The following is a 144,179-nucleotide window of genomic DNA, read 5'->3' on the forward strand; positions in this document are numbered from 1 at the left end:
TGTCTTGAAAGCACATTGGACGTCCACTTGTTTTGGAATGATGGATATACACTGGTAATAATAAAGTGTTACAGCTTGGTGATATACACAGCACTCAAATGCTGCTGAGTTTTAACTGTGTCACTGATTTGTAGTGTGCTGAGTTGAGTAGCAGTATGAAGTGAGAAGAATCATAATCCATCTGTGTTCCAACTACTCAACTCTGCTATTACACCATGAAAGCAGCCAGAGACAGTAAATAAACAAATGAGCATGGTGTGTTCCAATAAAATTTTATTTATGGACACTGAAATTCAAATTTTATATAATTTTCATGTCACAAAATGTTATTCTTTGGATTCCTTTTCAACCATTTAAAAATGTAACAACCATTCTTGGGTCACTTGCCATACAGAACAGGTGGTGGGCCAGATCTGGCCTGCTGGACATAGTTTGCCTATCTCCAATCTAAATAATCTCATTTGTTACGATTTTTTATAGTGATAGTGTAGGAGTACTTATATAAAACTTTGCTACACATGTCAACTAAGGATAACTGTAAAATTATTAGTGCTTTCCTAGTTAGCATGCAATTATCCTACCTTCAAAAACTATTTTCCCAAGAGAAAGACAATATTTAAATATATTTATCTAATAAAAAATTAGATATACTTTAGATTACAAAATCATATAACTCAGTTAATAAAAATATATTTAGTAGACTTATTTACAGTTTAATTGGATAACTCTTAATTTATAAGGTAGGAAGTTCAAAATACAAGAGTTCAATACTAAAGTAACTAAATGCTAAAATTTTATGAAATGATACAAATTATATTTCACTACATAAAGGTCTAGTAAGGAGATGGAGAAAATATTTCCAATTAAGTGACTGAAACAATTTGTGTTTTTTCTTCTTAAAAGTCTTTATCTGTCCTCTGGCGTTTAAGAGGTGGATCTTCGTGATTCTCTGTAACAAACCCAGAAAACCTGTATTAGGTAAGATATTTAACATTTGAAAATGCTTTTTAAAAGTAAATAATATAGGCATTTTAAAGATTTTTTTGTCTACTCAACTTACGCATGAAATAGTAACATTCCTGTGGATTTATTATTTTAATGAAATAGCTTTCTACTAGACTGAATAGTATGTCATACTAAAATCTGTAAAATTGGGAGAATGTAGTCATATGAATGGCAAGGGGCCTTGAACTGAAATATGTAACTAGAATTAGTTTAGCCTATTTCCAAATTTAAAAAAATAATATAAAATATATATGTAGCCCAAGAAAGCTATATGAAAAGTATTACAGCTCACATTTAATTTCCCAGAAATTGCTCACCTAGATTCAGGGTCTGGTTCTTGTAGAGTATAGCAGCAGGAATCCGAAAGGTGATGCATAACATTTCCTTGTTAGGGGCCACATTTCTTACTAGGTGAACTGAACTGCATGCCTCCAAGGAGATGCCTAACACAGTTCCAGCTCGTTCCTGAACATCCTTAGCAGGATTAGCATCTTTGGAAAAGCTGTAGCAGTGCACTATGGGAAGGAGCTCACTGCTGCATGGCTGCCCATCTAAGAGTGATTTGAAAGCACTGAGAAACTCGATAGCCTTTGCTGGCAAGTTCATGACAATGTGCACAGAGTGTTTTCTTTCTTTTGACAGTGGTCCCAGCTGCTGCATTAACTCTTCTCTGACTGGCCCTTGGAGGAAGTCTTCCCCATCCAAGTTAAAGATTTTCACCTTTTGGTCCACCTTATTTAATTTACAGTTGTGCAGTAGCCATTTATGGGATTCAGGATTGAGATCATTGGCAAATACAGTGCAGTTTTTCTTTGCCACTGGAATAGCAAAGGGCCCAACCCCAGCAAAAACATCAAATAGGACATCCCCAGGCTTGAGAAGTTGTGTGATACGACTGTGTTCTGTGGAGAGACGAGGATTCCAATAGACTTTTGAAAAATCAAATTCATAGGTGTAGTTGTTTTCTCGAACCTAAAAAAGGTATTATGCTTTTGGTTAAATTGCTTAGTCTTAAATTCCAGTCACTGATATAAAATGGATGCACCCACGCACATACACACATTTAAATTTACTACTATTAAGATCAAATAACAGTACATTTAAAGGCATTTTAAGCAGAATTCTGGTGTTTATGCTATACTTGATGCCAGTTAATATCTTCCATTAGACTTTTTTTTCATAAGAAAAGTCATCATTTCAAAGCCAAACGGCTCTCCAGCTCATCCTAAAGGGCCATAAAATGGTTCCCAAATCACACTAAAGATTTTTCAGATAGGCCAACTGACTGTCTTAGTTATATTCTCTTATGTTACCTGATACCAAAAAAACCTATACTTTGAAACAACACACTACACGTCTTCACGGTGGGTAGCTAAGTTGCAGATAGCACTTCCACACAGCAAACGAGCTTCCCTCCTCAGTTTTCAGTTTGTCAGGGGGAGGCATAATAGATGTGTCATGTGTCATTGAATTGTGAGGTATTTTGCTAAATTTTCAGATAGTTACATGCACTCTGCAGGTTTCATGGCTGTAAATTAGAGCCAGTGTATAGAACAAATCAGTGCCCTGTTTTCTCCTTTCCTAAACCTGAGTTTTCATGGATAAACTAAATGTATACAGTGAAGCTAAGTCTTGAACAAAATTAAGAGTTTGTAGCATTTCTCTTGCGATTATCATAAACATGATAGAAAATAGAAAACAAAACTAAAATTAGTTGTATAATATGACCTCACCCATCATCTTTTATATATATACATAAGATTTATTTTAATTGAAGGTTAGTCAGCTTACAATGTGTCAATTTCTGGTGTACAGCATGTTTCAATCACACATGTACACACATATATTCTTTTTCATTATAGGTTGCCACAGGATGTTGAATGTAGTTCCCTAAACGAGACTCTCACCAGTCGTCTTAAGCCCCTTATTTTAATGAATGAAGAATTAAAGGCAAGAAAGTTCCTAAGTTCTATAAATCTTATAGACAGAAATCTGGAATAGTCTCTCTTCATGGAGCTTAATTCAAATTTGTACATATTTTTCTCCTCCCAACCACATCAGATTCTCTGGCCATATTATTAAGGTTCCAGAGTTGGAAATGTTTCTTCGTGATTCTGCCAACTAAAAGTCCTTCTAGGTTTATAACCTGGAAGGTTTAAATATGTCTTGGGATGCTTTTCCTGAAATGTCCTTTCTACTCTCCCTTTTAAGCTCTAGCATGAAGCACAGCCTACTTAAAAAAAAATTAGGTTCTAAGTACCCTCTAGTTTTACTCATGCTGTCTTTGATATCTCACTCCCTTAGCATTACTTTATCAGTAGATTCATTTTAGGAATCTTTTTAACTCACAATATATACACATAGTACTTAAATGTTGCATGAGCTCCAAAAGTTAAACTTAAATGTGAAAGAAATTATACTGAGCTTTTACATGTATTTGACAGTATAAATATTAGGTATAAAATATATCCTAAGAACAAACTTTCGTTGACTTAGGAAATCAATCACACGGCATTTATAAAATTAGAGAAGTTTCTCAGAACTTTAAGATCTTCTCTGAGAATGACACTACCTATTACACTGCACAATGTTCAATCAGGGCATACCTAAAGTTTAGTATGCCTTAGTGTCCAGAGATAAGCACTGTTACTCTGTTGTTAACAGAGGATTCACATTCAAATTTTACTTGCCATAACAGACCTCATGCATTATAGACAAATAGTAGGCAGTGGAGATTTGGTATACAGGGAAAGACCATGCATGGACTCTGGAGTAAGAAGCGTGGCTCCAAACACCCTGTGCAGTCTTTCCTTATTACTTCATCTGAATAAAGAAAATAGTAACAACAATAATCATTATCTTGTGGGTTTCTTAGGATTTGTTATACTTACAGCATTTAGCTTAGGACCTAGTAAGTGTATATACAGTAAATGGTATTTTAAATTCTGACACTATTAAATTCTCTAGAAGTATTATACTTAAAATATGTCTATGTGGTCCAGAATCTTAAAAAAATAATTATTTTGCAATAAATTCTCTCCTGAGTTGTATAAAGTCCTGTTTAAAAGATATGTCTAACATTAAGAGTGGCTTTTGTTATTAAAATTTTTGTCAAGTTATGGAGAGAGTTTAAACCTATTTCCTAGCTTGGGTACAAAATTTCACATAATGTTAACATATAATTATCTAAGGCTTTTGGCTTCAAAAAAGTTTACTATATCCAACACTCTGGAGGATTTTGGGGGTGGAGGATTGAGAAAGTGGTTTATACCAGGAATCTGTTCCTACATATTTTAAATTATTTTTTGAAATAGATTTGTTTTATTAAAAAAAAAGTGCTCAGTAGAAAAGTATAAAGGTGATAACAGAGGTCACCAGTAACTACACCAAATAAAAATATGCTTACTGTTAACATTCTGATGTAGATGCATATTTATATAGATATTTTATGTTATATACACTGTTCTACAATTTACTTTTTTTGCTTAACCTGTCAATGGACAATTTAAGTATGCTGCTAAATAATCTTTAATGATGGAGTATTCCATTGTATTTTTATACTAGAATTTAATCAATTCTCTACTGGTAACATTTATGTTGTTTCTATTCCTTTATTTATTTTATTATTATAAAAATTATGATGTAGAACCTAGTACATACATCATTCTCTATAATTATATCCTTGAGATAACTTCCTATAAGTGGAATGCTAGGTCAAAGAATGTATCTAATCATAACTGCAGTATATTACCATACACTCTTCCTGACTGTATCAAATTTGCACTCCCACCAGTAGTATATGTAAATGCTCACATTCTCACATACTCATCAATATTGGGTATTTTAAATATTTTTAATCTTTGTCATCTATTTTTATTTTAAACATTAATCTTGATATACACAGTATTAGGAGACAATAAAATACTCCATACCTTGGTCATCATGTTCTCCTCTCCAGCTAGCACCTCCATTTGGAAATTTCGGTAGGTATTATCAATATTATTGATTTTATTTACTGCTGAGGTGATTCCTGGATTTTTGTCAATCATAACTTGGCCTAAAAGAAGAGAATTCATAATAAATATTGCTTTTTGGTTGCAAAATAAAAGCTAAAACTGCAAATATGAAATGGACGTAAATCAGATTTTCTTTTGATTTATAGACAAAAACTGCATCTAGTGTTTGTAAAGAGGCATGCAATTCTAAAAATTCAACAGATTACTAACGTTAATGTCTGACAGCCCCCAATACAAACACACAAAAAAATGTGTGGATACATTTATAAAGAAAAATTTTTGAGGAATTTTGCTCTACCTAATATTTTTCCATGTTTTTTATTTAATCCTCTCAAATGTATCGCTGTAACAATAAGGAAACAGGTAGACCATAGAGAATTGGTTAAAAAAAAATAGAAGAGATAGGACTGTGGGAATAAATGGTCTCAGAAAACACCAGCCTGTCCCCATTGGCCTCAGACCAACATTTTATTATGTATTTATTTATGCTTTATTATGTATTTGAAACAGATACTTCCATCTTGGAAATACATACCAGTAAAATAATGTTTTCAAATAAAAGAAACATAGATTCCATAGAATTTTATCTAAATAAAATGTTCATTCAGTTAAACTGTTCTTTATGTCAAATATTTGCCAGAGCAGAAAAATCTACAAAGATAAAATATACCAGAAATGGTACATTGATGCCCTTTCCCCAGTCTAGTTTTATGTCAGCCCTTAAAAATTTGTAAGAATCTGTATGTTATCTCATTGTATAAGGAAAGATAACTTGATTTGTAAAAATATGCTTAAATACAACCAGAATTTGTCCAATTTCTCTCTGATAATTAGATACTTGATTTTGAATTATTAATAAACTCTTGTCAATCATTTTTCTTAATTTTTTCTGCTTCAGCTATCAGAACTCAATTTTTAAGGTACAGAAGTTAGTTTGAAGTGAGGAATGAAAAAAAACTCCCCTATTCTGAAGGTCTGTAGTAAAAGCTTTAAAATTACCACTATATGAAAATGTTTCATTTTTAACCTATGAGTGACCCTTTATGAAAGAGAGTTTATAAAATAAGAGTGCCAAAAGAAATGTTTGAGTTAGGATAGGCAATGACTCATAGGAAAGTCAATTCTTGACATTTGCACCCAGTCATAATTATAAGGATCTACTTAAGTATTTAATATGTTATCACTATGAATTATCAGCCCTTTTAGCAATAAAAACAGAGGAAATGCACAATAGCGTATCTCTTAAATCCTACCCATGCAAAATACTGAGCACTACATTTTAAATCTGAAAAGAATTCCCAGAAGTTCTGACAATTACTCTACATTAAAAAAATAATCATCTGGAGAAGTCATAGACATTAAATATTTACATTAAGGACAAGTGCAATTTTGATTAGTGTACTTTCTTATCCCAAAGAATAAAAGATCCAGGCTCAAACTTTGGGCTACAGAGGTACAGTATACATAGCATCATTTCTAAAAGGCTAGGAGCACTAAAATACAAAGTATGGTGCCTGACATACAGAAGAGGCTCAGTTAGTTGAATCAGTGAGAGCATGAGTAAACAGTCTTGCCCTTCTGATTATCAAACACTCAAGTTTATGAAACCTAGCATTTATAAGGCCTATTAAGTCCTGGGTACCAAAATGACAAGCTGCCAAAGAATTCTACCAAAGCTAGTGATTCAAGTTTATGTTTATTATGTACACAAGAGCCTGAACCATTATTTAGAGCTTGTATGACTCTGGAAAGGGAATTCCAAAATGGCCTTCAAAAAATAGAGTATGTAGCTCAAGATCCAGCTTAAAATGAGAATGATAAAATGTCTTGCTTCTGTAATTCAGCATTTAAAAAAATTTTTAACTAAAATTAGAACTTGCTAATTGTTTTCTAATATGTGAATATTATTAAGACACACCTACCAATTAAATGTTTGAAAGGTAGTTGATGATCGCGAAGGTTCAGGTGGGCAATATGTCCAACTCTGCTAAACCCTGAAGTCACATCTTGACCTTCAGGAAGCACAGCTCTCAAGATTTCTTCTGACTTAAAGTTTTCATAAGTTAGTTCCATATTATATCTAGATATCTGTGGACTGACATTCAGCTGCTTTAAAGTACTGAGTTCTCCTTTCTCAAAGGAATCATCGGTAAACATTTTATAGGGATCCAGCATAATTAGCCTACTTCCTTCATCTTCTGGATCTTCAATGACACGTTTTATGCCTGGGCGCTTCAGTGCTGCCCTTTTAAGGGACTGCATCAATTTATTGACTATTTCTTTCCTCACTTTAAGCACTGGGATGGTAACTGTCTTTCTAAAAGCTGTTCTATCAAGTTTTGTCATTCCTCGAACATCAGAGGGTGGTGAAAACAATTCAGGGTCTCTCTGATTTGTTTCTATTTCAGGCATGGTTGAGAATCTTTTCCTTTGATCCAACAAGAAAATACCAGGTGCTCTGCTAGGCTTCTGTATCAGTGATGACCCAGCTGTTGGAATCAATGATTCTGATTCAGGTACTCTACATCTTTTCACTGTGAGAAGTCTTCTTGAGAATCCAAATGGCCTCCATAAGATCCTAAAAAAAAAAAAAAAGTATTCATTAGAAGAAATACCATAAAGTTACAAACTAACTTAACAGGTTCACCATAGGTTTTGAGAATAAAAATTGAAATTCTACTGTTTTAAATAACCTGCTACATGCTGATAATGAAACTTTCCGTGGTGTGTAAGAAGTATACTATCTTTTCCAGGACAGGATGCCTTTTATTAGTGGTAAATAATAAATTTGCACCTTCAAACTACCTGCTGCCAAGACTAGGGATTAGGGATCCATCACCCTCCCTATCGTCAAAGAACCTCCCCATCCAGTTTACTACAGAATATGTTTAGGATTGGAAGGCTGAAATTTAAGTTAAAGGATCATCTCTAAACAAAATGGTTATTATACATATGACTTTACCAATGGAAATATTTAAAAGGATGTAATATTTAAAAGGATATTCTTGTGGGGGCTTAAGAAGCTTAAGGATCAGATGTCGTACTAAATGCTTTACACACATTATCAATCTTGGGAGGTGTATGGGTATCACATTCTCATTTTGTAATTGAGTAAACTAAAGCTCAGAAGTAGATTAATTGACCCAAAGTCTCATTGCTTGTAAGTGGCTAAGCAAAGATTAAAATGGAGAGCCTCTGGTCTTAATCTATTTCTGTGTTGTTGGTCTTCGATGTTTTACTGCCACAAGTCCTGCCTGTAACTAGAGGTTTCAGTATTTTGAGGATGAGGACTTTGCTGAGTGTGATACGCACATCCCATTAACAGTATCAGTTATTCATTTTGCCGTCTGGAATATCGAAGAAGTAACTCTAACAGGAGATGGCCCTGCCCGGGGACCCTGTAAATAGCAACTATCAGAGTTCACAGGGTTCAAACTAGGTCCAGAAGTTAACCAGATGTGTGATCTTGGCTAAATGACTTAATGTGAGTCTCGGCTCTCCACACGTAAAATGTGGCTAAAGGCTCTATCAGAAAGCTTTTGAAAACGTTAAACAGACTTGTCAATACTCAGTACTCAGACCTAGGCTCCACACCCCGGCGGTGGGTGACCTCGCGCCGTCTCCGCGTGCACAGAGCACGCGGCGGAGAGCTGCCCGCAGCGGACGGGTACCGTTCCCGCACCCTCAGCCCCTTCGAACTACCAAGGGCACCGCGGCCGCCACCTCAGCAGCGTCTCCATCCCAATTCCCGGCGTCGCTCCGCAGCTGGCTCCCGGACGAGACCCCTCACCTCATGCTCTAGTGCAGCTCGGAAATGGGTCTCCGGTGGAAGGGCCGGCCCTCGCTGACACCATCACTGCTCGCCGCCGCGGGGCGAGCGTCATCAGATCTCGTCGACTCCTTCCTTCCCCGCCCTGGTCAAGTACGGCAACCCGGAAGGGCCGGGAGCGCAGCTCCGCCTCTGGCTCGACTTCCGACGGGAAGGCCGGGGTAGTAGCTCGTGGATGGACTGGGTGGGCGGCCGGCGAGGAGCATGGAGGCGCCCTGGGGGACCGCTAACGCTGAGCCGGGCTGGTTTGTCTCTGCCCGGCAAACCGAAGAGGCGGAAACGGAAGAGTTGAGCCCGTTGCTAAGCAACGTAAGTTGGCTTTGCTCGCCGCCCACACTTCTCTGAAGTGCCTGCGGAATAAGACCGGGAAAAGAAAGAGGGTGGCGAGGCAGAGGGGAGAAGCTTGGGACATGAGGCCCAAAGGCAGCAGCCGAGGTTCCGAGATCTGGCGGAGTTCATGAAGGGGATAGAGGCCTAACCCGTTACAGAAAGAAAAGCTGAAGTAAAGGTGCAGGCTCAGGTGAAAGAGATACAGCAGCGAGTGGAGGCTGGGGCCCCACTAGGGGAGCAGCCCCAGGGTTAGGTAACTCACCGCTGTTCGTTAACTATCTTTGTCGGCTTCTCGTTTCCTCCACCAGTCTTGTGAGTTCTGTTTGTTTTGCAGGAGTCACAAGATTTTTCTTTTCTCGGCTTAGTCATTGGGGACCTATGACCATCTTAATATAGAGATCCTTAACGGCACAGGAGTGAAGGCGGCCTGGTAATAAGTACGTAGCACTTCCCTGACCCCAAAGACTGTGCAGTGGGGCCCTTGGCTTTTTAACTCAGGTCCCATGGCAGTAACAGTTCCTAGGACTTTATTCCCAAATGCTTTTTGGAGGGAGAGTGTGAATTTCATCTCAGAGCAACGTGAATTTCTTCTGTTTATCATGTCCTCACTGTAAGGTATTCCTGACCATTCTTCTAGTTGGGCAGACTTAATTCATTAAGTGTATAAAAAGATTAGTTTTAGAGGCCTAGTAATTGGGGAACAACAGTTGTCTGCAGCAGCCCAGGGACTTTTCAGTAACCACTAGCTCAGGATTACTGAAGCTGACTCAGGAATCTTCAGTAATCACATGAGTTTGAGGCCATCTGCCTGCTCTCTGTCCCCACCCCATCTTATCCTTTCTTCATCTTTTTCAGTCACAAGGTTAGTCTTGGTTCTTACTGAAGCCTGCCTGGTCTCTGTGCAGGTGGATATGATTTTCCTAGGAAACTAGATTATAGAGCTACACTAGTGGGAGGTAAGAAGGGAAGGAAAGGAGACCAATGCGGGTTGAGCAGCTAGTGCGTCACACGATCCCTGTTTGCAGGAGACTTCCTCCATCACCTGTCAGTCATTTCTTGATGAAACTTGAACTTCATTCAGACATTTAACTCTATTAAATTTTGTGTGCTTACAGGAACTTCACAGACAGGGATCCCCAGGTGTTTCCTTTGGTCTCTCAGTGTTTAATTTGATGAATGCCATCATGGGAAGTGGCATTCTTGGCTTAGCTTATGTTATGGCTCATACTGGTATCCTTGGATTTAGGTGAGTCTTTTCCTTATTTTACCATTACTTATTTTTTTCATTTTGGTGGTACACTGAGAAGCAAAGATATAGGCTGCAGATGCTGGTATTATACAATTTCCAGTTAAGTTATTTTTGGAGTTACAGCATTTTCCTGCTACTCTTCTGTTGTAGCTAGTCTGTAGCTTGGAGGGATGCTATATACTGTGTATTTTTTATCCAAAGTGTGGCTAATTTTTAAAAATGGAAACTTGATCCACACTCGTTTATAACTTTAAGAAGTGGCTTATTTGTTGTGTCTAGTTGGCCAAAGTAAATCAAAGTTTATCAGCCAGATTACTTACAAATAGCAATTTTGGGAGTGTAAATAAAGTACATCATCCTTTCATTTCTTTCCATCTCCTTTTCTCCTCCTACTGTTAAGTAGTCTTGTTTCACTTTCTGAAGCTGGACATATGTTCTCTGCTTATTCCTTTCCATCTTTTAAGACTGAGCTCATATGCCAGTTTGCCCCAAATACAAGACATTGCTGGCTTTTCTGTATTTCCATAGTACACTGTATATTTATTTTTTTATTGTAATACATTAATGATTTGTTTGCAAGTTACTTTCCCCATTAAACTCTGAAATCCTTTAGGGCTAGACCTTATCCTTAGCATCTAGCACCATGCTTGATAGAATGAATGAACAAGTTTGTTTTGTCAGTAGAAGCATATTTTTTTATTTTTCCAGGGAAGTTAAAATACATGAAGACTCTCCTTTAGGTTTCCTTTTGCATTTATTTTGAATTTCTTGATTAGCAAACCAACTTCTAAGTTACCCAACTTGCTTTTATGATGGGATATATATTTACAAACTTTCATAATTTTAAAACTTCAAAGGTATATATGACACCTTAGGCAGGACATAATCATAGGACTTATTTTTTAGTTCATTTTGAGAAATCACACTTTGTCCTCCAGGGTCTTACATGCAGATGTTGTACCACAGAATGTGTACTTGCTGAATCATATCACAGTTTCCATTTGGTGATGTCAGACTGTTATTTTGTGAGGTCTCTGATAACAGTTGACAAGTGTACTCTCGCCTCTCAGTTTTGCTACTTATTAACAAATATTAAGTACAAAGGTAGAATGTCTTCAACTTTAGGGGCACACCACTGGGGTCAGGTCTCTAGAAGCTTGTCCGGCCAGTACCTTCCTGAGAATAAGTAGGGATTATGCCTGTTTCTTTTGATACTTTTTGTGAGAGGACCTCAGTTATTGCATTGCACATTTTCAAGTTGTGTCATTAGAAGTGTATTAACTTCATTTTTGGAGTTATTTGGTGCGTGTTTGTGTTTAGTAGATGCTAAAAAATTCAGTCTTAATTCAGAATTATAGATGAAGGTATAATAGGGAGGCACATAGCATTGGAAGGGGAAGGAAAGAGGAAAGGGGAAAAAGGACAATGAGATTTCGCAACTGAAACTTCCCTCTAGACTTAGAGTAGAAAAATAGTCATAAAAGGGATATATTGCAAGATCATTGAATGGCTGAACCAGCAGTCAGCAGACAAGAGTGCTATTTTTTGTTTTAAATAAAGTGTGTTTTTTTTCTGATTTTTTTTTTTTTTTATTTTAAAAGCAGTACATTTTCATTGAAATAGAATTTGGTAAATACAGAAAGTATCTTCTTACTTTCTTTAGTGACTATAATTCAACTACACAAAGACAGTCCCTGTAATCGTTTGAATGTGAAAAAAATTGTTTTTGTAATGAGATACCATAAAAAAGAAACTTTTAGAGGGATTTGACCATGTACTCTTTTATATTGTAGTTTCTTGCTGCTGATAGTTGCTCTGCTGGCTTCTTACTCAGTTCACCTCCTGCTTAGTATGTGTATACAGACAGGTGAGTAAACTATTATGCTAATTTATTTGACGAGATATCTACATACATCAGATTGGCTGTCTCAAATCTAATGTCCAGCAGGTGTACGTTATTATTAGGTAGGGTGCTTGAAATGGAGAATTTTGAAAGGTCAGGCTGTATAGACCAAATTTTACAGGGAAATATCCAAGGACAGAATGAAGGGGAGGAAACTAGCTTTCTTCATGGCCTTTCTCCGCAACATGACATAGTTTTCTGGGTTAGAGTAGATTAGGGGAGGCACCTGAAAGGTATTTAAAGGATCCAGACCTTGTATTATGGGGACCAGTCAACCGGTGTTCATGTTGATCATTTTTATCCTAGGGTGATCATTTCCTCAAGAACACCTTCCCAGATATACTATTGCCTTCTCTACCTCCCTCATATATATATATTTTATATATATATATATATATATATATATATATATATATATATATATATATATATATATGTAGTGTGTGTGTATTATATATATATATATATCCTCATATACTATATATATGTATACATATAGTATATATTTATGTGTTTTTTCCGTTTGTAACTTTAGTATGCAATTCAGTCATGTATTGAGTAAGTTCTTTTAAGTTATAATAAATAAAAGTGTATAATTATAGAACTACTCTCATAAGGTTTTTCTTTTGGCATTAACAAATATTCTGTGTCCATCAATCCTGGTCTTTTTATCTATCTAGTCTCTTCTATCTTTGGATTAGGTCAGTTCCGATGCCAGAATCATGAGTTTAATTCTTATGTGGGTGGATTCACTTTGCCCTATCTGATCTTGTAGTTTCCAGGCTTTAAGAAGCAGAATAGATACATAAAATAGATAAAAATGGGATTATTCTGGCTGAAACAGGTGAGAGAAACCCACAGGTGTTTCTTGAATATCTTAAGACTCCTCAGAACATAGATCTAAACCCACAGCTCTAGTCTATTTAATCTGGCTTTACATTAGACACACCTGCAGATCTTTCTATAAACAGAGGTTTCTAAGCGTCAGGTTTCTAATTCCAAAAATCTGAGGTAGAATTCTGGAATATGTTTTTAAAAGTCCACCAGGTGATTCTCATGCAAAACTGATTTGGGATCCATAGTTCGTAGCTGTTACTTGTGCCAGTATTTTTGGCCATTTAGCTGACAAATATTCCTCTGCTTTCAAGGGACTTGGGTGGACATGCAGACAGATAAAATACTAGGAAACAATGCAGTGATATTAATCCCAAAGTAACAAGTTGTTCATAACAACATCCCAAATTCAGGAATAAGAGCATTAAATGAGTGTATTTGTAAATCCTGCTGAAACTTGACTGGAATTTTAATGACATATTTTCAAATTTTGCTTTTTTGTGTAAAAAAATTTTTTTTACTTAATTGTGATAGTTTATGTAACATCTTCGTAGGTTATTTTATCATGGATTCTACTAAAAGATTAATATATTTGTCAACTCTGGCAATTATGTCTTCATTAATTAAAGTTTTTGCTTTATTAATTTCAATTATTTGGAAGTAGTATTCAATGTATGATGATTTCAAGTAATGCTGTTTTTTTTTACTACCCTTCAGTTCATCTGTATTTAACTTTAAAATTCTGATGCTGCCTGTTGTTTTCTGTAAATTTGGGGCATATAAAATGAAAACCTCTGTTTCTCTTTCTTTTTTCTTTTTCTTTGATTTTTGTAGCTTACTTGGTCCATGAACTAACTTCTTCACAGTTCTTCATACACACTGATGCACCTGTCTTCTGTTGATTGAATTCCTTCAGCCCTTGTAAAATTCTCTGTGGAGGTAGGCTTAAAAAAAAAAAAATATATATATATATATATATATATATATGTACTTTTATATATGTGCACACATACACACATATATATCAAAACTAAAGAATAATGTGTAGCTAAATTTTCTCCCCAGTTTATTGGACTGTCATAAAGAAATATGCTCAGATTGGATTGTTCAGAGAAAGGGCTATCATAAGTCTTTGCAAAGTAACTTTATTTGCCTGGAGTGCAGGAGAAGTTTTTATCTTTATCAAAGTAAAGGATTTCTTCACATGAAATTCTGCCATTTTGGATTATATATAGGATTTGGGATCTTTGGGAGCTGAGGTGGCATGTAAGGTACACTAATCTCTCTAGCCTTAGTTTGCCATGTATAAAATGGTAATGATAATACTTCCCTTTTGGGATTGTTATAAAAATGAAGTATAATAACGTATACAAAATGTCAGGTCCTTGGTAACTGCTAGCTTTTATCATTATGAGTTCTCATTGGGCCCAAACCCATAAAGATTGCAAGGTGCTATGCATACTGCTGTTTCAAATAGTTGGCTTATTGTGATTCTTTGGGGAAATGTTTAAGATCTGGGAGTAAATGAGGAGCTCCCCTTCTCTGGCCCCTATATCAGTGTCAGCAGTCTGGTCAAATCCCTGATCCCTGGTCCTTGATCCCCACCACTCACAGCATTGTCATCTTCATCTGCCTTGAGGTCATTTGGATTAATGACAGTATACCATTTACCTCAATTTATGTCAGTCTCTTCAAGAATCCTACATTTTCCTCCGTTTCCCAGACTCACCCTGTATGGCTCTGTCATCCATTTTCTGACCTCACCTCCCACTGCTCCTCAACCCCTGAAACCCTTCCAGTGTGCCTTCTAGAACTCACGGTCGATCATCAGCAAAACCCCATGTCCTCAACTCTTTTTTTGAACATTTCCTTAAGTTTCTTACTCTAAGAGAATCTAGGGCTTCTCTGAGGACACTGCTTTCCCTGTAGTCCTCTCAAGGGGCCACCTTTTCCTCTTCCACATCCCTCATACTGATCTAAAGATGGGATAGGTGTCCCACTGGCACCTCATTTCCACTTCTCAGCCACCTCCCTCTCAGTAAACCCCTGGCTTTGAACCTCATAACTCTGCTGCCTATGCCTCTATTACAGTTGCCATCTGGACTCCTCAGCCACTGTCTGTCATTTTGTGAATATTTTAGCTCCTGCTTTCAGTTTCTTTGGTATTACTCCTGCCATAATTCTGGATGATTTCAATACCCATGTAGATAATCCTTCTAATACTTTCATTTCCTTAGCATCATCTTTTCTAATGATCCTGTTTCCTGCCTGCCTCAGCTCCTTATTTCCATGGTCAGACCACTGATCTTGTCATTACCAAAACTGCACCCCTCCAAAATCTCATTTTCCAGAGTCCCACCCTCCAAAACCACCATCTCTTTTATTTTTAACTCATTCCCTCAAGGACTCCATTTCTGGCAGTTCTTCACCCCCACCAGGACTTCAGTTCATTGATCTACCACCTTCACACTCTCCTTCACTCTCTTGTCCATATTTCCCCTCTTTATCCAGTTGGAGTTTTCCAGTGTGTTATTACATCACACCCTTGCTCCTCCTTTTCATCATCCTACTCCTCTGGCAAAACTCCAACCATAGTCAAATATAACTTAGCCTTCTTCACACATGTACGTTGCAGTTGAATATTCCTGGAGAAAAAACACAATCATGCAGATTAATATCACTGTAATTCTATGTCTAGTGGACCTGGAATGCTATCACTTAGTCCTTATTAATGTCTTCAGTTCATTCACTTGTTAACTCTGCTCTCTAGGAGATGATTTTTTCCTCTCTTTTCTCTCAAACCTTCAGCACATTCTCCTTGATTTCATTCTTTGCTCATATCCTCACTTTGTATTTCATTGGGAAAATAGAAGTAATCATAAAAGAACTTTACAGGCTCTTGCCGCCACTTCTGCCTACCCATCTTCATTTGTGTCATACATTTCGTTACTTTGGATGAACTCCTTGTGTTTCTGTCTATGGCCAGCCCCTCTGCTTATGCTGTGATCCCACCTTCTCTCACCCACATTACTCCAGCCTCTTTCTCCTCTCTCTCTCCTTTTTCATCATCTTTGTTCCTTTATTGTTTTCTTCTTACCTGTTAACAGGCAGTTTATAATTTCTTCCATTTTAAAAATGACTCCACATTCCTTCAGTATGTTCCATGCCTTCATCGTAAAACTCCTCAAAATAGTTGCCTGTACCAGATACTTCCCCTTCCTCCTTTTCTCTCTTGAGCCTTCTTCAATCAGGCTCTCCCCATTATTCCACAGAAATTATTGTACCAGCAACTTCCACGTTGCTGAATCCAGCGGTCAGTTCTCAGTCTTCTGCTTAGTTGACTAGTCAGCAGCGTTTGGTGCAGTTGATCACACCTTCCTCAGTAAAACACTTGTTCACACTCTCCCGGTTTTCTTATTTCACAGAATTCTCCTTCTCTTTTCTTCTGCTGAATCCTTTTCCCCTCCCCATCTTCTAAACGTTATCATACCCCTGGAACTAGTCCCCTACTCTCTTTTCTTTTATAGTTTTGGGCTCATGAGAGCCCTAAAATTTATATCCTCAGCCTGGATATCTTTTACTGAATTTCAGTCTCATATCCAGCTTCCTCCATGACACTTCCACTTGGAGATCTCATATATATCTCAAATTTATTAAGCTCCCCATCTTTGCACTGCCAGTCTACACCTTCCACTCTTTTCTCATCTAAGTAAATGATAACATCTTCCTTCTAGTTGCTCAGGCCAGAGATCTTGGAGTTATTCTGGACTCTTTTCCTCTTTTTTTTTTTTTTTGCTCATACTCCAAATACAAGTTCCACACGTGAGAAAGTATGTTCTGTAATTTTGAAACAAAAATGTTAACACAACTATTGTGAAGACCATGGTGAAGAGGTATAGAGGCGCCTTCAACCAACATTTGTACTACTTGGTATTTACCTAAATGAGTTGAAAATTTATGTTGACACAGAAAGTTGCACATGGATGTTTATAGCAACTTTATTCATAATTGCCAGAACTTAGAAGCAATTAAGATATCCTTCAGTAAGAGAATGGATAAACTGTGGTCCATCCAGATAATAGAATATTATTCAGCACTAAAGAGAAATGAGCTATCAAGCCATGAAAAGACATGGATGACCTTATAAATGCATATTACTCAGTGAAAGAAGCCAATCTAAAAATGCTAATGTTCTGTATGATTCCAACTGTTTAACATTCTGGAAAAGGCAAAACTATGGAGACTGAAAAATCAATAGTTGTCAGGGATTGGAGAGGAAGAAGGAATGAATAGGCAGAGTATAGAGAATTTTTAGGGCAGTGAAACTATTCTGTATGATATTATACTTGTAGATACATGCCATTATTCATTTGTCAAAACCCATAGAATGTACAACACCAAGAGTGAACTCTAAACTATAGATTTAGGGTGATAACGATGTGTTAATGTAGATTCATTGATGTAACAAGTGGTACCACTCTAGTTGGGGATGTTGATAGTGGAGGAGGCTATGTATGTGTGGGGATAGAGGGATGTGGGAACTGTCTGTACTTTTTGCTCAGTTTTGCTGTTAACCAAAAACTGCTGTAAAAATAGTCTAAAAAATAAGGAAAGAAAGAAACTCAGAGGAAAAGAAGAAACAGATAATGCAGAGACCAGATGAAAACTTAAAAAAAAATACTATATTTAATAGATTCAGAGAACTTAAAGAAGATATTACATTGTTGAAACAAGAACAAGAAATTATTAAAAGGGTATAGTCAGAGAATACAAGAGTCCTAGATGTTAAAAATAAAATTTAAAATTAAGAATTTCAATTTTGGAGTTGAAAAAATTAAGGAAATTTCTAGGGGAATGTAGAGACAAGGAGCTTGAAAATGGGAGAGAAAATATTTTTAAAAATTAGAGGATCAGTCCAGGAGGTTTCCACAAAAAAGAGAATGGAAAAAATTAGGTGGTAAAAAATTATCAACAAAATAATATAAGCAAAGTTTTTCTGACTGAAAGAAATCAGTTTCCAGATTGAAAGGATTTTTCCTGGTAACCAGTATAATAATTATAGAAGAATTCATATCATGTTGCACTATTGTGAAAAATCAGAATTATAGGAGAACATACTAAAAGCTTTCCAAGAAGAGAAACAAAAAATTCTCGTACAAAGAATGAAAAACTATAATGGCAAAAGACTTCCTAAGAAGTGCTATAAATAAGAAGACTATAAAGCAATAGTTTCAGAATTCTTGGGGGAAATGATTTCAATATAGAATTTTATACCCAGTCAAACTATCATTTAAGTGTACAAGTAGAATAATGACATTTTCATACATGCAAGGACTCAAAAAATTATCTCCCTTGCACTCGTACTTAATGAGCAATGGAAGATGCCATTTACCAAAGTTAGGAAGTAACAAAAAAATAGGGAACCTAGTACAGGGGAGAAGTAAAGGGAATTCCCAGGACAACAGCCGAGCAGCAGATCTAAGTTCCCTCCAGACTGGAGTAGTTCTTTTCAAAAAGGCATGGTCAGCGCTGCAGGCCATGCTTGCCTTCAGGACTGTATTCACAATGGAAACCCCTTTCTTTTTCTTCTTCCTAAAGGGAGTGCCTTTCTCATTTGTCTGTCTAGCTCTGATTTGTACTAACAGTACCTGGGTAGGTTAGCAGTCAGGCCTCGCTGTTATGAAAGTCTAAGAATCAAATAGTCAGAGATTGAAACAAAGTATTAACAAGGAGAATAAAAGGGAGGAGGGGAAGCAGGTAAAGGAATGCGGAGAAGTTAGACTTGAGAGGAGCTGATTTCTGACAATGTGGAGAAGGGGATGTCCAAGGATGTCTCCCAGACTTCCTGGGACCACTGGATTGATGATAGTGTCATTAATGGACATAAGAATACAGCAGGAGATGTTAGTTCCAAATAAAAATGAGTTCCGTTTTGGAAATGTGGACTTTGAAGTAAAACTAGATGGACAGGTCCTTGAACTGAAGCCTGGGATAGAGGTTCATTCATTCATTCATTCATTCTGTACTCTTTTATCTAATAGGAGTACGGAGAGAAGTAAGACTCACTTCCTTCCCTTAAAAAAGCTCATAGTCTAAAAGGGGAGACACATACATAAGCAAATAATTTATAATTCAGTGTGGTAATTTAAATATGTGCAAGGTACAGTGATAGTTCAGTGGTGAGAATGTTTTGCTTTGTCTGGTTCTTGGGGTGAGAGTCAATCAGTATTCCTGGAGGACTGAGCTGAAAAGGAATTTGACTAGCAGACAAGGCAAGAGAGACTATTCTGGCATATACATACTAAATATTTTATTCAAGGAACAAAAAAATAGTTTATTATTATTTATGCATAAGGTACAAAGGAGAAAATGATACTGAAGAGATAGACTAGTGTCAGATCCTAAGGAATTTGGAGTTTTTGCTGCAGCAGTGAGAAGCCACTAAGGTGGTTGAAAAAGAGTCAAGGTAGATACTGGGATTCACCACTTGCTGCTTCCAAAGAGAATTTTGGTCCTTCCTAGAGTCCGCTGAGAAAGGGAATATAGTCTGCTATCTTCCTCTTCCTAAAGCAAGGTTATAATTCTTTTATAAGGATTTTAATTGTTAGCAATGATGAGGAAATAAACAAGGAATAAAATGTCCCTTGCTCTCCCCATCTTGTTTTTTTACTTAAACCCTTTAGAGCAGTGATTTAAAACACCATCCATTGCAGCATCCTCCTTTCATTAAAAAAAAAAAATCTTAAAATGCTCCCTTTACTATCTGAAATGAAATTCTTCTTAATATTGTAACGTACTTGTGCTGGGCTGAATAATGGCCCCCCAAATATATCCAAATTCTAATCCCTGTGAATGTTACCTTACATGGCAAAAAAAAAAAAAAAAAAAAGGACTTTGCAGTGGAGATTATTCTGGTGGACTCAGTGCAGTCACATGTATCTCAGAGGGAGAACACAGATAGAAGTGGAGAAGGCCATATGACCACAAAAGCAGAGATCAGAGTGATTTGGCCACAAATCGGGTCATGTTAGCTGTCACCAGAAGGTGGAAGAGGCAAGGAATAGATTTTCTCTTGAACCTCAAGAGGGGTTGTGGCCTTCCTGATACCTTGATGCTGACCCAGTGAAACTGATTGTGGCCTTCTGACCTCCAGAACTGTGAGAGAATACATTTCTGCTGTTTTAAGTCACCAAATTGCAGTAATTTGTTACAGCAGCAATAGGAGACTAATTCACTACTTATACATACTATAATGCCATATAGCAAAGAAAAGGAGGAACAAAAACAAAATAAATGCTGTTGGTGAAGTGATTTTCCTAAATGGTGAATGGTTTTTGGTAAAGTTCCAAGCAAAACAAAACATCCACTTACATGGTCATTGTATTCCTGGAAAATTTAGCATATATTCAAACTATTCATTGTTTTCTCAACATCTGCCAAACTGTGCTTGACACACAGAAGGTATTTAATGAAAGCTGGGTGTGTGGGTGACGAGTGGATGGGTGTAGTAGAGCTACAGAGGGATTCTATTTTAAAGTCCCCAAATTAACACACAGGGCAAAAATTACGTATAGTCAAAACTGTCTTTGAAAATTCCTTATGTAGTTTATAAACTAGAGTGCACAACATTTACATGACATGTTGCACACTAACATACCATTTCTCAATGAAGCTGAGAACCTTTTTGTACCCCCAGCACTGGTCTGAACACTGTGTAAAGGGTGAATCCCAGTCAGCACTGAGAGATGCTCTCACTGTGAGAGCACACAAGATTGAAACTGGCTGAAGGACAGCAGATTCCAATTTCCCATCTCAGTACTCATTGTGAGCATTTGTTTATTGTTTGGAACGATAGCTGTTCAAACTATAATTTCATATCTTTTTCTTCTTTTGATTAGTGGGTATAGTTCAGTATCCCCAAAGTTAACTAAGTGGGCAGATTACATGACTTCATCTTCAGTGAACTGGTGTTCTTGTCTCCCCTTTCTGCTAGTAAGTAGTTCTCAGCTTTGCTTGGTTTTTCTTCCCTGGGGCATTTGGCAGTGTCTGGAGACAATTCTGATAGTCACAGCTGAGGACTGTAGGACAGGATGAGGTGCTACTGGCATCTAGTGAGTAGAGGCCAGGGATTGAAATGTCCTGCAGTGCACAGGACATTACCTCTGGCCCCTGCCCTGCCCCCACTGCAAAGAGTTATCCAGGCCAAAAATGTCTATAGTGGCAGGGATGAGAAACCCAGGGCTGGATTGTATGCATACTCTGCTCATGTAGTGATTCCTTCGTATTTGCTTTGGCATCAGAGTGTTTCCTGTAGCAGAAGCTGAACTTTTTGTTATTGGGCTTTAGGAAAGGAGGGATGGGAGACTCTGCAGGAGTAAACATTCTTAAATTAACCTTCTATTTTATTTTATCAAGGTAATAATATTTACACTCACGTGTTAAGTACACTTATGCGGGAGGATTTAAAGCAGTTCCCCGCCCATTGTTCCCCACTTCTAGTTCCATTTCCCAGAGTTAGCAACACGCCGAGTTTTTGTTTTTAATTCTTTTGGGGAGTTACCTTCGTAAGTCTAAATAATATTCTACTGTGGTTTATCGATTTCGGAGATTATCTGTTGACACTTCATTGTGAAAGGTGAGGATTTAGCTCAGGTACGCTAATCCTGCCTTCCCCCTTCTCATTTTCATTAGTTTGTATTCGATAACTCTTTGACTGATTATTTGTAACTCTAAACGATGCATTTAGACTTTACTTTTTGTTTCATGAACGTGATGGTATCTCTTGACTCTGCTGTGTCACAGGCATTAGTGCTCCTGCTCTCACCTGTCCTCTTCCTGTTTCCCATAGTCCTCTGCTCTACCCTTGCATTGTCAAGGTTGACAATATTTACTTTCTCTTTTGTAATCATATGTAAGGCATTCGTGTTTTATGTAAAAGTTGAGACTAAAAACCAGTGAATAGTACTTATAGGATATTCACTCAGAACCACTCAGCATGTAGGGATCCTAGAACTTTCTCTGTGCATGCAGTATCTCAGCCTCTGTGACACTGAAAGGAGACTGTTCCTAGTACTAAAAAGGGAATGCTCCTAGTGCTCTAGCGTTCCATATTCTTTTACCACATTGGGTGCTCTGAAATATGCTGCATTTAGTTGGTAAACAGACATTTAAACACATTGAGAAAGATCAGAAGTAGCGATACAACTGCAGAGTAGACGTTCAATAAATGAATTACCTGCCTGACACTATTAGAGAAAAAAGGCAAGAGGAAAATGAAGGAAATCATGAAAAAGAAAAGAATTTCAAAATAAGGGTGTATTCCACATGGCGAGCTTTCTGAGAGTTGAGCTGTATTTGAATAACTCATGTCCCTCAATCCAGTTCCAAAGATAATATTGCTGCTGCTGAAACTTGGGCTTTGTACTGTAACCAGAGTTTATTAATTGTCCTATTTCATTGAGGGAAAAATGCAAAGCAGACAGAACACTGGAGTAACTAGCTGGAAATATTCCACTACTTCATGGGAAGCAGCTTTCCAAATGATTCCTGTGGAGGCCAAACTCGTGGTCTAGCCAAAATAGCACTAAAGTGTGCCTTGATGGTGAATTAAAGAAGAAATTTTTCCCCAGTTTACTTGATTAAGATTTACAACCTTTCCGCCCCCTCAAAAACATAGCATTGATTTCTTTAATATCAAAAAATAATTTCCTAAAATAGATTGCTGATGACTGCTTTCAGTTGTTTATTTAAGGAGGATTGTGCCAAGTACTGTTTGTATGAATTCCTGTAAAAGGGTGAATTAATTTCATAATTTTCATAATTAATGTTCCTTTTCTGTAAGAATATGCTATTACCGTGACTGGTCATCACCACATCTCATTTTGATATCTCTCAAAACATCTTTCACATTATAAATAAGATACTACAACATTGATCATAGGAAGGAGTTTTTTGCTTTATAGATCATATTCAGTCAAATCCTCTGTTTTTCACTTAATATTGGCATTTTTCATGTTATTTATTATGAGCATAGTTTTTAATGGCTACATGTTATGCTACTAGATAGATCTACCGTAATTTACTTTACCCCTTTATCATTGTTTAGCTTTCAGGTAGTCTTTTTTTCAGTGTAAATGATGCATAATGAGTATCTTTGCATATAATGATTTCTTGGATCTTAGTCTGATGCAGGCTCCTAGGGATCAAATGTTATGAATATTTTGAAGGTTCACTGTTCACATTGCATTCCGAAGTCAGTTCCAGTTTACACTGTTACTAGCATCTTAATTGTTCCAAATGATAGAGCAGAATTTTAAAAGTATTTCACTAGTGTTGTTTTGGTTTATATGTCAGGATGATCCAGAAAACCATTAAAAAGTGAGTATGTGGTGAAAAAGCATTTGGCTGACTGTGTACGTATTTTATTTTAGTAAAGCCTCAGTGTTAAGCCAGAAGCCATTATTCATACTCATGATGTCTCAGCCATGGAAGAGTACTTCTAATTTTTGCAACATAAAAGAAGTAGTGTGACAGTGACCAAACTGAATGACTAGCCAGGCCTGCTGACTTGAAAGATAGTTAGGATTTGAGCATAGTAGTCAGTCTCCATTTAAAAGTCGAAACTTTTTTCACTCTGAATTTGGGAGTTTGCTGTATTTAGAGATATTTTCGTAAAACTAGAAAATAATAGAGAACAAATTTTAGATTGCTAAAATACATGCCACTAATGTCAGAAGTTACAGTTACAATTATTTTCATCAAGCTGTTAGTTTGATTATATTTTCTGAAATCATAAATGTTAGGTTCTAATTTTCAAGTTAAGAATAAGTGTTTATTGGGAGTAGGGGGTATAGCTCAGTGGTAGGGCACATGCTTGGCGTGTATGAAGTCCTGGGTTCAATCCCCAGTGCTTCCATTAAGAGGAAAAAGAAGCAAAAATAAAAAGCCATTTATTTTTATTTTTTAAGTTTATTTAAATTTAGGTAATTGAAATACCAGTTCTTTTAGAATATTTCAGTGTTACGTTTGCTTATAGGAAAGTTATTTGCTTTTCATGTTTACTAATATACAATCTATACTTGTTTTCTGCTATTTAAAAATAAAGCAAACCCTAGTCAAACTTTTTGGGGAGTATTATCTTGATAACTTGCTCCCTGACCAAGAAACTAATGCAAAATATATCATTTTAAAAGCAAGTTTTTTGGTATATTTCCATATGTAACACTGAGAAGCCTCCTTGCTTTAAGTCCTGGGAAAGAAATTTTTTTTTTCCCCAAGAAAGAACACTTTCAACTATAATATAAAAGAGGGACACTGAAAATGAACAATGATGTTCCTTTAATTTGATGCCTTATAGAGACAGAGACCTTCTGGAGACTTGGTTCACATGCACATAATGAGTGACAAAATTACCTTCTCAACATCAGATTAGATAGAAGCTAACATGTAGAGAATTTTCTGGTTTTATATATACATATTATATGTATACTATACATATATATCAAGGCTTTGGAATATTAAATATAAGAAATTGTGCCCCTATATTGACATTATCAATTATGTTTAGGAAGATTAAAACAAACTAATGAAAATTTATTGATTAAAATAATTACTAATTTTTGTGATGACATTCACTTTAGAATGTGTATTTGAAAAAAATAATTTTGGCATTTCACATAGGAGGAAAAAATTCCAGTTCTTAGTTTTGTAATCTTGCTTTTTGATTTTTTGTTCTAAAATATATCTACAATCTACCCCTTTTAAGATTATTATTGAAGTCTTCTTTGTTAAAGCAAAAAGGTTCCTACTTATAATCAAATTATATATCCCAAATTCAAAACTCAACTATTCTTGTCCACTGTTGAGCAGTATGTAAATACATTTTTAAAAATAGCTGTGTCATCAAAAAGGTTTCTAAATTCTTTGATCAACTCTAATCATAAAGTTTTTAAAAAGTTTAGAATATTGAAATTTTTTTCTCAATTAATAAAGCTTTTTTTTTAGCTTTTCACTATTTTCTTTCTGACTTTGTAGTTATAACATGTAAAGACCATATATGGTTTTCAGAATGCTTATTTTTACATACCTGGTGGACTTTATGAAAGTATAGAGGAATTTTTTGTTAATTAAGTGGTAGTTTAAAGAAACCCATGTATATCTTGGGAGAATATACTAAAAACTTGCTTTAAGAAATGATGAGTCATCTTTGACTCAAGAGGAGATTGTTACTATATCAAGCCTTAGTATCTGCTAATCTGCTTTTTTTAGTGCAAGCACTGTAATATGAAGCACTTTTCAAACTATAGGATTATGTAAATGTTTTTATTTCATTTTCACCAGTGGTGTCACTAGCTAGAACACGAAGCTTTATTATCTAAGGACAAATTTAGTTCTTTTATGAGCCTTTCAATCTTTATCTTTTCTGTGACCACACTTCTTGAACATGTGGAAAGAAAGTGTAATTCCATATTTTTTTATGATGAGAAAGAAAGTGTATGCCTTAATTGCAGGATGAGGGTGTTGTTTCTATCATGAACACATTATCATCTCCTAGGTAGCCTGGAAAAGTATCTCTGAAAGTATGGTACAACTTTTGTACTTTATCTAGCTTTATTTTCATATGCAGCTTTCAGAAACCATTGCCAATGAAAACTTGGACCGTGTAGCCTGCAAGTACTGTTTAGTGAGAAGTGGATTGTTTTTGAGTAATACTTTTGTTTGAATGAATGCAGCCTGAGTAGTTGTTTGACAGCTTTGGAATTTGCTCAGCTCTGCGTATTCTAAGGGGACATATCCTGATGGATCATAGGATTTTCTGGCTTCCCCTGCCAAAGTAGTTACTTCTGCTTTAAATTTAGTGTGACTATCTAATAGCTATAAGGTAGTACTGGAATGGCTTTCTTCCTTTCAGACTTGGCACACAAATAGTTTTGTGTGAAAATAACAATTATAATTCCTCTTAACAGCTGTGACATCTTATGAAGATCTTGGACTCTTTGCATTTGGATTGCCTGGAAAGGTAATTTTTTTCTCCTTGTTGTGTACAAAATCCAGAAAAGCGTTTTTTCTTTCTATTTCCAGTTAGAAGAGACAAATATATATATGAGAAAGAAATTAGGAGAATAAAAGGAAACTAAAGTGAAGAAAGACAGAATCATAGGAGCAGGAAGAGAAAGAGAACAAATCTCTATGCTCTTCCTAAAAATGCACTGATTAATTTAATCTGACACTTAAATCTTTTAGTGTTTTTTACTTTAATGAAGGAGAGCAATGACTTGAATAATCTTAAATCTGTAAACTGTTTTAAGTTTCCTTATTAATTTTGATTATGTTATCTGAGTAAATCTGTGTGAAGACCAAAGGTAGAAACAGAGAATTAAACTTAAAGCATGACTGTTTAAAAAACTGATAATTAGAAGATCATATCATTTAAGAGCTGAACAGTAGGAAAGGATGATCTAGCTGTCTCCTCATTTATAGGTGAGGAAATTAAGGCCTAGAGAAGTGAAGGGGCCTATTTGCCACAATTACTTAGAGCCAGTGTTACACCCGGACTCCAGACTCAAAAATCTACTGCTTTTCCACCACAGAATAAGAAAAATAACAACAGTATTTATTGGGAGTTCGTTTGTGATAGGCATACTAAACTAATTTAATAGATAAAGGAAACACTGTCTTCTTCCACAAGTAATCAGGAGTTAAATATTGTTAGTACTTTAGTAATTCTTTTATTTCTGAAGAGCTATCATAATTCTAAAACCCATTTTATATGTTGGTTCCAAACAAAATTTTTCTCATTTGTAAATCTGTTGGTGTGTTTTTGGTTGGTTGGTTTGTCTTATTTTTTTATTTTTATTGAAGTATAGTCAGTTTGTTTTGTTTTTAATCTAAAAGGATGCTATATTTTGTAGATGGCTAAACTAACTTGTAAGAAGTGAGTCCGGGAAGAAAAAGATACAGCTATGTATTAGGGGGAAGTGTGTATTTACATTCAGATTAACTTTGTTTTTAAAGTACAAAGAGAACATTTATATCACACTATGTAATCTCATGGTTTGGATCTTCTTTTAATAACCTGGAACTTGAACAAAATGGAGTATATGTTACTTTGGAGGGTAGAGGTTTTTGTTAATCATCCCTGGTAACAGTTTCTCTCTCTAGAAGCTTGGGATGTTTGGTATAATCATGACCAATTTCCTGTATCCAGTTTAACCAAGGAAGAAGAAGAAAATGTTATTTATATAAGAAAAGTCTCCAATTAATTTAATATAATCTGTAAACATGACTCTGAGCATCATCACTGTTATTTCGCATTAGTATTTCCCGCATTCCTTGGGTAGCAACAGTGTCTACAAGAAGAGCATGGATTCTTGAGTTCCCTTTTCCTAAACCTCTAGAATAGTTACATTATCATTTTAATGTGTTCTCCCAGTTCTTAGTAGGCGGGTACACAGACAGAGGATACTCTAAATGAGGAGTGTTATGTTTGTTTAGCATTTTCTCTCAACTTCCACAGTTTGGTTGAAGCTTTCCTATTTCCTTCTTTCCAGACGTGATTTGAATATGGATATGACATATGATAGGGTAACATTGTTCTGAAAATTAAATTTTTTGAAATGTTTTAAATGTTTTAAGGAAAAATTTTAATTGTCTGTAAATGGGTTTATTTACTCACCAAATATTTATTGAGCAAACACCACGTTTCGTGCACTGTAGTAGGTGCTGAAAAGATAGATGCGTAGATACATATACCGACTTTCTAGATCTTAAATGCTTAAATTCAGCCAAAAATGGGAAGATAGTCATCAATAAATTGATATTATTGCTTTTTGTAATATATTAATAGAAAAATCCAGATTTCATGTATGATTGATAATAGGTATCAGTTGCATATGAAAGACAGTGTACAAAAAGTTTAAAAGTCTTTTCACAGATAACTGTGAATGACATTTTGGAACTAATTTTTAAATTGTTTGATAATGTAAAGATTTTTCTGGAAAATGTTAAGAGTGGCAATTATCACATCTTTGAAGACACCTTGCCAATTTTTTTTTATCATTAGCCCTGCTTTGCAGACCTCAGGATCTCTAGGTCTCAATAATTTAGTTTGTTCCCAGATTAGGCAAATGCTATGTCACTGATGGAATTCCTAGGAGAGGAAGAGTGATCTCTTCCCAGTATGTAGGACTGAATGATCTTAGATAGCTAGTCAGCTCCAAAAATACGTTGGAGGTACAGATCCACCAAGATTTGCAGCGATTAAAAGGCCCAAGTGGAAGCAGAATGCTTGATCACTTCCTCTGAGTATGTCTGATTACCAAGAATGGATAAAGTGCTGTCTTGAATTTCCCAGGAATCTCATCAAAGATCTAGCAAGCCTGCAGACTGAATTTAGTCCTCAGGCATATTATATTTGGCTCAAATCTTTTTTATTTTTAACTGATTGCCAACCCAGAGTTATGACATTTTGAAAGAATTCAATTTCTGGCTTGCCTCGAAAAATCAGAAGACCTTGCTACATTGGATTCACATTCTCACGTGTCAGCAACTGTCCAGAGCTGCGTAGCAGCTGCCTCATTTTGAAAGAGGGAAATTCTCCAATATATTACAGTCTTTATACTTCCTGTTGTCTTGCACTCAGCCCATTTCATGTTATTGCATTTGAAACATTTTGCTTCAATTTTTAGATCTGAGAATATGTGGGCTCTTGTGTTTTCTGCTCTGAATTTTATTTATTCCTGGGCCAGGGATGTTCAAGGTTTGATGTATGCCGAGCTGATACACTCTGAAAACTACATTATTTCCTTTTATGCAGTACAGCATTGGCACCACATACCTCAAGCTGTCTTAGTCTACCTAACAAAGCAATGTGGTAAAAACCAGTAAAAAAAAAAAAAAAGGAGAATGAGACCAGATAAATTCAATTTCAGTTTTTTGGTACTTTGATAACCATTGATTACTAGCTTTTTAACAATTTAACTGTTTAAAAATGACTGCCAAGAAAACTTACAGAAGTATTCTTTATAGTAACCATGGAACTATTAAAGAAAGGCTTTTTATGCGATGATTATTAGTTTTATGTATTACAAATGACTGGCAAAATGTATTCTTTTCAGTTCCTCTTTACTCGACCTCTGTATCTGTTTTTTAGTAATAGTTAATTGGATTTTAATAAAATACTGATCCTTTTATTTTATTTCCCCTTTCATCTTCTGAATACATTTGTTCTTTTATAGGTGGTGGTGGCAGGCACCATAATAATTCAGAATATTGGAGGTAAGCAATTGAAAGTGCACTGCTTATGCATGGATGTGATGGAAATGATTTCCTCCTTTGGTTTCTTGCCTTATTACAGGTCTAGCTGAGAACCTGCACCTCTGTAGACATATCTCAGAAACCCTGTGTGTTGTCGTCATTACTTTTTTTTTTTTAAGATCCTTTTTAGCAGCCTTTGTAGGACAACAGCTTCTAAGTTCAGTTGTAGCTAACCCCTTGATTTCAGTCTTGTTATTAGGTCTGTCTGCAACACACCTCTAAAGCATTGGCTTTCTGTAGTTATGATAGTGGTGAGGTATAGCTTGGAAAACCTCTCCAGGTGATTCTGAAATACCTCCCCTCCACTTTTGTCCTGATTACCCCCAGTGGTGAATACTGCTCTAGAGGGAGTGGTTGGTGGTCCTGACTGTGAACAGTCAGGTGTGGAAAGCAATCTCCTTTTGTAATGAAGAAATTGAAAATGAACACGTGGTTTAAAAAATAGACAAACTTGAGACAGGAAGCATTCTCACATTTATCTTGTATCTTGTTTCCATTGAAAAATGATCCTGATATCAAGAACTAGGTGGAAGCAAAAATTACTATTAATTATTGATAGCTATTGACTAAATGTATTGAACATTTAAATCCAAAATACTATGGGAACCATATCTGTATATGTTGTAAAAAACTTACACGGTGCTGACCAATGTCTTAATTTTCTTTTACCATCGACTGGAAAGCTAAATAAATATATTAGTTTAAAATCAAATACACAGAGAAGGTTGACATGCACTTTGGATCTTACACAAGATCATATGGTCATAGGAAATTTTAATCTCATTTCTTGTATGTAACAGTTCAAAATAATTTAAAGATGACAGCTTTAATAAAGTTTTACTCTGATACTCAAGAGATCTGAGCTATTTCACTTATTGTTCAGCCAAATTCCATCTTTAATGTCTTTCTTGGTCAAGGGAAAAATTAACATTCCAACAATAAATTGTATTTGCCATTGTTTTGGAAATCCTAAACATTTGTGTTTTAATTATTTAAATTTTCATGAAAAAAAATGCTATTGAAGGAGAAGAATGCTCTCTTAGACATCATACCAAATAATTTCCTTCTAACACACATTACTTCACTCTTCACATTAGCAGTCAGTAACCAGTCTTTTCCCTCATGAATGTATAAAATGCCATTGATTTTAAAATCTGCTTTGGAATAATTTATTTTATTTCAGCAAGTATGTATTGCTTAAACGTACACTCAGTGTCGCTAATGTGAAAATATATTTGGATATTTTCAATCCCTCATTTTCCTCTCTATGTGATTACTAAGAACCATCAATCACATTTTGTTTAGATTAAACTATTGTTTAGTATTTTCTGTAGAATTTTCAGTCCAGGAAATGGGAATCCAGATTTGTGACTGTGCAGAATGGTTGCTGTCATGTTCTCGTATCCTGCACACAGACCCCATCCTCCTCCTGCGACCATGTCTGCAGCTGTTATTGTGCGTGACTCTGTTTTAACACTTGCTGCTATTAGATTGGAGTTATCTCAGTATATGCTTTTCTCCCCCACTGTGTTGTAAGCGCCTCCCGGGCAAGGGTTATGTCTCATTTCTCTTTGTACTCCTGGGACGTAGACGATACCTGGGACTTGATCAACCTTTTTTTTTTTTTTTTTAACTGAATGGAGTTGAGTATGATTTGTGTGTGCTATATCCAAGTACTTTTTAGTATTTTAGATAGATTTATCAGGAGGTAGAGAAAAGAGGACAGCTAGACTGATTACTGGCTTTAAATATTTGAAAAGCTAAATCTGAAATACAAAAAAAAAAAAGATACTAATTTAATGTTGTTCTGGAGGACAGAACTGGTTCTAATGGGCAGAAGTCTACAGGGAAGCTGGTTTGGTTTCATGTGGAATACCTTTGTTACAAATTTGTGTGATGATGGGGTGGCCTACACACCTTTGACAAATATTCCTTATCCCTGAAGGCATTGAAACAGCTGGTTGGTCAGTTGTCAGAATGTTCTAGAAAGAATTCCTGCATCTGGTGGCCGATACATCATCAGTTCTCCCAACTCTTAAGTTTGTTGATTTGCTCGCTCGCTTTGTTTTAGAACCTTTTTTAAAAAAGTGACTTAGAAGCAGTCACAGCAATTTTTACTGTCCCTCAAAATCAGAAAAGCTGGTCATGTTTGTTTAGTTTTTAGAATAATGTCCTCATGATTTTCTGTACATTAGTTAAAAGGTTATTTATTGAGAGCCCACTAAGTAATAACTGGAAAATATTTTCAGAGCTTTTTCTCTTCTGTCTTAGCTGGATGTGCATAAATCATTCCTTTATTATAAAAGAATTGGAAGCACGCTCTTGAGAGCAGAACACTGGGTTGGAAGTCAGTTACCTTAATTCTGTCCACTCCAGTCTCTGCCATTGGGTAGCCATGTATGTTGGGGAAATTCCTCCCTAATCTCTTGGCTTCAGTTTCCTCTTTGTTAAATTGCTGGGGGTAGGATGGGAAAAGCAGGAAGCTAAGGTCCCATCTTAACAAAAAATTCCAATTCTAATTTAGCATTTTGATAGGCATGCTAATTCCTTCAGAGCAGTAAACTATTTTTATTACAGGCAAGTTTTGTGAAAGGGTTATATTTGGTTCAAAAGATGATTTGCTCTTTTCTTAGGTATCTTTAACAAATCAGTGACTGTTGCTCCATAAGCTTTCATAGACACTGATCTTTGTCAGAAAGGGGAAGTGTCAGTTCTTAGAACTACCCTTTTGGGCAGCTGCCGAGCCTCTTAGGTTGACATCTAGGAACTCCAGCCTTAAGAAGTAGTTTCTTGATCAATATAAGTTGGGTCTGTGGGAGCCCTTACCAGTTACTACGTTTAGTATGTGTGCTTGAGAAGAAACAGCATACTTATTTGGGGGGAACTTTAATATGTTGTTCATATGACTTATTTAATGTTATTTCTTCAAAATAGAATTTGACTTTTTTCTTTATCAATTAGAAATACTTGGATATTTATAAGATGATATGAAGTGTATAGCATCAGATTAAATTTTGTGCTTCTTACATGCCTATCTGCATTTATAACATAGTTCAGATAGCACGTTTTGAAAGATAGGAAATTCATTATTATAAATGATTGGAGTTTTTCAGTGATTGTTTAGAAATGAAAAATGATATAATAGATTGTGTTTAGGTCAAGCATTCTACTAGACACTATAATTATACTACAAGAACTCGTCAGGGTGGAGGATACTGTCTTCATTTGCAGCGGATGAGATGAATGCTCAGAGGGGCTAAGTGACTTGCTTACCTTCGCCTCTCAGTGAAGCCTGGACTCAGCCCTCACTCTATCTACCTTGAAAGCCTTGGTTCTTTCTGCTGTGATATAATAAATGTTTGAAAAGATATGAAAAGATTAAATGCTGAGGATTTTTAAAACTCCCTGGGGACAGGAACTATTTGTTTTCCTAACTTGATGTAGTTTCTGGTAGAGGAACTCAATAAATAATATATATTGAATGAATGAGACAATTTTAAAAATTCTATTTAAAAGCCTAAGATTTTGCCTCACAGACAATTTTATATACTATATAAATGATATACTTGAAAGCCCGTAGAATGACTTGTAGTTTAGAAATATATAAAAAGTGAAAGGTTGAAGATACTGAGAAGAGTTAGATCATATTTCTGTAAAGTAGCAAATAAAAATATTTTGAAATCTGTTGCTTTCATGTTAGGTAATCATGGCTTAGATTAATGCTTCCTAACTCTTTGATTCTTTGTGACATTTCAACATTCTCCGTTTTCTTGGGATTCTACGACCCTGACAAATCTATGAAAAAAATGAAACAGAGACCCTTAAAACCAAGATGATCATGAATTGTCCTTGATCAATATTTGTTACATAGATCTTTCAGTAAGACTCAGTTTACCCCCTACATCTTTGTAGTCCATATGTCTAAGTAATTTACTCATTTGTTTATGTCCTTAAGTACCTAGCACATAGTAGTCATTGAGTATGTCTTACTTATTAAAGGAAGAAAGTAAGGAATGAGAGAAGGAGGGAGAGAAGGAAAAGCCAGCCACCTAGCTTGATCTTCCTTTAAAAGGAAGTGACTGTGCAAGTGAGCATATAGTTTCTTTAGGAAAGAATCTACTATCAGAACTTCACAGAAAATCTTTTTTTCTCAGTGTCAGTCAGACACCAAGTATTAGTCAACAGGGCACGAATGTGGTCTAACAAATTGATTGAAAAAATCTACTGTCTTTGAAAAATCTCTAAACTTGATGACAGAAAAAAAAAAAAGACTCACTAAATTTAGCACTCTTATTCTGGAGTTATGGAAACCATTGCCTTTGGAAAATGGAGAGCCACATAGTAAAATACTACTTAAAAGCAGCTCCCAATTGCCTCCCAGCTCTAATGAATTAGGAGCCCCAAATAGGCCAGAGCCAGAGAAAGCCCCCAGCTGCCCGTTGCCCCAGGTGCTGGAGGGGCATTTGCTAAGTAAGAGTCATTGCTGCTGGAACACAAAATCAGAAGAGAAGCATCTGGAAGTTTTAATATTTAATGCTGTTACATGAAAGAGAACTCTGGCTGAGAGTTTGAATTTGGCAGACTACAAGTGGAAAAAGATTAAAAATTGTCAAAGCAAGTAAGTACAGGCAGTTTCCATGTAGTTTCTCTAATTGTGCTGCATCGTGAGATTCTTTTCCTAAAAAGCAAGGTAAGTAGTTAGCTTCACATGTGTTTGAATTCCTGAGGTAGACAACTATGCTAAAATATCCCTAGAAATCAAGCAGAAATCTCCCAAATCATCTTCAGTCAAGCTGGAGAAAGTCCTGATAACTCCGACAAGTACATGATAAAAGTGGTTACTTGATGTTACTTCTGGTGTCATATCTTGCCCAACTCAGAACACAAGGTAGATGGCTCCTAGGAATATGTTAAATTATTATTTTGCTCTTATAAAATACGAAGAAACACTCTGGATAGCAGACTCTTTCCTTAGTTCTTTAAAGTCCCAGTTCTTTAAGGGAGATTAAACATTGGATCACTGCTACATATAATGAAAGGAGAAAGAACCCTAAACATTAGCAGTTTTACTGAAGCCTCCTGAAATTGCTAGAATGACCCAAATTTTCCAGACTGGCAGAGATTCTTCAGACCTTACCCTAGCAGCCTTGATTAACACCTCAGTTTGGGATTCTAAGTTTTCAGAGAAACTCAGCAGCCCTTTAATGTGGTCAAATAGCACAGTTCTAAATCCCATAAACAGAAAGGTATAAATAAGATCATTCTTAGTTAAGAACTATAAAAATGTCAAATTCTCAGTATTTTTCAAAATCATGATTTACTATTAAGTTAGAAACTATTTGGCTTTACTTTCTTCCTGAATCCCCACCCAACCCCACCCCCTTGGGTTACTAAAGTCTTAGAATTTCTAGTTTGTACTGTCTCCTGGGAAGCGGGGATTGGGCATGCTGTTACAATGCCATCTGCTGGTCAGCTCATCTGTAGTCCGACTGCAGTTTTTTTGAGGTCTGAATAATATAGTCCCGAAATTCTGGAAAGTACTGCCTTAGAATGGGGGAGATACAGGAAATTTGGAACGAGAGTCTTTCTCACAAGTAATTCCTTTGACAGAATTTACTGGTTACATGTCATTTTAAAAAGGTTTTGAAAATAATGTATTTCTCAGTAATAAGTTTTATTGAAGTTTACAGGATTTTCAGAATATCAGTAAATATTCTGGTCACTTTTTATTCAAGTTTAAGATCTTGATAAATGATAAAAATAAAGCTGTGTATTTTCCTAGGGTTATGGAGGGAAAAGTTTCTCCATATATTTTGAATTTCATTTGTGCATAAATTAGAGAAATGACATTGTTTTCAGAGTTTTTTTTAAAAGTTCTTTTTTAAAAAGGTAGAGATTGTGTTGTGTACTATTTTGAGTGGGGAGAGACTTTCAGAGACATTTGGACATTTAGTAGGACCACCAGGTTAATAAGACACATTGAATAGAATAAACCATTTGCTATCCATGACTAAAACCATGTTTGAAGTAAAACTGAATCTCTCTTAGAAGGAAAGGCAAACTTACTCTTTCCTTCCAGAGTACATCTGTTTAGAGCTGGCTGACTAATCCTTTAAGAAGTTGCTGAACTTCTCCCAAGTGCTGAAAACCTAGTTCTGTTTTAAAATAGCTGTATGTAGTCTTAGCTTCATATATGTATTTTAAGTATTTAACAAAAAGGATAATTATTTTTGTAAACTAAAGATTTCTTAGGCCTAAAATCCTATTGAAGCTTTGTTTTTTTTTTTTTTTTTTTTTAGGAGTCTGGGGGAAAATATCCTATGAGAGTACAGGGTTTGTGGGAAGAAGGATTGGTTTTTGTTTTAATTTTTTTTTTTCATTTTTAATGTAGTGTGGATTTCTCAAATATGTGAGAGTAGGAAACTTTCTCTCCTAAACTATAGTAATAGCTGTAGATGCAGTAGAATTATAGTGGTCAGTGCAATAGGGTCTTATCATGAAATTCCTTAGCTTGTCTGGGGAAACTTGACTAATCACTTTATCAACCCAGTTGCAAAACTGAAATGAATTACATTGAAAATACATCTCAAAGTGGAATGAACATTACAAGTGTTTTTAAAGCTTCTAACTAATGTTCTGTGTTGTAGAAATTCTTCATTTTCTTTGAACCCAACTGGTAAACTCAGCATTCAGAAGCAGTTTGTTGTTTAAATGCTGATGAAACAAAGAAAAAAGAGTAATTCTGGGGAGTGGTCCTTCTGATAGACTTTTCTTATTTTTCTCTGCTGTGGTAGATTTCTTCACTTGGCTTCCACACTTTCTCATTAGTGTAATAATTAGTAGTGCAGATTTCTCAAGTCAGACAGGCTGTTTCCACCATCACCAATTTGGATGTTACTTGTTGATGTCTCCATTTCTTCGTCTGGGAAATAAATATCTACCTCACAGCTTTGTGGTGAAGGTTAGATGAAGAAAAACTTGCAACTCACTTAGGATGGGCATCCTAAGCCCCTAAATGCTCCCTGTTCCTGTGGTTCTTCCCCAAACACTTGGCCCTCTCTTGTTTCTGACGTCTCTCCCCCAGCCTCCGCGCTCCTAACTCATGTGTTCCTCTTTACGATTTGATCAACCGGTGTTAATACCTTGCTACTTGGTATTGCCTAATCCAGTTTTACCCTATTTTAGTCATTTCTTAATGTAACAGTTGCTTCTCCACATGGTTTTTAAAGAATACTTTCAACTTCTGTGTTTTGATTAAGCTGACAGGTTTTTTATTTCCTTCCCAGGGCAGTTTCCATTAAATTAGTTCTATTAGGTATGTTTGGAATGAAGGAGAAAAAAATACCTATTTAGTTAATGTGCTGAAACTAAATGATTTGTAATGGCTAAGTACCTGTCATCAAGGTATGTCTTTTAGCCCTAATGCTGGTTTTGGTGGTGCAGAGGCCAGAACCACTTCACCTAACCATGGCTCTTACAGATGACCCTGTTCCAGCCATTAATTTAGAGTACAGTGTGGTGTGTCTTATATTAGTCGTTTATGCTATGTATCGATGTCAGCCAAAATCATTTACAAATTCTTGCTTATGACCTGTGTCTAAGATAAGTCCTTAAACACTTCTTTATGCCATTAATAAAAGACATGAGACAAAAGGTGTGGCAGGCAGCTTTTGGATCTAGTGAACCTTTTGGTTGAAAACAATGACTAAATGAGCATTCCTACTGGTTTTGTATCTTTGAAACTTTTCCAGTTTACTTTATTGAGCTGGTTGTTCTTTCTGTGTAAATCTGATTGAGATGTATTTCCTAACTTAACGTATATTTAGTAATTTTTTTGTCTGTTTCTTTCTGTGTCACACATAATATGTTAAGGTGCTAGTCCTTGTGTGAAAGTTCACTCGTGGTTGGGAAAAAATAATGTCGACTGTGAAAAGGATAGTGTCTTCGTTTGTTTTACTTGCTTCGTCAATGGAATTTTTTCCCCATCATGAGTTCTGTGGTTTTGTAGCTCTTAAAACAGACACCAGCATTCTCTTAGAAAGAGGCAGTATTTTACATGTTTTATTATATTTATATCTTGTATGCCAAGATCTTTTTTGAGAAACATATGTTTGGTGAGTTCATATTTCTTGAAATATACATGATTCTTCAGACTGGAGTCTAATGAAATAGGACTCCCATTTGAAAACCAAAGAGTTAAGGCTACAACAGAGGGTAAAAGTGATCAAATGATTAGCCAGAGGCTAATAGAAATTCTGGGAAGAATGACAGATTGTATATTAGAAAGAAATATGATCTCATATTCATTGAAACCTTTTACAACTAAAGATCTAAAAGAAATAATAGAAAATTACTGAAAGAGATGAATGTCTGAAACTTTAGAAAAGCATATGGTATTGGATTAATCCAAGCAAGAAAGACTGATGGGCAGATAATAAATTACATTGTATAGGAAGTCTGCATTCCTTGTTTTCAAGGTACTTGTGTCTTTTTTTTTTTTTCTTGCAAGATATATTTAAGTAGCTCTAGGCTAGTTTCAGAATATTCAGTTCGTGATTTTCATCCTAACACCATATGTGTATGATTCTTTGGAACAGATAAAGTATTGTAAACAAAGACCCCAAATCCTTGAGTGGAGTAGGTTAATCTAAACCTTCCTTCTGTTCTGTGCCAAATTGATAGCATTTTTCCTCATGAGAATATGAACAATGTAGAATATCTTTTCACATACAATTAACTGTAATGCCCCGTAACTAACAGAACTGGAAGAATCGTACTGTACTTCTGCTGGGGGAAAAGCTGTGTTTCAACAGCTGTGCTTCTGCCAGGGAAAAAGAAGTAGTCATAAACTAGAAAATGTGAACATGTATATTTTCATTACAGAGAAGTGACTATTTACTTAACTCTCCTAAATTTTACTTTGCCATAAGTACATGTTGTTTTACTTAAAAAAAAATTGAGTGTATATGTTTGTATGTGTAAGGATTGCCTATCTTTATGTAAATTTATACACAAATTAGCATATATCCTTCTTTCTCCAGGATTGAGTGGTCACACAGCACTATAATAATTGGGAAGTTCAGCCACTTTTAATATGTTGATTGAGAAATACACATTCTTTTTCTTAAACTCTCTGAGCTTTTTAATCAGTTTTTCCCCAGATTTTTGCCATTCAGACTTGGCATTCATTTGCGTTCTTAGTTTTTGTAGGTCCAAGGAGAAAGTGAAATGTTTCCTGAAATATAAATAAGTAATAAAATTAACATGCACACAGAGTACACTCTATTCTTCATGGACATATTTTTGTTGGCTCTTTTGTAATATACACTTAATCTCTGGAGGAAAGAGATTATTACGCTGTTAAACCGACTCCAGATCATCTGAGTTTCTATATACTTAAGTATTTAAGTTTAAACTCAGGTATTTACATATAAATGAGTTCTGTATTCTGTAACCATATTAAAACATTTCCTAGTATATGATGGAAAGTTTATAAGATGTGGGTTTTTATTTTTTTATAGCTATACCAGAAATAGGATCATTATTAAAATACTATAAAAGCTAGTTATTTTTTTGGATCCTGTCTGATGGAATATGAGAAATAATGCTAGCTTCAGGTTTTGAGGGCATAATACAGATGAGCCCTGTTCTTAAAATGGAATAAAAGTTAAGTTTTGTCCCTTTAATATACTTAATAGTTTCAGTTGAATCTTTCCTAATCTGTTTTGGAGGACAATTTAAAATGTAACTCATTGTGCATTTTGGTATTGTTTGATGATAACATGTGTCCAAAATGGAAGAGGGGAGCAGACAGCAGCAGACAGAGAGAGAGAAAGTGAGACTTCTGGGGGAGGTCTCTCTCTAGTAAGAAAGAGCAAATAATCGAACTTACTAGCTATGCTTATTAAACTCCTGTTTCTACCTCAATTGTTGCTAAATTGACCTCTAATGCGTTGGACAGGGGGACAACATATGAGAGTTTTTGCAAATCTTCAAACAAAATTTCATTTATAAGTGGCCTATAATCAAGACCCTTTCTCTTATGTAAATAGTTTGCCCTGGACTTAAAATGTAAACAAAAGATGGCTAATGAACTTACCAATTATTCTTCTCTACAAAGTTATTTATTCCTGGTGTGTATCTGTCTTTGAGGATAGTCCAGTATGAGTTAATATTCCACATGTTGTCATATCCCTAATGGATATCTGTGTTTCTGGATAGATTATTCTTTAAATTGTTAAAAATTATAGAATTCTAACAGGCACTCTTTTTATTCTTTTTGCAGCTATGTCATCTTATCTTTTAATTATTAAAACAGAGCTTCCTGCAACTATTTCAGAATTTTTGTCTGGTGACTATAGTGGGTAAGAAAAAATATTTCACATTGTGTCCATTTATTTATAATTCAATAAATACCTACTAAGCCCTCATGGGAAGTAAAACAAATGTAGTCCCTGCCCATAAGACATTTACAAACTAGGCAGGGGCAGAGTAGTTAGAGGGAAGAAGACACTCAGCAGACAATTGGAGCTGATCGTTATATGCAGAGCACTGTGCTGTGACTCTTATGCGCCAGCGGAACCCTTGCATTCCATGGGGGTGTGGAAGGGCAGGACAGGTGTGAGCTAGCTCCTGGAGAAGAGTAAAGGGGAAATTTCTGTATCTGAAAGACTGAGGGGCAGGGAGACTGAAAGCACTGACAGTAAAGGTCTTAAACACAGAAGGGGAGTGGATAATATACTGTCACTTCTCAGCAGACCATAGTGATACGGGTAAATCATAGTGATAAAGTTACAGCTTCCTTGTGTGAGGTTCCTATTTTGAAGCATGATTTGAAAAAAAATTGCATCATTTCCTGTTTTTTAACAATGTTATAAATAATACTAAGCCACGGTGTATTGCCTTTCTCCTTTCTTATTTTAAAAATACTGGTTTCTAAAGACTATGGACGCTGTGCTCATTTCAGCAGCACATATACTAAGAACTATTGACTCATCTCTTTATGGGAAAAAAAAAACAAATTAATTATACTTTTCATTTTACTGCGAAGAACATGAAATTTTGAGAAAAGCAAACCCAAAAAGACAGAATAAATCCTTTTAATGATCATCATTATTTCATATAATTTCTAAAGGATGACACAAATACCTGTCAGGCTTTTACATTTAAATATGTCGTTATTTTGCTCCAATATTTGAACTTGTTGAGGATTGCAGGGCAAGTTTTCAAAATTGAGTTTTTAGCTTTTCCAACTTGGCTTCCATTTAAGAATTCTACTTAGACAACTGCAAATACACATTTATAAGGAAAATGTGGTACAGTTTAGAGCTCAATAGGAATCATCAAGAAAATGTGTTTGAAAAAAGGTAAGTACGAGCTCTTAATGATTTGAAGACATTGCCATGTGCCTTTGTAGTACTTCACAGTTTACAAGATTTTCACACATTATCACATTTGATGCTTACAACTACCTTGTTTTGTCTGTCGCTTTATCTAGTTACTTTTAAGTTTTATGCTCTTATTTTAATAAACAATTACTATGTGAAATCCCCTTTCCTTTTTCTGTAAAAATATTGAGGACAACTTCTATTACTCAAACGATCCTATGTGGTAAATTTCTTTTATACTTTATGGCTAAGAACGCAAGGCAATAAGAGATAAGATAAAGAATGTTAGACTAAGAATAAGAAGACATATTCTATCCATTTCATATTTAGTAATGTCAGGAAATTAATTTAAATTATTTTGGCCATATAACTTAATTTTGAGCCTGAGGTTTCTTCACTTGGCATAATGGTGGTACCAGCACTGCCTTCTTAACAAAGTTGTTGGGTTGACCAAATAAGATATTACACATACACATGCTTTTGTAAGCTGATAGCAGAGTGTAAATGTGGAGAATTCAGAAATTCCTTAATGTTGTATGTCAATTATACCTCAACTTTTAAAAATTCCAATAATTGTAACTATACTAAGGGTTGTTTTTCCATATTTGCTCTGAGTGCCAGGAAGGTCAGAGTCAAATTTGAATGTATTGCATAAACTATGTTAATCCTAGGAGTTGTCACATGTTCTCCTTTTTCTTGGTCCTGAATTTACGTGTTTTTCTTTTTTTAATTGTCATATGTCTTTGTGGAAGGAAGAGGAATAAAAATATATATACAGTTTTAGAAATAATTGAGGTGGTATGTGACAGAACTGCTGTTAAAACTTAAGTCTTCTTTCTTTAAAAGTGATACTTTACTGCAGCTTCACTTTAAATCAGTTGTCATTTACTTCGTTGGGGTTTTTTTTCCTGTGTGTTTTTAAAAATAAGTAAAAATTAACTCCCATCTTATTCATATTAGTAGAAAATGGATAACAATGTTATTTTGACATGTCAGAAATGAAGTTTTTTAAGTTTATATTTCAAAATACTGTGGCCAATTTGCATCATCTCTGTTACGATGTTTCAACATTGCTTTAACATTGTTTTTAAATTGCTCTTCTTTTTAATAGACTCATCTTGTTTTAAATGTAACATATATTCACTTATATTGGATTTTAAAGTTCTGAAAAACATTAATAAGTGACATATTAATTGGTTAGAATGCAGATAAATCATTAGTGTTTAAAGCTTAATGCTGTAAAATAATTAAGAAACATATGGTAATTGACTTAACTATCTAGGGCAGTTTATTTCTAGGAAGAGTTAACAGAGCAATATTTCTTTTATGAGATCAATATGATATTGATTCACTTTTGTTCTCAGGTTTGGATTACCATAAATTGCAGTTAAGATTCTTCAGGTGTGCTTATTTTCTGTGTTATCCGTGAGATTTGATGTACCTTTGTGAAAAATAAATCTTTACAAAGACATTATCAAAAAGAAACTGTATGTTCACAATATTCTAATTTCAAAAATTATTATTAGAAATTAGAAGCTATAAGACTTATATCAAACTTTTATGAGGCATCTGTATTTTTCATAGAATAACTTATATTTAAAAAATCTATGGCTGTTAAAAGTTGGAAGCTCTCTGTTAACATTTAATGATCTTGTCAGGGGAATATGATTGACACAATTAAGTTGTCTTGCATTTGAGTTACATAATTGATATGGGATGTGAATAAGATCCTAATTCAGAACATATGATAGTCTTGTTCCATTCCATTCAAGAATGAAATTAAAGCAACTTATAAATATATCTGGTTTTCATTAAAATATGGGGAAAAAACATCTGCATGCCAAAGCATTTGCAATACAGCTAAGGATCTATACTTTATATTTCATACTTGGAACATTTTTATCATATAGGATTAAATCCACAGATCAAACAAGTTTTCTAGGAAGTCTAAAACTATTTACTCTAATTCTTTTGGCTTAGAGAGACTGTATATTTAGATCACAGTGGGAAAACAAGGGTTCTGTTAGGTAACTATTTTTTCCCCCATTTAGGAAAAATCTTAAGGTTAGTATATTCCTCTAAAATCTTGATTTATAAAAATGAGCTTTTTGAGATTTCTTTGTACTGGCTTGTATTTCTCAGGCTGGGGTTTTATTTTGTAAGTTTAATCATTTCTGTTCCTTGGAAAGTGTACATTGCCAAATACAATTCAGTTGACCATGACATGCCCATGAAATTTAAAGTAACTTCCCTGTATGGTCTTTATTGTTGATAAAGGGTAAAGAAAAACAAACTGTCTTTACAGTTGGCTTTATTAACATAACTTAATAAAGATAAAAAATAATTAACAATAACCAGTAGCTAAACCAGGGACAGAGAAATTATATTTTGCAATAAAATTCTTTTTATATTAGGACTTGAAAGTTTAATCCTGTGAAGAGAAGCATGTAAAGAAGTCACAGTCTGGGGAAAATGAGTCAGTATCTGAAAAAATACCATAAATTCAGAGTTCTCTATTCGAGGACATAGAAGATTTCCACTGCTTCTTTGACTATGGTCATCATCATCATCCTTTTGCTGATTCTGCAGACATAGAAAATGAACCAGATGATCTCTGAGGTCTCTTGTAGCTTGAGCATTCCATAACTCTGTGATTCTGAGTTACTGCCGGGAGAAAGTGATCTTCAGACCCACATTTCAGGGCTTTGGGTAGACGTGTGGCTTCTGTGGACATGAATGAATTGTGATGTGAAGTAGTATAAAGTTATAAAGTTGTACTATATTATGGTACATGTTACAAAGGTCAAGATTTCAAAGTGTTCCTAGGATTCTCATGGTCCTGAGGATTAACATGCTTGCTCTGGCCAACTCTACCTTCCTGACAGCAGGCACAGCAGAGCTAACAGATGGAATCTGCTTTGGTGCTCCTTTGGGCCTTTTTTGCTCCTGGATTGCAACTGTCTGGGTCTTATTTGGGTCCCAGAAGGAAAGAGATTTTAGGCATACAGCCCTGGGCTTTTTGCCAGCTTTAGAAATTTAGTTGCCAGGTGTTCTTCAATGAGGGATATTTTGAAGTTCCCGTTTTCATACTTATTCAAGAGTGACTAGAAGATGAACATGCCAGGTATCATGTTGTACTTGTAATCTGTGTGCTCTTAGACCCTCCTGGGTACAGGAATTGTGGGGCAGAGAGCACAGCTTCAGGCTTATTAGCTGGAAGTGCTTGTGCATAGGTTTTGGTTTCTGGCACGAGCATTCCCTAAAGACATGAGTTACGATGGGGAAGGGAGAGCTGTGATCACAGTGGTGTTTCTGCTGTTGCTCCTTCTCTTGCTCTGTTAAAGAGGAATTTGTCAGCACCCAATAGTACTCTTTAAAGATATAATAAAGAGGAATTCCTCATAAACCAGTGTGTAAGAGACACAGTGAATCATAAAGTTTGTGTTAGAAGCCATGGGTTGAAGCCCATGTAGAGGAAAACCTTTTCTTTCCTTTTTTTTCAAAATTGAATTATAATTGACAGATAACATTGTGTAATTTTAAGGAGTCCAGTGTGTTGATTTGCTACCCTTATATATTACAATGTGATTATCACCGTAGTGTTAGCTAGCACCTCCATTACTTCACATGATTACTATTTCTTTTTTTTGATGAGAACATTTAAGATCCAGTTTCTTAGCAATTTCCAGGTATGTAAACCAGTTTTGTTAACTATAGGCACATTGTTGTGCATTAGGTCCTCTGAACTTATTCATCCTCTAACTACAAGTTTGTACCATTCAACTAACATCTCCTTGGTTCCCCTACCCCTCAGCCCCTGGTAACCATAATTCTACTCTGTTTCTATGAGTTCAACTTTTTTCGACTCCTCATATATGTGATATACACTATCTGTCTTTTTCTGTCTAACTTACCTCACTTAGCATAATGCCCTCAAGGTCCATCCATTTGTCACAAATGGCAGAAGTTCTCTTTCTTGTGGCTGAATACTATTTCATTGTATATAAACCACATATTCTTTACACATTCATCCATTGACAGACGCTTAGGTTGTTTCCATACCTTCGCTATTATGAATAATGTTGGATCAGTCATTTGGTAGTTTCATTTTTAATTTTTTTGAAGAACCTCCATGCTGTTTTCCATAGTAGCTGAACCAATTCACATTCCCACCCACAGTGCACAAGGCTTCCCTCTTCTCCACATCCTTGCCATCCTTGCCTCCACTTGTTACCTCTTGTCTTTTCGATGATACCCATGCTAACAACTGTCAGGTCATATTTCATTGTGGTTTTGATTTGTATTTCCCTGATGATTAGTGATCCTTAGCAACTTTTCATGTGCCTTGTGGCCATTCATATATCTTCTTTGGAACAACTGTCTATTCATTTCCACTGCCCATTTTGAAATTGGATTGTTTGTTTTGCTATTGAATTGTAAGAGTTCTTTTTATATTTTTGATATTAACCCTTTATCAGATATATGATTTGTAAGTATTTTCTCCCATTCCATTGATTGCTCTTTTCATTTTGTTGATTTTTTTTTGTTTTTGATGTAGTCCAATTTATTTTTACTTTTGTTGCTTATGCTTTTGGTGTCATAGTCAAAAAAATTGTTGCCAAGACCAATGTCAAGGAGCTTTTTCCTTGTGTTTTCTTCCAAAAGTTTTATAATTTGAAGTCTTAAGTTTAAGTCTTCAATCTATTTTGAGCCAATTTTTGTGAGTGGTGTAAGACAGATTTCATTTTTCTGTGTGTGGCTATCTGGTTTTTCCAGTACCATTTATTGAAAAGACTTTTCTCCACTGAACATTCTTGCCTCCCTTGTCAAATATTAGTTGACCATAAATGGTGTTGGGCTGGGTGATATTTTTAGGCTCTCCATTCTGTCCTTTTGGTCTGTTTATTTTTATGCCAGTCCTATACCACTTTGATTACTATAGCTTTGTAGTAGAGTTTGAAGTAGCTTTGTTTTCTTTCTCAAGATTGCTTTGGCTATTTGGAGTCTTTTATAGTTCCATTCAAGTTTGAGGATTGTTTGTTCTATTTTGGGAAAAAAAAAGTCATTGGAATTTGATAAGATGTTGCATTGAATTTATATATAGCTGTGGATAGTATGGACATTTTAACAGTATTAATTCTTCTGACCCACAAACATAGACAGGATATCTTTCTGTTTCTTTGTGTCTTCAATTTCTTTCATTTAATTTTAAGTCTTATAGTTTTCAGTGTACTAATCTTTCGCTTCCTGGGTTAAATGTTCATAAGTATTTTATTGTGTTCATGCTATTGTGAATGGGATTGTTCTCTTTATTTCTTTTTCAGAAGTACGCTTTGTTAGTGTATAAAAACACAACTGATCTCTGAATATTGATTTTGTTTCCTTCAGCTTCACTGAATTTGTTGATTAGCTCTAACAGTTTTTTGGTTGACGTCTTTGGGATTTTCTGTATATATGATCATATCTGCAATAAAGACAGATTTACTTCTTCTTTTCCAATTTGGATGCCTTTTATTTCTTTATCTTGCCTGATTGCTCTGGCTGGGACTTCCAGTACTATTTTGAGTAAGAGTGGTGAGAGTAGGCCCCCTGATCTTGTTCCTGCTCCTAGAGAAAAAGCTTTCAACCTTTCACTGTTCAGTGTGATGTTAGCTGTGGGCTTGTCATATATGGGCTTTACTACGTTGAAATATGTTTCTTCTGTACCCAGTTTGCTGAGGATTTTATCATGAAAGGAAATTGTACTTTGACACATGCTTTTTTTTACATCTATTGAGATGATCATAGGACTTTTATCTTTCATTCTGTTAATGTGCTATATCATATTGATTGATTGGCATATGTTGAACCATCCCACAGATAAATCCCACTTATCATTGTGTATGAGCCTTTTAATGTGCTGTGAAAGTGCTGTTGAATTTGTTTTGCTAACTTTTGTTGAGAATTTTGCGACTATATTCATTGGGGATATTGGTCTGTAGTTTTCTTTCTTTTTTTTTTTTCTGAGTTTTTAGATTATTAATCCTCTCATGAAAAATGTGCACAGTCACCACAAATACAGTCACTGCAGAATCTTTACTCCTTTTTGCCAGCACCAACGTTGGCCTTTGCAGTCCCCCTGACTTTCTTCGTCCTGTTCTTCCATTCCTTTCGCTGTTTCCTTGAGGTCTTTTTCTTCTCATACAGGCCATGTCTTGCAAATCTGTGTTTGGGTTCTTTTTTCTTCTTGTAATCCAAGGAATCAGAAATCATGCCAAAGCCAGTTGTCTTGCCACCACCAGAATGGGTCTGAATCCGAATACAAAGATGGCATCTGGCATAGTTTTGTACATTTTGGCTAGTTTTCCCGTAATTTCTGTCTTACGTACTGTTGCCTTCCCAGGGTGAAGGACATCGATGACCATTTGTTTCCGCGGAAGTAGTCGGTTGGTCATGAACTTCCTGGTCCAGATAGTTACTGTGTTGCTTATGATGGCAGCTGATCCTCAAGCCTGTAGGTTTCTTTTTTTGTAGTGTCTTTCTGTGACGTTGGTAGTAGGCCTTGTAAAATGAGCTTGGGTGTGTTCCTTCCTCTCCAGTTTTTTTTTGAAAGACTTTGAGAAGCATTGGCATTAATTTTTCTTTAAATATTTGGTAGAATTCATCAGTAAAATCATCTGGTGCTCGGCTTTTCTTTGTTTGGTGGTGGGGGTAGGGGGTTGATTATTAATTCAATGTCCTTATTCATTATTGATCTGTTCATTTTTTTTTAATTCTTTATGATCCAGTCTTGGTATATTATATATTTATAGGAATTTATCCATTTCCTTAATTTAACATGGCATTGGGAGACTGACTACTTGGTAGAGAAAGGATGTTATTGCCAACTGGAAATTCTGAGAGCATCTACCAAATGATTTGAAAAAGTAATACCTATTATCTTTGATGTTCTCAGCTCTGATATTAGCATGTATTTTACTTTGTTACTATTGTGCATGTGTATGTATGCAGATGTTTCAGTGCAAAAATATGACAGCCATGTTATAGAAAATTTAGAAGAGAAAGCAAGTAAAAATTATACATAATACCATCTGTTACCTAATCACTGTTTTCATTTTATTTCCTTTGAATTTTTACCAAAAAGCATTTTTAAAACATAGTTAATAATCTTTATTTTGTATTTCTATCATTAGCATATTTCATTTTACTAAATTGTCTTTTTTAAGCTGCTTAACATTCCATTGAGTATGCTGTTTTTTAACGTAAACATTTTCTATTGTTGAATATATAGAATTTCGCCCAGCTTTTTAATATTATAACAGTGTATTCACAGCTTCATGTACATAGAATTCTTTATATTATAGAGGATTTTCTTAGAGTAGATTCCCACATTTTTATTGTTCTTTCTGCATATTATTAATGTTTTTCCAAAAGATAGGGCTAACTGACAGATCACTAGCAATGTGTGAAGGACCAGTTATGCCATATCCTTGAATTATTTTCTAAATAATTTTACTCATTTAATTTCAACAGCTTTATTATTTATTTCTTTAATTAGCACCAGAGATTGGAATTTCCTACATGTGTATTTACTAGTTCTTTCATGAATTGTTTGGTTTTTTTATATACTAAAGTAAAGTCTTTATTATTAAAGTCTTGGGGAATTAACTCTAATTTTTAAAAAACTTCAACACATGTATTTTTATATTGAAAAATTAAAACCATGTGTATGCAAACAAGGAGAAAGTAAAAATTTCTCATAGTGCTGCTACATAGAAATATCTACGTTTGGTATTTTAAGTATATCCTTCTGACTTTTTAATGGGTATCCAGTTCTTTTTAATAATCCAATATACTGTTACACTTTCAATCTACCTTTTTTTATTCAGTATTCTATTGCCTTTATATGAAAAATGTAATATTTTTTTCCTAGTAATTCATGTCCTTTTTTGAAAATTTGACAAATACAGAAAACTGTAAGAAGAAAAATTACCCATCATCCTACCATCCAGAGATAATGGCTATCAGTATATTGCAGTTCTGTTCCATTTTTAATGAATCTATATTTTCCCTCAAAATTGCTCTCATACTAAATATATTTATGATACATTCATTATATTATTACACTTGTAAAATTTTTTTTTAATAATTATCCCATAGGTCCATAATTTATTTAAAATTGTCATGGCCTTAAATATTTGTTTCCAATTTTCACCATTTTAAATGTTTTCGGTAAGCATCTTTTTACAAAAACATTTGTTCTTATTGCTGATTGTTTCCTTTTTTTAAATAGTCTTTGGTAAGTGTTAAATATTTGACACTTTCAGTGTCTCTTGCCAAATTTCTTTCCAGAAAGATAATTTACACAGTTTATACTTTCACTAGTTTTGTATACATCTCATCACTCTTCACTCACATTGTCTATTACCTTAGTTTAAAATAATTGCTAATTTGGTAGTTGAGAAATGGCATCTCATTGTTTTGATACATTTCTTAAATGTAAATCCATTAATAAGAATAATAGGATTCCACAAGAACATATTTTAACAAAAGGAAGTAGGCTTTTCCCACCAGGTGGTTGTAATGGTTATAATGTGTGAGTGAGTGCGTGAGTGAGTGTGTGTGTGTGTAAACACAAACAGTGGAGTTCTGTGCCTAAAATAGAACTTTTTTCTCCTAATAGGTCTTGGTATCTTGATGGACAAACACTACTAATAATCATTTGTGTTGGCATCGTGTTCCCTCTTGCACTTCTTCCTAAAATAGGTAAGTCTTTATAGAGGAAGATGTTATTGATTTAGAAGAAAGGAGGGGGGCGGTGAGGACAAAGGGAAAGAGAAAGAGACAGAGAAAGCAAAAGAAAGAAAGGGAGAGAGAAAGAAAGAAGGAAAGAAAGGAAGGAAGAAAGAAAGAAAGAAAGGGAATATTATTAAAAATAATATTCAAGGGCTTTTAAATTTCACAGTACCACATTTTTAGCAGAAGGTGGTTGTGAATAACTCTGAACTTGGATTTATTTTAGGTTATTCAGGCTTCAGCCCTGCCTAGTTAACCTGTTACTTGGTTTGCAGTAGTATTTTGTCTGCCCCACTAAAATAAAATCTTTACAGCGGAACATTAAAGAGCAGCCTTCCCCTACAGTGTACTATTAGTGGTAAGCCAGTTCCAATTCTGCTGTACAGAGCTACATAAATGATCTGTGACAGATAGTTGGAATGTTGTTATTCTCAGCCCTAAGCCCCAGATACCAAGCACTGTAATAAAAAACATACCCAAGATGTATAGCTTTAGCTGCACATTAGGATCACTTTCCTTATAAATTGCTTTTTATTTTACTGTTATTTTACAGGCTTTCTTGGCTACACAAGTAGTTTATCATTTTTCTTTATGGTGTTCTTTGCTCTTGTGGTAAGTTTAAAATATCATGTATTACTTACCTCCTCACCAAAATTGAACTCATTGTGTTAATGTCTTTTTTTCTTTTCACTCTGTTTTGTGTTGGGAGAGTATCCCATTTTATTTCAATGTGTTATTAAAAGCACTTTTGTTCTGCCAGGCCATTTCCTTCATTGTATCTATTTTGAAGAGGCTTAGCTAGAATAGCATTTCAAATTCAGTTTCTCTCATGGTTAACTAGAGAGAAACATACCAATTCCGTTAAAACCTTAGATGGAGTTGAATTCTTTGAGTAGGTGTGTGTATTCATTTATTTCTGTTCAATATTGTGTGTATATGTCTGTGTGTTGGAGGGGGTCCTGAAGTATGAGAATCAGGCCGATTCTAATCTCTAAAATCAATTTGATCCTAGTCATCTTGATTTTGAAACTTTGTCCCATTAATGAAACCAGAGCTTTGGGGACTTAACCATTGAGGAGATGTAATAAGAATTGGGGTGCCTGAATTCTGTCTGTCTGGTTGATTCATGTGGTTAAGCTTTCATAAAAAGACTTCTGCAAAGGAACATTTTTTTCGCATGTGGAATATTTTTTAAAATTAGCTAATTTTATTATAATATTAGGAAAATATGTCTCAGATGATAGACTTTGTCTTAATATTTATAAAATAATTTAATAAAAAGATAAAAGAGAATTTGAATTTCTTATTTCCTTTTAAGTCTTCTAAAACAGATTTTCAAATATTGTATCTTTGTGTGAAATTTTGAAAATTCTTTTTCTCTTTGCATTGTAGTTTATTCCATAGTCATTACCTGTCAATCTTCTTTAAACTTGCCAAGAAGATACATATCTCAATGGCTTGATTAAACTCTTAAAATGATAAGCTTGATTACACTCTCCTTTGTTATTAAGAAATGAATGGAAAAAAAAAATGCCATCCAAAAGAGCAAGACAACACATCATCAGTTAAACCATATAGTAGAGCCAGATTCCCAAGCTGTCAGAACAATCTAGGATGCATTTAATTTAGGCTAAACTATCTTCTGGGAAACAAGGATAAAACAATTTGAGATTATTTAAATGAAGCGAAAGTGCCCCTGGTTTCAGTGTACAGAAGTAGTTACACTTTAATAAATGCTGTTAAAACTAAAAATACTTCACAGTGTTTACATTTAATCATTTGTTGAATTTATCAACATTAAAATCATTGCCCTTTCCCCACAATTGTCTGACTTATATCTTACAAGTAAGTAATTGAAGATACACTTTTTAAAAATACTGTTTTCATTCTATTTTATTGAGATATAATTGATACATAATGGTGTATAAGTTTAAGGTGTGCAGCATAATGACTTGATTTAAATGTACTGCAAAATGATTACCACAATAAGTTTACTTAACATCCATAAACACACTTTTTAGGTGCCACATTAAGAAGGAAACAAGTATTTTATTGTAATTTGATTGTTGAGAACCATCTGCATGGTTAAGAGTGGCGAGTGGCATATATCTGCAAATATAATGTATGGATATTAAAGAGAATCAGTATAGATAACATTGAATGTTTTCCTCACAGATAATCAACAGTACAAGCGTTGCATAGGTAGGAGTAATCTGGGTTTTATAGCCCATAGTTTGAAGCAGGTAGAACGTACTGATACAACATGTCTGTTGCAGTTTTCACGGTATTCATTTCTGTCATGGCAGATACTCTCTAATTTGATGCAGACTCCTACTGTAACTGTCATGTGGAAACAATATCCTTATTCAGCATTTACAGTCATGCTTTACAGACCATCTGCTCAGATTTTTACCTGTGAGCATGATTTGAATTTCGTCTACAGTGGGACAATGAAGACGGGACATTGAAGACACTCTGTATACTTTTTTCTTAATTCTCTTTTTAGTTGGCATGTAGGCATACCTCCGAGATATTACGGGTTCAGTTCCAGAACACTGCAATAAGACACTTATCGCAATAAAGCAAGTCACACAAATTTTTTGTTTTCCCAATGCATAAGAAAGTATCTTAACACTATACTGTAGTCCATTAAGTGCACAATAGCATTATGTCTAAAAAAAAAAAATGTACGTGCCTTAATCTAAAAATACTTTATTGCTAAAAAATGCTAATTGTCATCTAAGCCTTCACCGAGGTGTAATCTTTTCTGCTGGTGAAAGGGCTGGCCTCGATATTGATGGCTGTTGACTGATCAGGATGATGGTTGCTGAAGTTTGGGGTGACTGTAGCAATGTCTTCAATTAAGACAGCAATGAAATTTGCTGCATCAGTTGACTCTTCCTTTCATGAACCGTTTCTCTGCAGCACGCAGTGCTGTTTGATAGCATTTTACCCACAGAACTTCTTTCAGAATTGGAGTCAGTCCTCTCAAACCCTGCCACTGCTTTATCAACTAAGCTTATGTAATATTCTAAATCCTTTTTAGTCATTTCAACAATCTTCATAGCATCTTCACCAGGAGTAGATCCCTCCTGAAGGGATCTCAAGAAACCACTTTCTAGGGGGGAGGGTATAGCTCAGTGGTAGAGCATGTGCTTAGAATGCATAAGGTCCTGGGTTCAATCCCCAGTACCGCCATTAAAAAAAAAAACAAAACCACTTTCTTTGTTCATCCATAAAAAGCAACTCTGCATGCATGAAAGTTTTATCATGAGGTTGCAGCAGTTCGGTCACATCTTCAGGCTCCACTTCCAATTCTAGTTCTCTTGCTCCTTCTATCACATCTGCAGTGACTTCCACTGAAGTCTTGAACCCTCAAAGTCATCCATGAGGGTTGAAATCAACTTCTTCCAGAGTTCTATTAATGTGGATGTTTTGACCTCTTCTCGTGAATCACACATGTACTCAATGGCATCTAAAGTGGTGAATCCTTTCCAGAGGTTTTCCACTTACTTTGCTCACATCCTTCAGAGGAATCACCATCTCTGGCAGCTATAGCCGTATGAAATGTTTTCTTAAAGGATAAGACTTGAAAGTCAGTATTACTCTTTAATCCATGGGCTGCAGAGCGAATGTTACTTCAGCATGAGAACAACATGAATCTCATTCTCCATCCATCAGAGCTCTGGGTGACCAGGTGCAGTGTCAATGAGCAGTAATATTTTGAAAGGAATCCTTTTTTTCTGAGCAGTAGGTAGCCACAGTGGGCTTAAATATTCAGCAAACTATACAGTTGTGTTGTCATCCAGGCTTTGTTGTTCCATTTATAGAGAGCACAGGCAGAGTAGATTTAGCATAATTCTTAAAGGTCCTAGGATTTTGGAATGGTAAATGAGCATTGGCTTTACTTCAAGTCACCAGCTGCATTAGCCCCTAACAATAGGGCCAACTTATCCTTTGAATATTTGAAGCCAGGCATTGACTTCTCCTCGCTAGCTATGGAAGTCCTAGATGGTGTCTTCTTCCAATAGAAGGCTGTTTGGTCCACATTGAAAATCTATTGTTTACTGTTTCCACCTTCATTAATGACCTGAGTTAGATCTTCAGGATGATTTCTTAAACCTTCTACATCAGCACTTGCTGCTTCACCTTGTACTTTTGTGTTATGGAGCTGTGGCTTCTTTCCTTAAACCTCATGAACCAATCTCTTCTAGCTTCAAACTTTTCTTCTACAGCTTCCTTACCTCTCTCAGCCTTCACAGAATTGAAGAGAGTTAGGCCTTGCTCTGGATTAGGCTTTGGCTTAAGGGAATTTTGTGGCTGGTTTGATTTTCCCTCCAGATCATTAAAACTTTCTCCATATCAGCAATAAGGCTGTTTCACTTTCTTATCATTTGTGTGTTCACTGGAGTAGCGCTTTTCATTTCCTTCAAGAACTTTTCCTTTGCATTCACACCTTGCCTAACAGTTTGATACAAGAGGACTAGCATTTGGCCTTCTCAGCTTTCAGCAAGCCTTCCTCACTAAGCTTAATCATTTCTAGCTCTTGATTTAAAGTGAGAGACGTGCAGTTTTTCCTTTCACTTGAACTTAGAGGCCACTATAGGGTTGGTAATTGGCCTAATTGCAATATTATTGTGTCTCAGGGAATAGAGAAGTCTGAGGAGAGGCAGAGAGGCAGGGGAAGTGCCAGTCAGTTGAGCAGTCAGAACTCACTCAACATTCATGCAGTAAGTTTGCCATCTTATGTGCACAGTTCATGGCACCCCAAAACAGTTACAGTAGTAGCATCAAAGATCACGGATCACAGATCACTGATCACTATAACTAATATGATAATAGTGAAACAGGTTGAAATACTGTCAGAATTACTAAACTGTGACACAGAAACATGAAGTGAGCAAATGCTCATGAAAAATGGTGCCTATAGGCACGGGGCTGACACAAACCTTCAATCCATAAAAAAAACCACAGTATCTGCGCTTCGCACAATAAAATGAGATGTGCCTGTATTTATTTTAGACTCTCTAAGTAATTGGGTTTTAAAATACATAGTGATTAGGAAAAGGGAACATGTATATATTAACCCAAAAATTTTTTTGAAGAATTCCAATTTTATCATTGATTATTTTTGTCAATATGTATTTGTGAATCTGTATAATATTATATTACATTTTTAAAAAATCAATTCAGAAAATTATTATTTTCTGAAGTTATGCTCTCTGAATAATGCAAATCAAAACCTATACTTGTATCTGGTGTCCCAGTTCCTTATTTTGCTTAAAAATTTTTGACATAAATTTTTGCCCCTGCTGAAATAGTGAAAATTTTAAAAGTAAATTTTATTTTAGCAGTGGCTGAAATGATGGTAACTTTTTTGGTCCATTTTGAACATAAATGAATTTCCATTTTTTTCTAAAAGTTCTGTCTTGAATACAGATTAGTATTCTAATACTAATATCTGAAATAATATTTTAATAAGTCAGTAGTGAAAATAGAGAGCTGTTTGAATGGATTTGGGTCAGGCTTGGGTTTCCTTCTGCTGAGCACTATGGCAGACATTATAGAGTTGTGAGAATTTCACCTGGACACTACTCTTAAGGATCCATCAATCTAGTTGGGGAAATAAGATAAATTTATTAGGAACAAAACAGAGAACAATGTAGTCAATACATAATAAAGTGTTGATTAATTTGCTTCAGAATTACAAGAGTTGAGAGAAGGATCTCCAACAGCTAGAATAAAGAAGGATGTGGAAGGAAATAAAACTTGAGCTGAGCCTTGAAAAGTGAGAAGAACTTGGAGCAGAGAGAAGGGCCTTTTGTGCAACTGAAGAAGTGTTTTTAATGCTTAATCTTCTTTTTCCCCTCGTCTTTCTTTCTAACACCTGAAGTTGTCTTCTTACAGTGTTCTGCCTTCAGTCTGAGCAGGGCTTCCGCTTACTCTTTGGGCTGGGTGTCTTCCATTCCTGTTTTATACTTCTGCTTTATAGGACATCACTTCTGCCCACCCAGCTCCACCCACAGGCTTGAGGTTGGGATGGGTCTCTGCAGAGAAATTAGCTGTAATAACTGAATTTTATGTTAACATAAAATCAGGTTTCTAATAATATTTTCTAATTAATAAAAAATAATTATATTGTATTTGGGAACATGTTTTGAAATATTTTGATTTGCAAGGCTAGTAATAGCAGCTGATAAAACAAATGAGGTAGCTCATATACCGACCTTATCCAAGTATCTGGTACACAAGCAGTAAATGCTGGGATGCTGCTGCTGCCAACCACTGTCAATAGGGGGAAATGTGAGAAGCTGAATTTGGAGCAGGGCTGAACAGAGACCAGTAACCACCATGATTCAACCTCCACCCCATCCTCATCCTTTCTGGGGAAACACACCAGAAAAAAAAACGGTGAAATTATCACTTTTGATTTTTTTCCTTTCCTCTTGATAAATTGACCATTTAGTTTTATTTCATATTGAAAACTTACCTAGAAATGTTAAAGCAACTTGCCCTAGTTTATCCGTACAGTTCCTCCCCCCACCCCCACCCCAGCTTGGTGAGGGTTTTAATTAAGAGAAGTTTTTTAGTTCACTCATTACTTAATCCTAAAAGCATATGTTGTCCTTAGGTTTGTTTTGTGTCACTGCATAAAATTTTGATTGAATCAATTCAAATCCCAAACTAGATAAATACCAAATAAGAATAGTATTTACTTACTGGCCTTCTGCTGAGAAGGACAGATGCTTCCTTTATTCTCCTTAGCTCTTTTGTTTGCTGGGTTTCAGCCTGGAGCAAGTATTTACAGAGTAATTAGTGCCCTGAAACAACTACAACAATGGTAATGTTGACATAACCCAACTGTAGGGTTAGGAGCAGGTTATGTCGACAATTAAGTGTAAAATCCTGAAACATTTTCATTTATTGTTTCTAGGAAGTAGCATCCTTCTGGATTTCTTTTAATTAAAAAATATATATATTTTTACCAGTTCTAGTTCCCTAGCTGTGTGCTCTTACTCTTAGCCAGCTTCATTCACGTTCACCAAAAGTAAGATACCTCTGAAAAAGCAAGGGAGGGGACAGTGCTTATACTTCAGAAATCCCTAAGCCTCTCCCTTTGCACCTGCCTGTGGCCATTTCCAAAACTACTAAAACTGTTTTTTATCTGCCATTGATGCCAAGTCCACAAATAGCCATATTCTTGTTATTTTGTCACTAAAAAAAGTCATGTTCCCATTTTGAGTTGCATTTTTTAAAAAATGCCTTGATACTATTGGAGTTTTGAAAGTTGACACAAGAGTACTCTCAGTCTTTAATGGGGGAGATCTCCATGAAACAGAGACGCAGGACCTCCGTCCTCCCCCTCCGCAGGTGACCGTGTCAAATGATGACCCCATTCTAACAGGGAAAATTATAGGAACAGAGACTCTTCTGTTAGTTAGCATATTATTTGGTATGGTGTTAGATTAATTGAAATAATGATAACCTATTTGAAATTTGTTTCTTGTCATGCATTTTATAAGATACAACCTGAGTGCTGATTCTACTCACTCTTACAGATAATAATTAAAAAATGGTCCATCCCCTGTCCTCTGACATTAAATTATGTGGAGCAACACTTCCAGGTAATTTTTTTGAAGTTTCTTCCTTTTCTTTTTTTAAGTTAAAAAGAAAAAATCTAACTAATAGTGATTTTTTTTCCTGATTAATAAAAAAGTAATGGCAATATTGCATTTGGAAACTTTGTTTTGAAATACTTTTATTTGAAAGCCTAGTAGTAATAAACTCATCATTTTTTTTATGTATTCTGACTTTTAATAACCGTTGGTTTCTCTCTTTCCCCTCAATCCTCTTAAACAGATTTCAAATGCTACAGATGATTGTAAACCAAAGCTTTTCATTTCTCCAAAGAGGTGTGTAAGTTATTAACAGATACTTTGGGTTGATTTTTCGCATTTCAAGTTTTAAGAGATTTGTGTAACAGGGTCTCTTAGGTCTTTGTACCTGTAACTAATTAATTTTCGTGAAAGTGCTAAGTATAGGGTTGCCTACCAGAAGAATAATATTATTTAACACAGGGTGGCCCATTATGAAACAGCCTCGCTTTTTTGGCATGCTTTTAAATGGAGCCTGTTTTAAATGGGCCACTGCCTAAAAGAACAGATTTACCGAATGTCTGGTCTGGCCAATAAGGTCCTCTGTGGATACAGACTTCCTGTTGCCCTCTGGACTTGTAAAGCTAAATAGCCAATTATATCCAAAACTCCTCCCCTGTGAGTAGAACCTCGGTCTGTGGCTAAACAGCCTCATCATTGGACCAGCAGTTGAGCACTGCCAATATGTTTTCTGGCCAACATTCCGAAGTTGAAATTTATGATGTCTGTAGTGGAGGCTGAAAGACCAAGTCCCCTTGCCTTCCCTGAGAGCCCTAGGACACTGGGAATGCCTGCAAGAGTCCTGAGCATCAGCAGAGGAGCCAGGAACTGTGATCCAGATGACCTCTGCCTTATCGTTCTGGAAGCGCTCCATGGCTTCCTACTGCAGCAGGTTTCTTCATGTATGCTTTTTGATCCTAGAATCCCCTCCACTCATATGCAACTCGCTTAGTGTGACGTGTCAATGTGGTAGCTCCTCCAGAATTTTCCTTTTTATTCCCAGTTTTAAGTGAGAAATGCCTCTCTGGCCCCACAAGGGAGGTTACATGGTAAAGGCCTCCTTGTGCCTTAAAGATCCAGGTAGGGTAATTGACAAGCCAGGAAATTGAGCAATATATGAAAGAGAATTTGTGAATTAAACTTGCATTCCCCTAATCCAGCTTCAGGAAACTCTACAGCTTTCCTTCCTCCCAGCACTCTTCAGATGTTTAGGAGGCCTTATGTTCAAAGATAGGTCTTCAGTCATCTGGAACTTCTTTTGCTGAATGAGCCTTTAGTTAGTTAAGTGGAAGTTTTTTTTAGAGTAGAAAAGAGAAAGTGAATCATTACTATCCATTTTGTAAAGACAGTATTTTCACTTAGATGGTAACTTTTGTTTGTTTTGTAACTTCCTCTGGTTCTTAACTTTTGAAATTAATGACGACAACAAAAACTATGATCATATATTCCAACAAATCTCTAAGAATTTGTTGGTCTCAGTTAATCACGTTCATTCCCACTGAAAGAGACTCTAGTCAAAGATGCTAAGATGTGATTAATATATTCACTATTCTGTTAGATTAAGTTGGTGCTTGGATTGAGCTGGTGAAACGTTCAAAAGCATTATCTATTATTGCTGCTCAGTTTTCTAATGCATACATTAGGAAAGACTGAAAATTACAATAAGATCATTTCTAGACTGATATTATTTAATCTTACCTAAATATTAGCTATCTTACCTAAGTTACTTCTATCTTACCCAAATAATGTAGAAGCAGCAGTGATCGTAGTAAAAAAACAACATGGTTTGGAAGCAGCCAAGAGATATTTTGGCTAGTACAGACAATGCAGCTATCAAGTGAAATATTTGCTGGTGACCATAATTGTGTGTCTCATTAAAAAAAAAACTTACAAACAGGTGTTCATGAAAGACGAAATAAATTTTAACTAAATCGATTTTTTTTTAGAGCACTGAATTTATTGTCAAATGAAGTTGTGGTTTCAACAGAATAGCATTTAATAATTTCATCTTTTAAACATTTTTTTTCAGAGTGCTTATGCCATACCAACCATGGCTTTTTCATTTCTCTGCCATACCTCAATATTGCCTATTTACTGTGAACTTCAAAGGTACTACAGATTCCTGGAATATTTTAAATGTATTAAGTATGTCTTTTTACTTCTAGGACTTCCAGATTGAATAACATTCTCATCTATGACTCCTTCCCTCCCATCGCTGGATTCTAAGTGTTAGTTTAAAACAAAAGAACCAAGAGTTAGTTCTGTCCAACTTGGGAATGTTTCTTAGAAGCGTAATCCCTTGTGCAGCCATTTCAAATCAGGAACTCTTGTGTGTAGTTATTAAAGAACTAGGTCTTGAATGATTAAGGAATCCTTTTGAATGGCTTGGGAGATACTTATTTATTTAGATATAATTCAGAGCATTGATTCTACTTGTGCCATTTTGTCTTTTAGCCCTTCTAAGAAAAGAATGCAGAATGTAACCAATACAGCCATTGCTTTAAGTTTTCTCGTTTATTTTGTATCTGCACTCTTTGGGTACCTCACTTTTTATGGTAAGTATATTACGTTCATTATAGATCATAGAATAAATTGTTCTGTAGTTGATCTCACACCTGAATATGGATTTTGTTTCTGCCTTTCATTAGCAGATTAATCTGTTCAGGCTGCCGGAATTCAGTGCACTACTGTGGTGGCTCCATGGGCCTCAAAGAATTGATTTTCTTTCTCTTAAAAAGGTGGATCAAGTTAAAGAATGATAACTTCATATGAAAGTTTTCTTAAACACCAAAGTAAAACCTCAGGCTTGTGGACAGTGAAATCTTTCTACAAGAAGAAAATGTACAATAACAATTCTTTTAAATTGAGAATTCAGTATCTTAGACTCTAGTTCAGCAGTTGGGGAGGTTGGGAGAATCGGTCATCTTAATTGCAGAAGAACAAGTCAAGAAAGGACAGGGTTTTGCAGTGGACTGTAGTTGTACACTTAGATGTCAGAGAGTTCTGCCTTTGGGCTTAATTCACATGTTTCTGCCAGTGCATTCTGTGATGTGCCATGACCTTTCTTCCTAAATTTTTAAAGGATTCTTTTCAATTCATAAAATAAAAGTAAAATATTCTTTTCTTTATTTTTGAAAAATTACACACTTGGTCTGTTTTTTCCTCTAATGATAAGAATCTCAAGAAAAAGTAAAACTTAGAAGTCTAGAACAGGAAAAAAAATTGTAAGCTCTCTTGTTTTATTTGCTAACAGACACATTATAACAAATTACACTCCATTTGTCAAATTCTTGGATACACTTTTCAGTTTATGAGTGCTTTTATATGAATGCTTTTATAACAACGTTCCAAGTAGATGGCTGTTATTACTTTGGTGATATTTAGCTGTTATGACTCTGACTTCATGGTCCATAGCCTTGTGCATGTGTTTCAGGTTTTAGACATCCACGATGGCTTGTCATGGTGCTTTGCTTACCTCCCAGAGTTTTTCCAAGTATGACAGGTTTTTGGACAACATTTACTTTCATAGCCACCTTTCTTAAGCCCGGTGGAAAGAGTATGGATTTTGAAATCCAACAAATAACGATTTTTAAAAAACTACCTGGCTCTAACCAGCTGTGTGACCTTGAACAGGACACTTCACCTTGCAGTATCTTTATCTCCTCATCTTCAACATAGGGGTAATTGTATAGAGTTGTACTGAAGAGGAAGTAAATGTGTGTACAAGGCTGGTTACAATATCTGGCACATAGCAGTCTTCCACAAAGGAGAGCTGCTGCTGCTAGTGTGATACATTATTTTTACCATTGTTAGTGTCATTATTTCATAATTTCAGGTACTCTATTTTTCACCACTGTACTTTTCTTCTTACTATCGTTAATGAAATTTAATTTAAATATGGTAACTTTTCAGTATACAGTGTGTTATCTTGGAGTTTTCAGTGTGTGAGAAAATTCTATTTGTTCTTTATAGGTCTTTTCTTGCTATCTCTCTGTCATTTCAACGGTAATAAAGGCGATTCATTAATCTAAATCTGCTCTTGCATGTTTGTGTTTTGTCGGATAAGAGTGGTGGAGCTCCGTGCACATCAGGAAGAGCATTACTTCTTACTTCCAACATGAGCATGGATACACTAAAGGAAAGTTAACAGATTGTTCAACTTTGATCATTGTTAATGAAACAAAATTCTTGAAACACGTAAACTCTATTTTTGGTTGTTGGATTTGTTTTTGTATAGACTTGAGCTCAGTAAGACTTTTCTATAGCAATAAGATAGTATAGCAGGGTCTCTGTTGAGATTCAGCAAAAACTTAGTAGAACTATATATTTTTGTAAATTAAAATTATCACCTGGCACAAATACTATTATATTTAGGGATCTCCAAAATTGAGAAGAAGTCCAAAAATGAACCCCCTTTTCTTCCCTATAGATAAACAGAGCTATATGGAAAAAACCTCAAATGACCTACAGTCTCCAGGATAGCTGAAAATGGTTACATAAATGACCACGAGATGTTAGGAGCTGTGTTAAATTGTAAGAAAGCTTAGATTGGAAGGGAAGTGGAAGAATGATGGATGCTAATACATTTTTTTGAACTAACATTTATTACGTAAGTGCCAGGTGTTTTACATACATCGCCCAACTTAATCCTTACAACAACTCTGCAAGGTATATGTTCATATAGGTTGGGCAGTTTGGCCAGCACCCACAGCTAATGAATAATGAATTGGGATTTGAATCCAATTCTGACTCTTTCCAGAGTCAGTGCCTGTATTACTGTGCTGTCTCCTCGGGAGTTATGCCATGGAACCCAGATCCCCTTCATTCCAAGTGTTTTCTCAAAGTGAACTTTTGGAAAAGCCTGGCTCACTTAAGCTCCAGGCATCTCTCTCTCTCTCTCTCTCTGTCTGTCTATCTGTCTGTCTGTCTGTCTATCTATCTATCTATCTATCTATCTATTTTTGTTTAAATAGAGAGGCTAAATATTTTCATCATGTGCAGGAAATGTTCCCTACACAGAGATTTTCCTGGTTACCAAGTAAAGCTGTTGTCTCTGACAACCCTTCTTCAGCAATGCACATTCTTCAAAATAGCCACATTTTATGTAATGGAGAAATATACATCTAAGAAAAAATTACATGGTGGGTAGGTAGATAGGTGATAGACACATAGATAGGAGGAAAGAAAGAACGATATAAAAGTAATTCCTTCTCCAAAGACAGAAGAAGATTCAGATACTGATTTACTATTCACGGTGTTTCTTTTCTGGGTTGTTAATCATAACCAGAGAAAAGCTTTTATGGTATATTTCTATTGGAGTGGCAGTGGCTTTTGATCTTATAGAAAGAAATTGCTGGTTGAGCCTGAGCCCTTGTCAGAAGGGCTTGTCACAGGTCAGGGCCTTCAACTCACTGTATAGATGAGAAGCTGAAGTCCAAGAGGTGAAGTGGCCTGTCACACAGTTAGTGGCAGGTCTCCTGATTATTAATCCAGTGATCTTTCTGTTACTCAGTGGTAATCTTTATAAACTTCATACTCTGACAGTGTGCATTAAACAGGACAGCCTCCTGACTTCAATAGATTGTATAACTTGAGGAGATCACCGTCAGGTCCTTACTGAGCTTTGTAGAGATTTGTCTGAATCCGGAAAAGTGTGTTGTACTCTATCCCTTACATGTGTTAAGGCTCAGCTAAGAACACAACTGAGTGGCTCAGGAGAAAGGTTTTTATCTTGGGAAAGTAGAACGTAGACATGCAACAGATACTTTGAATTTGTAATGCACCTGGTTCTTCAGGCTTCTGAAGCTGCTTGGGATCCTTTTATTTAGTGCTCTCAAGGCGTAGTTAATATCTAAATTTTGTCAGATGAAAGGGACCAATAAGTATGTACCTAGGTTAATAATACTGGCTCTGATTATAGATGGTAAAGCATTATAAGATGAGGAAGAAAAAGTGTTCCTCTGGTGAGCCAGGCCAATACCCAAATGTTGCATAGTAACCAGACTGTTTTAAAAGTCTACAAAGTTGTTAAGCAATAAATGTTAATAGCTCATTTTTTATGATTCAGAAAGTGGAAATAAAATAGTTTGCCATATTTCTCCAAAGACTCACAAGTATCTCATAGATTTGGGACTAGAATTCAGCTTCCCTGGCTCTTCTGATCTCTTACCTGGTCCATATAGTCCCACCTGATGTTGGGTATGTGTGATACTTTAGACAGTTTCTATCCCATTTCCATTGTTACCGATCTGGTTTGAATTCGCATTACCTCTCAGTGATTATGACAGTAGCCTTCTAACTGTTACTCCTGTTTGAGGCCCCTTTTTCTTCCAATCTGTCTTCCTGCTTAGTTCAGATCATAATATGCTTTTCTTTGGAAGTCGTTGCATCTCTGTGGCCTGCCGGATTGAGTCCAGACCCTGAGAAGAGCTCTCTCCTGGGTCTTAAATGCATTTCCAGCTTATCACCCACTAGTCTCTGCTCTGCGGCACACTCTCTCAGCTGCTCTGGTGCTGCTGGGCTGCTCATTTTCTCAGATGCATATTCCCTTGGCTACCTTGGGGCTCCTGCTAGTGTAGGTCTTGGTCCTAGAGAGACTCTCCCCCCTGCATCTTTGAATGTCAGCACACATCGAGTAACTCATGTAATGCTCTCAGTAACTCTACAGGTCAGTATAGTATTGCCCCCACTTTACAGATGTAAGACCCAAGAGACTCAGAGAAGATAAGTTGCTGGTAGGAGTTGAACATTAGTCTGTGTGATACCAGAAGTCAAGGCCCTCTACTCCCCTGCTGCTCACCGTATCATGATGACCCTACTCAAGTCTTCCTGGATTTCTTCTACATGGATCCCAAAGCCATAGTTATCTTTCCCTGTTCAGAATCACCATAGCTCTTTGCTTAGACCTTCTTCTGACACTCGAGTGTGTATCTGTGTTTATACACTTTCTGTTTCATGATTGTGTTCATCTTATTGCTCCTGTAAATGTTAAGGTCTTTGAGAACAGAGGTGTGTTTGATTTGTTTTTTTTATTTCCTCCAAAGCAACTTTTCCAAAACATACGCTGTCAAATTAAAAAAAAAAAAAAAAGAAGAAGACCGTTCTCTTTTAAGTACAAGCTCATCTATCCCTACAAGGCAACAGTATGGAGTGTTCTTGAGAACTCTCAGTCTTCATACCCCTCGTCTGACTTGGGGTGAGGAAGACGTGAGGTTGGAAGAATACTGTGCAGTGAAGTGTGGCCAGCATGGACAGGTTCTGTCACTGACTACACGCTGGCTTGCTAAGGAAGTTGTTACCCTAAACTGCATCCTCTTGTAACAGATGAATGTACAGATGAAATGTTGAAACAGGTAACAGGTAACATGCCCAAAACGCTGTAAGATTCTAGAAGGCATTGTGATATTGAGGAAAAGGTGACTTTGCCACCAAAAAAAAAGAAAGTTGGGTGCACAACTCTGCCAGGTGTGCCCCTTTGTGTTGTATGATCTTGGGCAAGTCAGTTAATGCTTTTTAGCGCAACTACCTAACTTAGATTGTTGTAAGGACCAAATTCTGTAGGACACGTGAAAGCACTTTACAAAGTAACATAAATGTTCAAAACCTTCAGATGATGGAAAAGCTCAAAATAAATAATTTTTAATATATATTCATTGTCATCATGTTAGAGATTCTGCCTGTGCTAATTTCTAGTTTCACTAAAAGACAAGATTGTAGGTTTCAAGAAGATGTTTAACTAATGTCTCTGTGTTTCGTAAGATAGGAAAAAGGCCAGAGATGGCTTTGGTCCTGAGCATCCAAACTCTGTTAGGATCCGTTTGTGCAAAGGAAAATAATGTCACTGTTATTGACATCTTAGTAGTTTATATTGTGACCCTTATTATTTTTTAAATTTTCAGACAAAGTGGCGTCAGAATTACTACAGGGTTATAGTAAATACTTGCCACATGATGTTGCTGTCACGACTGTGAAGTTATGCATACTATTTGCTGTGCTTTTGACAGTGCCTCTAATCCACTTCCCTGTAAGTATTCTCTTAAAGGTTTTGTTGCTCAGTGTAGCAGCTCCCTAATATGGCAACACTAATTCTTTACAGACTAGAATGTTTGAATCACATCTAATCTTGTGTATCTTATTCATTTGTCAGGTAATTGATCAAAGACCTCATACTTGTGTATGGCCCCATGAAAGCACAAAAATAGCAGTGAACCACTAAGCTAATTTGTGCTTTTTCAGATTTAGTTTAGATTTACGCTGTCCCACAGCATTGTTTCCAATTTAGAGACTATAGTTCTTCTAAAGTTTGGGTTTTTTTTTCCCCCTTTAATTCTATATTCTGTTTTCAAAAGAATGTGCGTGAAGAAGAAAAATCAAATCAGCAAAAAATAAACTCCTTCTGGTTTACTGGAAATTTATTTTCACACAGACGCTCTAGTTTAGTCTTAGTCACAAATTTTATTTGCTCTAGAATTAGAATTTAAGGGGCAGAACAGTTTTTCACTCTGCATTTAGTTGCCGTATGTAAGAATCTTAAGAATTTCTGAGAAAATGGAATCATTGGCTTTGGGTACACATGCTTCTCCATGGATGTTTGAGTCTCTAAACAGTGAGTTCCCTAAGAACTGGGCCTTCAAAATTTTTTGCCTTCTCCCTTTGTGGACTGCAGCGCCATCAGTGGCATGGGGACCGGATAAACCTTTGTGGGATGTGACTGCCTGTTGCCTGCCGTAGCAGCGGGAAGTGTCATGAACTAGTTTTCCTATTTACATGCTGTGAGACATATTATAACATAAAACAGTAAATGGTGTTTCTGTCCCCTGGCATGATTTCTTTTTCAATTTTAAACCATTTATTCCTTTATCTGTTGAATTTAATGAAAAGGATACCCTGAGATTTCATCACACAGTGTTATTGTTGGTAATTTTGAAAATTATGCAGCCTAAAGGAAGTGCATGTGAAAACTTTTTCAAGAATCAAAGCAAATTAATTCTCATGAAGCTCTCACAGATAGGTGTATTTCTTAGTTTATGTGCAATAAACACCTTATAATAATAGTTTATGCTGTATTTTTGGAATCTAAATGGTTTAGGGGATGAGATTATCATAGTAACTACCATATGTGTGTTTCCCTAAGCAAGTAGTTTGGTTTTGTCACTTTCTCTTTGCTTAAATCTGTTTCTTTTTCTGTGATACAGGCAAGGAAAGCTTTAATGATGATGCTTTTCTCCAATCTCCCATTCTCGTGGACTCGCCATTCTTTGATCACTATAGCACTCAATATTATCATTGTTTTATTTGCACTCTATGTTCCTGACATTAGGAATGTATTTGGTATAGTTGGTAAGTTTTCTATTTCAAAAAATCCATATAATAAAACATAAAATTGTCATCCAGCCTCACATCTGAATCTTGCAATATTCTTTTTTTTTTTTTTTCTCTTCCCACTTTAAGGTTCCAGTACATCCACGTGTTTGATTTTTGTATTCCCAGGGCTGTTTTATCTTAAATTGAGCAGAGAGGATTTTCTCTCATGGAAAAAGTTGGGGGTAGGTTCGTTTTTGTTTCTTTTAAGCATCTTATTTTAAGAAATAATTTGTCATTTTATAATTAAGTATTTTAACTACGTGAAGAAAGTTAATGTATTTTGAACTGTTAACCTACATTATTGGAGAGGGCGGAGGTTTAAAAAAATACTCTAATTCTTCTTTATCTTTTTCCTTATTTCCACAGGCGTTTGTTTTGCTCATCTTTGGTATTTTGGTTGGTAATTTTAGTTTAGCACTCATTATTTTTAATTGGATTACTAAATGAAAAAATATTTTCCCACTTCTCATGAAGAGTAAGTTACCTCCCTATGCAAAAAAGGGATTATTCTGGAAGGCACCTTGGATGAATCCTCTTCGTAGGGCTTGACATTTTTGCAAACATTAACAGAAAAGCACAACAAAATGGGAGTGAGTAAGGGAAAGTAGACATAGTGGTTTTAATCGAAATAAGAAACAAACTCAAAATGCGCTTAAAAATGTTGAGCATCTTTTGTTGTGGGTTTTTTTTTTTAATTAATAGACTTTATCTTCTAGGGTAATTTTAATGTTTACTGAAATAATTGAGCAGAAAGTACAGAGTTCTCATATATCCCCTCATTCCCAGGACACCCATATTTTCCCATCTGGCAAAGATCGTGCATTAGTGAGGTGCATTTCTTACACTTGATGAGCCAGTATTGATACATTGTTATTTACTTAAGTTCATGGTTTACATTAGGGTTTACTTTTGATGCAGACGTTGTCAACCACTGATCTTTTTACTGTCTCCAAAAAAGCCATGAGCTCTAGGAGCTTTTTCTACAATGTTATTTAGTGGAATCATTCAGCTCTAACCTTTCAGACTGTCTTCACTTAGCAATATGCATTTAAATTTCCTCCATGTCTCTTTTCGTATCTTGATAGCTCATTTCTTTTTATCACTGATAATACTCCATTGTGTGGATGTACCACAGTTTGTTTTTCCGTTCACCTGTTGAATGACTTCTTGTTTGCTTCCAAATTTTGTCATTTATGGATAAAGCTGCTACAAACATTTGTATGCAGATTTTTGTGTGGACATAAGTTTTCAGCTTATTTGGGTTTATACAAAGAGCACAATTGCTATATCATATGGTAGAATATTTAGTCTAGTGAGAAACTGCTAAACTGCCTTCCAAAGTGGCTGTAACATTTTACAGTCCTGCCAGCAATGTATGAAGAGTTCTCATTGTTCCACATCCTCGCCAGCATTTGGTGTTGTCAGTGTTTTGGATTTTCGCCATTCTAATGGGTGTGTAATTGTATTTTGTTGTTTTAATTCGTATTTCCCTAATGAATTATTATGTTGAGCATCTTTTCATATGCTTATTTGCCATCTGTATATTTTCTTTGGTGAGGTTCAGATTTTTTAAAATGGGTTGTTTTCTCGTGGTTGAATTTTAAGCATTCTTTGTATAGTTTAGATACTAGTCTTTTATCATAAATGTGTTTTGCAAAGATTTTCTCCTAGTCATTGGCTTGTGTTTTCATTCTTAACAGTGTCTTTTGCAGATAATTTTTTAATATTATTAAATATATTGAGTCAATGTTTCTTTGTTTTTTTTAAGAAATCAGTACATTGTTTACATACAAAATTGAATCTTAATGTGTAGGTTAATGTCAACATTGCTCACTAAAAACAAAACTATGAGATTATGCCACTTGGTTTTTTTATTTGTTTGTTTGTTTGTTTGTGTTGCCTTGCCTCCAAATCCTGACTAAGAAACTTTTGTGATTTTCCTCTGTTGTGCAGTATAAGATAGAGCTGCGATGATTGGCTGTGGATTTGAAAGTTCTCTGAGCTTTCTCATTTGTCACTAGAACATGTGACTTTCTACTTAGCAAACAGAGACAAATACTGATGATTTCTATTCTATTTTGTTTGGAAGTTATAGATCATTCCTGTCTTCCCGTTGATGTGACTTATTTCTGGTTGGAGACCAGCAGCCAGATCCCTCCCCTCCAGGAGTGTTCTATGGAAAGGATACCTTGTTAGCAGCCTTCCAAAACCAGGGTGTATCTTAAAAATGTAATCCTACCCCTGTGCACATGTAAAGTAGGAAATTGCATGCAAAGTGTCAATTTGCATATATGGAAATACACACTTCTGCAGGTGCCCCCTTGTTTCCCACTTAGGAAATAGGCTAAAAATTTGACAACTGAGCTGCTCTTTTGAGTTAAGATACTTCTTCAGCAACTTGAGAGCAGCATGGAGTAATGGAAAATGTCCAAGTTTTGGGGTTAGGAAGGCTGAGATGAAAATCTCAGTGAGTTTAGGCGAACTGCTTAACCTCTCAAAGCTTCCACTTTCACATAGGTATTAAATGGAGTTAATACCAATTATACAGGGTTGTGTTCAGAGGATTAAATGACCTTGTATAAATTAGGTGCAGACCAAAACAGGCTCTCTTAATAGATTAGGTATTTATCCCCTTTCTTTCTTTTATCCCTTCATCTGGACCTGTAAAATGAATTTGTTTTCAGTCAGGGACATGAAATTTCTTCATCTTCCATCTTGTACAACTAAGACGTTTAGAACCTTCTTCTAGCCTTCATTCACAGGAGAACTGGCCCCGTGTGCACTCTTTTTAGTGCTTTCCCACATTTCTGCCCCAGCTGTACTCTCCTCCTAATGCCTTCCTGAAACTAGGCACTTAGCATGGTCCCAGGGGCACAGCCAGGCTTGGCCTCCCGTGTAGCTTCAGGTCAGCTAAAGCCCATCTATTGGCTAATTCTTGGGCACTCTTTTTCTGTTTATGAAATTATAGATCCAAAATACAAATAGGTGTTCAGCTGCTAAAATAAATCTAGTCCCAGTAATACTAAAATAACCCTAAATCTGCAACAGATGCAAGGATGCCCCCTGGGGCAAATGTTCAGTGTGATGACAGCTGGGCATCAATTAATACATTTGTCACCTGCTCATGGGGTGGGATCCTGGGAGGTTTGGCAGAGGGACATGTAACCTATTGAACACTGTGCAAAACTTATTATCAGCAGAAAATATTTGCAGAAGTGTTTGCTTTTGTTTTACCTTAATATTCTGCCTTATCTAGTTGCCTGTCTGGAGTTTCCACTTTCCCTGTGAGTTTGGAGGAAACTAGTAAGATGACTGGTAACAGCAGTGCCCCCTTCACCAGAATTTCAAGGAAAACCTTGTTCAAGGACTCCTCAGCATTTTTCTCAGGAAATATAGGCCTTCTCATTATAGGCTTAATGTTCATAATTTATTAGGTAATAACTATTTAAAATAAAACTAAGTAAAGCACAAAATATATATTTTTCTAACACTTGGAGACTTGTTTGCTAAATTAGAAGACGAAGTGCTGAGAATATAAATTACTTTCGTATGTTGAGGGTGAATGTTTAAATTGTACTTTTTTTTAACAGAATGTTTACTCATGAGCTTAGCATTTAAATGGTTAAAACAAGCCTTTGAAGTTAACACTCCATTAAGATGAATGGGGGTAATTCACACCTCTGCTGGTGCTGTATTATTTCAGTCTGGCTGCGGAGAAAACAAGACAGCAGTAGGTTGATTTACTGTGTGAAGGCCCTTTAAACACCCAAGGTCTGGAAATCTTTGTTGTTTTTTTCCTTTTCCATCTAGAAGTAGAATCTGAAAGTCAGCACAATCTAGGTGTAGAACTGAAGTCTTGAAAGTCCTGTGTATTCCCCCACTGGGGGAAATTCCTAATGGCATTTGATGGGTAGCAACTTACCAGGTCACCCCAGCCTCTCTGGCTTTGCTCCTGTACTCTAGTGTTTCTTCCTACCTTGGTGCCTTTTATTTATTTATTTTTTAACATTTTTTATTGATTTATAATCATTTTACAATGTTGTGACCATGGTGCCTTTTAAATTTAAGTTTAGTACCTTGGTATGTTCACCAATGGAGAAGCAAAGAGAAACCACCCATTTTCAGGTAAACCTTACACATGCCTCTTGATAAACTGAGCTAATCATTGGCCTTCAAGTGCTCCTAAAAAATATTTTTATCTTTGCAAAATCTTGTGTTCTATATTTACCTATATATAAATCATCCACCTCTAAGAACTTTTAAAAATATTTTTTATATTTTTGTACTGAAGTCTATAGTCAGTTACAATTGTCAATTTCTGGTATGCAGAAGAACTTTTTTCTTCCCTATTTTAGGGGGTAATGGGTGGTGGGTGAAGTGAGCAGAGATCTGGTGGGAAAGAGTCACTTCTTTCTCAATGTGTCCTTTGCACCAATGCAATTTTATATTTGAGGTATGTATTCCCCCATCGGGGGAAGTGCTGTAGCCATTTGACCCTGAAGCCATTCATTTCAGCGCCTAGGGATAAGGTTATGTGAGCACAAATGAAATGATGAGCATTGTATGGGAAGTTAATGAATTTGGAGGATCTCTTTTTAGGGTAAACAGGTTTTTCTCTTCTCCATCGTCTGCCCTGTGTATTTGCAGGGTCAGGCTACTAAATAATCTATGGGTAGCTGAGTGTGCAGAGTATTTCCATTTGGGCTGTCTCCAGTACTGATACGGCCAGTACAGTGTATGGAAATGGGAAATAGATGCTAGAAGCAAAAGAACTCAAATAATTTTAACCTGTTTTTCTTCTTGGCATGTTGACAATACTCTGGCTGTGTTAGAATTACCCCTATTGGAAACATACTTTGTTCCCTGCAAGTTACTCTGCCTAGATTTTAGATGTCATAATTTTTGGTCTAAGAATTTCTCAGAACCTTCTGTCGTCCTAAGAAATTAGCTTTTCTAATTTAAACACATAATTTATTCATCTTTCTATCACAATCCTCCTACATATAATCTTTCCATAATGAAGTAGAAAAATGGGAAAACAAAATTTTGATGAAAGATGTGTAAAGATATTGTGGATGTGGTTTCTTCATTGTGATCAGAGTTCTTTGTTTCTCACCCTTCCTAAACACTCTATGTTTTTGCTATCGTCATGATCCAGTGTCCTCGTTTGCCAGGCTGTCAATCAGGATGAGCAATTATGAGCAGCAGGAAGACTCATCTTGGCTGATGGCCAGGGGGACAGGTGGGAGTGAGAAGTTAATTCGCCTGTGGGACAGAGTAAGTGGGTGGAGAGGGAAATTGAGTTGCCAGGGAAAAAAGACAGATGGATTAGAAAGCATTGATATGGAATGCTATGAAGGAAAAAGACTTGCAGAGAAGTATTTCCCATTTGGGTGCATGTGTATATGTTTTTTGTTGATCAGTGAACTAATGCACAACACAAGCAAAGGGGCTGAGCAAACAGTTTCAGAGCACATATTATGTACTAGGAGTCTTGCTGGTCCTAAAGGTGTGAAGGTAAATAAGGCACATTTCTTGCCTGAAAAAAAGCTTAGATACTCCTTGGATTTTTTCTGACTGAACCTTTTCAGGTAGACTTATATGTGAAACTGCTGGACTCAATGGAAAATTTATGTATTTTTTTCATATATATGTACACAAAGATAAATATACACATATTAAAGGTTTTGGAGTCAAACTTACTTGTGTTCAAATCCTAGCTCTACCTTTTCTAATTTTGGACAAGTTTCTTTAATTCTCTTAATCCTCTGAAGACCTTCAATGTTTGAAGACTGAATTTTCTCTTCACTGGGGGAAATACACTTTGTGTCTGTAAGTTAGATTATGTGATATTTGGGAAAAGCTTGAGCACTGAATTGAATATATGAACAGTTTCATTACTTGACTGTTCCTCAGATCATGTAGTTTCCGAACCGCATATCTCTTCTCCCTTCAGCCGCCTGGTCAGCAGCCTGACCGGAAAATAGTGTTCTAGAAATAATCCTGAGCAATGCGGTTTGTTTTCACTACTGATATATTCTTCCCCAGAAGAGTAATTTTTGTAGTTTTGTAATAAATATTATGATATTCTGACTTTACATCAGCTTTTTCACAGTGACGTTACGCTAGGCTTATAAAGTATGTGGTCAACAAAAGCGCCTTGTACACACACACCCCCCCCCCCGTTACCTGTCTGTGTATCTGTTTGAATACCATCTTGTTAGCGTCAGCCCATCCTTCCAGCAGGTGAGATTTTTTTTGACTCTTGATTCTAGTGCCTCAGTTACTTTTCCCTGCTTTTGGACATTCTTCATTATCCTGCCATGTCTTCATCCCATTCACCGATAAAAATGTTCAGTGACTCAAGACTTAATTACAGAACCCTCCGGCCCACCACTAGAAACCTTTCTTCCAAGTCTTATTAATTTCCTCTTTGGGTAACGTTGTTAGATTCCTATAGTGTCATCTAACCTGCTTTTCTTCAGACTCCTCGGAAGTAGCTCCCCAGCTAGTAGGTACAACCTAAATCTCACCTATTTCTCATATTTCTAGTTGCTCTGGGACATTTCTGCTTGGATGATGCTGCACAGTAACCTCAAGCTCAACATATTCAGATCTGTTCCCCTCTGCAGTTTCCCCATGTCTGTCAGTGGCCCCACTATTTTAATCTAACCTCCCAGCTAGTTTTCTTGTTTCCATTCCTGCCACCTGCAATCCATTTTCAGAGTGCAGCCAAAGTAGTTGTTTCAAGATGTAAATCAGATCCTGTCACTACCCTGCTTACTTTCCTCCCACGGTGTCCCACCTCACTGTGCCATGGCCTGCGAGGCCCTCTTTTGTCTACCTGCTTATTTCTCTGACCTCCACTTGTATCCGTCTTTCACTCTTCTCAGCACACAGGCAGGTCTGTCCCTTGGACACAACAAACTTGTTCCCATGTGTTTACTGTCTTTCCTTGTTAGAACATTCACTCCAAAGACCTTTGCAAGCCTCGCTCCTCATCATTCAAGCCTCAGCTCAAATATCACACGCTCAGCGAGATCTTCCCTGACTATCTGATGTAAACAAGCAGCCCCCAACGTACAGTCATGCTTTATAACTCTACCCTGTTATACAGGACACTACTGGAAATCAAGTTTATTTGCTTGTATCTGTGTCCACTAGACTACAAGTTTCGTAAGAACTGGGAATCGTCTGTCTTGTTCATCACCAAATCTCAGACCCTAGAATGATACCTGGCACTTGGGAATGGCTTAATAAATATTTGTTGAATGAACACAAAGGAACCTAACAGACTATATATATCTTTTCACTCTTTACCTCCCATCTGTCACCATATCAGCTCTTCCTTTGACATGTCTCCTACATTTGCTTTTATCCTATCCCCAGCCTCCTGCTGGCACCTGAATATGAGACTTCGTCTCTTTGTGCCTGTTGATTATTGCAGTGATTCTCAACACAAGTCTCTTTAGAATCACTTGGGGAGCTTTAAAAAATGACAATGTCCAGACTCCATCCCAAATCAATTAAATCAGAATCTCTGGAGGGAAGGGCCCAGGCATTAATACCTACTTTTAAAGCCTCCCAGATGATTTTAATGCACAGCCACTGGAGTGCTTCTAGCAGGTGTCTGGCTTCCCATCCATTCCATCTATTGCTGTCCGCTTGTCTCCTTGGAATCCTGCTTTCATAATATGACTTCCCTGCCTCATGCACTCAACTGCATTTCATCATTTTCTTACCTGCATTCTACTCTACACTGGGGCTGTTCTGCTGTCTGGCACTTGGTTTGCCTTTCATTGCTTCCACATTTTTACTCCCACTGTCCTTCTCTCCCAACTCGGACTTCCACATAGACACCCAGAATGTCCTTGCTCTCCTCTGTCTGGATACTTCCCATTCTCCAAGACCCAGATCAAATCCCACCTTGTAAATACTTCATCCTCTACCCAACCTAGCCCTTATTATCTTTATGATTCTGTTGGTATATATCATTAGTGTCTTGTAATATATTTCCTGTTGTGTTCAAACATTGCTTTTGTATTTCATATTTCAATTGGTAATATGCACGTGATACAAAGTCAAAATTTATGAAATTGCTTCCCTCCTCCTGCCCCAAGCTCCTGGTTTTCCTCTTTGGAAGCAGCCACTCTTACAGGTTTCTGTATCCTTGCAAATATGTTCTAAGCCTACTTAACCATATATTTATATAGAATATGCACACACACAAATGTTGGCACACTACCTGTAGTTTTCTTTGTCTTCTTTTCACTTAGAACTATATAAAGATATGTATGTATGTATTTAAGTTATGGTTAAAAAAACACCTAATAGGAAATCTGCCCTCTTTACAAACTTTTTAGTCTAAAGTACCATTATTAATTATATGTACATTGCTATACAGCAGATCCCCATCTTGCATGACTAAAACTCTATGCCCATTGAGCAAAAACTCCCATTTTCCCCTCCTCCAGCCTAGAAACCACCATTTTACTTTCTGTAAGTAAAATGAGTTTGACCACTTTACCTACCTTATATAATGGAATCATGGATTTGTCCTTTTGTGACTGACTTTTTAACCTTAGCATAATATCTTCAAGTTTCATCCATGTTGTAGTATATGGCAGGATTTCTTTCCTTTTATTTTTTTAACATTTTTTATTGATTTATAATCATTTAAAATGTTGTGTCAAATTCCAGTGTAGAGCACAATTTTTCAGTTATACATGAACATATATGTATTCATTGTCAAATTTTTTTCTGTGAGCTACCATAAGATCTTGTGTATATCTCCCTGTGCTATACAGTGTAATCTTGTTTATCTATTCTACGATTTTGAAATCCTGTCTATCCCTTCCCACCCTCTGCCCCCTTGGCAACCACAAGTTTGTATTCTATGTCTATGAGTCTATTTCTGTTTTGTATTTATGCTTTGTTTGTTTGTTTTTTTAGATTCCACATATGAGCGATCTCATATGGTATTTTTCTTTCTCTTTCTGGCTTACTTCACTTAGAATGACATTCTCCAGGAGCATCCATGTTGCTGCAAATGGCATTATGTTGTCAGGTTTAATGGCTGAGTAGTATTCCATTGTATAAATATACCACATCTTTATCCAGTCATCCATTGATGGACATTTAGGCTGTCTCCATGTCTTGGCTATTGTAAATACTGCTGCTATGAACATTGGGGTGCAGGTGTCATCCTGAAGTAGGGTTCCTTCTGGATATATGCCCAGGAGTGGGATTCCTGGGTCATATGGTAAGTCTATTCCTAGTCTTTTGAGGAATCTCCATACTGTTTTCCACAGTGGCTGCACCAAACTGCATTCCCACCAGCAGTGTAGGAGGGTTCCCTTTTCTCCACAGCCTCTCCAGCTTTTATCATTTGTGGATTTTTGAATAATGGCCATTCTGACTGGTGTGAGGTGATATCTCATCATAGTTTTGATTTACATTTCTCTGATCATTAGTGATATTGAGCATTTTTTCATGTGCCTATTGATCATTTGTATGTCTTCCTTGGAGAATTGCTTGTTTAGGTCTTTTGCCCATTTTTGGATTGGGTTGTTTGGTTGTTTCTTATTAAGTCATATGAGCTGCTTATATATTCTAGAGATCAAGCCTTTGTTGGTTTCATTTGCAAAAATTTTCTCCCATTCCATAGGTTGTCTTTTTGTTTTACTTATGGTTTCCTTTGCTGTGCAGAAGCTTGTAAGTTTCATTAGGTCCCATTTGTTTATTCTTGCTTTTTTTTCTATTGCTTGAGTAGACTGTTCTAGGAGAACATTTTTGAGATGTATGTCAGATAATGTTTTGCCTATATTTTCTTCTAGGAGGTTTATTGATTTCTTTCCTTTTAAAGGCTGAATGATACTCCATTGTGTATAAGCACCCCAATTTTTTATTCATTCATCTGTCAGTGGACATTTAAATTGCTTCCACCTATTCGCTATTGTGTATTATGCTGGCATGAATATAGTAATGCAAATATCTCCTTCAGTTCTTTTGAATAAATACGCAGAAGTAGCATTGCTATATCATGTGGTGATTCTATTTCTAATTTTTTGAGGAACCTTCATACTATTTTCCATAATGGCTGCATCATTTTACAGTCCCATCAACCAACAATGCACAATATTCCAATTTCTCTGCATCCTTACCAACATTTGATGTTTTCTATTTTTTTAAATAATGACCATCCTAACAGATGTGAGGTGATTTCTTATTATGGCTTTGATTTGCATTTCCCTGATAATTAGTGAGCATCTCTTCATATGTTCATTGCCCATTTGTATGTCTCCAAGTCCTTTGCCCATTTTTAAATAGGGCTATTTGTTTTTTTGTTATTAATTTGTAGTAGTTTATATGTATTTTGGGTGTTAACTCCTTATCAGATATATGGTTTGTAAATATTTTCTTATTCTGTAGGTTGCCTTTTTACTTCCTCGATTATTTCCTTTGTTGCTCAGAGCTTTTAAGTTCGATGTAGTCCCAGTTGTTTATTTTTGCTTTAACATTATATTTTAGAGATTATTCTGTATCAGTCCCTATAAAGCCACCTAACTCTGTTTAACAGCTACATAATTTTTCATTAATGCATGTACCATAGATTAATTTACCAGTTTTCTATCAATGCATACTTAGGGTTTTAAATTTTTTAAGAAATTTTGCTGTTTTATATAATGCTTCAATTATTATTTTTATACTATTATATATATTATATCATTTAGCACATACATAAATGTATCTGTAAGATACATTTCTACCCATTTAACTGAAATTCTGAGTCCAAGGGTTATGTGCGTGCATTTCTAATTTTGATAGATGTTACTAAATGCCCTCCATTAAAGGTTTTACTAATTTATATATATTCCCACCAACAATGGAGTAATTGCCCTTTAAATGTTGTGGTGCTATTTAGCTTTTCACATTTAAACACATTCTCTCCCTGATCCAGTTGTAATTAACCCCAAAACAGGAACCATATCCTGTACATTTCAGCATGTGCACAATACCTAGCACCATCAGTTCACTAAACTGGTGCTCAGCAGATATTTGTTCAACCTTACTTCATTCTGTGTTCGTGGGGTTTTCCTATGGCTCTGATGAATGCTGTCGTGAGCGTTGTCCACTTTGCATGTGTGCTGTTCCCAGGAGAGGAGGTGACCTGTGCGTGATATTCTTAGGAGGGATGCGTCCATTGCTCTTGCTCTTCTGGGATTCTCTAATAGGATTGTCTCAGAAGGACCAATCGGTCCTTGGATCTGTTAACAGGTTTGGTTAATTTGAATAATTTGGCGTAAGGACTGCGGCTGACACCAAGTATGTCCTAAAACTTAGTATGTAACAAATTTTTATACCATTTTCTATAAACTATCTAATCAAAAAAGCTCTGCTCCATGAGTTTTACTCAACCCAGCCTTAACATATGTATCAGTTGGAATAATATTACCATGTACCAACCACTAAAATTTAACATTTGTTCATTTTGTTTATATATACATATATATATGTGTATGTATATGTATATACTTGCTGAATTATTTGCAAGTAAGTTGCTGATATTCCATTAAGTAGTAAATAAAGCTAAAAATTATTTTTGTAAATATCACCTTCTGTAAACAAATCTATTAAATATTTCACAGCTTTTTTTTTTTTAAACAAATTATATCCCTTTCTCCAAAAGGATAAGAAACTGATGGCATCTGGCATCTTCCCCTCAAATATAGAAAAGACTTGTATCCGTGGAAGAACAAGGTTTAAGGAAAGTTGGGGCGCTAGGGCAGGATGGGGGTGAGGCAGCTGACACCAGAATTTCTCTTAGTAAGGGAAGTACCTTCAATGTTTTTGTTTAGGAAAATGCCTTGATCAGTTGTTTGGGGATCAAAGGTGAGACCCTATACAGTTTTACAACAATGTGACAGTGCTTAAATGCCTGTGAATTATATACTTTAAAATGGTTAATTTCATGTTACATAAATTTCACCTTAGTTTAACAATAACAAAAATGGTGAGACCCTATGAGAATGAGTTGGCAGAAGAAGAGGTGAAAGAGAGATAGCTAGATGAGGATGTGATTAAACCCACTTAACCTGACTCTCAAAGTGCAGGCAACTTTGACAACTCAGTGGCAATAAAGTGTCCTTTCATTGACTGAAGGGTTCAGCCTTGACTAGTCATCCATTGTGCTTGTAGGGAAATAACTCTTTTTAAAAGACAAAAGATCAAACCTTCAAAGAAGTGGATCTCAGAGGTTGTGACAGCTCTACATTTCCTAACACTTCCCCTTGCAGACATCTTCCCAGGTCCTCTAGAACCAAGCCTGGTAGTTCAGAACCTGGGCTCCCACAGCTTGCCTTATATAAACCTGAGGTGTTTTGTATTTGGATTAGAACCCCTTAACTCCACTTCTACTCGGACCGTGATAGTAGGAATCAAAGGAAGTGGGGTCTCTAGGGAAGGGCACTCCACAGGGAAAGAGTGAAGACCATTTTTAGAGTTCCCTAGTGCTTTTAACTTGGTTCTGTGTCCAAATCTAAGAGAGAGCTTGGTATTCTACATGAGTGGAAGGCCATCAGTCTTGTAAAGTAAATGACAACGATGAGCAAGCCCTTGTACGTATGGGCCAGGCACTATGCCAAGCGCATTATCTCATGTGATCTGAGGTAGGTACAGTTATAGTCCCACATTCAATAGGGTAGAAATTAAAGTTTAGAGAGAGTATGAAGTTAAGTAACTTGCCCAGGCTCACTCATGCAGAATGTAAATTAACATTTGACTATAAAGCCAGTGTGCTTAACTATCATGCTAATAATTACGTATAACCAACTGCTGGAGTTTTTCCCGCAGAAAGGTTCTGCTCATAGTAGATACATGGTCAATTCTGACTGTGTTAAAGGCTGCTTTATTCATTTTAAATGTTGCATATAAGTCTTGGTCTGTTCTGCACTCCAGTCAGAGCATTTGGGCCCGTGGTGCATCCTCTGAGTCACAGTCTATTGCCATGGCATTGTTGTGAATTATTTCAGAGGAAATTCTAGGGAAAGGAAAGGTAGATGGGCTTTTACATAGAGGAGGAATGGGTTCCAATATTTGTCAGTCAGACTTCGAGAAATCTTGGATCCCTTGAAAAACAGTCAGAATTCCATTTCTGTGTCCTATGACTCTCTACAAATACAGTTTTAAAAATCCAAATATAGCTCAGACCATCAACAGTCTAATGCCTTGTTTCCAAAACTGAATTTCTTCTAGGTTCTTAAAACTTTAAAACAAATTTGGGAACATTCATAAGATTGCCAACTTTTTATTTTGCAAATTGATTGAGGGCATTAAAAAAAATTGTCACCATTCATCATTGTTCTTTAATATAAAAAAGTAAGGAAGGTCATATTATAATAAAATACAGTTCTTTAAGTTTAATAGATCTAGATTTGTTAAAAGCTTGCTATATATTCATTATTTTTCTCATCAAGGCCCACGAAAATTTTCTCATGGGTCAGTATTTCAAAACTACTGGTCCAAATAACCAAAGTCTGTATTCAAAATTCAGTAAATATTTCTGCTTCTCTAATGCTCACTGACTTCAATTATCTTATATTCAGAAGGAAGTATGTATAAAAAGACATCTTGGTTACAAAAATAGATTAATGACGTCATTGGCTTCCTGCCCCCAAATTGCTGATCCTAAACTTTGGAAGGGAAAAATACCTAATTATTAATTCCTGGCTTACAAATTTACAAAATTTTGCCAAGATTTTGGGACTCAGGGAAGAAAACAGCATTTCTACTGTAAGACTTCTTAGGTTTATATGTTACATTGCAAGTCCATCAGTAATGATTATACCATGATAATATTTACATTTCAAAGGGAAGCAAAATAGTTGGGGGACTCCCCATGTCTCCGGCTAAAGATTTGTCATTCATTTGCATTCAAATAAATTCTGTGCTTTCACTCATCCAGAATAGTTCTCAACTTACTAGCTAACCAGACTAAACAGAGTTGCACTCATGCATTTGAATGTCATTGTAAAAATGGTTTTCCCAGACTTTTTTATCTTTTCAATCAAATCCCCCAAAAGATGTCTAATCACTTTTAGGTTCATTTACTTAAATGTTTCCCAGTGTTCAATAGCAGCACTTCTATGTATTAAAACAAAAAGAAACTTGCTTTCAGGAAGCCACAGAGCCATACTTTAGCAACTTAGAACTTTATTCTGGTGCGAGAAATTTCTTGAAACTCCATTTGCAACCTCATTTGTGAATGGCTGATTTTGCCTTTCATACAGGTATACGGCCTTGTTCAGTAAGTATAATATCTGTCCTTTAGTTGGTAGACCACCCCTGGAGCTTACAATCCCACAGCTAGGGTTGTAATATCCTGAAGGTCAAGGCTTGGCCATAGTGCCTGCCTTGCGCACACTAGATCTTCAGTGGGCGCTTATTGGAAAAATAACATAGCTTGGTGAGTAATAGGAACATGAAAATTCTGCTGGACAGCTTAATAGGGATGGGGGCTCACTGCCTTCTGGGTGAGCAGGGAAGATTGTGTGGAGGGAGTAACAGCTAAGTAAAATTGCAGGATAACCAAAGTAGAGTGGAGAATGGGAGGAAGGCATTTCCACTAGAAGATACTAACAAATGTATAAGAAAATGAAAGGTATATTTTGAAAATGACAGGTAAAAGTTTTACCAGGAGCAAAGATGTACATGTGGTTTGCGAAATAAAGCTGAAGTGGGTAGGTTCCCGGTTGTAGAGAATGCCAAAAGGTAGGCTGAGTTGGACTTGACATCAAACAAAAGGTAGGGTCATAGTTGAGGGCCTTTGAGCAAGGCATAATCAAAAATGGTGATAGAAAACATTACTTGCCTCTCTATATTGACTATCAACATCATCATGTTCCAAAACCTTTATGAAAAGAAGTACTTTCAGCCTTTATGGGCTGGTCATCTAAAAACCTACACTTAATTTGTTCCAAAGTCCCTGCTCTAGGGAGCTTGAGGAAATTGTCCTGGGGTCGAGTAAATCCCCCTGCCCTCAGAGCCTATTAAGACCTCTGGCATCTTAAGGGACTCCCCCTGGAGTTCCTGCCTCCACATTTTTGCACAAGCCATTCATGCTGTATTCTCTTTCCTCTCCAAAGCTCCTCCTCTTCCTCAAAACCTAACCCAACACTCACCTCCACTGGAAGGACTTCTCAGACCATGACTTCATGTAACTGTTTGCTCTGTTATTCAGGAAATCCACCCCAGCATCTTGATGCTACATTTAATTTTTTTAACTGCAAAATATACGTATTCTTATATATTTACGTCTCAACACACAATTATAGCCTTTATGACAGATACTACTCTACCAGCTCCTTTATATCTTCCATCCAGGACCTGCCTTCCATGCCCACCCTGTCGCACCCAACTTCACAGGACAGCACGGTGCACTTGGTGAGTGTTGGCGGTTTAAGAGCTTGCCTTAGACGAGGAAGGATTTCTTTCAAGCTGAAGTCCTATGGACTCTGTGGACTGTGGGTTTTCACCTCTCTTTGGTTCCAGCTTCTTGTCACCAGCATGTGTAGAGCTTCTAGAACAGTTCCTACCAAGAGAGAATCACTTCCTGTGCCTCTTTTCCTGTCTCCACTATGAACAGTACGCATTAAACACACACACACACACACGCACCCCTCTTATTTTTACTTAATTTTTTCGTAGCTCGTGTTACCCTTCATCTGTTCTCTCATACCTATGACTAACAATGGCAGGGACACCCCACCCACGTACACACCTCATTCCATCCCTCCACATTGTATCTAGTGTTCTCTAGAGCTTGTTTGTCATATAACCTGCTATGGGGAGAGGCCCAGCTGAGGGAGTTTCTGATGCCAGCTGGACAAAGGTATATTTTTATCTCCAGATGCCAGCCTGGTAAAAGTCATAGCCCTGAAGGATTCAGAACTAGCTCTCTTCCTTGGAAATTGCGCCCCCTCCCCCCAGAAAATACGTCTTAGACCACTTGTCCCTGCACACACTGCCTTTCACTGTCACCAACTGCCGCTTCAGACTGAGCTACAGAGAGAGCCTACCTCGTGGATGCAAATCCAAAAAGCTCAGAATCCAGTCTGGGAAGCAAGTCAGGGTGGTTTGATTTGCATGGAGGAGCTCTTGTCCCTGAGTGGAGCCAGCCAAATTCCCTGGGCTCCCCAGCCCTCCGGAAATAAGCCTTACAGGGCCTGGGGGCCTGGGCCCAACAGGGTGGGTGTGATTTGAATGTTCACTACCACAGCTGCTGCGCCCGGCCCTGGTCACTGCCATCCGTTTTGCTCCATTTTACTGCCTCAGAATCCCCCAGTGCATGTTAGTGGTTAACACAGCAGCCAGGAGACGCCAGACAGCTCTCGGCACCTGGTTCAAATTTAAGGCTCATTTACACATGATGTCACATACGCATTGTCAGCGCGAGGGAGGTCAGGATGGTTCATTTTGGGAAGGTTCGCATTGTTGAGTCTTTACAACACTCACTGCTATTAATGCCTTAACCATCTGACTTGGATTTCGGTTTTCTGGCATGAGGTAATCCCAGGCACTAGATTTATATGCTGAATGGGAAGCTAGCGGTGGTGGCTAATCACGCTGGTTTGCAGATCTGCACCTCTGGAGCCTTGGGATGGAATTAGAGGGCCACATGGCAAGTAGCAAATCATGGAGGTTTTGAGCAGAAGAGGAATGAGCCAGACCTGCAGGCGGGGGGCCGGGGAGGGGGCGGTTGCCTGAGGTGGGAGGCTTGAATGAAGAAGAGAAACTAAAGTAAATTGGACAAGGTCTGAGCCCAGAGGCCATAGGAATGGCTCTCTTTGGGCCAGTATTTTGGGTGGTTACATTACCCATCCTTCTGTTCACCATCCACAGAAGTTCCAACCCCCTCTCCCCTCCCCAGGCTCAGTTCAAGTCTCTCCTGTCCCATGGCCCTTCCCTGGCCACCTAGCCCACAGTGATTTTCCTCCTAAGTGCCCGAGTACTTTTGTCAGTTAAATAAAACAGCTAACAATTACTGAGCACTTCATTTGTGCTGCTTGCTCGTGCTACCTTCACATCAATCCTGAGTGGAAGATACTATTATTTCCATCGTACAGATGATGAAATAGCGTAAGACAGATTAAACATTGTGTCCAGCGTTGGAGCTGGTAAGAGTCAGGATGGAAGACTGATTCCGATGCCAGGGTTCCGAACCATCGGAGTAGGCTGCATTCTGCGTGGTAGTGCTGCATTGCCCATGGTACTTAGCGCGATGCAGTAACGTGGGAGAGACCATCTGAGCCTCTGGGAAATGCCGCGGAGTACACAGTGATTACTGCCTACGGCCTCATGTGTGCATGTGTTGTCTCTTGCCTGCCTGAAAGTAATTGCAGGGCAGGGACCATTGCTTCTGCTTTTCTGTACGCATGAACCTCCTAGCCCAGTGCTCCTTGGGGTGCGCTCAGATGGGTGGATGGATACCAGCCCTCCTCCACCCTCACCTAAGATACTTTCCAACCTAAAACACATTCAAAGTTTGGGATCTTTGGATAGTCACCCCTACCACTTGTTATGGTCCTATGACACATGGATAAAAGAATAAAATTGGTTTGCCTATTACATCTCCAGTGAGAGTCGCATTACCTTCTAGGAAGCTCAGTGAATGTCCTTTAGTCCTGCTGATTGCCTTGGTTTTGTTTTTGAATTTGAACCAAGGTCTATCGCCCCCAAAATGGGCTTTTCTGTTCTGTGAGTTTGTTTCAGTCTAGCACACATGTATTGCAATGGGGATAACACTAGGTACAGGAGAGCCACTGAAGGGGCACAGACCTGGGCCTGAGGATGCAGGGAAGGGTTCTGGAGGTGGCTACCTGTTGAAGGATGAGTCAGCCATTGAGAAGGTGTATGAAGGGGACTCCAGGCAGAGGGAGCCGCGTGGACAAGGGCCCGGAGGTATGCTGGCGGCGCCCCCAAGCACACCTGGACTCCGGCTGGAAGGGGCTCTGAGGAGAGGGTGGAAACCCAGGTCATACCTGACCCTTCTCTGCTGTCCACTTGAGCAATGAGGGTGACGCTCCTGACCTCAACCCTAGGGAAGATGTCTCTGAAGACTGTTTTCTTGGGAAATGCCTCCTCAGAATGACCCTACAGACACAGTTGTTTCTTCAGGGTCCCCGAACATAACCAGGATTGATTGGAAAACCAGGCAATTGAGTGCCCCTGTCATAAACCACCATGGCCCAGAGCAGGATTTAAAGTTCAGGTTGCAGGCCCTCCTGAGTATTGTGTGCTTGCCCCTCGCCCCTCTCCCATCCTGCTCTGACCCTCAGAGGCTGACCCCACTGGGCTGTGTCAATAGGTTCCCTTGCCCCTAGCTTCCCTTTGGGTCCAGCCAAGGAGAGGCACCAGTGGGAGCTCAGAGAGGGGAGGAAAGTGATGCCAGGGTGTTTATTCTCCCCATTCCCTCCCTGCTGGGCTACTGTTGGCTGCACAGCTCCTGTCAGGTGTCCCTCTCCCTGTAGCCATCCTTGTCAGCACCTGGGTTCTGGTAACCTACCCCTCCCCTTGACCCCGCAGCCGTAGGGCGGTAACGGCAGCCCCCTCGCCCCCTCCATTGTTACTAGCCGTGATGGGCTAGTTGTGTCCCCTCAAATTCATATGTTGAAGCCCTAACCCCAGGACTTCAGAATGCAACTGTATTTGGAGATAAGGACTTTTAAAAGTTCAAATGGGCCCACTAGACTGGGCCTAACAGTCTGGCTGGTATCCTTCTAAGAAGAGAACACTTGGACACACACAGAGACCCCAGGGACGCACGTGCACAGGGGAAAGACCACGCGATGTCACGGTGAGAAAGCAGCCAAGGAGGGAGGCTGTGGGAGAACCCAAACCTACAGCACCTTGACCTTAGACTCCTAGCCTCCAGAGCCACGAGCAAATACGTCTGTTCTTCACGCCACCCAGGCTGTGCTATTTTGTCACAGCAGCCCTAGCAGACTGATACACTTGCCCTGGGGGTCCTGAATCCAGCACATGGGCTTGGTGACAAAGGCCAGAAAGCACCTCATTGAAGGCCGCTAGCTCCCACTTAAAGATGCCCCCACTCCCCTGTACTGTGCGCCCATGCGGGTACTTCAGGGCTGCTCCGAGGTACTTCTCTCCTTTGGAGCCGAGTGACTTTGGGTTAGTCACTCCCTATGAGCTTCGATTTTACTATCTGTAAAGCACAGATGACAAAAGCCACCACTTTGGGGGTGTTGGGAGATAAGTGCTGGAGGAAAATGTGAATTAACTGAGTGAACCCTACAAAGAACCTACGTGTTCTTCTGTAGCACGTCTGTAAGCAGCCTCGTTGATGAGTGTGCGCAAAGCACTGCCATCTTTGAAGGCAAGAGAATGACGATTTCTACTCTGAAAGATGGCCCTGAGGGTAGTGTAAGGGGGAGGCTCTGCTGTTTGCTCGGCAGCTCCCTGTTAGCTTTTCATTAAAAAGAAAAGTCAATTTTCACTTCACATGGATACAGACCACGTACGTAAAGCAGGTTGGATGCACACATCTCTTTGGCTTGTCCCTGCTTTTTGTTGGAGAGGGAAATCACACGAACCAGCAGGAGGCCGGAGCCGCTGAGACTTCTAAAAAGGTACAAGGTGTGGAGCAGGAGCAGAGTGCCTTTGGGGCCCAGTTTTCTACTTCCAATAAATGAGGCTCTCAACCATGTTATCTTCACCGCAAAAGCTGAAACACTCTTCACTGTCCCCCACAGCTGGGAAGAGGGAGATCCTGACATCACACATGGGGGTGGGTCCCAGCCTCTCAGATTGCAGCTGACACTGGAGACTTGAGACGGGGCCTGGAAAGCCAAGAGGCCCAGGTAATTTCTCCCATCCTCGTGCCCTCTCTGCAAACTGGACTCTCTACTGGCCCTTCCCAGCATGAGGCAGGACCCCAGCTCCCTAGTCCTGTTGGTCCTCCTGCTCTCCATGTAGTGGAGCTGACTTCTGGAAGCGTGCTACCTCCTGGCTGACAGGAGCACCTTCTTGTTAGTATGATGCTCTCCATCCAATTCTCATCAGCTGGGGCTTCACTAAGGCATTCCCATGGGTATGAAATACACACTGAGGGAAGGCATGTCTCTGTGGCCGCGGAGGTGAAAAGAGAACACAATGCTCAGATGTAGAGCTCTAGAAGTTATCCACTGTTATTTTAAAACTCCAGACAAACTGCAAGTTTACTACTTTTTTTGGCCCCATCAGAAAGCTAAGGTCACAGGGCAATCATCAAGCCTGAAATCTAAGGATGGACGCGGGCCTGTGGGGAAGCATGGAACATGAGCCTTTGCTTACCCGGGAGCAGGTGCAGCCAATAGAAGAATTCACCTGGAGTCAGTAAAGAGTCAGCGGAGAGTGAGCGTGGGCTGGGGGAAGGGCGGTGCCCCAGGGACTGCCTGTGTAGAGGGAGCTTGCATCTTCTAGAAGGCGTTTCTCCACGGAGCCCACCAGGCACTCACAGAAAAGACTGGTTAAAGTCCTGTGACTAAAGGCTCCCTCTGTAGCGCAGGTCTAGGGAAGGGAAAAACAGCCCCTTCAGGGGGGCCTGAAACCCCACCGGACCCCTCCCCCATCTCCCTTCTGGAACAAAAGCCTTAATCTGCAAGAGAAAGGGCAAAACCCTGTTTCCTTGAGAGCACTGGCAAAACTGGGAGAAGGAAACTGGAGAACCAAAACCAAACCCCTCCCCCAAATGAAGCGGGGAGAATTCAGGAGAAAAACCAAAAACCAAGGCTTTATTGCTGGTGATGTTCTCCACGGGAGTGAGGAGGTTCTCCAGGCAGGAGGACTGTGGTGCAAGACAGAAGAGCACTGGAAGTTGAATAAACGAAGGTAAAAGAAAATACACTTAAAATGTTTAAGTTGCTCTAAAAGATAAATGACTGTCAAGAGTGAAAAATAGTAGTAATGTGTTATGTCTGGATAAAACGTAAAAGCAAAGCATGTAATACTGTTGGAAGGGAGGAACTGGCAATATACTGTTGTAAGGTCCTTACATCACACATGTTAAAAAACCGAAGTTCAACTGCGTGAATTTTAAAGGTCCTATTGGCTTTACTCAATGACTTATGAACTGAGCAGCAACCAGTCTAGTAGATAAAAAGGAGCTGTAGGCGGAAGGGAGCAGGAACAAGGAAGTTAAACGAGGCAAGAAAAGAGTGTTGGTTACTGTAAGGTCGCTTTCCTTTACGGGATGGCTGGGGTTTGGCAGGCAGCTTACCTGACCAGAGCTGGTCCTTGAGGTGATTCCTGACTGACTGGTTTAAGATTCCATTTCTGGGAGAGGCTGAAGCTGTAATTAAGCCTCAGTTTGGTGACATGGGGCTTAGTGTGACTCCATTTTGGGCCTATTGTCCTGTTTTTGACAGTTCTCCCGTATTGATAAGACTTCTAGTCTAGCTGAGAGAGATGATGAAAAACTTAAGGCGTTAGTGCTCCTGCCAGCTACCAGTGTGGAATTTTTGCAGTTTAGATGAAACTCTGTGTGGTATTTACAGGTCCTGACGTCGTGTTCACATTCTTTAAGTTGGTTATTCTCTTTGTCACTGTTCTGACATTCTGTTCTCAGGGAGATCATTTGGCTGGTGGTTAGCGGCTGTGAACATGCATTTAATACTTTTGAGAGAATTCAGTGCACCGCGGAGGCTACTATGATTATTACAAGCAGGATAACTCCCAGTGTCTGGAGGGCACTTCAGAGCTGTGGTCTCCAGGACCCAAAACTAATCAGAATCAAATAAGTCAAAGAAAGGCCCTGTTGAAGGAGTCATTTTCTTAAGCCAGTGGCTTGTTCAGCAATCTTACATAGCTGAGTTTTAACTTCCTAGAAGTGTCAATTCAAATACAGCAAGTGGTTTTGGCCTCCGCAGACACTTCCTTGCTCAGCTAAAAGATTATCAAGGGCTATCTTATTAGCAAGAAAAACTTCAGCCAGAGAGTCTAGGGTTTCTGGGGACTGGAGGTGGGCAGCTACTGCTTTAGCAGCAGATTCTGAAACGTCTTTGAGAGTCAAGGAGAGATTTCTGTTCATAATGTCTTTTGCGCTTCATGCTAGCAGGGGGAGTAGGGACCTACCAAAGGAAGAACATTTTGAGTCCTGAATGCCTCCTGGTAATTCCCATTTGGGTCTGTGACTTGGGACTGGAAAGGTGACAGCCATGGAGATCAGTAAACTGGAAGAGTCTGTAGACCACACAGGAGGTTTTATTCTGGTTATCCCTGCTTTGTGTCCCTTTCTTTGTACAGAGCCTGGATGCACGGTCCTTGGGTTTGGATTTGTTGTTAACCAGAGGCAGGTTAGTGGACCCCCGGGGGTCCTGGCATGATAGAGGGCTGGGTTTGTTCCAAAGAAGCTGAGGCATTGGAAATCAGGAAGAGCTTTGTGACAGGCAGGAAAGCAGGGTCGCAATACCGTTATTTGGAGGTTGGATTACTGCCTCCTTTGAAATGACCTGAGATACGTGAATGATGGCATTACCTTTCCAGGCAATTATCTTTCCAAGGCAAACAGTAGACAAAAGAATTGTAAAGACCTTCATGGAATAAGAATTAGAAAAATAATGATCAGAGAGTGAAGGAGGAATATAAAGAAACATTCTAGATCCCACATCTTGGAAGGAAGCAGTTTACTTTGATGTTAGCTACTTCTCTTCTGAGTCAATTTGGTCTTGAGGTCGCCAGCATTTGTACAGAACCAGATGTCAGGTGGAGCCTTCTTCAGTTGTGAAATGTGCACCCCGGGTTCAACTCCTTGTAATATGGCAGTGGTGGCAGGGGTCAAGAGTACCTGGTAGGATTTTTTTCATGAATCTCACTTTTGCAAAAACATCAGAATAAAACAATAACTGTCTGTAAATGACAAAAATTTTTAAATTCCTATGGTTAAAGATCTGATGAGAGTTCATTATAATAGAATTGGCAAGGAAACGATTATTTCTGTGACATCCAACATATTAAGATAATAACAATATGACACCAGGCATATCAGATTTCTAGGAATTTCATACAATTTCTGGAACACTTATTGGCTGCTTAAGGGAATAACTGATAGCAGTTTACTGGAGAATTCCTCTTAGAGTCCTGACAGCTCTGGGAGGGGCCCATATGAGGGCCTCCTTCAAGGGTGGATATGAAGGCATCAAGTTGGGTGGAAGGGTTTGATAGTATTTTCAAAGACAATTTTTTTCCAGTGCCTTGGTTGATTGCAAATGAGACACTGATTTCTGGGCCACTGTTTTGATGTTGGACCCTTAACAGGGTGCATTGGAGGAGGCCCAGGTGTTATTTAAGGTTTCTGGCCTTGGAGATGCTGCAGCTGGAAGGTCACTATCTTGGCAGACTTTTGTTTATGGTCTTGTAGTTCCCTCAGAGTGGAAAAGCAGTTCAGATAGAGGATTAACAGACTGAGTATCCAGGTAAAGGAGGATAAAGGGGAGTAGTAGGAGTCATGTTAATCTTAGGTTTGTTTACCTGTTGTGTCCTTAGTTTTTCATTAGCATTTTGCAATGAATCTTTCAATGAAGCTCTTTGGAATCTTGAAGACTTTTGGAGGCTTCTGCATACCAGTTAAAATAGGTACCTATCCCATTCTATTTGTTTGATTTGGGGGCCCTTGCTTTCAAGTGCACTTCTTGAATGATCTTGCCTAATTGGAACATTCCCCATACCATGATAGCCACTGTAATTCCAGGTTGTCTTGGTAACATTTTGCCATTTTTGTAGACATCTACAGCTTCTAGGACCACAGTTGTTAGACTTTTATAAAATAAGCAGGTGTGCTGGAAGGTGGCATTCTCAATTCTTTGAAACTCGAGAATCCCATTTCTTTAGTTAAGCCTTGGGTCTCTCAGAGCCAAATTAATACCTAAGAGGGATGTGCCACTGAGTCAGAGATTTTGAGGTGTTTTACGGTGTGCCTTGTTGCATGGAAATTTTCTTGAGGTTGGTGGGTGACCTAATGTCAATCTAACTTGTTCTGTGATCAACTTATCCAAGTACAGGAGACTTAGAGTTAGGTGGTGAGCACTCTAACAGCTTAAAAGTGCTCAACCCATGCCGCAGATTTTGCAGCTTTGGCTTCATTTCATTTGCAAACTATATGCTCTTTATTTCTTTTTATTACCTTATTGCACTGGCCAGGGCTTGCAGTAAGACGGTGAACAGGAGTGGTGAGGGAATAGCCTTGTCTGCTCCCAGTATTAGGAAAAAGCATTTGTCTTTCACCATTAGGTGTGATGTTAGCTATAGGTTTTTTGTGGATGTCTTTACCAATTTGAGGTATTTCCTTATCCTGTTCTACTGACAGTATCTGTCATAAATGGATATTGACATTTGACAATTTGCTTTTTCTACATCAATTGATATGATCATGTGGTTTTTCTTCTTTAGGCTGTTAATATGGTGGAAGACATTGATTGATTTAAAATAATAATTGAACCAACTTGCTTTTCCAGGATAAGCCCCATTTGTTCATGATGTATTATTCTTTTCCCCCTAAACTGTCAATTTTTAAATATTGACATAAGCAATTTTAATTATCCATTTTTAATTACTTGGCGTTTATACCCATATTATTCTTTATATTTTTAAAATTTATAAGGGTTTCTGCATATCTAAAAAAAGGTAATTTTTTAAACTATGTTTGTCTGATTTTGATATTAGGGTAATACGTCACAAAAATCAATCGAGACATTTTACCCTCTCTTCTATTTTCTACATATATAGTTATAATTGGTGATATTTCTTCTTTAAGTGTTTGCTAGAATTTTCCAATGAAACCATATGGGTCCTTTTTCAGGTTTTTTTTTATTGTTGGCTTTTTCAGATGTGTGTAAGTATAATTCAGTTTCAGCAGTTTGAATGTATCTTGGTGTGCTTGCTTTTTTATGCACTTTTAAAAATTTATGCTGCCTGGGTTTCTTTGAGATTCTTGAGCCTTTGGCATGATATCTTTCATTATTTTGTGAAAATTCTGATCACTGTCTCTTCAGATATTTCTTCCGTCTCGTTTTCTCTGTTTCCTCCTTCTAGCGTCCCATTTTGAGTGTTTAACACTGTCCCGCAGCTCTTGGATCCTCTAGACTTTTTATGTTTGTTTCTCTTTGTGTTTCAGTTTAGTTATTTCTATTTACATGTCTTCAAGTTTATTGAGTCTTTCCTCTGCTGTGTCAGATCTGTTGATGAGCCCATCAAAGGCATTCTTCATCTTTGTTACTATGACTTTTATTTCTAACACTTCCACTTGAATTTTTCATTGGTTTTTATTTCTCTGATAAGATTCTCCATCTGTTCATACATATTGTCCATCTTTTCCACCAGGCCTTTGATACACTAATCATAGTTATTTTAAATTCCCTATTTGATAGTCCTATCATCTGTATCATCATTTGGTCTGGTTCCATTGCTTGCTTTGTCTCTTGACAGTGGATTGTTCTTCTTTGTTTTTTGTGTTTCTCCTAAATTTTGAATGAATGCCAGATAATCGTGTATAGAGCAGAAAAGGTTGAGGTACATAGTATCTGTGCCTGGAAATGGGCTTTCGTCGTCTTCTGCTAAACTGAGTGACTATAACAGGATTTGAGCTGGGTTTGGGTTTTGTTGTTGCTGTGGTTATACTCAGTGCAGTACCAGACTCAAATTCCTTTAGTATTACCTTATACTTATGGTTATGACTGGAATGCCAGAGGGTTTTTCTCAATGTTCTTTCTTCACTGGTAGATTTCGGCCTTTGCTTTGTATCCGTGTCTCGGGTTCTTGCTCCCAACCTGTGGGGTATTCTGCTGTTGCTTGGTGCTGGGGAGTGCTGGGTGTGTTTCCCACTAGAAAAGTTTCAGGCTTAGGCAGTCCCTACATATTAGGGTTTCAGGAGGGGGGCTTTCTCAGAAATTCTGTCCTTCGTCTCTGTGGCAGTTGAACTTTGTCTTTTGTCTTGTGCAAAAGAGAATATCCTGCCTGTCTCCCAGAGATAGGAAACCTCTTATTGGACCCTGGGCCCAGGACCATTTCCTGCTCCTTCCCCAGGAATAGAGGGTTTGGGGTTTTGTTTTGTTTTGTTTTTTGTCTTTTACTCTTCTCCCAGCTGCAGAGGGTCATCCATCACCTGTGCCCTGAGCACAACAGTTTACTGCCCTTCCCCAGTGGCTTAAGCGGGGGAGGGTGTAGGAATAACTTTGTGCCTTTCCCTCAGCAGTGTTGCTCTCCTTCCCTAATCCTCGCCACAGAGGGGGCTTCTTTGGTCTCCTGCCTGATTTCAGTCCTTTCTCAAGCAATGGACGGAGGCCTGTGGAGAATAGCCTGCAAATGCATGTCCTTTCCTCTTGTATTTGCTGCCAGAGTGCTATATCTCATGCTAGTCCACTTGTGCCCTTTCACAATCTGTTACAATTTTTAGCTGAATTATTTTTATTTTATTTTAATTTTGTTTGGTATCCAGTGTCTCTTCTTTCTAGACTCAACCACAAGTAAGCCTTGCTTAGTCTCATCTCTTCTTGACGGCTTTGTCTGTCTGTGGATCTGACCTAAGTATCCCGATGAATTCAAGAAAATTAATAGTTTCATGTTCTTCTAAGGATGGAAGAGGCACTTTTTTCACCTTTCTACATACTAGGCAGGAGTGAAACTCATGCGTTTCGTATCTAAGGAAGTATGTATCCTCTCCTTATTCTTCTTTTCAAAAACTTTGTTGACTAGTCTCATGTATATCTCTTAAATACACTTTAGAATCATTTTGTCAAGCTCTTCCTCTCCCAACCTCTCCCCAAAAAACAATTCTTTTCAGATGGAGATGGTGTTAAAATATGTAGACTGATTTGGGTCCCAGGTAGTGTTAAAACCCCCATCCCCACGATCTGAACAGAGCAGCCAGAGAAAGTGTTGTGATTGAAAGAATCCTCAGAGGCCAGCCTGTATCTAAATCCTACTCATTTGCTCTGGTGCCTTGAAATTCCAGTATTAGGGGTAGGAGAAGTATTTCCAGAACCTTAGGGGATTAAAATGTATTTAGTTTGCCTTTGAAGGACCAGTATAATAACTAATTTGCAACCATCATTCCATTTACAAATTAAGGCTGCATAACTACACAAGGCTCTGTGTGATTTGAGTGAGTGTGTGTGGGAATGTATATAAAGAAGGAGATGGAGTCTGTTAAGAACATGGAAGCCAGAGGGGAAATTCCTGGATCTGGAACTGAGAACCCTTGTGTAGCTGAAAATGAGGACACTACACCTCCTGGTGACCTGGGGCAGTGAAAGCCCCGTGACTACCTCTGTGGTCATCACTCTTCAATCTGGCAACCAGTAGAAGCTGGAGCCGGGGCAGACAAGACTGCTTAGAGCAACTGGGCAGGACTGGGCAGCCAGGACTCTCTAGAATGCATGGTGGAGGAAAAAGTTCTCCAAGAGGAACCAGTAATTATCACACCTATTGATTCGTACTCCCATGGCCCTCACAACTATGACTCTCTTGGAATCAAATGAAATAAACCATCAACAGTTTCAGAAAGAATTTTCCAGTAGGGGAAATAGAAAAAGAAAAAAATTCTGGGAAAGGAAAAAAAAAAACCAACCTTTCTTGATGTTTTCCACAGACTGCTTTAGAAAGAGAAAGAATGATGCAATTCAATAAAAGATGATGATCCTTGGTTGACCCAGGACATTTCACAGACCAAAAGCCAGAGGAACGCAGAAGGCATAGACACCCACAGGCAGGCCTCATTTCTGATTCTGAAGATGCAAAATTTTTTTGTAAATTAATACTTAATTTTCAACCAACTCCAGCACCTCGTTAAGGAGAGGCCTGTTTTTTGCCAAACTCTTCCAAGGGAACCTGCTGGGTTTGAGTGTAGGTGTCAGCAAACATTTCCCAGTGTGCTCTAATGGGGAAATATTTATTTTGTAACACTCCTCCCCAACCAAAAATACAATTATGTGACATGTTTTATATGACCAAGGGGATTTGGACTAATCATATCCATGATGTACCCTAATATTGCGAAACAGCTTTAAGAGTATTTTTTTCATTGGCATGGACAGGGTGCTGCATCCTGGAAGAATGAGGTTTCATGGGAATTTCTCTTTAGCCCTTGGAAAAAATAGTTTGGGAACACACAGACCGTATTTGGTTTGGGATCTTGAATCCTGGAAGGTCTCTGGAAAAGGCAAATGGGTGTGTGAAATAATTGTTAGTTACTGCAGTTCATTTCATAACGGCCTATAAAAACACACACACTCCGTTTCTGAAGCTGCTGAGCCTTTACTAAAACTCTTTAAAACAAGAAAGACTTCCCACAAAGTCACTCTCTGCTTTTGGAAGGATAACATTTAGAACAAGGTATAAAGGACCTCTGCCAGAATAATTACTATTTAAGGCAAAGATCTCCAAGATTTTACTTGGAACTGAACAGGCTGGCGCTGCCCCTGCTCTGTGGACGCACCACACACATCCAGCAGCCACAGGAAGGCTGGCCGCCCTGCTGGGCAATGCTGCAATGTTAATAGAAATCACATGTTCTGAAGGGTGAAATGTGATTATCTGCTAAGTGAAGGCTCTGTCAGGAGAAGCCAGAGGAGTGGCAATGACATGCCGAACGAAACCCGGGAAGTGGTCCCAACCCTTTTCCATCATCCTCTCTTGTGTGTTAGAACACGGCCCTGGGGGCATCTCCATGGTGTGGGTGCCAGGACTCAGCACCCTAGGAACAAGGCGAGTTTACAAACAGAGGCATCTTTTACGTGGCCGTCACGTCCGGAAAGCGTGGCAGCTCGGTGATTTGGAAGCACTGGAAGGAGAGACAGAGATGTGTTTTGGCTGAAGGCAGAACTCGGGCTGACGTTCCAGAGACCAGCCCAACAGCCTGTGAGTTAATTAGTGACCTGCTGTCTGTTCTGTTACGAAGGACTATCATTCGTCATGGAAATAAGGGCCTTTTATTAGAAGGTAATTGTTTTTATAAATAGCCTATGAAACCCATCAGTTGCCCATGCTAGTGAAAATCAAATTCATCATCCAACTGATACATATATACAATAGGAAATACAGAAATGTAAGTTCAAAAGATGTTTATGCATTGATTAATGGTCCACCCAGCATAATATCTAATTTGAGGCATGACTGGTAAGAGTTGTAGTTACCACATACAATTTCAGCTTCATCAGCTTATGAAATCCCTCTCTCCCCCGACGTCTTATCTTTATTAATAATTTGCTATGATTCTTTAACCCATATGCCTCTAAACTAGTTGGCATTGTGTAAAAAGTAGTACTTCTTTTTATCCTTTTACCCAATCCATAGACAATATTTTCTTTTACATACCTAAATTTACCTTGATCTCCAAGGCAGAAAAAAAACCATAATTCTGTTATTTGAGGATGTGGAGCTAACTCTCTACTCTGTGTTTATCTTCTTTGTTCCTTTCACAATTTTATAGATTTTTATCACATTTTCTTTCATCCTTCATCTTTCCTGGAAAAAGAGACCTTTTGTGGGGGGGTGCTGTATAGAAACCATTCCATTTTCTTGACAATATTATTGCATTTCTCTGGACCTTTTCCAGCACCATTTTGCCTTCCCAGCAAAGAGATGTTTTTAAAAAGCAGTTATTTGGAGGAATAACATCAACATGGTTTATTATTTTTCCTGCTTCATTAAATACCAGTTTGCTGTACTAACATCCATCAGTAAAGCCAAAAGTTAGTTAAATAAGTAAACAGTTTAGTTTAAAAATAGGAGTGTTGACACAGGCACAATGTACTAATTTGCTAATCCTTTTGGGACACACACACATATAACTAATTTTGTACACACCCACGTAACTTCAGAACTTCCAAGATAGCGATTGAATTACATACCCATCCAGTGCGGCCAGTCATTGATCAATAAATTGGTAAATTATGAGTGTATTGATACATTTATAATTCAGTATGGCTGTAGAGGGTGCAAATTAATTATAGATTCCCACAATTAAACAGCAGGAGAAATCTCCCGCCCGCCATCTAGACCCACCCCATATTCCCAAATTAGGCAACTTTGAAATAGGCCAAACTGTTGTCTTTCTTATAAATTTAAAGTTCTTCTATCAGGCATTGATTGGGGTCAGCACTGTGTTAGGCACCAGATGAAGGAAGATCAGTGAGACCTTGTTTTGGCTGTGAAAGTAGGGCAGTGCTTGGGTTGATGATCCATTGGGTTATTGGATTTAACAGGGTTGATAGCTGCTCAGAAGAGGGCCAGGCACAGAGTGAGCCTGGCATAAGTCTGTTATTACTCTTGTTACTTCTGAGTGTCAACATTTTAACTTTTATGTTTTCATCAGCAGCAGGAAATGTCCTTTTAAAAAATACCCAATGAGAAATACGGTAAAAGTATGAACAGAGTACTGTAGGAACTCAGAGAAAGGAAGGATGGGGCCTAGGAGGGCTGGGACGGGCAGCAGGAAGAAGTCTAACTGGGGCCTCAAAAGAGAAAAGGTGGGGGAAGAGCTCTCCAGGCTAGGGGAACAGCAAGTACTAACTGGGCCCATTCTTGCTTCATTTTGAGGCAATTTCCTCTGGTTGAGGACTTTGGAGAGATACAGAACACTGATAAGAGATGCCCCGATAATAACCCGTCTTTCTTGTATGATAAGTCATCCATAATAAAACTTTCCTTCCAGACCATAATCTGCTCTGTTCTCCTCCTTTTTCCTTGGGGGATTTATTTGCATCATTTTTCCTCTTTCTTTGGTGGGGAGACAGCTAGGAAAAGCCTTGGCAAAATTGTAAAAGAAACACAGTGCGCCTTTGCCTGACCCCTTCCCAGCTTGAAGTCTTTTCCCCACTCAGCTCTGCCTGATGCTCACTGAACATGAAAAAGGAACCCGCAAGCTCTTTCTCACGGCCTGTTCTGGGTTTACCGTGCACTGTCTGCATCCTAAAGGCGTGCTTTCCGAGAAGAATGTTGTAATGCAGAGACTCCTAGACCAGTAACATTTCCAAAAATTTTAGCAGCCCCTGACAGTGCTATCTTTTTATTTTGCTAAGTGAGAGCATTAAAAAGAAAACAAATTCCCACCCAGTATCACCAATACCTCTTAAAAGAAAGCATATTTTAAGGGCAACACATAGTGTAAAGGGTAGAATTTTAGAATAAAGGATAATCTTTTACAAGGTTTATGAAAGTCCGCTAGCTTTGTTTTGCTGCTGACCTGTGATGGTCATTTGGGAAGCGCTGCGTCGACTAGAAGGGATGAATACCTAGTGATGGGAAGTCAGCCACCAGCAGGGGCTGAGTGGGAGCAGACAGAAAGGCACATTTTCTTTGCTGCTCTGCCTCCATTTCACCGTTGAATCTCTGCATGCCTCGGGAGTTCAGCTTTCTCGGCCTCCAGCCCCTGACTATTGTGGGAACTGAGCCTTGGCCACTGGGGTCACCATCAGGGTCTGGAATTGACCTAAATGGACCTGCTGTTGGTTCACCCATTCCAAACCTCCTCAGTCAGTCATCCTCACTGTTTAAGAACCTTAAGTCAAAACCCGTGCTTGTAGGGAGGGTATAGCTCGGTGGTAGAGTGCACACTTAGCATGCACGAGGTCCTGGGTTCAATCCCCAGTACCTCCATTAAAAATAATAAATAAAAATTAAAAAATAAATAAACCTAATTATCCCCCCCAAAAGAAATAAAATCTTAAAAACAAACAAACAAACAAAAATCCTCAAACTGTGCTTTGTCACAGCTCAAGCTTTGAAGAACGCATTAGCCCTAAATGTCTGTCAAGGGTCAGAAACTTTGACTGCATCAAGTGAGGTTAATGTGCTTAAAATATGACTTTGACGTAAGTGCTTTTCTGAAGGTAACTATCACCTCTGAGGCACCTGGCATTTCAAGCCAATTTAGGATACTTCAAGTGTCAATAAAGTTTGATTAATCCCAGCAGCCAACCCAGCCCACTATGGACAGGGTCAAAGTGCTAGCATTAGGGAATGGAAACATACAAAACCTGCCTTTCTATTTTGGGTCACGCTCTGCAGCGTGGTTCCTAGAATAAACCGCCACTGCACAGCAGGATTCAAGGAAACAGTGCTGACGGCCTCCCTCTTCTTGCATTGTGAAGCCCAGAGAAAGGTCTGCCTGCTGCTGACTTGTGTCCTGAATGAAAAATGGATTCCAGGTAGAACTGTGGCTCCTTGTAATTTACTGGATCTTGCTCAAGAGAAATATACATGAGTATTTATTTATAGCTGCCCAACTCCCTTTCAGAGGCACTCCAAATTTATTATTCTTGAAATTGAATTAGTTGTAATCACTGATTATGGAAACACTGAGCAATTCCAAGGTTCAGGCTGGGAGGAAACCTTTGTCGTTAGACTCTCCTGCATTAAATTCTGCCTTCGGCTCTGGGACTTTTGCAGAGACTTAGGCATTTCATTGTCTAATTTTCACATCTGTGAAATGGGATGGTACCACTTGTATTGCAGAATTATTGTGAAGATTGAAAAGAAGTACCTGACACATAGCAGGCCCTCAATAAATAGTTCTGGTGATAATTATCAAGAATATTTTAGGGTGGGAAAGAAAGATCCTTTGACATTTCCTGGCCTTCCCAGGGACAGGGGTTGGGGTGGGGGAGTGCTGGGAAAATTCGATCTGTTTCCTTGTGTTGGCTTCTAAAAGTTTTCTCTCTCTGGTATCACAGAGAGGCAAGGACAGGGGTCTCTCGAGGGTGTCTTAAGGAAGTGGGTGAGCAAACAGCTGCTTCTTGCTCTCCAATGTTCAAGGCCCTCACCTGACCCTAACCTGGCCTTCACCCGCCATCCCTGTGCCCTGAGTGATGGTTCATAGGCATGTGTCTTTTTCCAGTAGGTGGAAAAGCTCCTTGGAGGCATGTCCTCCAACCTGGGCTGCTCTGTGTGCCCCCCGGCAGTGCACACAGCAAATGTTGGTTTGTTGACTTTGGAAGCCAGGTTAGCACAAAGCAAAGAGGACTTGGATGGGCTCAGGGACAGCTAAAGCAGATGGACCAGTAAATCCCTTTTCTGTGCCCATTCCTGCCTTTTGCTTACTCCATTGCAAGAGCGGGTAGGAAAGGATGACATGCCGCCGCTCATCCAGACCATGTTCAAAGACAGGGACACTGAAAAACAATCTGTTCCGGTTTTTAAAGTTCTCCTTTGCTGCTAATATTGCATTTCGTAAACACTCGGCACTCAATAAATGCTAGCAGACAGACGGAGACACTGATACCAACTAGCTGGCTTGAAAGTACTGACTGCCCAGCCCCCAGAGCACCGGCTGCTGGCGCAGAGAGGCTCGCCCAGCTCTCGGGCCTTGACGTGTGGCACAGACCTGGCTGGGCCTCAGCCCCCTTGCTTAGCACCTGTCAATCTCCTGTCTCTCTGAAAAAGCCTGTTTTTCTCCCTGTTGGGCCCCCCACTTCTCCAGGATTTCCTCAGTGCTGTCTGTCCAAGTCTTTCTTCTGCCGGAGGTGTTGCTCAGCCCAGAAACTCTGGGGAAGGAAAAACTAGTCAGCTTTCGGCCTGCCTACAAATTCTCCACCTGCCAAATGCCTGGGGGATTTTTCTCACCAGAACAATGGAGAGTCTTATTCTTGGGGTCTCTCAAGTCTGGCCAGTCGAGCCCCCCCCCCATTTTTTCACTGGCATGGGCCAGCTCTAATGGTGTCCCCCCTCAAGGGGCAGTCACCCAGCTGATATCAAGGGGTCCAAGGAATAGGAATGGAATGAAAGGGTGAGGGCCTGTTCTGCTCAAGCACAGAGGCCCCCTGCCCTGGACAAGGCCCCTGTGCCCACATGTGCCCAGCCTGAGTCAGGGTACCGAGCTCACCCCGCCCAGTTTGGGAGTGTGTTAGTTCATGGCAGCTGGGGCCTCAAATAGGATCAAATAGTGCAGTTTTTAATTCTGTGTAATGCTGCCCTGACAATGGGCTTAACTGCTTTTCCGTCTGGTCATTTTGACTCTCTTAACTTCCCTTCCCCATGAAACTTTGCATGAGTCATGGTTGGAGAATCTCACTCCACCCCCACGGCCCCCGCTGTCCCAAGGAACAGAGCGGCTGGCTTCCTGGGATTTCTCTTCCTGGCAGTAAACCCCGTCGTCCCTGTAGGACTGTTACAACTGATCCAAGGTCAGAACATCAGGGAGCCCATAACCCTGCTCACCAGCTCACTCCCCGTCCAGGAGTGAAGACGGGTGTCTGCCGCACATCCCCGCTTGGGGAAGCCAAGGCAGAGAGGATGTGAGGCCTCCCAGGCACAGAGGGGGCTGTCCCAGGGAGTCCCCAGGCCCAGCAAGGATCCTCCCTTCCCAAACTCAAGTCTACTTGTTTCCAGCTTCACTTGGGCTCTTTTCATTGTAAAGGACAAAAACTCGCCTAGGCTTCCATATTCGTTTACGAGGGCTCCCGTCACAAAGACTGGGTGGCTGAAACAAGAGAAATTTGGAGCCTGCAAGTCCACAGTCAAGGTGCCACTGGGTTGCTTCCTTCCTCGGGCCGTGAGGGAAGGATCTGCTCCAGGCCTCTCTCCTTGGCGTATAGGTGGCCGTCTTCTCCCCGTGTCTCCACATGGTCTTCCCTCCATACATGTGGATCTCCACCCAAATTTCTCTTTATTGTAAGGACACCAGTCATATTGGACTATAGTCTACTCTAATGACCTCATTTTAATTATCTCTCAAAGACCCTATCTCCACATCCGGTCACATTCTGAGGTACTGGGGATTACGACTTCAAAATAGGAATTTTTGAGGGGACACAGTTCAGCCTATAGCAGCTTCCTAGAGCAAACGTTTATTTTCCAGATATTCATGGTCCTCAGCTGCGCTGAGCCAATGGGGTGGCAGCCCCAGGGAATTCTCCTTTCTCAGTCTCTCTCTGGACTTCTCAGTCCTTCCAGATGAAGTTGGGTGTTTCTGTTATACACGTTCCCAAGACCCCTTCGTCTCCCTTACAGAATTTACCAGCACTGACTGTAATTAAATAATGTGTTGTAGAGTTTCCCAGTCAACGTCCATCTCCACACCGCACTAGATGCACCAGGACAACGGGGCGAATGACTGCCATGTTCCTTGCTGCATCCCCCGTACTTAGCCCAGACTTGGCACATTATGGTCCTTATTTGTAGCTGTTGAGTTGAAGGCCCCTTCTCTCACACCTTACTGGCCAATTCCTCAGTAGCCTCTGATCCAATCTACCCACATTTCAGAGTCACATTCCATATCCCATATTTTATTTTAAGGGATTCATACTATTATTTCCCTAATGTTCTCCTTTGAAATAAGTCACATTTTTGCATAAACAAATTTATATAAAAATTTGTGTCATGGGTTTGATGTTCTACTTATATGTTGAAATGAATAGATCTCAAAGCAAACATGTTAAACTATTAAAATAAATGTTTGTGCAACACTGAAAGTCACCTCCTGAACTAGTGGGCTCCCTGCCCTGCTCAGGTCCTGGAGGTAGACAGTCCGCCCTGCTTAGCTGATCATCTCTCAGGTTATAACAAATAGGGTGCTTTTGGCCGCAAGTAACAAACTCCACTGGAGCTGACTTAAAAAATAAAGATATTTATTACCTCATATAACTGCAATATTGGAATAGTGAGGCATGAAAACTGCTTGGTTTAGGGGCTCAATTGTCTCATCCAAAGTACTGAAGTTTTTGCACCTCTGTGTCCCATGGCCTCAGTGTCAATTTAACCTTCTGGTAGGAGCAAGATGGCAACAGCAGTTGTAGCGTCACACGGAGACGCAGTGTTCACAAAAGTAAGGGAGATCGCCTTTGTCATTCTGTTTTCCTCTAAGACTCCCATCAGAATTCCCTATAAATTGTATTGCCTAAGTCACATGCTTATTCCTCAGAAATGGAAATGAAGTGGCCAGGAAGATCCTCTGGACTAGAAAGGATGTGGAGGTGACAACCACAGTGTCTGTCACATGTATCAGTGACTGGACTATGGACAGGTTTTGCCACTGAGGCAGGTGCCCACTGCTGGTTCATTCAGTGGCTGCCCCGGCCCCAAACCAGCCTAGGTCAAGGGTAGACGGTTTCAGCCAGGGGAGGGGCATAGGCTTGACTGGTGCCACAACTGACACATCTAGGCTCTCCCTGCTGGTGGCAATTTCTGTGCCCTCAAGCTCTGCCCAGCCTCAGGCTGAACCATCAGCTTCCAAACCCAGGCCGCCTCCTCCCTGCCTGACTCCCCGCGCTCTGGCTCACGGCAGACCTGAGCAGACAGAGCCAGCTCCCACCCCACCTTGGCCCCCGAGTCTGGGAAGAGAGAGTCTGCCCCGAGTCTGCTTTTGATGGGGCTGGGCCAGACCCGCAGGGCTCATTTTCTCTGTCTCCTGCTAAATTCCCTGGCTGCTCCTCGGCAGTCAGGTTGCCAAGCCCCGAGCGTCTCCTGGCTCCATCTGCAGCAGGAAATGGGCCTGACAATGGTTCTTCCAGAACTGGTGATTTTTCAATATGTATTTGTATGGATCCCACCCACGCTTCATCTCCACATCCCCAGCTTGTGTTCAGCTCTGATTTACTAAGCACGTACTACAAGCCCAGCTCTGTGCTCAGCACTGAGGGTGGGGGGTGGGCAAGGCACAGGGGGAGCAGGGGGGGCACAGAGGGAGCATCTGACATGCTGTCTGCTCTGGGGCTTGTGCTCCAGCCAGGGGGACCGCCACACACTTGGAAAGTAAGATCCCCAGCTAAGATGGCTTTGTTTGGCTACAGGTCACATAAGTGGTCTAAATGAAAAATGCCACTTGGGTTCAGAGGAAGGCAAGACAGACAGGGGCAGCATGTGTGCTGATGATTCTGTCTGCCCCCTACTCACCCCCAGAGCCCCTGTCCTCCCTACTGGGTGCCCTGGGACTGACCGCAACGGCCTGCATCCCCTGTACCCGGCCCTGTCCCTCAGTTTCCACTTGGGCCACTGGAGCCACCAGCAGGAGATGGAGGTGCAGAAGGAAAGCGAGGCCTGGAGTTTATTCCACCTGCTTCCTCCCTGTCTTGTCAAATGTGATTCTGGTTTGGCTGGTTCCTCTAAAGCCTCAGCTCCTGTGGGGCGTGGGATGGTGTGGCTTTCTACTGTCCCTGGTCCCTCTGTCCCTATTTGGTTTCCTTTAGCCTCCCTACTCTGAAAATAGTCCCTTCCTGCTTCAGAGCCCCCTTGCGTGAGCTGGGACACTGACCAGTAAACCATTAGGAAGTGCCCCCTGAAGGACCTGAGCCTGGGCTGCACTTCTGAAGATGAGCTGAAGTTGGCTGAGCAGAGAAGAGGAAGAAGGGCTATCCATAGGGAGCACAGCCCAAGCAAAGATGCCAGGCAGGGACTGAGGGAAGGTTGGGAGACTTTGCCTAGACGGAAGCGAAGGCTGGAAAACACAGTGAAGGTTTAGCATGGAAGTCCTTGACTGCCAGGCTGACAGACCTGGCCCTCGTCTTTCTGGGCCATGTGGAGCTATTGGAAGATTATGAACTCATGAGGCAACAGTTTTGGCTTTTGTTTCTACTTTCCCCTTGTTATTGGTTTTACTGTCATCATGAATAACAGGTAATATTTATTAAATGCTTATTTATGGGTTGAATTGTGTCCACCCCAAAATGCCTGTGTTGAAGTCCTAACCCCCAGTACCTCAGAATGTAGCCTTATTTGCTGTTGGGATCTTTACAAAGGTAATAGAGTTAAAACAAAGTCTTTTGGGTGGACCTTAGTCCAGTATGACTGGTGTCCTTATGAAAGGGGGAAATTTGGACAGAGAGACATGCCCAAAGGGAGGACACGTGCAGAGACTCAGGGAGCAGACGGCTGCCTACACGCTGAGAGAGCTCTGGAGCAGGTCCACCCTCACGGCCCGCAGGGGAGCAACCCTGCAGACACTGTGGTCCTGGACTTCCAGCCTTCAGACCTGTGAGATAATAAAGCTCTACTGTTTGAGCCCTGCAGTGTGCAGCACTTTGCTGCGGCAGCTCTCGCAGACTAGTAACACCACGGAACGGTCGTGTACCGACCCGTCACGAGCTGCCCTGTGTGCGTGGACGGTGCCTTACCGGAGTCCCTCTATAGCCGCCCCGCTTTGCAGGTGATTCCCCGGCACCCCCCACCCCCATCCCATCCCGGCCCGCTTAAACTCTGGCCAGGACACTTACAGCCCCAGTGCTTTTCCATGGTTATCAACATATCTATTTATTGAGCCCCTATTAGGTACCAAGCACCCTTCTAGGGTTTAGAATTTGAGGAGACGAAACAGACAATATTCCTTATGGCCTTGGAGCTGACACCCGATGTTTCTGTCTTTGTTTCTCCTACATTTCTGCCAGAAGATGAGCAGCTCCATGAGAGCAGGGCTGTCTGTTGTGTCCACGACACCTGAGTGTCTGGGGGATGAATGAGAATGAACCCAAGATTAAAGGGTTGCTGTCCTTGCCCAAGGTCAGTGGGTGACGGGCCAGAACCCAGAGGCTGCAGATCAGACAGCTCAACCTTTGGATCATGACTGTTTTCTCAACATCTCCCCTTAAACTAAAGGGACAAGGGACTTATACCACAAGAAGGAGCAAGCCTCTTTACAGGTCCTTGTCAATGCCCAAGGCACTTAGATTTAATTTGTGTACAGACGCCATGACTTCTGCTCGGAGGACTTGAGGGATGTCTAAAAGAGAAGGACGCGTGTTTAGGCTTTTTGTGGAACATCCATTTCAGTTTCAATCTCATCTAAATACTCATTTAGCTTGAGGGAACTCTGGGCCTGCCTCTAGGCCAGCAGCAGCTCTGGCTTGTTGGGGCAGCTGCCTCCCAAGCGCTGTCCACCCAGGACCTGTGGCCATTGTGTGAGGAACAGGGTCTGGTGGTGTGTGGTGGTGAAGGCAGGTGGGGTGTGGTGTGACGAGCTCCTGGTTCAGTTCGCAGCCCTGAAATGCGTACTTTCAGCTGCACTCTCTGTTGGAGGCAGGAAGGAAGGCATAGAAGTTACCAGTTTGCTGGAGGCCCAAGATGCAGAACAAAGAGAGCAGATTCTAGATGCTGAGAGAATCCTTCCACCCCATTTGCTGGGAATTCTTCTCACAGGCATTATCTCCCCACCTGCCTCAGTCTCATCCCCGCTCTTAAATAGCCCAGGAGCCCAGTCCCGTGCCTTCTTTTGGTCCACGAGGTCATAAGTAAGGTCACCTTGACAGTGTAATTATGCTCTAGTTACCCCTACTTCTATCACACGTGGAAATTCTCAGTCCACAAGCTGGGGGTGTGGAAAGCAAAACTGCTCACATCATGGGCGACGGCAGCCCCAGGAACCCCTTTTCAAAGGCTGGGGACACTGGCCTGAAATGAAGGCTGATCCCCCACACCAGGCCCTGAAATCAAGGCAGCCAGGCCTGCTGGGCAGGGCTCCAACACAAACCCTCAGGAAACCTGTTGCTGGCTCCAGCTCTCCTTCTCAGTCGTGGTCCCGGCAAGACTGCACGTGGACAAGTGTCATCTGTCCCTGCTAGAAAAACATCCAGTGTGTGAATGATTTGTTCACTCTTTTTTAACTGGAGTAGCTCCTAGATCACCCCATAACCGTGCCCCTCACACTCACTTTTATCCCAGTGTGCTTGCTCGGGTGGAAGAGGAGACAGAGGACTGCCAGACACTGGGGACTGGGCGCAGTGCAGGTTGGCCCATGGGATGGATGGTCCATGTGAATATCATCATCTTGGATGTTGTGACAGAAAGTTAGGAACCAAACCTCTTTCAGGTTGTTAAGAGATGGGCTTCTGGAAGACCCATTAACAGAATATTTTGGAAACCAGCTTGGAAAATTTGACACGTTGTCACTTTCCTCTGCTAAGCAGCTTACAAACATTCTCCCGTTTCTTCCCATGACTCCCTCCAACTTCTTTGCTTCAGCCCAACTGTCAGAATTTTCCAAGTGAGATCACAGACCCAGAGAGGGCTGGCTTCAGGCTCTGGGAGGGTGTCAAGGGCAGATGTGAAGTTTGGGGACAGGAGCCATCAGTCCTCAGGAAAGTCCCCCATTTCTCTGTCTTTTTTGTAATACCAAAAACCTGCCCATCACAAGGCAACTAATCCCCAAATTCCTTAGAGCTTTGCCTCATCTGTAGGCGGAATCACAGTAATTGCTCACAAGACTGAGAGCCCCCCTGGCTGTGTGGCTGGTGGGGACCTGGCTGGTAGGGACCCAGACTTCCCTGTGCTGACTCCTGGTGCCTCTGGGTATGTAGATGAGCTGTTTTGCAACATGAACAGGCCCCAGGGACCAGAGCCACTTCTCTGGCATTCTAGAGTATGCCTTTGACAGGCAAACCCAGCCCAAAGGGGCATTCTCTTTTCTAGGAAATCTCAGCGATGGCCTTCTGATGCCCCCGCCTCTGACTGTGGTGGCAGTGGCCCAGAGGAAAGTCTCAGGTCTGCCCGCCTCCCACCATGAGCAGGACCCCTCTAGGGGCACACACCAGGATCGCTCTGCCCGGGCTGGGGAAGCAGCCATGTCTCGCTTTTTTATTTGTGTCTCGGTGCCTGCCCTGTGAGAGGATGATGGATGCCCTGGGCTCCCTGGGGAGCATAGCTGAGGGCCAAACTGAGGTGGGAAAGAAAAGCAGATTTGTAAATAAACAAGGGCAGAGTCAGAGACCCAGGGCCTCGCTCCTGCCGCGGCTTTCCGGGCTTCTGACGAGGTGAGCTCCTGAGGCTCCCTCTAGGGCGGCTGGGGAGTCAGTTATTGTTTTTGGATATCGCTGAGATGAACTCCAGATGATTTTCCAAGGGCTGATTTCACAGCACATTTGCTCCATCTGAGCAATCACTCTCCGCAGCAGTTGGATTTCCATTCGGCGTTTACCTCGTGTGCCCGGAATCGGGACTGTCTGCCTCCTTGGGGTCGAACTGTCTTATTTTCTTTGGGGCTTGGCCAAACCCTCTCCACATCGGCCTTGGTTCCATCTAGGCATTTCCATTTGCGTGTGGGCAAGACTAGACCAAGTTCACAGAGGTTTTCAGAGCACAAGGACCATGCCCATTCCTTGTAGAATATAAAAAGTGGGAGGAGAATCCACCAGATCTTTTCATTTCACAGAGGGAGATATTTAGCCACAATGGGAGACAACAAAAACCAGAATGATACTCAACTTAGGAAATAACCATGTCCTCCGCCAGACACTTCCCAAGGAGCCAGGGCGGGCCTCTGGAGGGTGTATGACAGCACCCTGTGAGGAAGAGCAGGCTGATGGGCAGCGTTTCGTTCAGCATAGAGAACCCTGGGTTGGTGCAAGGGGCTGGGGGCCAGGTGGAGTGGGTGCAGGGCCCCCGTGTAGCCTGACTGAGCTGTTTTCAGGACCAACCAAACTCCTGGGACAGAGATACAGCAGACCTTGCATTGAGAAGCATCAGGTCTTTGTTAAATTGCACCAGAGGCTCATTGTGCTTCTTTATCTTAATTTTCTATCTTAAAATTTTCCTCATATTTATACGTCTGGAGTGCAAATAAAACTAGCTCCTGAAGTCAACATGCAGGTCTTTTTTTTTTTTTTTTCACTCAAGGAAAGAAATCCGTGCCCTGACTTGATGCAAGAGTCACTGGATGTCAAAGTTGTTAAAGTGACCAGCGGCACGTTCTCTGAAACGCACTGACCACAGCGTGCCCAGTGTTAACCCTGCCCTCGTGCGTTTCCTCTCCAGGACACATGACCTCCACCAGGGCTGAGGCCTGAGGTTCCCCTACTCAGCTGCTTTGTCTGCCCTCTGACCTCACTTATCCAGCCTTGCAAATGTGGCTCAGGGTCCGCCTCTTCTGGTTCCTTGGTGCCCCACCACCACCACCCCAGCACTTGGCATAGGGACAGGGCCATGGAGGGTGTGTAACATGCCATTCACTTGCTGATTGAACACACTCCATTATGGTGGCTCATGGCCCTCCCAGTCCCATGGCTTCCTCCAGCCCCTCCACATCTGCCTCTTCTGCCCTCCTTTCATGTCCCCAAGGATATCCAAGAACTGTGCTTGGTGACCCAACTCAGGGCACCCACCCTGCAGAAGAGTGAGTCCAGTCTCTGGAATCAGATCTGAATGCCCGCCTGCATCTGCCGCTGACTACCTGTGCATCCCTAAACTCATTTCTCAACCTCTCTGAGCCTCAGTGTCCTTACCTGTAAATGAGACTTAGTGCTGCCATGAGTCAAATTACATCTGATGGAATCTGATGTTTTCAAATAGCCCCCCAATTTTAGGGAAGTATGAAGTTCCTCTACACTGAGGTTTCTTTTATAGCTAACAAGGAGCCCTCCTTGAATCTTTCTTAGAGATTTCATTGTATCCAAGAGAATCCTGCATCCAAACTGCACTCCAGAAGGAAAAGAACAGCAAGGAAGGAGAAATTTGCCAGGCCCCTGGGGACTGAAGCACTCATGCAGTTCCGTTTGCTGTCCTCCCTGGGCCATGGGGATCAACTTTAATCATTCAAAGATTACGATGGCTGATTGTTCCCTGACATCGGCTTTTGTAACTAAGGGAGGTGGCCCCCTGAGCCTGCCACTTGCAGCCTTCATTCATCTTGTCTCTTTCTCTCTACTCAGGCCTTTGAGTGAACACGGCTTGGTCTTGTTTTAAACTCCACTCCTCTGTTTCCCTGTGCCTTTCTTCTGCCTCAGTGCTCGAGATCCTAACCCGAAGACCCCAGGCCGGGGGAGATCATGGAGCTTCTGAGGAAGAAGTTGGCAAATGAACTCTCTCTTTTCAGTACCCAGGGCTCTCCACCACCCTGAGATCCTTGGTTGAGAAGAGCACTTGAGGGTCTGGAAAGAGATCACTGCTCTAGAGGACTTAAAGAGAAAACTTGTGGTTAGAATAAGTGTCTATTTTCTACCAATGTGAGCACCACTGTGCTCAGGCATCACTTTCCAACGAAAGGGTCTACGCACAAAATGCCTACGTCACTGTCTCTCAGGAGAAAACAGCTCTCAAGTTATAGTCCAAGGCCAGTGGAAGGGCTGGGAGGTGATTATGAAATTCAGATACCAATTTCTTTCAAGCAAATGGAATTCTACAAACTTTCTTTACTATAGCCTACCAAAGTTTATTTGCTTGAAGCCTACTAAGAATTATTAAGCACAACTAAACTTTTGAACAAAACATTGATTCATAGTATAAAATATAATGCCATGTAAAATAATTACATATTTAATTATTATAAAATATAGTTACATGAGAAATAGGAATGGTACAAAATAACAATAATTTAGTTTAAACTCATGTATACATGTTTATAGTGTTTTTCTAAAATGAATGAAAAATTCGTGTTTGTTCCTCTAATTTTTTTTTTTTTTAAATTATTACTGAGTTGTGGTTTTTCCTTCTAAAAAGAGGGGACAGGCAGAGGGATGTGAAGTTTTCTGCCAGGTCTAAGTTGGCCACAGTCAAAAAAGTTTGAGGGTACAGTTCAGATAAAGGACACTATAAATAATTTTCCCCAGCTTCCTCTCTTTTTCCTCAAAGTAGTTTGAGAATTAATGGTTGAGCAGTGAAGCATTTTCACATCCCCACATAGACAATGGTAGAAAAGTTCTAACTGATGGTGTAAATGTATATTATCATCCAAGACAGAAGTATTGGCCTTGTCCACCCAAGGGTATATGGGCATGTGGGTTGGTGGTCTTTTTATCTCCATTTACTAGCGGTAGAATTTCCCTTCAATAAAAGAACAGAGAAAAGAGAACTAATGCAGCAGTTTCAGCTTCTGCTCTGCTGTAAGGAAAGATTCAAAGACAAAAATCAATGTGGAATATTTTACTTGCAAGCTTTTAGAAGATGCATCTAAACAGAGATCAAAGGAAGGCAGAGAAACCAGGAGACATGGTTGATTATATCCCACCAACAACTGTAACTGTGCCTCGGAAATAGGTTCGCTTTCACAGACCCGATGATGTGGTGGTGTCTGAGGCTGCTGCGTGTCTGCCACATCCCAGAGCTCCAGGCTGGGGGCCTCAGTGGTCTTCGGTGTGTTCGTAGTGGGCAGGGCTCTGGCCCCCAGCACTGCGCCAAGTTCTATGAAAAGTGGCATCTGTGGCAGGATCTGGGTCCACCATGGTTCTCATGAGTCCAGAGGCAGGGAACCCACGGAGAAACACAAACACTCCACACACCACACGGAATGACAGTGCTTTGTATTTACTTTTTTTTTTTTTTAGTTATAAGATGTGTGTTTATTATACCGGAGTTGGAAAATTCTAAGCCATATAAAACGGAAAATAACTATTGTCATAATCCCTATACCCAAGAGTAACCACTGTTGAAATCCTGGTATTGCTTCTTTTTTATTTAATAAAAGTAGATTTATTTAGAGAAATATGCAGGGGTGGTGGAGGGGGTCGTGTTTAAGCAAAGGTAGATACACACTCCACAAAGTGTGGGCTGGTCTTGGAAGGTGAAGGAGTAAGAGAGCTACCGTGAGGTGTGGCGTTGCTAGTTTTTATATACTAACAAGTGAGAGGATTATTCCAGTTCCTTTGGGGCAGGGGTGGGGATTCCCGTGAATTGGGCCGCCACCCTCTCCTTGACCTTTGGTGGTTAGCCTCAGCACTATCATGGCACCTGTGGGTGTGTCATTCACCATGCTAGTACATTACAGTGTGTATAATGAAGCTCAAGGTCCACTGGAGGTCGAATCTCCCGCCATCTTGGGCTTCCAGATCTATTGGGAGTTGACTTTTCCACCATCTTGGTGCTAATTGCTGTGTCATTCCTTTAATGGCTCTGTCCTGCCCCCTTCCTTCCTGTCTCATTCACCACTCACAGATTTTACTCCCATAACCTTATGGGGCTGCAGAGGGGCAGCAGTCTGTCTTCTGTAGCTACTTCAGGGCTGAGTAGGGGCGTTGACCCTGCCTATCAGGGAGTAAAAATCTCTGAATGCCTAATCTTGGGGCCCCAGGAGCATGACAGCTTCCTGTTCTGGGATGGCTTCTTTCAGTCCTGTGTGCCTGGATGTGTATGTATGTTGACACACAAGTCCAGCCTTAGTAAAGATTTCCCAGCCTCTCACATTCTTGAAGAGGCTCAACTCCACTGCACACTCTCCAGAAGTCCACAATCTTCCCCAGTGTTTCTGGAAAGTCCAAGGGTCTCATGTCCTTGAGATCACCTCTGCCTCCAAGCATCTATTTCTATAGCCATTTTAATTGTGTTCTGCATTTTCATGCACCTAGATGAATATTCTGTCTTTCTCTGGATTTCCAACCCAAAGCCTTTACTGATGCAGTGGACTTAACTGAAAATGTCAGGTACGACAGAGTTAGGGTGTAGCGTGCAGCCACAGTGGAACCTACAAGTGGAGACCAGGCAGCACCCCCATGGGGAATGCCTCTGACTTCGCTCTGGGAGGTCTGGGACTCACACCTCTGGCTCCCTGCTCCTCCTTTGGGTCCCTGCTCCCTCTCCCCACTCTTACCACCATAGCCCCCCAAACTCTCCTGTTGTTCTGCACCTGCCAACACCAGACCCTCAAGGCTTCCCTTCTAATACAAGTGGTTTATGAAGGAATTTTCTTAAACAAGGGCCTTTCTTCTTCTAGCAACTGTTACAATAATAAAAATCTTGAGATCATACTCTATACACAGTCTTCATTCTGCCATGAAATTGACCCATTACATTTTTAGCACTTTCCCATGTCATTAAATACATAATGACATAGTACTTCATTAAATAGATGCATTCATTTCACTATTCCACTATTGTTGGGCATTCTTTGCTTTGGGGAAATTTATAAAGCAGACGTGATTCACTCAGGGGTGTGAATATTTTTAAGGTCCAATACTAATTGCCAAATTGTCCTCCAGAAATCTGCAGTCAATTTGCACACTCCCTGGCCATAAAGGAGCGTGTCAAGTGACTTACTCTTTAAATGAATCGCTAATTTGGCATTGGCTGTAGAAGAGACTATTTCAGGGCAGTGAAGTGTCTGGTCAGTCACAGCCACGGAGAGCCTGGGGTGTGGAGGGAGATCTTGGCCTGGCTGGACTCCAGGGCCTTAGGGCAATCCACAAACCTCTCAGGACCTCTCGTCCTGCTGCTCCACCCAGGCAAGGCCATTCACTGGCTCCTGTAATCCAAACCAGGCCTCACCACTGCCTCCTGCTCTTGGAGATGTAATCCCCTGGGCATCTCCCATTCCACCCTGGATCTGCTGCCCTCGGCCGCGCCTCCCGGCTATTCCTCAACAGACTGGCACTGGGCACACCAGCCTGCTCCCCAGCTCAGGGGGAAACTGAGTCTGGACCGACAAGATTCACTTCTCTCTCCATCACTGGAGCGTAAGCAGGACCGTCAGCCAGCCCATCGCCCATCCCTCCAGTAGAGTATTTCATGGATTCTCCTCTCCCCTCCCCAGAGGTCACAGAGGTGCAAACAAGCAGAGCCTCGGAGCTTGTCTTTCCTTTCCAGACCCTCTTCTTTCCTCTCTGGAGATGAGAGAGATCCAGGGAATCTCCCACCCTTCACTCTCAGACATTGGTAAGTTCTGCTTTTCCCACCTAGTGAGCAAAACCCACATGTGCACAGGCAGCCGAGAAGCTGGCTGTCCAGACTATTTTTAAATTGTCTAAAAATACTGACTTACCTCAGAGGCCTGTGATGAAGGAGCTTGTTTAAGATATTGGATGAACCTTTACAAATAGAAAATGCTTTGCGTCACCTGCTTTTGCACCTCACAGTTTCCTCCCCTGGGAACCAAGCAGGAAGATAGTTATAAACTCAGGCTGGCAAAGGAACAGGGTGATGGGGGCACTGGGAAGCAAGCGGCCCTCGTGTGCTGGTAATTTGGGTTCTCTGGGCAACTGGGGGCAGACCCTGAATTGCCAGTCCCAGTTCAGGGTCCTGGCACGTAGAAGGTGCCCCATGAGTGTTGGTTGTTGATGTTTCCTTAGCTGGGACCATGCAGGTGACTGAGGCCAGCTGCATGAGATGTTATGATTTCCAATATCCCTGTTTGAGTAGAAGAAGCCTGGGCCCAGGCACACACGTGTCCACCCTGTTTTCCCCCCACCCCCCTCCCAAGTCCTGGCACTGTGTCCCTGGGCTGGTCCCTTCCTTGGGACCTCCGCTTCCCCAGCGTAAGCCTTCACTGCTGCCCGGTGGAGGCAGATCAAGTGCTCCCCTGTTCCAGTCAGGCACTTTGGATTTGACCTTGAGGCAGAGGCTCAGCTGCCCCAACAACCTGCAGCTCAGTTCTGCAGCGACACCTCCCGCAAAGGTGGCCCAGCACGTCCTTGGCCACTGGCTTCCTGGGGCGATAAAAATAGCTGAGGCCCTGCAGCTGCTGAATGATGAGTTCTGGAAGGAGATGATTGATTCTCACAGCTGAGCCACGGGGTCAGCGAGCGCTGTGCAGGGGGCAGGCTGAGGGGCTGGGGTGAAGGCTGGCCTGCCCGGGCTGTTACAGATAGAGCTGTTGACAGAGTGATCCAGCCCTCTCCCCACCTGAGAGGAACACAGAGTAAGCTAATTAAAAGGAACTGCAAAGGGCTCTTGTGAGATGCAGACCGTGCACCATTTTCTTTCAGGCCAGACTTGACCTTTATGGAAACGTGCAGTCATTTCCCCTTTTTCATTTGGGACAGGATTCCAAGTAAGGAGGGAGTAACTTTCCAGGGACGGCGACGGGGTGGTAAAGCGAGAGGAGCCCCTGCTTCCTCTCAGACAATGGGGATGAGCTGTCGAGGCTTATGAAACACCCCGGGGACACGGATGTCAGGCAGCTCCCGCAGGCCTGGAATTCGCTCTCTGCCCTGCCTCGGGCTGCAGCAGTGCTCCGCCCCCCTTGCCAGGGGCCTGGGCTTGGGCCATCGACCAGGGCTGCTCCAATTCATCACCGTGATCTAAGGTGAACCGTGCACACGAAGCTCCTGACCAGTAACCGACTAGCTTTTAAGCCAGGACCCACATCATGAAGCTGTTGGGCTGTGGACAAGTAAACAGCTGGAAGGGTGACGTTGCACAGCTGGGCCAGATTCAGAGACCGCCAGATGTGTTTACTTTACGGTGCATGTTTTTTAGGCAGTCTCTAGCCCACTGCTCTATAAAGTAGTAATGATACAGTTTGAGAGAGAGAGAGAGAAAGAAGAAATTGCTGGAGGAGGGAGAAGTTAAGAGGCAAATGAGAAAGGATATGTTTTCCTATGAGATTATTAAAAGGGATGATGAGTTGATGAGGTGTCCAGACACAGAGAGATCGTCCAGATGGGCTGCAGCTCCCCAGGAGAAGATGCTGCATTGTAATCAGAGCAGAGGGACCGGCGAGACCTATTGGTTTCCATGAAAGAGACAGAAGGAAGACTGCAGAGGACCCTGGGTTAGGACCACAGGCTGGCAAGAAACAGACCCTCCCTTTGTCTTTTATGCTCCCTGTGGGACATTCAGGTGTGTCTTGGTCTTTCTGCAGTCACATGAGATGCAGGCACTTGGCTTCCTTCTTTGCTGTTCTTTGCTCAGAGTTGGGGTTGTAGACATTGTAACTGGTGCAGAAAAGAGATTTCAGAACAGGAAAAGAACAACCCTAGGGGTTACCTCCAGGTCTGTCCCTCGTATTTGTGAGAGACAAATGGAGAGTCCTTCTCTTCCAGACCCTCCTCTGTCCCACATGGTGAGAGGTCTTGCGCACACGCACATGTAAGGACTACCCAGGCTGCACGTCCAAGCTCCATCTCTACACCCCACGATAAAAGCTTGGCCACTACCTGGGGCGAGCAGTGTGCACATGGGCCACCCTTGGGAGGACAGACCTGGGAAGAGACCACAGGCTGGGGCCACTTGGGCATGGAATTTCCGGGGTCCGGTTACCTGGAGCAAGACTAGAGGGAGGTGACACTGGATCTGGGTGGGCTCATCCCCCTGGTTCCACAGACCTCTCATTGCCTCATGGAAAGTTGTGTGACCCAGGAAGGGTGAGGATGGGGTCCCCGAAGTGCGGGGCAGAAGGTGGGGACCTCAGTTGCCCAAGTCTGAGTCTGGTACTGAGTATGTTAAACTCAAGCTGTCCAAAACAGGATGAATTTCCCACCTCCATCCTGCCTCCACCCCATCCTCCACCTCCAAAGGAACCCTGAGAGTGGAACTCCTCTCCCTTCTCCAAAGCAGCATTCAGTTCCAGTGATTCCAACTCCTCCAGAATCTTCCTTCTCTTTCAGCCCTCGGCTACTGCCCAGTGACAGCTCTCACTTGTGCCTGGACTGATTTCCTGGCCTCCTGGGTTGATCTCCTCTGCTCCCATCTCCACACTGCCACCCCAGCAATTTTTCCCCAGGGTAAATATGACCTCTCCACCCTCTGTCCTACTTAAAGCTCTTCAGGGGCTCCCCGTGCCAACAGGATCAAGTCCAAGCCCTTCAGCCCAGCACACAAATCTCTCTCTGACTCTCCCCTGTCCACCTCCAGTCTCCCCCAGCCCCCAGCTCCTGAGCCTTGCCAGATTCATTCACCGTTAATGCAACAGGCCCTTTCTGACCTCTCTGCCTTCTGGCTCATTCTGCTCCCTCTACCTGAAGTGACCTTTCTTGTCTGCCTGGTCAACCTGCACTCACTTTCTCCCAGATGGAAACCTTTCCGATGCCCTCTGCTCTCCCTTCCCCCCCAGGGAAAATTGATCCTCCTCTTTGTAAACTGAGCTGATGCCCACATCACAGCAATTAACGTATTCTCTAGCATTTACTTGTTTACAAGTCTGGTTTTTTTCCTAATCAGCCTTTAAGCTCTGTGAAGGCAGGGGCAATATTGTCCTCCTTGGCATCCCTGTGCCTGGCATGGAAGCATGTGTTGAACTGAAAGAGAAAAGTGTAGCTGTGATCAGCACTTGCTGCCACAGATCGAATCCTGTGCTGATGAGGATACATGGCTTGGCTTGTTTTTATCAGATACTGTATATGGTAACAATTCCTAAACAATGGGCAGGAACTGATCATGAGTTTCAGGCATGCATTCAAGACATGGATGAATCCATAAAAGGTGCTCCGTTTTGCTGAGAACCCTTGGCATCACCAGCCCTGAGTGCTGGAAAGGCACTCAGAGCCTGCAGGAGTTCCAGGCCTGTGGACTTTGTGTCTCAGGTGCCAAGGTCATCTCAGGACGAAGGTCAGGTCAGTCACTCTGGCCACTTTGCTTGGCATCCACTTCCTCCAACGAGGGCTTCATCCTCACCCTTGGAAGGGGAGGGAAAGGGGAAAGGGCAGACAGGTGGTCAGGGCCCAGCTGCCCATCTCATCCATCCATGATGCATTGAATGGGCTAATGCCAAAGATCCCGTCAGGAGCAAAGCACAGCCCTGCCCTTAAAGGGCCCACACTCAGCTTGGAGGACAGGGAAATAAACCAGCAGTAACAAAGCAGAACACCTGCCAAAATAGGGTGAAATACCAAATGGTGGGAGGATCCTGAGTGTGGACTGCTGCTCAGCTCCTTCCCGTGACTTCTGGCCCTGCGTGACCCCAGCTTGCCTGCTCTGCACTCCCCTTTTCACCTTCCAGCTTCTGCTGAATATCACTTCTTCAAAGAGGCCTTCTTCCATCCCCTACCTGCGGCAACTTCTCCACTTGAATCCTTGCTATTTGCTCTCAGCTTCTCGCTTATTTCCTTTAAAATGCTTACCAGGTGTGACCATTTAATTTATTTGTGTTTTATACCTCTCAAATCCACAACCTAGTGCGCTCCCACAGAGGCTGCACCCCTCTTGTGTTCTCTTGTATTGACAGCATCGGGCTCATCGATGAGACTCCATAATCTTTCATGAAGTAAAGGAAGGGAAAAAGGACTCTGTGGGTTCTCTGGTATGTGGTGGTGTGAGGTGGGGGGAGACGGCACGGAAGGCTTCCTAGAGACAGGACATTTGAGTAGGGCCCTGCAGCATTATTAAGTGTTTGCCAGATGGCAGGGCCACTGCAGGTGTACTCGCAGGGCTACACGTAGCCCGCCTAGGATGGGAGGGAGGGGCACAACTGCTATTGGCAATCTGTCCCTTTTCGTGTACAGCCTTCCTTAATGGATGCGGCAAGGTCATCTATTACAAGTCTACTTTGACACATGTGCCTCTTGGGCAAGCCTACCCAAGCTAAACAAATTCAGCACAAGCTGAACAATTGGAACCCGGGGAGCTACCTGAGCTACCAATAAGGACAGCCAGGATACTCGAGTGACCTCAGATGATTCCGAAACCTGGGAAAAATACTCCAGCGAGCCCAAGTCATCTGATCATAAGACTCATCTCCTGATCACCTCTGACTGCTTACAAAGAGCTGGCCAAGGACATTCCAGTTCTGCCAGGCCACCGGGCCAAGTGCCCAGGGACAGCGATCCACTTCGCTCTCCTCCCATCACACCCAAGGGACAGCACACAGGATGGGACTGCATCCCACAGGCTGGCAGACACTGGCCCCGGCGCCAGCAAAACCACCACCACCTTTGCACTGGGCCGGGGGAGGGGCTGTTGCTGGCAGAGCCCTGGTGATTTCTGACACCCAGGCTGACACCATCAGCAGGGCACCAGGCAGGGTCTCTCCCTCTCAGTGATTTATGGACACTGAGTGAGTCAGTCCTCTTTTTCTCCTTTTCTTCTTTCTGTCCCCTCCTCCCACGACAAATGGGTTTCACACACTGTGGGCACTCTGTGTGCAGTGACAAAGCCAAAGAGTTTCCATTTGTCTGTCTCCTCTCTGCACCTGCTGTCAGGGGATGATGGCTGTTGGTCCGTGGCCACATCCATTTTGCTGGCACTTTCAGCTCTTTGCGTGGTGCTTGGTCTGCAGCACCAGCAATCACTTTCTTGCTATGGTTTTGTCGGTTGCCAGCATCCACCTACCACCTAGAGTAGACCTGGCTCAAGACTGTTAGGTCAGGTTTTTCTCTCCCTCCTTCTCTCCCTTCCCTCCTTCCATCCATAAGAATCCATAATCTTAGCTTGGTTGCTTGGCATGAAAACTCAGGGGGTTGACGTTTCCTTTCCTTAAAGTACATAAGTCAATGAAAGCTGCCCTCTCAAGACTATCACTAGGCAGCTGGTGCCCTGAACCCGCTCTGTTTGTGCTGTACTGTGAATGGGCCTCGGGCTCTCTAAAAATCATCCCTTTGCTCCAAGAGGTCAAAGAGGGAGATAAGAAAATGGCATCACCTCTCTGCTGTCCTCAGGTGCCCCTGCATTGCTCTCATGCTGCATCGGGAGAGTGGCGCCCTCAGAGTCTGGACCGTGGGAGAGGCACAGCCAAGACAGAGTGGGAGGGATGGAGGGCAGCACCTCCCGGCATCACCAGCTGTGAAAGCCATAGTGCCTTGGCAAAGAATCAGCACTCTTACGCCTGCAGGGGGCATTTGGACATTTGCTAGGCAGAGGCCAGCATCTCCAGAAAATCATGAGCAAAAGGCAGGAGCAACCACCCGAGGAAGTCAGGCCCCTTTCCCCCTGCCGTGCACTGGCGAATGGGGGAGAGGGTAGGAAACCCAGCACCAAGACTCCCACACTCACCCCACAGCCGCCCCGCTGCATCCTGCTCAGGAGAACTGACATAAGCCGGGCCAGTTGGGTGTCACCTCCAAATGTGGCAGCCAGCAGCAGGACACGTGAGGTCTCAGGGAGGCCAGGGCTGCGTCTCCAAGTTGACTGGGCTGCCACATGTGGCTGCCATCCCTCTGGTCTCCGGTGGCCTCCGTGGCCTCCACTGGCCTGCCTGTTCCTCTTTCATCAGCAGAGCCAAGCCAAAGTGCAGGCTGGAGACCCGGTTGCTTTGAGGCCTCCTGGGGTGTGGGGCGAGCACGCACAGTGCTCGTTTCAGGAGTTCTGCTCCCAGGGTGCTGGCTATTGGGGCTGACTAGTAATGTATGCTACCACCTGGGAGCGCTTTCTCTCAGGGAGCAGGCTGAGTACTTTACATTATCTCATTGAAGCCTCTCAACCACCTGTCAGGAATGCCTTCTTTTCCAACTTTTGCAGATGAGGAAAGTGAACTTCCTGAGAGGTTAGAGAATAATCCAAGATCACATAGCCAGGATCTCTTGAGAGAGCCAAGAGTTCCATGCATGCCTCGAATGCTCATGTGCTTAATGAGTAAATTATACTGCTTTCTTCCATGAAGGTTATTGGGAATCCATAAGTTTAAGGAGCACTAGGTAAACTGGTTTAAGTTGCAAACAATAGTTAAATGCAGGCTGTGCAGATAAAGCAGTTAGTTACCCGGAATACGGACTGGGACAAAGCAGAAATAGCTCCTAGCCCTCTGATTCCCAGGATGGTTCTAAGGCAGCCACCAGTGGCTAGGGTTTCCGGTTAATGGGGGGCTCAGAGCACACCTCTCAGTCCCACCTGGACTTACCTGGCTGGGATGAAACCTCAACAGTAGAACCCCAAGGACATGGACATCTTTGGGGCACCATTATTCTGCCTACCACACACAGGTTTTCTCATTTAGTCCTCACAGTAGCCACATGAAATATATATTCTTGTTATACTCATTTTACAGATAGGAAAAGTGAGGCTTCCAGAATTTGTGTGACTTGTCCTAAGCTCCAATTGTCTTAGTCTGCTTGTGCCACTATAACAAAATATAGACTGAGTGACCTAAACAATAAACATTTCTTATAGTTCTGGAGGCTGAGAGTCCAAGATCAAGGTCCTTGTAGATTTGGTGTCTGGTGAGAGCCTGCTTCCTCGTTTGCAGAGGGCTATCTTCTCACCATATCCTCACATGGCATGGCGAGGGGGAGGGGGAGGGAGGGAGAGAGACAGACAGACAGACAGACATCTCCTGTCTCTTTCTCTCTTTGTAAGGGCCTTAATCTCATCATGAGAGCCCCACCCTCATGACCTCATCTAATCCTAATTACTTGCCAAAGGCCCCACCTTCGAAAAGCATTGCACTGGGGATTAGGCTTCAGCATCTGAATTTGAGACACAATATCTGGGCACCAGTTTTCAATCCATAGCTGTCACGTGGCCAGGAAGTGTCAGAGCTGGAGTTTCAACACAGATGATCTGACTCTAGTACGTTCTACTGCCTCGTGATATTTTTCATAAGTGATACACTGTATGGCTCTTCTGTAGCCATTGTTTTTTATTGAAGTGTAGTTGATTTACAATATTGTGTTAGTTTTAGGTGTACAGCAAACTGATTCAGTTACGTGTGTGTATATATATATTCTTTTTTCTTAAATTCTTTTCCATTACTGGTTATTACAAGATACTGAATATAGTTCCCTATGCTATACAGTAAACCCTTGTTGTTTATTTTATATATGGTGGTGTGTATCCATTAATCCTATACTCCTGATTTATCCCAACCCCCACTGCCCTTTGGGAAGCCTTTTTTTTAAACTCCATAATGTATTTTGACCATGTTTCTATATGAATAAATAAATATCTACAACATTATTTTAATGACTGCACCATGAACGGGGTGAGGAGAGTAGAGTCCACGTTCCTCTACACGATACTCACACGGTCTTACTTCTTCATGTCTTTGTAAAACGAGGACAATAATGATAATACCTACCACGCGATGTTGGAGACTTAATGCGTGTAAATACGATTTACAAATCATACCTTTCTACATAAGTGTGTCATCATCATCATCATTATGATTAATTATGTGCCAGGGTGGGGGGGACTCCCCGCTGGTTGGGTATTCCAGGGAACAGAACTGCTGATTATCTGATGTGCTCACTTGGGGAAAATTCACCTCTGATTTGTGCCCCTTTTTTGTATGTTATACGTTAGCGCAAAATTTACGTGAAAAAAAAATACTCTGTTCCTCCTTTTCTCTGGAATTAAGTGCCAACTTCTGACTCTGGCATTCGGGGCCTTCTAGACTATGACTGGACATGCCTTCTCAGCCTTTCCAACTGGTCCAACCCCACCAGGAGGTGCATCCATCTTGTCACCCATCCTGTGCTTTCTTGCTTCTTCGTCTTACTGCCTGGTGCTGTTATAGCTTACCCTTTAAGACCTTCTCAAGTGTCGCCTTCTCTCTGCCTCCTTCCTTGATCCCTGGTCAGCCTCCTCTTCTGAGTTGCCTTCTTCCTTGAGTTCACACTCTTTGTGTTCTGCTCATCAGAGACATTCTGTCTACAAATACTCTTTGAATGGAGCTTTCTAAAAGCCCTCTTCAAGGCCTGCAGTCCTGGAAGTTCTCCTTTGGAAGCCCCTCCCTTTCTCACGGACAACACTGACTTTATCCAGCCCTGCCCTGGGAAGTCTGATGGTTGAACACATTTCTGATTTTACTCAAGAAAAGCCTTACAACTTGAAATAGAACCAGTGCTGTTTTTGCCCCGCCTGGAGGTTCTCTGTATATTCTTCCCAGCTAAAGTGTAAGCTCCAGGAGAACAGAGACCATGCGTCGAATGTGTTCGTATCCACTCCCCACTGGCCCCGACCGTGGGCAAGCGTGATGGTGTGTACAGAGGAGAAGCCCCATGGGTAACGCCATGCTGGTTACTGGTTTGCGTGGGGTGGAGCATATTACTAACAGAGATACCACTGCCTGCTTTCCACACCATCCAGGGCTCTTTAACAGTCAAAGGGAAAGACACCTGGCCATTGTTAGCTGTCCTTGAGCCAGAGGAAACAGGGCTGCAGGCTGACTCCCAGACCACAAGGCTCTGACATGGCAGGTGGCTTGTACTTAACTAGCTGGGAACCTTTCTGCTAGGGAATTGATAAAATCTTTCCTGTTGTATTGGTTCTACATAGAACATGTTAGACCAGGCGTTGGCAAACTTTTTTTATGGAAAGGGCCAGAGAGTAAATATTTCAGGCTTTGTGGGCCATATGGTCTCCGTCATAACTGCTCTGCCCTTGTTAGGGTGAGGGCAGCCACAGACAACACATAAACAAATGTGTGGCTGTGTTCCAATAAAACTTTATTGTGGACACTGAAATTTGAATTTTGTGTTATTTTAACATCACAAAACAGTATTCTTTCGATTTTTAAAAACCATTTAAAATGATAAAAAAAAAAAAACCAAAAACCCTTTCTCAGCCCATGGGCTATAGTTTGCCAAACTCTGAGTTGGATCACCAAGGGGAAGATGTCTTTTTTTTATGGAAATGCTTTTCAGACCACTTGGGATGGAATCACTGAAGGGTGGCTGAGAAAGCCTCTTAAAGGAGCAGCTTCCTGGTCCCCACACCCAACCCACTGAAACTGATTACCTGGGAAACTGCCCCAGAACCCGCAGTTTTAGCAGATTCCCTTATGTGATTGTGAAATACATTAAGTGCGGGGAACCATTTTAGCTAAAAGGAAACCGAGAGCTTTTCAATTTCAGCAGGAAAATGAGACCAACCAACAAAACAAACCCTTCCTACCTACACAGTTTTCTTTTAGGACATTATTTAAGTCACTCTGGGTCCTCCTATTTATGAGTGGTTTTAATCTTACTCAGACCCCAAGTGCTGTGTTTTCCAAAGAGAACGAGTGAGCCGCTGAGCCCGTCTCAGATACTATCAATTGCTTATCCCGTGTCCACTTTCCCTATTTTTCTTTCTAGTTAAAAGAATCCAGGTTTGTTCTGGCATTTAGCCTTAAGGAAGGGGACCCTTTGGCAGTCATGTTTATCCCTTCTGCCAAATGTTTATCTTCAGGACAGCTCTTCGGGAAAAAAAGCCCTATCTGTGGTGTTTGCCAATTCCTGTGGTGTAAATAGGCCCAGTGCGGCCAGTCTCAGGCTACCAACAAGAGGTCACCAAATGGACGGTGTGGGAAGAGATGTGAGCAGCCAGCTCTCACAAGCTGGGACAAGCTGCCATATTGCCACTCAGGGGTCGACAGTCAAAATCGATCATAGGGATCCGATCCCTCTGTAGTGATTGGCTTCTGGCCAAGAAATATTCCGGGATGGGATTAGGTCCTTTAAGAAAAGTTTTCTTTATCAATAAAGGAACAGATAGCTTCTCTTAATCCACTGCAGTAACTCATGTCCCACTGCAAGGCGGAACAGGCAGTCATCTTGGGGTCCTGAAGGCAGCTGGCCTGGGGACAACTGATACATCAGGGATTGCAGAACAGAGACAGGGAAAGGACCTGGGGCCTTGGTGATGTGATCAAGCTGCTGAATTAACCAGATCTGACAGCACTGTGTATCGGGACTTCTAGTTATATGCATTCAGAAAAAATTCCAGGTTGTTGAATATCTTTGGGCTGGGGTTTCTGTTACAAGCAGCCGAGAGCTTCCCAAGTGATGCATCTTCTCTGCACTGACCACTGAGAAATCAAGCAGAGATGACACCTGAGTCACTACTCAGTCTTTAGGACCTCACCAGGGGCAAATGGGGAGCAGAACTTCAAGGACTCAGAGGTGATGGAACTCCAAGTCGGCGTCCCATGGTTCATTATCTCTCCTCTGCGCTAACCCACAAAGCCCATTCACCATGTGAGATGTCACTGACTTTCTGTCTCGCCCACCTCGCTCCAGCATTGCCAGCACGAGTGGTGGAGGGCATTATCAGGGCTTCGCAACAGCGTGTGTGGCTGAGGTTTAAATGAATTTCATCAGCATGATTAAATACTTATTACATGAGTCAAACATACGGGCTTCATTAAGCTAGTGAACTCCCAGGAACCTCCTCTTCTGTTTATACAACCCATCTGGACTCTCAGATTACTTGAAAGAAATGGGATAAATGGAGTTCGATATGACAGCCAGGTCGTCTTTCAGCATTCTACTCTCAGAGGAAACTCATCTTCCATTGCTAACTCTGGCTTCTATACAATTGGGTGCAGAGGGTTTTTCCATCTGCTTCTGGCCTCCAGTAAAGCCTGACATGATGCTGAAATTGAGACTTTAAGTAGAACTTGCCAGGACACGACAGACATACTTTTCTCACTGAAGCATGGAACATTGTCTAAAGTCATTTGCAAGCACAAACCCTGGGCCTTTTACAAGGAAGGCACACCTTGAAAGCAAAATAAAGGGCCAGGTTTAATGAACTTACTGGGCCTCTGTTAGTCATTATTAGAAGCTCTTTATCAAATTAAAGGCCTGCTGGGAAGGCAGCTGAGTGCCGAGAAGCAGTGACATGTGTTAAGTGCCCAAGTGGGTTTTAATTGGCTGTTTAAACTGAAGAAAAGCTCCCTGCAGTGTGACAGACACACATAGCGGGTGTGTGCAAACACACACACCCACACATGCACACACACACGCGCGGAGCCCCAGGCAGTCTAGGGCATTACGGGAATCACATTTTTGGAATGCTGACATCCTGAAAGCAGGATCACAAATCCACCAGGAAGGGACCCCTAAAGCATGTGGCATTCTGTCTCAATAAATGCCAGTGATTATTTCTGATAATAACAAATAACAGTGCTGGACCAGGAGGTCGTTTGCATACTGCCAGATTTACCCTGTACGTAGTCCAGCTGCAGTGCCAATGTCCTCTTCCTCTACCATCAAGTGTAGGGCTTTGCTTTATCTCTCAGGTCTATCGAGCCATTGACATATCAAACCTGGACTTGTTAGCTACCCTGCAGGAATGTTACAAAAGATTTACACAAAGCTCTTAGCTGTGCCTGTCACATACTGAGGGTCCAATAACTGACAGTTATTTTGATCAAAGTGTTTTCTACTATACTTTAAAATGATTATTGGAGATTATTGATTCCTAATAGCAATAGTTAGGATGAGAGGCATTGCCACACAGGGGCTAAGAGCACAATCTTCACATTTAAGTGGGTTTGTATGCCAGTTCCACCGCATCAGGGGGCCTCTCTGAACCTCAGGCTCTTTTTCTATAAAATGGGCTAAATCATATCTACTTCATAGAGTGCTGGGGAAATCATATGACCATGCCAAAAAAGAGCGTAGCCCAATGTGTGCACATGGTAGGGTTGTAAGTGTGTCTGTTCCCCAATAAGAGTTGGGGAGACTCAATTACAGAGTGTCTGTAGGGCAGGCCCCTAGGATACCTTGGCTTTTCACAGAGGCCAGTAGCCAACATTCTTTGTTTCTAGTCTTTGTCTTATTTTACTGAGAAGGTTTCTTGCGAGGGTGAGATTCAATCATCTCGAAAGAACTGGCTTTTATTCCATGAGCAGGCTTATTCTCATTTTTCCTTTGTTCAAAGGATTTTATTGGTGCTCGGAGCTTGCTATTTGACAGGAGCTTTCAAACGAAGTTCTCAGAAGATCAGGCTCTCCCAGATTTCTTTACAGGGGTGTGTGCAGGAGCCACCATAACTGCTGGCTTCCTGTCAGTCTCACAGTTTGGTATAAAGTTAGGGGGATAGTGGGGGAGGGAGAGGGGAAGGAGTCACCGCCTAGAGAATTCCAGAGAGCTGGTAAAGTGACCATCTTGTGAAGAAGTTAGCCATGTTCCAGAACCTCGGCCTATAGCTGCTGACGAGGAACTTAAAATACAGGACAGTGGGTGCTTGGAGCCGTTGTGAATTGGGAGATGTTTTCATAAAGGCTGCAAAAACAAACGTCCCCGGTTGAAAGCACGAGGCTACGTGCGTTTCAAACACACACCCTCTGTTCCAGTAACACCACGATTCTGAGCTCTCCCTGATGCATCAGGAAGGAAGCGAGCAAACTCCTTCATTTCCCAGCAGCCTGGCTGGGCTCGGAGGGGCAGCTCTCGCTCGGTTTTCCAGCCCCGCGAGGCTTTAAACTGGAAACAGCGGTGTCCCAGGGCTTTTACAAATGAGCCACAGCGGGCTGGACGCGGGCTCTGGATTCATGGGCTGCTGGGGGGTTAATATCTCTAGCAATTACAAATCCAAAAAAAGCCTGCATTCTTCTTCACCTCGCCTGCTTCACACATCCTTGGCAGCTGGGTTTCCCGATGCTTCATTTAGGCCCATGGCCGTGAAGGGCCAGGCCGGCAGGCGGCCATTTGAAGCCCTTGGCCCAGGGCCCCGCTCCCTGCGCTCGGGCAAGACAGACGGGCCTTTGTGCGCCTGGAGCCAGCTAAGCCAGGATGTGACTGCGAGCTGGAATCTGACCTTTCATGGGCTCCAGCACCTGTCAGAAAAAAACAAACAGGCTTGGGGTGTTTTTTCCGCTCCGGACTGAAATGCCAGTGTTGTGACTCCCTCACAGTGGAACAGTGCCAAGGCAGTTGTGGTCAACTTGGGCTCTCGGAGGAGCAAACCTGAGACTTGAGTGATGGATGGTCCTGAGTTCCTGAGGGCTGGCCAGCTTTCAGCTCAGAATGAACTCAAGCCGAGCGGAGGACTTCAGTGCTCAGGGCTGGGGAATTCAGAGCAGAACAACACAGCCATGTACCCTGGCACCCTGGAGTGTGAGTGTGTGTGTGTGTGTGTGTATGTGTGTGTGTGCATGTGTGCACAACACATTGGAACAAAGACCCAGTCACAGTGGCTATGACACTGGTGGCTGTCAGGGGACAGTTGGGGCGCACCCCTCCAGGCCTGCCACAGTGATCCCAGCATGAATGTACTGCTCCACCATGAGTTGGTCTCGACCACTTACAATCTGCCGGACCAGTGAGGGCAAATGGTTTAACCTTCTTGAACCTTGACTTTCTCAGCTGTTAAATATGGAGAAAAATAACTAATTCCAAGGGGGATGTTATTGTGCCTTAAATGAGGTAATATACACAAATCACCTGGCACTATGCTTAAGCACCTTAGAGGCACTTAGTCAGTAGCCGCCTTTCCCTTCCCCCTGCAGGGCAGGCTGGGGCTGGAGGAGGAGCAAGAGTGCTGGTCACCTCTGATACTCGATGGCCCCAGGGATCGTGGAAGAGGGGCTGGCTGACTTCAGGTGGAGGAGGAAAATCGTCCTCCAAAGTGTGGCCTCAGAGGATTATGTTCAGGGTTCCTTGGCGGCCTGCTCTTCAGTTGGAGGTGGTGCTGCTTCCAGAAGGGGTTGGAGGTTGGGCATGGACCTGTGGTTGGTGCACTTCCCTGCACTCTGAAGAGGTTTGGAACCCTACAGGTAGAGGAATGCCGCTGCCCACCAATCTCCCAGCCCCAGAGCTGTCCCTTTGAAGTGAGTATGGCCACTGTGTCTGCATCCTTGGCTCTGAGCATCCAGCATTTGCAGAGATGCCAGGCTGTCAGGCCACTTGGTTTCATAGGCTAGCATTCTGATGTGCAGTAGCAGCTCAGGTGAAGAAAATGTCTGGTTAGACAGAAGCCTGCCCCAGAGCTTGAGACGCACGGGAGATGTCAGTGAAAAAGATCTGGTCTCATCATAATTCTCAAGGCTATGAATACTTTAAAAGTACATGAACATCTGTCATATAAAATCCATTTTTGCTTTATGTCCATCAAAAATGAACAAAATCGTATTTCAGAAATGAAGTTTCTGTTTATTTCAGAAATGAAGTTTCTGTTTCTTTGTTTGACTTTATCTCATCTTGTGACAATAGCTCGGTAGTTTTTTTTTTACCATATTTGGGGAGTATGTTAGGGTGGTAGAGACAGAAAAGCCTGGCTCTGCCCCGGGGGACTCTCATAGAAGTAAGCCATCATTTTCCAGAGGGAATGAAATTGAAATTTGGCAACAGGTAGCCATGACTGGCAGCTGGGAGGGACTGGCCCCAGAACTAAGAGGCTGGGCCAAGAAAGCAAATAGCTGTGCGTGAGCCCCAAGTCGGAATGTGGTTGTGGATTCGCAACAGGCTGCTTCTCACGTGGACAACTCCAGGTAGTTGACGCCACTGTGAGTAGAAGGGAGATTTACTGAACAACTCTCCTAAAGAGCATGGGGTCAGCCAGTAAACACACACATATGCTGTCAGGCCGTTGCTTTTATATGATTTCATTTTAGAAAGATATTGTTACTTGTTCTGTACATTCTGTAGCATTTTTGTTCCTAATGTTTGAAATACAGTTTGCAGTGTGTCAGACACATCCCTTTAAATAGATCACGTTGAATCCTCAGAAGGAAGCTTCCATTGACCCCATTTCGCAGACGAGGACAGAGGTTTAGGGAGGCAGAGCAGCCCGGCAGCATCACCTAGCTAGAAAATGGCAAAACAGGGACACAAACTCGGATCTGTTTATTGCAGGGCCCCAATTTTTTTACCAAAAATACTAGGCTGCCCCTTCCTGTTGCTTCTAAAAGTGTCATTCCTTTACTACAAAGACACTCAGATGGTCATAATTTGATTTTTTGGCCTCAAGGGTGACTTTAATCTGTCCAGTTGCATGCTGACAATATAGTCCTCTGTACCTTTCAAAGACGTCTGGGTTTTAAAAATTCAAATGAAATTTTTAATGTGCTCTAAATTAGATTTTCACTGGTAAGCCTGTTATCTGATCATGTGATTATTTGATGTTCGATAAATATTCACTGCTACTGTTTGGTCCTCAGTTGAACAGTTAAAAAGGTGGCTGGTTTTAGTCTTAATCTGAAATACATTAGGAAGGGTCAGCCAAACCCAGGCAGGCTTGGCTCAAGGTTTTTTGCATTGGTCACAGTTTTGACTTATAGATCATCAATTAGTTGCAGATGTCGACAGTAATATGGAGTGTAGGAAGGGTCAGGAGAACACTTCGTTCCCATTTGAGAGGAATTTGGAACTTAAAAAAATACTCTCTTAATTCTGAGCTGCCAACATATACACATTCATGCGTGTGTGTGTGACTCCCTGGAAAAACAATCAGGTTTTTGGAAGCAGGAGGCCATAATTCTATACACTTTATAATTCAGTTCACAAATACTTGGGTTCTGCAAATGGAATTGTAACAAGAAGAAGAAGAACAAGAATCATTTTCACATTTCTCTCATCTCTGGACCTCAATAAACACTAAATTTTTAATAATTACAATAATTACCCACATAAAAACAATAGTGAGAAGCGCAGCTATGTTCGCGGCAAAGGCTCAGTGCTCTGTTTGTCTGGTTCTCCAGTCAGTCCTCATGTCCACTCTCTGAGTTGGGTTCTACCGTTAGCTCCACGTACAGCCAAGGAAAACGGAAGGTCGCGGAGGTCACTGGAACTGGCCGAAGCTCGGGTGCCCCCGCCTGTACGCTACTGCCTCCTTCAGATGCCATGTTTGGAGTGAGGTCTTGCCAGTCTCTCAGGGGGAACTGTGTTTGGGAAAGAGGGTGTCAGCTCTCTAGGAGCCGATGGATTTAGAAAGGGCTGAGATGCAGACACCAGAATTTATAGGAGGAACGATGTGGAGAAGTCCAAGTTCACTGTGAAAGAGTGGGAGGAAAAGTCAACTTCTGTAGCTCACTGATCCCCATGGGTCTACCCGCTACGGCCCAGGGGCTAAATCTGGGGCCAAGGCCTTTTATACAGCCCTAGAGCTAAGAATGATTTTTTTTATTTTTAAAAGTTTGGAGGAGGAGGAGGAGAAGGAGGAGGTGCTGCTGTAGAAGGAGAAAGAGAAGGAAATGTGTGACACACCATATGTGGGCTGCCAAGACTGAAATATTTACTATTGGGCCCTTTACAGGAAAGGTTTGCCGATCTCTGGTCTAGACCAGTGTTAATAGAAATATAATTCAGTCACATAAATTTAACATTTTCTAGTAGCCACATTAACAAAGTAAAAACAAATAGGTAAAATTAATGCTGTATTTTATTCAGCCCAGAAGATCCAAAATATTATCTTTGCAACATGTAATCATTCCTTTCTTCATTCTTCAAAAGCTGATGAGTATTTGACAAACACATAAGTTAGGACTAGTCACATTTCCAGGGTTCAGTTGCCATATGGGATGAGTGGCTACTCCATTGGATGGTCCAGGTCTAGATATTGATAGATGGGTGCTGATGTGGGGAGTGACAGGCTGTCAGGTTTAGCCCTGAGCAGGGTTTCCCAACCTTGGCACTACTGACATTTGGGGCTGCATAACTCTTGTGGGAGGCTGTCTAGTGCATTGTAGGCTGTTCAGCGATATCCTTAGACTCTACCCACTCGATACCAGTAGAACCCACCCCTCTCCAGTTGCAACAACCAAAAATGTCTCCAGATATTGCCAGATGTCCCCTAAGAGGCAAACTGTCCTGGGTTGAGAACCACTGGTCTAAAGCATGGAAAAGCTGTGTGTGGGTCACACCTGGAATTGCCCAGAAACTGTCCTCTGAGTTGATCACTTCGATGGAAGAAAGACAATTGAAGGAGAGTAATGAGAGTTTTGGTGGTAGAAAAAGCTGAGGGCCGAGCTCAGGCTAATGCATTTGAAATTTATTCCCTCAGCAGTGATAGTCATCAAAGAGTTTTGAGCAGGGGAATGAAATTGGCAAAGTTACAAATTAAAAACATTTTTTTGTCCATCTTTGAATAACTAGGTTCTTTCTCCTCTTTCTTTTATTGGAACAGATAGATTTCTTTTTTCCTTAAAGAAAAGCATCATTTAAAGAGCCAGCACCCCCACCCTGCATCTGATGGGTGGTTTTCATTAAATTCCAGTAGAGGGATGGGTTTCCAAAGCAATCATCCAGCCCCTGGGTGAGCAGGCTCCCTGCCACTCAGCTGACATTCCACCCTGCGGGAGTTGAGGAGAGAGGAAAATCAACAGTGAGCCGGCAGTGACTGTAGCTTGCGCTGTTGGAATTTCCAGTGGGGCTGCTTTGTGTTACAGATGGGGCCAAATGCAGCAGAGCGCGGGGGTGGAGGCAGCCTGATAACAACCTCTGTGTCTTACCGTTGCTAAATTGTCTTATTTACTTAGCCCCTGACATCCAATGGTTAAGGATTTTCTAAGCCACCTTTGAATAATAATAATAATAATAATAATAATAATAATAAGAAGAAGAAGAAGAAGAAGAAGAAGAAGAAGAAGAAGAAGAAGAAGAATAAGAATAAGAATAATAAGAATAATAATAAGAATAATAAGAATATGTGTAGGTCATTATGGTTGAGCATGTGCTTTGTGTACATAGTCATGTTTAACAGTCGTGCATCATGATCCCACATTGAAGGTGGTGTGTGCATTGTAAATGCGTATTTTGGGTTTTTTTCTTTTTGGAAAGGGACTTGGAGGCTGTTTGTCCAGCTCTGCTAGATGTTCTCTGTTTGCCCCTTGGACCCCCCCCCCCCCCGGACTATCCTGCTCTGTGTCCCGGGAGGCTGGTCTGTATGGATTGCATCAACTGGGCTCCTTTGCCCTCATTTCCTGCTGGGTTCAGCCCAAGGGAGGCACAGCAGGAGATCACGGAGGTGGGGGTTGAGGGAGGGAGAGACTGAGGTTGGGCTATTTACTCCCCCGTCACTCCCTGTGGGGCTGTGGGTTGACAGTGGCTGCGTCCCTCCACTGAAGACCACAGCTCCTCTGATGACAGGCCTCACCAGATCCCAGGCACTGCTTCATCTCCTCGTCCTTTCAGGCCTGAGGACGGAAAGGCACTGCCCCGCTCTTGGCCCCCAGTGCTTCGTCATCCCTTGTAGGTTGACGCCCACCCCTGCCAATGGTCATTCATAAACTCTCTTCAGTCACCCCTTGTAAGTGTGCCATCTGCTTCCCAGGTGGCATTCCAGATCACTTAGCTTCTCCTGAGGAGAGGCCACCCCTTTATTGACCATCCCAACGTCCAATCAGGACAATTCAAGCAAGGCTAGAGTTAGTAGCCTGGCCTTTGAAGTCAACGTGTTGACCGCATTTTATAGTTAGAAAAGCTAGGCATGGAGTTTCTGTGGCTTTTCTTGGGTCACCAAGTAACTTAGTACACAGGAACTTTACTCATCAACCCCAAACCCACACACCCAATCTGTTCCAGAGAAGAATGTATGTTTTTCTTCCTGGAATTTCTAACAATAATAATGAAAAAGGAACTTGGGGGAAAGTGTCAGAGAAAATCAATTTGGTGTTTTCCTTTCCTTATGTGTGGATTGTTTGAAGGAATCCAAACCCCAGGTTGAGCTGCAACGTCTGAACCAGACACGTCAGCTGTCAGCAGGCCGGCCCTGTAGTCGGACCTCGGAGGGAGATGTGTGTGTTCTCTCTGCTCTCAGCCTGGTTCTACCCCGTGGGGAGCAGGCCTGGAAGTCACATCACCTGCACTTCCTCATACAGTCTCACCAATTATAAAAAAACAAGCCCTGCTCTGGGTTTTGTCTCAGCCAGTTTAACCAGAGGTAATGATTAATGTCAACTGGTTGATGAAGCCTGGATATTTATTAAGACATTTCCCAACTATTAGTGAGCACACTTTAGGCTCTTGATAGTATAAAGGTTCAGAACCAGTAAGAGCAGAGATATTAATGGTAGGTACAGTACCTAATTGCAAAAGAGAAGACAGCAGTTCTCAGGTCATGCCCGGCAGAGGGCGCTGAGCTGGCTGCGTAGTCAGCCTCTTTAGGCAGGTAGGGGTCGGGGGTGGATACACGCAGAATATTGGGACTCTTGTCTTGGCGCGCTGGGTGACTCGATGCCAATCCCGTCAATATTTTAACCTCAGTTTCCCAGGAAAGGAGATACAAGGAACTTAAACACTATTAAATTGAATGCTTTTCAACCCTGATTCCATGTTAAAATCTCCTGGGCAACTATTAAAAAGGGTATATGAGTTCTGCTCCACAACAGTTGGATTAGAATCACTGGGAACGATGTCCTGGCTTTGGTGTCCACTGTTCTGTTAGCAGATACAGTACCACTCGCAAGCCAGGTGAGAAAGTAACAGAAGGGAGAGCAAAGGAGAGGGAGGGAGAAAGCAAGAGAATGAGCACTAGGTTTTGATGTAAAAATGTGTTTCCTACTATGGGTCATGATAAAAATGTTGAGAGCAACTGCACCACTGTACTTTATGTATAACAGGCCCTTGATAAATTAATGTTTAATGATAAGGAGGAAAGAGAACGGATGCAAGAGAAGAGAAAAGTAAAGGAGGGAGGGAGAAATGACAGAAGAACATTAGGACACTTTTCTGTCCTCAGTGTTTGTGGAAATTGTGGGCACAGCCAGGTGTGATTTACTTGAATTTGCAAGAAGTTTAGATGAAACTGAGGAAGACAGAAGAGAGAGAAAGATAACAAGTAACCAAAAGGGTCATGAACCCAACCTCACAAATCAGTCTTGACATTTCATCATCTCATTTTTGACTCATTTTGTCAAAATGAGTTTGTGAGTCTTGACATAGGAGTTTTCAATGAATTTTAATTTCCTGGTGGTTTGGGTTGATTCAAGACTATGATATTTGAAAATATTTCAAGGCAATTCAGTGCTTTCTTGTCAACTTCCTTGGCTAGGCTCTGATCTGAAGGTGATTCAAGCATTGCCCAGTCTGTGATAACAGATAACCCTGATCTCTATTCACTCTTTAGAGTGAAAGACCTACCAGAACCCTCTGGGGCTTTTTAAACAGACTATTTGATCAACTCAGTATATTAGTCCACAACAGAAGAAGTAATACTGAAGACAAAGAGGGACATTTCTTATTGAGACAGGAGTAAATTGATCAAAGACATAACAATCCTAAATATGTTTGCACCTAATAAGAGAGCTTGAAAAAACATGAAGCAAAAACTCTTGGATATTTATCTAAGATAAATGAAAGCATCTGTCTTCACAAAAACTTGTGCAGAAATGTTTATAGTACCTTTATTCACCAAGCCAAATCTCCTTTGACTGGTGAATACATAACCAAATTGTGGTACATCCATACAACGGAATACTACTTAGCGATGAAAAGGAGTAGACTACTGACACATACACAGCATGATAAGCTGAAAGAAGGTGAATCCAAAAGGCCATGTATTATCTGATTTCATCTATATGACAGTATAGAAAAAGCAAATCGATAGGGGTGGATATGAGGTCACCAGTTGCAAGGGACCTGGACCTAGAGGGATGGAACTGACTCTAAAGGAGCATTAGGGCACTTTTGAGGGTGATGGAAATGTTCTGTCTTGACTGCAGTGGTGGTTATACGACTACATGAGTTTGTCAAAATTCATAGAACGGTATACCTAAAAAGTGCAGATTTTCCTTTCTGTCATTTATTCCCCAATAAACCAAAAAAAAAAATTATAGAGGAATACTGTAAATAATTTTATGCCAAGAAATTCAACAATTTAGATAATAGGGCAAATTCTTTGAAAGACACAAACCACCAAAACTCATTCAGGAAGAAATGGGTAACGTGAATAATCCTATGTCTCTTAAAGAAACTGAATTTGTACTTAAAATCTTTTTCACAAAAAAACTTCAGGCTTCACTGATGAACCTGATATTAAGGGTTAAGGGATAACTGTTACCAATTCAGCTGGGAATACTTCCCAACTCCTTTTCTGAAGCTAACCCTACCCTGATATCAAAACTAAAGACATTACAAGACAAGAAAACAATGAACAATTTCCCTCATAACATAGCCCAAACAATATTTAGCAGAATTTGAGCAAATCATATCCATCAATGTATTAAAACAGTAATACAACATGATCAAATGGTGTTTACCTTAAGGATGCAATGTTCGTTTAATACTAAAAAAACAAAAAACCCTTGATTTTATTAACAGAATGAAAAAGCAAAATTGAATGATCCTTTCAATAGATGCAGATAAATCGTTTGACAAAATTCACATTAATTTGTGATAAAAACTCAGCAAACTAGAAATAGATGGGAATTTTTTTATCCTGGTAAAAAGCCATGTGTGAGAAACCTATAGTTAACATACTTAATGGTAAAAGACAATGATTTCTCCTAAGATTATGTCCTCTCTTAACCAATCATACTTCTATTCAACATTGTAATGTAAATTCTAGGGGACTGGGAATCATAGAGACTGGACAGAAAGAGGTAAAACTATCTTTATTTACATGATTGTATACATGGAAAAATCCTAAATACTCTACCCAAAATTAGAATCTACCAAGAAGGAATAAATGAGTTTAGGAAGGTGGAAACATGCAAATTCATTAAAGAAAAATCAATTGTCTTTATTTATTAGTCACAGATAACTGGAAATTGAAATTTTAAGATATGATTTTTTACAATTTAACAACACAAAATACTTTGGGATAAATTTAACAAATTATGTGTAACACTTGTATACTGAAACATAAAACTGTTGAGAGAAATTAAAGAAAGATTTAAGTTAATGGGGAGATCTGCCACATTTGGTCAGAAAACTAAAAACTGTTAAAATTTCAGTTCTTCCCAAATTCATATAAAGAATCAACATAATCCCAATCAAAATTCCAGGAGATTTTTATTTTTAGAAACTGAGAGTTATTTGAAATTTTTATGAATTGTGAAGGACCTAGAATTGTCAAACCCCATTTTGAAAAAGAACAGGTGTGGAGGAATTACTCTACCTGATTTCAAGATTTATCACAAAACTACATAATTTAGTAAGGTATTGGCCTAAGGATTGACAGAACCATAGAGCACAATAGGGAATCTAGAGAAGGAGCCACACATATGTGGTCAATCAATTAAAAAAAAAAAAAAAAGGTGCTGGTTTAATTCAATGGAGAGAAGAGAGTATTTTTAAAAAACAGCTGGATGCCCATAAGGAAATAAAATGAATTTGACCCTTATCTCACATCATATATAAAATTTAAGTAGACAATAGACCTAAATGTAAGAGCTAAACTATAAAACTTTCTAGGAAAAAAATAGACAAAAAAAAAAATCGGGGCTCGGTTAAGACAAAGCTTTCTTAGATAAAATACAAAGAGCAAAATCTTGCAAAAGAAAAGTGGATAAACTGGACTTCTTCAAAATTATCAACTTTTACTTCAAAAGACACTCAAGAAAATGACAGGGTGAGCCACAGACTCGAAGAAATAGTTGTAAGACATATATATTGTAAAGGACTTGAAGTGAGAATAATATGTAAAGAACTCTTACAACTCGGGAATAAGTGAGAAACAAATGGGCAAAAGATTTGAACAGACAGTTCACGAAAGAAGATATACAAATGGTAAATAAGGACATGAAAAACTCTCAGCATCATTCATCATTAGGGAAATGCATATTAAAAACAGTGAGGTATCGCTACCTGTGCACTAGAATAACTGAAATTAAAAATATTTATAATCCCATGTGTTGGTGAGGATGTGGAGCAACTGAAAAACACTTTCATTACTGATGGGAAGCGTGAAGTGGTACAATCCTTTTGGAAACAATCTGTCAGTTTTTAATAAAATTTAATGTACTCTTATCATAGGACTCGGCAATTCAATTCTTAGATTTTTACATAAGAAAAATAAAAACGAGTCTACACAAAGATGTGTACATGAATCTTCACAGCAGCTTCATTTTCAGTAGCTAAAAGCCAAAGTCAATCCAAACATTAACTGATGAATGGACAAACAGGTCGCAGTATTTCCTTATAGTGGAATACTTCTTAGCAACAAGAAGAAATGAACTACCCACACGTGCCACAATGTGGTGAATCCCACAAGCTAGGTGAAAGGAGCCAGATGTGGAAGACTACATGCTGTCTGATTCGATGTATATGAAATTCTAGAAAAAGCAAAGCTGTAGTAACAGAAACCAGATCGGTCATTGCCTGCCTGGGGCTGGAGATGCTGAAATGAGATTGACTGCGCAGGTCCTGAGTACTTTTTGAGTGATGGAAATATTCTATGTCTTGACTGTGGTGGTGATTATACAACTGTGTATACTAATCACACTGATCAAACTATCCATTTTAAGTGGGTAAATATTATTGTATATAAATTATAACTCTATAAAGCTGATTTTTGAAAAAGGGTCTAGGTATGGGGCTTCCCACCAGACAAGTGGAAAGTTGCTTGGCAAATTGTGTAGGTGCAGGCAAAGTTGAAGAATTGGAGCAATTAGTGAAATCAATCTACTGTGTTGGGTTTGATAATAGAACCAGCCCATTGCTAGAGCTTTAAAAAATTGCCCTTGATAAGGAATCTATTGCTTCACACCCATCTCTGTGTCTCCTTTCATTCCAGTCTCTTGGCTGGTCCTCTGATGTCATTTCTTATTACCTCTTGAACTGAAGTCTAATGTTTTTGTGCTTGAATTTTGTGTAGTTTCTAAGAGACTAAGGATTCAAAAATTTAGGTCATCTGGTCAATTGAAAAGTGACCTTTACTTAAACTCATTGGTATTTGCAATGCCAGCATTTATTTATCCTTTCCCAGTGAAATATCTTGAACAACTAAAGGAAAAAAAAAGTTAATGAGTTAGCTATGGTGGGGAACCATTTTTATCTACTTTCTCTTTAAATTTATCAGGGCAGTTCACATGATCACTACAATTCATGACAAAAGAAATCATTGCAGTTGTAGGCACTGTAGTCAATGAATAAAATGCTTTTGCATATTTTTATGGGAGAGACATATGGTGGGAGTCTCTCTTCCTCAAGAGACCTGGGCTCCAGCAAAATAGTAAAACTGGCCCAGTGCCGTGGAATCCCATGAGAAACTGAGACTGAAACCACAACACAAAGAGCAGAAATTTTTCATGCTTTTCAAGTTTCTACTCCAGTTTGATATGAACAAAGCTTTGTACGCAAATCAAGGATACATTTAAAATTTTTCTCCTGTGAGCACTTCATGGTATTTTGCATATGATAGAATAAGTCTGGTAGGGAAAGAGGGCCATATTTTGCCATGTTTAGAGTTTGTTTAATCTCTCTGGGCTAGGCAAATCCCATCAAATGAGAACAGCTTGGTGTTAAAATTTGTTTACTCTTTGTAAAATAGAACTTCCTGTTTTCAGATTCTGTAAAGATTTCTTGACATGAAGTAGCATTTAAATATTGTTTTGATGAGTTGAATGCCAATGGATCAGAAATACATGGATAAAATCTTGCTCAGATTTACCTCAAATTTTAATAATTAAGAACTAGCCATACATACTTTAGGTTTAGGGCTGGATTTAAAAGGACAAACCATTTCAAAACATTCAGGGAACTCAAACAGACTGCATTCCAAACTGAAATGTTTTTGTTTTGGTGTTTTGTTTAAATTTTACATGGGAAACAAAACACTTCGGTTTGTCCCCACAAATGTGAATCTGTTTTCAGTATTTATACCTCAACTGTTTCACACTGATAGGAAAGTTTTTATATTCTTTTTCCTGGAAATGAAATCAATTTTCAGAGAAATGAGAGATTCTACTGACAGTTGACAGTAGCCCAAGTCTATGCGGGGCAGGTCCCCAAGCCTCCTATCGAAAGAAGCCCACTGCCCTCTGCCCTGGCGCCCATTGTGGCTGGACGTCATTCATGAATGTAGCAGAAATCTCTCATTTTCAGCTCTTACTCTCCTAGACCTCAGGGTTCCCATCTTCTGTTTCTGTTCTTTCTCTAAACTCTGTTCCGATTTGGCTTTCTGGCTCTTCCCACTTTGAGCCATCTCGGTGGAATCTCTCCACTCCAATTCTGGCTTTTGCAGAAAAACACCATTCTCTCTCACTCAACTTACTTTTGAGGGGAGTCTCACTTTGAGTCTGGGCTGTGCTGGTCATGGAAGGGAATGGAGGCTGCTGGAGACCCCATTGGAGACTATAGTGAAGAACTCAGTAAATTCTGGGCCAAGGTCTTGGGAAGAGAAATTCCTTCTGATCTAGGACTGAACACCTGCAGAAATTTCCAGAGGCAGTTGGCAGTGGAAACAGGACGGGGAAAATTCTGTTTGGGGTGCCCTGGACCAATGCCATTTCACTTCCTGAGAAGGGTGCTGGTAGGTGTGAGTGCTCTCTTCAGCTGTCCGGCCGAGGGCAGGCGCGTGCTGGTGGGGACAGTTACTTATAACTGTAGCAATGATTCAAGTTGTTCATTAATCAAAACTTCAGAGGTTTTTTTCTTGCTCTTTTCTCCTATTTCTCTTTGTAACTGTGATAATTAGGGCCTCAAAGGGGGAAAAGACAGGAAAAAGAGACAAAACTCCAACTGATCAGCTGTGCTCCCTATTTGTAGTTAAAAAGTTTGAGTTCATGTCTGAACCACCAAATAAAATAGAAAGATGAATGACTAGGTAAACTACACGCTGGGAGGACTGGAACTCTTTCTCTCCCCCTCCCTCCCACTCCAATCCGAGGGGTACTACTGAATTAAAAGAATTTAATCAAGGCCAATTCTCTGCCCTGGTAATCAAGAGAGTGCCTTGAAGTAAGTATGAAGGCCCGCTGCACAGAGGCCAAGCCTGCTGGTTGAAACTGTCATTCTTCCCTGTGGATTTAGACCAGTGGTTTCCAAATCTGTCCGCACTTTAGATTCACCTGGTGAGTCTTAAACCTAAACCCAACTCTGGATGAAGCCCAGGCATCAGTATTTGAAAGAAAAAAAAAACTCCCCATGTGATTCTAACTGTATAAGCAGAGTTGAGAACCACTGGTTTAGAGTGTAGTGTTTCTGAGAAAAATTAGTATTTGTCTTTTGGAGATGTACTTACTTTGAGAGGTCAGTGAGTCTGAAAATTGGCAGTCCTGTATCTCTTTTACTGGTGGACGTGTTGCACAGTAAACCCGAATTCAAGGATTCACACCCACTCTTACCCATAAAATTACAGCTTCCTTTCTCCATTACCCCCCAAGCTTTGAGGTGGCAATAACCATTCATGTCCACTCTGCTGTAGGCTGTCGGGGAGGGCGCCATTCAAACTGCAGCTTTCCAGAAGCATGCTGAGAGTAAGACCGCTTCCCCCAGGCAGGGGTGGGCGCAGATTTTTCCCAGGGCCAGGAATGTAGTTTCTTCTCTGGGGATGAGTTCTGAACCTATCGAGAAAGTCCAAGCTGACTGCAATTTCAGCCTTTTATGCTATAATTTCTTTCGAATAGGTCTTCCTATCAACCCATTAGTAAAGAAATTTGGCTGTGTCTTTGCAGCCCATGTGTTGGTATTGTGGTGACGGGGCATAAAGTGGTGAGAGACAGAGTCATCTTGCCTCCTCCTCTCCCGGGGAAGAGGTGGGCAGCCCATCAGGAGGACCACAGCTCTGCAGAGGGCCAGATGGTCACAGGGTCCCCACGGGGAAGCCAGCAGCAGGGGCAGCAGATGGTCCCCAGCCTATAGAGGATCTTGGAAGGAGACTTCACACAAGAGAGAACAAAGTTTCTGGCATCACCATGCATCATGGGCTAGCAAATGTTTTGCAAATGGCTGTCCAGAAAAGAAAGCTTTGGTTTGTAGCACTGGCCAATTTTCATGGTGTAAACACTCTCCTTAGTTTTAGGTTCCCAACCTGAACCAGGACTCCCTGGAAGAGGAGTCGGGAAGAAATGTGCAAAATCAGCTCTGGCCAGCGGGGAGGAGGGGGCTCCGGGGGTTCTGCTGCCCGTGGTGGGCTGGGCGTGCAGACCCCTGCAGTGGGGAGGGAGGGAGGGAAGGGAAATTCCTAAGGGAATCAGTGTATTTTCTATAGATTTCTGCTCTCTGTGTGTTCCCTCTCCTCTTTCAACATAAACAACCAACACTCGGCTGTGATTCCTTCAAGTATGACCTTCTGAACTCAGGGTTGAAAATAAGCCATTTATCAGAACCGAAACCTGGATTTGGACCCAAACTAGCAGAAAGGACTGAGGGCTACACCTTTTATAAAATAAGAACAAATATTTTTGACTGTTCTTCAAATATTATCCTAAAGCTAGTCACATATGGTTTGAGATGGTCAATAACACATAACATTTATAGGTGCCCACTGTGTATCCAGTATCTTCCATGTATTAACTCATTTAATCTTTACTATAACTTTATGAGAAAGGTGCTTTTATTAGAAGGATTACACCTTTTAAATAAACAACCTCAGGGAATGTGTTTGAATAAAACCACAAGTTATTCTAGACTATTCACACGGTAGTTTGAGATGGTTAAAAATAGCAAACATTTATTGAGTGCTTACTACATACCTGGTGTTTTCCATGAACTCGCCATTGAATTTTTATAATGACCTATCAGTCAGGTGTTACTGTGATGCTTATATTACAGTTAAGGAAATAAACAACAGAAAGTGACTACCTGAAGGTCAGGTGACTCATTGATGGCAGAGCCACGAATCAAATCCAGGCAGTCTGGTGCCACTGACTCTACTGTCTTTCCAGGCAAATCCCTGACCTTCAGTGTAGATATCTGACCTTGTTTTAAAAAAGCAATGCACTTTTTTACTTTAATTGAAGTACAGTTAGTTTACAATGCTGTATCAATTTCTGGTTTGCAGCATAATATTTCAATCATACATATACATACTTATATTCCTTTTCATATTCTTTGTCATTATAGGTTACAAGATATTGAATATAGTTCCCTGTGCTATACAGTAGAAACTTGTTCATCTATTATATACATATCGTAGTTAGTATCTGCAAATGCACTTCTAATGATTTCTGCTCAACCACCCTTCCCAACACACACACTTCCTTCAAACTGTGAACACTACCTTTTTCACTTCAGTGGTAGATACTGTTTGGCATTATGTGATTGTGGTCTGTGACTTAGAGCTGAGGTATCCACTTGCCGAGAGGTCAGGAGATGAATTCAGAATTAAAAATAATTCTCCTAATTGCTAGTTAAGTTCAGCGTTACCCCTTGAAAACCACACCTAAACCACATGTAAGTCAGCTGAGCTACGGGGAAGAAAGTCAGATTTCCGAAGGATTCTATTGATCTCCACCTTTAGCACCAGAACGGTTTTGAAGTGTCTGCCTCATTGGAGTGACATAATTTACACCTTTCATTCTGGGGTTGTCTTAGCTGAGCTGCACAGTGGTGTTCTTATGTAGACAAAGCTACTGGAGTTTAGAAACAGGAAGGGCTAGAAACTCACTTTTAAAAGTAAAATAAAGCTTACACAGTGGGGGATTTCCTTCACTCTCCAAACTCTGACATGTGTTAGGTAGTCAGGGAAGAATAATAAAATTCCCCAGGAAAAGCATTTCACAAATGGCAGTGGTTTGAAATGTGGTTTTCTAGGTGGCCATGGGTCTGATTTCCATCCCCTTCTCCTCACCTCCTGCAGGGCTGGTCTCAGTTACTTTTGCAGAGCCAGGTCTGCAGAGTTCTGCAGAAGAGCCAAGCCTTCCAGAACAAACCAAGGACAGATTGGAGGAGGCCCAGCCCACCACCCAGGCTCCTTCTGAAAATGTGTGTGTGCTAGCTTGCAAGAGCCACTCCCTTGATTCCAGAAAAGGGTGCCAGCTTCCACTGGGTCCTGACGATGCAGCCAGCCCTGCCTGATGTGACAAGGGCAAGAGGTGCTTGTTCAGTGGACCCAATGGGAACCACACAGGTATACAAGGCTGCTAGCAGATGGCCTCCGAGAGGACAAGACTGATGGAGTCCAAGATGAAAGAACACACTGCTGGAGGACAAACGGGGTTTCTGGGGACCCCTTCAAAAAGGAGCTGCACAGTATAGAGTTGTGAAGGCATTCGAGTGAGCCCTGAGGGCCTTGAGGAATAAAGTGGATCTTCGGAGTTTCTGGTCCTGGGTCCCAGGTAAGGGAGACAAGTTAATTGAGGGGTTCATACCTGTAGCCTGTAGTAGCCAGACCGTGGTTGCATGAGGAATGTGGGAATTAAAAGATCCAGCTAGTGACATGCTAGGACTTTTATATATTTCATTCCAGTAAGTCAGTTTTGCTATAATACAACACACGCATCCCTAAAACTCACTTCACTATGCAAAAGCACACGAAAAACCGCAGGGCTTGGGGAAAACTGAGGCCGAGGGTACAATACTTAAAAATTTTGTCAGTGACATAAAAAAGATAGGAATCTAATAAAAATGGTGGCACAGTCTTCGTGCATGTTAAATGATTAAGAAATACAGTCAGGTGTTACTGTGATGCTTATATTACAGTTAAGGAAATAAACAACAGAAAGTGACTACCTGAAGGTCAGGTGACTCATTGATGGCAGAGCCACGAATCAAATCAAATTATTATTATAGTAATAATTTGGCACTTTAATAACCATGGCACTTTATCTTGAAAAAGACCTGAAGTTTGCTTGTTAAAGTGGTCTTTGCAGCTTGTGAGATATTATAGAGCGGTAGAAGGAAGGTCATCAAAATTACACTCTTCAAATCCTGAAGCTTGTTTTTCTGTCTTTGAAACATACATTCTGTCTTTGAAGGATACATTTATCATAGATACCTGCTTCATCAGAATTGAAAATTTAAATCCATGTGTGGTCTTCTTTTTCAGTAACTTCTGTATCCCTGCTGGAAATTCTTTATGGCTTTCTTCTCTGCACATCAGGCTTTGCCCAACATCTGAAGGCTTTGGAAATTGTAGCAACATTTGAAACTGCCAAACCAGTCACTCATAGTGCTAGATGGTACCACTTCTGTAGAATATGACATTTTCCAGGATGGTCTCTGTATACATACAGTGCTTTCTCTTTGTGAGAAAGGTTGTCTCCCATTTTTCACTGTTTGGTTTCCAGTCTCAACCATGCTCATTTTTCCATCTCTATCATTTCTTCAGCCCTTATTGTTACTGACTTCTCAGCACTTAGAATTGTTTCATCCACAGATGTTTCTTTTATCATCACAGCACTGTGAATTCTTTTGTGCCTGTTGCTTGGAAAATGTAGCATGTTCTCTTGATTCTTTCAGAATGCTTTTTCACTTCAAGCTTCTCCCCAGTCCACCAAGGTAGCCTTTCTC

General features: G+C 40.3%; 2 protein-coding genes and 2 non-coding genes across 5 annotated transcripts; 3 read left to right on the top strand and 1 right to left on the bottom strand.

Annotated features, from left to right (window-relative positions):
* Window positions 1-243: 243 nt before the first annotated feature.
* On the bottom strand, window positions 244-8,941 carry TRMT5 (tRNA methyltransferase 5). Of its 2 annotated transcripts, none has more exons than XM_032482142.1 (5): window positions 8,724-8,941; window positions 6,944-7,599; window positions 4,938-5,062; window positions 1,323-1,977; window positions 244-949 (listed from the first exon to the last, which is right to left on the bottom strand). In XM_032482142.1, the coding sequence occupies exons 1-5, from the start codon at window positions 8,759-8,761 to the stop codon at window positions 897-899; spliced, it is 1,527 nt and encodes a 508-aa protein (XP_032338033.1). In that variant the 5' UTR covers window positions 8,762-8,941; the 3' UTR covers window positions 244-896. The 2 variants fall into 2 exon arrangements, with proteins under 2 accessions (XP_032338033.1, XP_006185802.3); XM_006185740.3 differs by having other exon boundaries at window positions 245-949; window positions 8,603-8,941.
* On the top strand, window positions 8,937-75,298 carry SLC38A6 (solute carrier family 38 member 6). Its single transcript, XM_006185725.3, is given in 17 exon segments — window positions 8,937-9,159; window positions 10,296-10,426; window positions 12,223-12,296; window positions 26,132-26,184; window positions 29,402-29,441; window positions 39,766-39,844; window positions 49,530-49,612; window positions 50,196-50,254; window positions 57,202-57,267; window positions 57,503-57,533; window positions 57,536-57,555; window positions 59,327-59,406; window positions 59,752-59,852; window positions 65,196-65,320; window positions 66,492-66,636; window positions 66,748-66,842; window positions 67,027-75,298. Coding segments are annotated over 17 exon segments (1,368 nt in total). The 5' UTR covers window positions 8,937-9,054; the 3' UTR covers window positions 67,108-75,298.
* Window positions 24,010-24,081, top strand: TRNAA-GGC. Its single transcript has one exon. It is a non-coding gene; the product is annotated as a tRNA-Ala (tRNA).
* On the top strand, window positions 52,769-52,840 carry TRNAS-AGA. Its single transcript has one exon. It is a non-coding gene; the product is annotated as a tRNA-Ser (tRNA).
* Window positions 75,299-144,179: the final 68,881 nt, after the last annotated feature.

Source organism: Camelus ferus, chromosome 6 (assembly GCF_009834535.1).
Source record: "Camelus ferus isolate YT-003-E chromosome 6, BCGSAC_Cfer_1.0, whole genome shotgun sequence".
Lineage (NCBI taxonomy): Eukaryota > Metazoa > Chordata > Mammalia > Artiodactyla > Camelidae > Camelus > Camelus ferus.

Coding starts and splice junctions, on each gene's coding strand:
- TRMT5 (XM_032482142.1), bottom strand. CDS start 8,761: ATGGAGACGCTGCTGAGGTGGCGGCCGCGGTGCCCTTG. Junction 7,600..8,723: donor TGGCGGCCGCGGTGCCCTTG/GTAGTTCGAAGG, acceptor TTTTTTTTTTAG/GATCTTATGGAGGCCATTTG. Junction 1,978..4,937: donor AGGAGAACATGATGACCAAG/GTATGGAGTATT, acceptor TACCTTTTTTAG/GTTCGAGAAAACAACTACAC.